Source organism: Aulonocara stuartgranti, assembly GCF_965226115.1.
Source record: "Aulonocara stuartgranti genome assembly, chromosome: 23".
Lineage (NCBI taxonomy): Eukaryota > Metazoa > Chordata > Actinopteri > Cichliformes > Cichlidae > Aulonocara > Aulonocara stuartgranti.
In genome coordinates this window covers 4362653-4472594 of record NC_138958.1, presented here as the reverse complement: position 1 = coordinate 4472594, position 109942 = coordinate 4362653, and the positions used below count along the sequence as shown (strand labels likewise).

At 40.1% G+C, this 109942-nt stretch overlaps 9 protein-coding genes across 17 annotated transcripts; 3 read left to right on the top strand and 6 right to left on the bottom strand.

Moving 5' to 3' along the window:
* Positions 1-3217: 3217 nt before the first annotated feature.
* LOC309699873 (serine/threonine-protein kinase NIM1) lies at positions 3218-11362 on the bottom strand. 3 transcript variants are annotated; one of them, XM_082523062.1, is made up of 6 exons: positions 11275-11362; positions 9873-9902; positions 9642-9744; positions 7757-8059; positions 7149-7417; positions 3220-6133 (listed from the first exon to the last, which is right to left on the bottom strand). In XM_082523062.1, the coding sequence occupies exons 3-6, from the start codon at positions 9661-9663 to the stop codon at positions 5381-5383; spliced, it is 1347 nt and encodes a 448-aa protein (XP_082379188.1). In that variant the 5' UTR covers positions 9664-9744; positions 9873-9902; positions 11275-11362; the 3' UTR covers positions 3220-5380. The 3 variants fall into 3 exon arrangements, with proteins under 3 accessions (XP_082379186.1, XP_082379188.1, XP_082379187.1); XM_082523061.1 differs by lacking the exon at positions 9873-9902 and having other exon boundaries at positions 3221-6133; XM_082523060.1 differs by lacking the exons at positions 9642-9744; positions 9873-9902; positions 11275-11362 and having other exon boundaries at positions 3218-6133; positions 7757-8509.
* Positions 11363-11456: 94 nt separating this feature from the next.
* pole4 (polymerase (DNA-directed), epsilon 4, accessory subunit) lies at positions 11457-13847 on the top strand. The gene is made up of 4 exons (XM_082523063.1): positions 11457-11860; positions 12842-12926; positions 13355-13396; positions 13562-13847. The coding sequence occupies exons 1-4, from the start codon at positions 11612-11614 to the stop codon at positions 13573-13575; spliced, it is 390 nt and encodes a 129-aa protein (XP_082379189.1). The 5' UTR covers positions 11457-11611; the 3' UTR covers positions 13576-13847.
* Positions 13848-21354: 7507 nt separating this feature from the next.
* Positions 21355-24677, top strand: ccl44 (chemokine (C-C motif) ligand 44). Its single transcript, XM_082523172.1, has 5 exons — positions 21355-21525; positions 22394-22523; positions 23208-23352; positions 23471-23551; positions 23668-24677. The coding sequence occupies exons 1-4, from the start codon at positions 21462-21464 to the stop codon at positions 23507-23509; spliced, it is 378 nt and encodes a 125-aa protein (XP_082379298.1). The 5' UTR covers positions 21355-21461; the 3' UTR covers positions 23510-23551; positions 23668-24677.
* A 2252-nt stretch (positions 24678-26929) lies between these two features.
* Positions 26930-40793, bottom strand: slc1a6 (solute carrier family 1 member 6). Of its 4 annotated transcripts, XM_082522962.1 has the most exons (12): positions 40726-40793; positions 40526-40596; positions 32885-33151; positions 32646-32783; positions 32238-32445; positions 31505-31547; positions 31172-31300; positions 30881-31065; positions 30510-30743; positions 30160-30354; positions 28851-28985; positions 26930-28604 (listed from the first exon to the last, which is right to left on the bottom strand). In XM_082522962.1, the coding sequence occupies exons 3-12, from the start codon at positions 33105-33107 to the stop codon at positions 28406-28408; spliced, it is 1689 nt and encodes a 562-aa protein (XP_082379088.1). In that variant the 5' UTR covers positions 33108-33151; positions 40526-40596; positions 40726-40793; the 3' UTR covers positions 26930-28405. The 4 variants fall into 4 exon arrangements, with proteins under 4 accessions (XP_082379088.1, XP_082379086.1, XP_082379087.1 ...); XM_082522960.1 differs by lacking the exons at positions 40526-40596; positions 40726-40793 and adding an exon at positions 36324-36470; XM_082522961.1 differs by lacking the exons at positions 40526-40596; positions 40726-40793 and adding an exon at positions 34751-34812.
* A 4675-nt stretch (positions 40794-45468) lies between these two features.
* Positions 45469-52298, bottom strand: tax1bp3 (Tax1 (human T-cell leukemia virus type I) binding protein 3). Its single transcript, XM_082524599.1, has 4 exons — positions 52064-52298; positions 48185-48304; positions 47217-47294; positions 45469-47074 (listed from the first exon to the last, which is right to left on the bottom strand). The coding sequence occupies exons 1-4, from the start codon at positions 52100-52102 to the stop codon at positions 46925-46927; spliced, it is 387 nt and encodes a 128-aa protein (XP_082380725.1). The 5' UTR covers positions 52103-52298; the 3' UTR covers positions 45469-46924.
* A 1986-nt stretch (positions 52299-54284) lies between these two features.
* hsh2d (hematopoietic SH2 domain containing) lies at positions 54285-58973 on the bottom strand. The gene is made up of 7 exons (XM_082523697.1): positions 58669-58973; positions 58455-58542; positions 57833-58023; positions 55993-56082; positions 55721-55886; positions 55282-55542; positions 54285-54833 (listed from the first exon to the last, which is right to left on the bottom strand). Exons 3-7 carry the CDS (start codon positions 57955-57957, stop codon positions 54369-54371), a joined length of 1107 nt encoding a protein of 368 aa, XP_082379823.1. The 5' UTR covers positions 57958-58023; positions 58455-58542; positions 58669-58973; the 3' UTR covers positions 54285-54368.
* A 3318-nt stretch (positions 58974-62291) lies between these two features.
* On the bottom strand, positions 62292-69676 carry LOC309699921 (ras-related protein Rab-8A). Its single transcript, XM_082523167.1, has 8 exons — positions 69100-69676; positions 68548-68608; positions 67632-67692; positions 67041-67118; positions 66122-66211; positions 65955-66020; positions 63868-63918; positions 62292-63734 (listed from the first exon to the last, which is right to left on the bottom strand). The coding sequence occupies exons 1-8, from the start codon at positions 69221-69223 to the stop codon at positions 63645-63647; spliced, it is 621 nt and encodes a 206-aa protein (XP_082379293.1). The 5' UTR covers positions 69224-69676; the 3' UTR covers positions 62292-63644.
* An 81-nt stretch (positions 69677-69757) lies between these two features.
* Positions 69758-71542, top strand: LOC309699923 (small ribosomal subunit protein eS27-like). Its single transcript, XM_082523171.1, has 4 exons — positions 69758-69886; positions 70581-70689; positions 70778-70888; positions 70981-71542. Exons 1-4 carry the CDS (start codon positions 69881-69883, stop codon positions 71007-71009), a joined length of 255 nt encoding a protein of 84 aa, XP_082379297.1. The 5' UTR covers positions 69758-69880; the 3' UTR covers positions 71010-71542.
* tpm4a (tropomyosin 4a) lies at positions 71289-93327 on the bottom strand. Of its 4 annotated transcripts, none has more exons than XM_082523163.1 (9): positions 92990-93323; positions 90205-90330; positions 76217-76350; positions 75965-76082; positions 75786-75856; positions 75599-75674; positions 74520-74582; positions 74216-74285; positions 71289-72472 (listed from the first exon to the last, which is right to left on the bottom strand). In XM_082523163.1, the coding sequence occupies exons 1-9, from the start codon at positions 93101-93103 to the stop codon at positions 72390-72392; spliced, it is 855 nt and encodes a 284-aa protein (XP_082379289.1). In that variant the 5' UTR covers positions 93104-93323; the 3' UTR covers positions 71289-72389. The 4 variants fall into 4 exon arrangements, with proteins under 4 accessions (XP_082379289.1, XP_082379291.1, XP_082379290.1 ...); XM_082523164.1 differs by lacking the exon at positions 71289-72472 and adding an exon at positions 73100-73305 and having other exon boundaries at positions 92990-93327; XM_082523165.1 differs by lacking the exons at positions 90205-90330; positions 92990-93323 and adding an exon at positions 83766-84357.
* Positions 93328-109942: the final 16615 nt, after the last annotated feature.

The following is a 109942-nucleotide window of genomic DNA, read 5'->3' as shown; positions in this document are numbered from 1 at the left end:
ATAAAATTGAGGCAGGGGCAGCCAGAAGGGGACAGAGGGGGGGGGATGCCTCCCCTGCACCCTGGTGACACACCTTTACCCGAAGGCCCTGCATGTGTGGGTGATTGTGGTGGAGCGGGAAGGGGGAGGCAGCTGGAGATGGAAGGAAGGGAGGGGCAAGTGACCCCTCCCTGAGGCCAGCTCCCACACTGACCCCAGTAGGTACCCCCATACTCTGCAACCCGCCAGGGAAAGGGGTCCCAGGCCCATCCTGACCGGGGCCCAGTTCAGCAGCGCCGCCTGGCCCCGCAGAGCCCAGGACAGCCTACACGACCCCACCTCAGAGAAAACTGCACCCACCCCTTCATCCACTCATCTTCCAGACTACACAAGACAATAGACACCCAGGCTGAGATCTTCCTCCACCTCTCCTATATCTCCTCCTCCTGCAGAGTGAGTTCCTGAAGAGAGGAGAGCTCCTGCAAGATGTAACAGCCTCCCCCACCAGTTGAAGAGCCCCCCAGGTGGCTCAATGCACTGGCAGCACCCCGCGCCAGGGCTGGGCCCCCATACACCCAGCCGCCCACAACCCGGCAACACACCAAACAGGACCCAAGCCCCAAGGCCCAGCCAGGGCCCCAGCCCAGAGATGGAGCACCCCCAGAACCCCACGCCCGTCCCGGACCCACCCAGGGGCAGCCAGGCTACCAGGTCAGTAACACACATCCGTCAGCACAGACCCTCCCCCAGCCCCGCTGCACACAGCCACGAGGAAACAGTCACCTAAGAGCCAACAGAGCCCTTAATAGGCCATGACAGCAACCCCGGGTTGAGCCCTCCAAGGAAGGTGACAGCAACTTAAATAACCCCTTGTTACTGCCAAGGTGTGCAGAAGAGCAGTTCTGTGCACAGCATGTCTAACCTTGAAGCCAATAGACTAATCCTGCTGGTGGTGCTACTGTAATGGTAGGGGGGATGTTTTCTTTCTATCGGCCGTGTAGTACCAGTGCTGTGGTGTTGGTACCATTGGGCTTACCTGAGTTTTGTTGTAGACCATGTCCATCCTTTTATGACCACAGTGTACCCATCTTCTGATCGCAGCTTCGAGTAGGATAAACCTCCATGTCACAAATCTCAAATCGTGTCAAACGGGTTTCTTTAACATGACAATGAGTCTGTTGTACTCAAAGGAACACCACGGACACCACACCTCAGTCCAATAAAGCTTCTTTAGGATGTTTTGAAATGGAAGATTTGCGTCATTGAGGTTAAGCCGATAAATCTGAAGCAACTCTGCGATGCTATCATGTCAATATGGGCTAAAATCTCTGAGGCATGCTTCCACCACTTTGTTGAATCTGTGCAGTATAGAAAGGAGGCCTAACCTGGTACTAACAAGGTGTACTTAATAAAGTGACAAGTGAGTTTAGCATGTTAGGAAAGAATATATTCAAGACCTTAAAAGGAGAAACTATTATATCACCAAAACTGGCCTCATTGTGCATTTTATCACCTCATTTTGTTTTACAGCAGCCTTTTAATTTATTTAGGACAAGCTTTCCTTTTTGGAGGAATGTTGCGTTAAGGTTTATAGATAAAACACCCACACAGAAGTCTACAGATTGAAACTTCTTTACATTTTTACGCACCATGTGTGAACAATAAAGTTTACACAAAATGTATTTGAATAAAATTCTGGCACAGGTCTCTTCAGCATCAAAGGATCACAACATGTGTTAATGGAAGCCCCAGTCGACAGCGAATCTGATTAATTAATCTTGCAGTACAACCAAAAAGCAGAAAGTGGTCTTTTGAGGGTCCAGGAGGTCTGGGGCCAACTGTTTTCCAACAGTTTATGATCCAGCCTTGCAGCTCCTGCAACATCTGGCAGCCGGGGACAACGTTCATCCCTCACACATCGAGACGTCAGTCATTTCGAAGAACGTGATGGATGTATTGGGAAATGTCTCCAGACGTCAGCACCAATTTCAGGGTATCATGGTCTATCTAAACCACATGTCCCTGAGTGAAAACACAGCCAAGTATCTTTTTAATCAGGTCCTTAATCCTCCCACACCCGCACCCCAAATCCTCAACTCACATTTTTTTCCCTTTCCTTTTATTCAACTGTTTACTTTCAAGCTTGTGCGATAGTGTGTGTAGACATGTTCGACATGAGGACATGACATTAGCCTCCATAAAACAGGAAGACTGATCAATAAACTACACGAGCAGGCAGAAACATTTTTCTTCAAAAACGTAATACTCACTCGTTTGTTTGTTCTCTAAGTATTTCTGGGGCTGATTCGCAGAGTCAACAGTTTAGTTAGTTAGTTTAATTTCTTCAAGCTGGAACAAAATCCTTCCTCTTCTTTGTTCACTCAAATGTAGGACACAAAAAATGGAAAACTTTGTCTTTAATTTTCCCAGCATGGAAGGATAGTCGGCTTCATCAGTGAGTTGCTCAACAAATTTTGTCATAATTTAGAGCTTAACTTGACCTCTTAATACCAGTGCTTGGTGAAGAGAAGCAGACGTCTCTATATTTGACACTGTGTTGATAAGACCACTGAGAAATGAAGATATCTGAAGCTGGAAAATTCTCTTTGAATATGAGTATATGCTCTGCTAACACTCACGGGTCAGTGCCCACTGGGGTGACTGGTTTTAACTGCTGATCCCAGTAGATCAGAAATTATTATGTCTTTAACGCTGAAATCCTTTCAATGAGATAATAATTTAGCTCTCACATGAATCACCAAGTTCAGATAAGGATGCATACTTTAGTGTTGGTGTAATCAACAACGGTTGAGTACAGGAAACAGACAAACTTCATTACTCGTCCTCATAAAGCTGCCAGAGTTTCACAATCGATTGTCTTCTCGGTTCAAATCATATTTCTGTGAGAAAAGTAAACTAGTTAATGTTCAAAGAGCCGCAGCTAAACTCTGAAGGTGAATGTTGCTCATCCTCCTCAGTTTTTACGTGACAGACTTTAAACAGCTGTCTGTGCTGCAGGTAACAAAAGTGCTGAACATTTGTTGTAGTTTTAAGAAATTAAACCCTGAGACGTGTTACGTCTTGCTCCTATTTGACAGACACTTAACTTTCTCTTCTTTCCTTGGAAGAGCGCTCACATTCAATGGCTTCAAACAAACAAGCAGCTGCATACTGAAACCAATCAGTGCAGATAAAAGCAGCTGGCTATGCAATAATAAATATAAATTAAGGGTCTTTGTTCATGCTGATATCAAACTAAAACTAAACCATTTATCATGTCTTAAAGTGAGGTGGTTTAAAAGGTAACGACTTTGGGGAACTTTTATTTCTCTGGTGGAGAGATTAGGAAAGAGAATAAGCAGGGAGGTGCACATACATATGTTTAACATGCAGTCCACTATAATTGCAGTTTTCTTTGTTTTCTTTTGCAAAAAACCTCATAGTTAGTACAAATTGCCCATATTAGGAATGTACTGTTTACTATTTCACAACCATCTCTGCTCTGATTTGTCATTCATTCGGAGCTCAGGGGTTCTCTTTTACTGCCAAGTACCATTTCCAACAAATGCAAACTTGCTTACGAAGACAAAAACTTGGCTCTTTGTGATAATTCCAGAGGATGAGTAAAGGTAAAAGCAGAACATTAATAATGTGAAAGTAACAAGTGTAAGAGAAGAGGGAGAAAAGCAAAAAGAAAAAAAGACTAAGACTTTGATTATTATGTGATCATATGAGCAAATTCATAGATTTGTCCTTCTGGTCTCCGGCTTTACATCGCACAGAAAAATCTTCTGCTTTTGTTTGGTGAAGCTGAGTGATATGTCACGCTCATTTATCTTTGAATGTAAACTCTGGTGGAAAACAAGCAGCTTACTTTGCAGCCATGCCCGTGTAACCTTTTGAACTCCTTTTTTCTCAATGTTAAGTTCACAAAGAAAATTAGCGATTAGATCTGTGAGCAGTTTAATGAATGACTCTGCTGAGACTTGATGATAAGAGCTTTCTCAGGTGGAAATGATAACAGACACTTATTGCCCACTGGTACTGAACAAGAGCAGAGTCATAAATAAACAGCGAGTCAGGACTAATTCTTGGCACTTGTTCGGATCTTTGTGATCTCTCTATATGTCTGCGCTTGCCCGCGCAGTGTGTTCACATTCTTGTGCGAACAGGCTGCGGGTTGAGGGCTAAATATTTTATTGCAAAATATAAAGCTTATGATAGTGCCAAATACCCATCAGAAACAGAGCAGGTGTGTGCAGTCATTGACAGGACTGACGTCAAGTTGTAATGTTACTGGTCCCAGAGCTATACCTGGTTTAGAGAGACTGCTGTACCCTCAGGGAGAAGTGCAAGTGATGGGAAAATGAACCATCATTAACTGGAGAGAGAGCCAATTAGTTTTTATATGCACTTGGGGTGAAATGACACGTTATGTTCGCAGTGCACACTTTCATTTTTCATAAACTCCTTTTACCGAAAGGGCTTGAATTGACTCCAAAGTCAGTTCCTGAGAACTGGCTCGAGAGTCGAGGATTTATCGAATTTCAAGGCTTACAAATAAAGAAGATCTCATTTTGCATCCCAGTAGAAATTGCAGTTTTTAACAATATAAATCTGGAGTCTTGCATGCAGCAGAACGAGACGATCACATTGTCCTGTGATAACATGCCTCCTGCTGGAAGGAAAGAATCGGGGGAGGATGTCCAGATGAGGAGATTAGAGGGGAAACAGTTTTAAATTACTGTTTGAAAATAACTTTATTCTGTTTAATGAATCTGGCCTTAATCTTTGCTAGAATTACTGATACAGCGTGGCTTGAAGCTCAGGGCAGCATCCCTGGAGGATTTATGAAAACATTGCTTTAAAATGTGAGCAAACATGAGAATAATTTACAAAGATATGAAAAAGATAGATATAATAACACCAAGGTAAACTCTCAACATTCATTGTGCGCTTGACTCTCCTCCTTAGTGAACAACGTGAACTGCATTTATAATCACTTTTACGTCACATGCATACCCAATGAAGGCATTTGAGGCATTTGCTGTAATGCAAATGCGGTAGGCTAATTTTACAATTTATTTTTTGTTTTCTCTCTTTTTCTTATATTTCCTCCTGATACACATTTTCTTTTTTACTTTCTGTTGGGCCAAGCATGTTCCCTTGTGGCTGTCTCATTAGGCTTACCTGGATTAGGTCAGATTTATGTCCTGACTAAGAAGGATTGGAAGATGCTGATAGCCATTTAGTGATTGATAGGTGTTTTGCGTCAGTAATCTTGCCGTTGGTGATGTAATCACAGGCATGTAACATAATACCTGGACTGCATGAGAGCGCACACATGTGATAAAGTCGCTTTGGTGCCACAAATGAAGGAGTCCGGTGCAGCTCTTTGTCGTTATAGTATTGCACATACAGTGGAAGGATTGTGTTTGTCAACTGATGCTGCAGACCACTTGCTCGGACTCTCGTACTCATCTGGTTGGAGCACAGAGTAACCCACAGCCTCGACCAACCTCCTCTTCTGGACTCGATGGAGGAGGATCCGATAGGCCCCTGTCAGTGGATTCCTGCAGTCCAAGCAGGGGTTATTCTGGAAATGAAGCGCCACGACCCCGAGATCCGACAGCAAACTCTTTACCTCTTCCTCTTCCACGCACAGAGTCTGATTTGTCTGTGCAAAGTGAGCAGGAGACAGTGGCAACGGCGTATAGGGACGAGGGAACTCAATCCCCTTCAGCCAAGCACTGTCTGAAATCTGCGTTAAAGAGGAGCGATCAACAGGCACAATCCGCAGCATGCCTTTGATGACCAGCTGGCACGGATCTGGCACATAAGAGGGGATACGGTAAGCCCCCTGGAGGATGCAGCGCTTCAGCCTGCCCAGATTTTCCCCATAAAAGGGTAAAGTTGCTGTTGTCATGAAGTACAAGAGAATACCTAAAGCCCAAATGTCTGAGTAACGTCCGGAGTATCCCTTTTCCTTAAAAAGTTCAGGAGCAGCGTAGGGCGGAGAGCCACAGAAGGTGGTGAGAAGCTCAGCAGGGCTGCTCTCTGTGCTGAAGCCAAAATCCCCAACTTTGATGCAAAAGCTGGTGGTGTAGAAGATGTTCTCCGGTTTCAGGTCTCGGTGGATGATGTTGCAGTCGTGCTGAAATGTGACACACACATGGACAATTTTAGAAAGAGTTCTCCTTTAATGCTCACAGAGAACGCCAGCGCACTGGTTTATTTCTGCACTGTGGGGCAAAACACTGATATAGCAACATTTCTTTGCTTCATCTTATGATAAGTTATTAATGCATTTGTGTTGGATATCTACATTTTGATTTAAAGAGGATCGATTTTTCACTCTGCTCATTTTGATTTTTGGACCCTATCAGAATAGCTTTGCAGTCAGTGTCAGAAGTCAGTTTGTGTCCGATTGACTGAGGCCACTCTGACATTTAATATGAGCAGCTGCTAGCACTTAGCTGATCCCATTATTTGAAACTTTGCCCACTATAACAGCTTAACTAACCTATTGTGAAGAAAATGAGACGCTCAGAGGGGATAAAGACGGACAGGGAACTAATTAACTATTATTATTATTATTATAACACCCACATGCACTGATGAAGCATTGTTTGGCCTGGCCATTCCAGGATACATTTTCCTTCTGCTACACAGATGTGGCTCATGTATCGAAATCTCCCGAATCAATAATTTTTACAAAGAAAAACGTTATTGGGAGCAGATATTGTGAGTTACTCATGACTCAGACACCTAAATTACATGCTTATCATCTGTCTACACTGCAACTATCTATAATACACTTTAACTAATATTTATTTATAATGCATCTTCTGGTTTTAGTTTATTTTAACTGAATTAGTGACTCTTAAACTGTTCTCTTTGTTTACTCATCGAGTGGTCAGTGGCGCGGTCTCTGTGCTCTACCCTGCATGTCAAAGTATCCTTTAACACGATACTCAGATTTGACCCAGTTTCACATTCTCATCTCTACTTATTGTTAGAGGCCTTAAGGTTTCAATCTGATCACGTAAGTCTGGCACATTTTGAGTCAAGCTGGGATTTTTTAATTCATTCCATGCTTTCTCTCCACATTTCAATCAGCGAACATATCACAGACTCATGCTGTGACCAAGGGTGAAACCGAAGCTCACCATGTGCTTAACAGCAGAGATGATTTGTGCGAAGACCAGCTTGGCTTCCAGGTCGTTAAGCTTCCCCCTCGTGGTGATTCGAGAGAACAAGTCTCCACCGCTGCCGTACTCCATGACCAGATACAGCTTCCGGCTCGTCTCCATCACCTCATAAAGGCGCACTATGTTGGGGTGGCACAGCTTCTCCATGCAGCTGATCTCTGAGGAAGTCAGAGGCTGTTTCTTCTTATCCAGATGCAGCTTGTCCATGATTTTAACAGCTACTCTCTCTGAGACAGGAGAAGGGGAGGGAGAAGGCTTAGCTGTCAGTGACAGATTTAAAGAAGGTCTGATGAGGTTAAGGACTGAAATAAGGACGGATGTACATTTAGGAGATTTAAAACAAGAACAGACGAGACGCATCTGATCAAAAGGAGGGGAATTAGCTTTTAATAGGATGATTGTTGCAGCGTTTTTTAAAGTCTGCACTGATTTATGGTGCTCTTGAACACTTATTCAGAACACTGGAATGTGAGTGAAGCAGGAATGAGTTTGAAACACATAAAAAAGATGACTAACGGTGACTGAATAACTGGGACGAACATCCTAAATAACTGACGGTTCTTTACCTTTCGTCAAGGCATGGATGCCCAGCCTAACTGTAGAGAAGTTGCCTTGCCCGATTTCTCCACGCAGCTCGTAAAAGCCGATCCTTCGACCGAGCACGAGGTCATTGACGATCTTCTCGTTGTGGGTCATGTCATAGACGATCCTCTCAAACGGAGACTGCGCTCTCCTCTCTGCATCAGTCAGCTGCGGGGTGGCACACGTGGCAGCAGAAGCCAGGGGCTTGGCTGGTTTTTGCGTCTTCGGAGAGTCATCTTTGGATTTTTTGCTCGTTTTCTCTTTCGGCCATAGACGCATTTTGACGGCTTGGAAGTAAAAGCAAAAAAAGTGTGAAAACGTTGCAGCAGTGCTGCGTGAAATAGCAGAAATATTAGGATTTCCTTTAGATTTGGACCGAGACGACATCGCTTCTTAGACAAACACCTTTGTGTGTGCAAGTAGAGCTGTATGGGACATGGATAATAAGGTTGACCTCCATGCTAACTTACCTGGTATGTAACTGTACATCCCACATAAGTCAAAACATCAGGTCTGTATTCTGCCTAAATTTAACCCGAGTTTCTATCTGCACTTTTAAGCTGTCAGTGGATATTATTGAAAATGATGCTATGATAGACAAGAATGTGGCAAACTGGGTTTTAATTTATTTTGCTATCACTCATCTGCTTATGTTATATTCTTTTGCTTTAGGAGAACAAAAACAAAGTATAATCTGAAATGAATAAAACTGAATCTCTTCTCCTGGTTAGAGCTTCCACTCACACCGTTTCTGAAAATACTAACATTGCACCTCTGCGGTGTTAGTGTTGTGACCACTATGCAGGAAACAAGATTTCTGGATCACGGTAAATGGATTTCAATATGTGTGTTTTCATTTTTAATGGACAAAAGCAGGATGTTGACCGTTTTTTCTGCTCTGGGAATTGAAGTTTTCATTTTTTTGGACACAGTTCTTAAGAATCAGCACGTTAATTACAATTTTTTTTTTTGATAGTGTACAAATTTCTCTCAAACAGAACAATGCTTTGGCTCGAACGATTGCCTCGTACGGCGTTTCTTTTGTTTTTACAGGAAATTGTGCAGTACAGTCTGAGCATTGCATAGAGTCTCAAATCTGACCCAACAGTCAGGTCAGGTGCCAGACCGGCTACTTGTATCCTGTGTGGGCGTCTTGGAGAGCACGCATAACCTCTCAAAAACGACTGTGAGCAAAATGAACCAGCCAGTCAAGTATTACCAATAATAATAAACAAATATTAAACATTACAGTGTGATTATGTTCTTCCTCCTCTTGGACTTTGTCGATCAAATATAGCCGAGGATTACTTGGGTTTTTTAGATGGAGAATTAGTGCCATTTAGCTTGCAGACAGCTATTTATAGGATGCTAATGAAGACTAGACTGGCAAAACAAGAATGAACAGAGTTGCCAAATTAGGATTACACTTCCACGCTGCGTATGAAACTGAGCAGGCAGATGATTATTATCAGCATTTGGATCCATGTGAAACTGCTTTTCTATTATTCTTGTTAAATCTACCTGTAAATGTAACAGCTTGTATGACTGGAGCGATGTAGTCACTGTGAAAAATAATAGCAATGAATGAGATTTAATGAGTAGCTTTGAATCATCTTTTGTGGAAAATTCACATATAAGAGTGGAGATATATTCAGTTGCCAATCTGGCGCTTCTGAAATAAAATACAATTTTAAATCATCCAAATATGGGTTTTCTAAATCTAATCACCAAGGCTACAGTTGATAAGAGATTTTATACAGATGATTTAAAGTACTTTTTAAAAAAGTACATCTAATTTTAAAAACAACATGAAAAAGAAACGAATCACATTAGCTGATCAATAACAGTAATAAAACTAAAATATTTTACCTGTGAGCTGCGAGTCCTTCATATCTCTTCCTCAGAGTGTAACACCTGACTGTGGCTGAACATGTGAATGGAGCTTCAGTGGACTAAAGCAGTCCTCACAATCCTATTAACAGAGTGTATTAGTGGAGTGCTGACATGACCTGACACAATGGAAATGATGCAAAGATACTTTCAATGAATAAAAATAAGCATGCCTGCTTTCATAATGATGATAATGCTCATGTAACTTACACATGAAAGCAAGTTCGTGGGCGTCAAGCTCTGACAAAAAATATATAAAAATATTATAAATAAATAAAAACTAAAAAGTGTTTTAATAACTTTCTGGAATAAAATAAAGTGCTAATGAAAACAGAGCCAGACTACCTGAAGAAAACCCACGCAAACACGTAGAGAAACATAAAAGAACTAGCAGATTACTAAAAGCCCAGCTTTAAGCTTTAATAGCTCTTTAAGCTCTTTAACACTTTAAAGCCTGAACCATATTAAGTATATTAATATAGTGATTTTCTCAAATAACTGCCAGAAAATTATTTTGTTTTGCAAATATAGCGTTTAGGGAACCTTCTGATGAAATAAGAATAAATTAATTAATATTAATTAATTTAATATTAATATCTTATTTGCTACATCTGGCTTTTTTGCCATTTATTCCTTAAAAATGCATATAAGGGAAGATGTTTTTATTTATATAGGCAGAAGAAGAAGGTTTGTGGGTCTAACACTGTACTCATCGGCGAAAGTGACAAGTTACCAGAGAGTCATAAGCATTGCAGATTTTGGTGATTATGAGGGAAACTATCACAAGGAAAATAAAGCGGCAGTATATTCTGAAATAGAGGTTTTGTAGACTTTTGATTTTTTTTTTTTCAGTTTTACACAGGAGAAAATATGATGTGAAGAGACACAGACATATATGTCTGTCATAATTGGCTAAAAAATGCTAATATTGTCAGATATGGATGAAAAGAAGGTTTGAGAATCTATGAATTCATTCAATTGAAACTCAAACACTGCTGTCAGATAAAACAGCAGCTGAAATAACAGAGAATTAGTTAATAGAGACTATCACATGAGACCATAAGAGCAAACTTCAGCTTCCCATTAATCATGCTGTATTCACATAACAAGAGAGAGCTTAAAAAGATTGCAGGTGTTGTGATATTAGATGGTAAAGTGTTCAGCCATAGCCATACACCACATCCACACTTGGATGACCTCTGTGTCAGCTGATGAAGGAACCCACACAGTGCGTTGAATCTAACAGCAACAATAATCATTAAAAATAGAGCTAATACTGGACACCAGAGACAAACAAAACTTCAAATGAATACAATTTTACTGACTTGTCATTAAAGTCTTTATAAGCCATTTATATTTCACAATAGAGTTCACAATAAGTTCACAATAGCGTATACTGATGCACATTACTATGCAGTTGTTTTTAATAGTTTGTTCCCACTGCCCCCTAGTGGAAATATTGAGGAGTACAGTTGAGTTTTCCCACTTTTTGGTAAATGTCACAAAAAAAATAACATTTAGCGCATACACAAAATAATGTAAAATTACAAAGTTATAAAAACGATATATTTTAACCATACAATAGCAAAGTGTTATTTGTGGCCAACTTCACCTGCGACTTCGTGTCTACACTCGGACCCCTTGGTTAGTAGGGCTCCGGCTACACCCCGCTATCTAGGCGGCAATGTGCGGTGAATGACGTTTAACTTTAGCCAATAGTGAGGCCTGGATTCACAATCTGTCCAATCACCGAAGAGGATTAGTTGGCGGGGCCTGCACTCACTGACGAATCAGCGCAGGCCTTATCACGAAAGCCCGGAACCACATGCTGGCGCGCGCCCGCTGCTGTTGTTGATGTTATTATCTGTGACATGTAGCTATTAAACTATAGTCGTTTCTACGTGTGTGTTTATTTCTTAAGTCATATAATTAGCGCAAAATATCAGAAAATGGCAGCAACAGTGACGACGAGTCTTGTGACCGCAACGGAGCACGACCCTGACCGGTGTGAGAGTGAGGAGGAGACCCGCGGGGCCGAGGCGGAGGACAGCGGCCAGCAGCAGCAGACGGGCCCAGTCACGGTGAGCCACAGCCGGCTGTCCAAACTCCCGCTGTCCCGCATCAAGGCTCTGATGAAGACCGACCCAGACGTGGCCCTCGCCAGCCAGGAGTCTGTGTTCATCATCGCTAAAGCCACGGTGAGACCACTGATATCCTAACCGGTCCTGGTAACACGAGTGCTGACTCTATATGACGCTAACAAACTTAAGTGCAGATAGTAAATAATCTATTTTCTATATGTTTCTAATTCATTTTAGTTTATTTATCAAATTACTGAAATTACTGAAGTATATTTAAACTTTAGTGTAGGTTAACCTTTGGAATAAACGCAGAGTTTACTCATGTTAATGTCTAACTAAAATGTTAGAGTCAAACTGAACAATCATCATGCTAGATAGGGAATGAAAGCTAGTAGAAGCAAGATGGGATACATGTGTGAATGAGAGGGAGACAGGTGTAACAGTAAAGCTGCAAGGAGCAGAGGTAGTGAAGGTAGATGAGTTTAAATACCTGGGACAAACCGTGTTCAAGAGAGGTCAAGAAGAGAGTGCAGGCAGGGTGGAAGTGAGTGTTGGGAGACTGTGTGACAGAAGGATAGCAGGGAAAGGGAAGGTTTACAAGGCCTGGTGTCAGTGAGATGTACGGTTTGGAGATGGTGGCGGCAGGAACAGAGCTGGAGGTGCTCAGGTTTTCGTTGGGAGAGACCAAGAGGGACAGGATTAGAAATAGAGTGTTTTAGAAGGACAGCTCAGGTTGAGTGCTTTGGGGTTAAAGACAGACTTCAGAGACAATGGTTTGGACATGTTCAGAGAAGAGATGGTGGATATACTGGATGCTGACTGTGGAGCTGCCAGGCAAGAAGAAAAGAGGAAAGATCTTAGTGGAGGTTCATTGATGCGGTGAAGGAGGACATGCAGAAGAGCATGCTAGCAATAGGGTGGCATGGAGGCAGATGATCTGCTGTGGTGACTGTTTAGGGAGCAGCCAGTTGTGCAAAAACAGTTGCATTTCAGCACAAATATATTTTATCAGTGGCTTATGTTAATAAAAAAAAATCTATTTCTGATCGTTTCTCTGGTTCATTTTGAATGATTTCTTTTTGGTTTCTTTTTGTACAGGAATTGTTTGTTGAGATGATCGCCAAAGATGCTCTAGTGTATGCACAGCAAGGGAAGAGGAAAACTTTGCAAAGAAAAGACTTGGGTAAGTGGATTAAACATGTGCTTAATTCCATTTAAAGTCTACTTGCATAAATAGAAAATGGGCTGGTGCTTGTATAGCATTTTCCTGTTCTATCAAAGAACATCAAAGCACTTGTGCCTGTGTGCTTCTAACCTAACCGGGGCACAGTCATCCTCCAGCGGTGATCAGTGTCTTACCCAAAGATAATTATACAACCTGCTTCATAAGCCTGAATTTGACAGTTGTACATATTTCTCAGAATAACAACTACATCACGCTGAGATTTGACTTGAAGAAACAGGACGTGCTTTAATTTTAGGCCCCTGTTCCTTTTCTGTGACTGTCATTGCAATACTCAGCATTTTGCAAAATGTTGCAAATTCACAATTATATGACACCATGAGTAAAATATTGTGATAATATGGTATCATTTGTTTTCTTTTCCGCAGACAATGCAATAGAAGCCATAGATGAGTTTGCATTTCTTGAAGGTAAGCCACACAAAGACAAAAGTAGAAAACAACTTTTAAAGTTGTCTGGATTACGATGCTGATTGAATTCGTCACATGCACAAAATTCAGTATTCCACTTAATATTGAATTTATTGGCTCTGTTTTGAACCAGAATATGTTTTACTGACTTTATTTTTTCTGCAGGCACACTGGATTAAAGACTGCTTCAGGAGACTGGTCAAAACTGTTTGCAACCATCCAAGTTTTTATTACAGGGTCATAATTCACTGTTGGAAACTTTCTGCTACTTTTCTAAGTCAAAATCTGAAATTCAACATTTATTAATGCTTTTATACGATGGTTCCTCAAGATTTTTCATGCTTAACTTTGAAGACTTGTGATGGAAATGTGTACATTTTTTGTATATACTTGTGAAATACTATTCACTGTACAAGAAATAAAAGTATGTAAACAACAGAATGAAGTCTGTGCAGGTGTGTGTCACACTCAGCATTACTGGTAAAGCTGTAAGAGTAATAATATCAGGCTTCAGTGGAGTTTTCCAATTTAAAATCTGCAGAGTGACATTAAAAGCAAAAAGATTCGTGCACTGCAAACTTGACCCCAATTTTAACTAGTTTTTCAGATCTCCCAGAGGTAAACAAGAGATTAAGCATCTTCTGAATAAGGTTCAACATAAGAAAAATGAATGACAAGCACTGTGAGCAACACTCACAGCTGAGAAACTGAAGTGCATACTTTAAATTCCTTTTTTACTCCTGCACAGTTCAGGGGGATGTATTTTTGTTTGTTTGTTTGTTTTTAAAGCAGCCTGCTCTAAAGTAAATGTGCTCATCCAGTGATGTCAGAGCTATCCAGGGTCCTGCCCTTGCTAACACATTTGTAGAATTTCCTCCTTGTATTTAAATAATAGAATAACATCTTGAAGTTTTTGGAGACAAATCAGATCACCAATTTTTTTTTGTCTGTATAAATGTCTTGAGCCGTCTCTTGTCTCTTTATGTTTCACTTCTAAGAAATCAGACTTGTAATAATTTTAGTGGTTTTGAGAGCAGTTCTGCAGGCTTTCCTTTCATTTTGACTGCTTTTTCACTCATTTTCAATCCAGTCCTTGGACGTGAGCTTTTTCAGAAGAATGTTTTTTTATTAAGCCAGTTAACACTGAGCTATGAATCATTCAAACATAACAAAGGCGCCCAACTCAAGCAACAAACTGGTGTTGTGTATAAATATAAAAGAACACTTGGCAAAGAACCACTTTTAAATAGTATGTTTTTGCACTTTGTTACACAATCTGTTCCCTTTTCTCATGTTCAATCTATGAAAAATACCACAGTTTCACCAGCATAAAATAGTATTTATAAAACTTATGTCAGGATGGTTTGCTGTGTGTCCTTAAAACATTTCAGGAAATTGGTTCTGTGAAATTCAAAAGAAATTGCAGGCTTAAAAACTATCCGATCAACAGCACTTGAAATTCATGTCCTTAAGTAAATGTGGCCCATCAGCTGCTCCATCTACTGTTCACTGAAGCAGGCAGAAAAGGCTGAGGTATGCCAAATTACATAAGAGCTGGGCTGAAAAGTGATGAATCCCAATTTGACATTTTATCAGTGTGTTTGGAGATTTTAAGGAGAGAGGTACACTACTGTCGTCAGCCATCTGTAAAACAATGGTGTCTCTTTCATGGTTTGGGGCTCCATTTCTGCCAGTGGTGCTGGAAATCTGGTCAAACTGATGGAATTATGAACACAGAAAAGTACTACACCATACAATACCATCTGGAAAGTGTCTGATTGGCTTCATTTTTCAGCACGACCGTGATCCCAAACACACTGCCTATGCAGTAAAAGCATCAGTCATAAATCTGTCTCCCCAGAGCCTGTTAACTGTTTTTAAAGGACTTTAAGGGATTTCTAAATGTCTTTGTTGTTTACCCTTCCCTTGAATCCTTGTCTGTTATCTCCCAGTGGGGACATAACTGCAGTAAACTAATTTGTAGTAAAGAACGTACTGAATTAATTTTGTTTGATATTTTAAATTTGTGGTGGAAAAAAGGCTACTCTCAGCAGAACGGCCTTTACTGATGTTTACTGATGCCCCGGGGTATTTTGGCTCTACAGCAGCCTCAAGGTCAGCCTAGTTTTTAGAGTTTTCGACTGCATCTCCTGAACAATTATTTCTGCAAACTTGTTCTTGTCAAACTTTTCATAACAAATAAAACTGCAGGTGACACATGAAAGATGCTCTGCATTTAAGACGATGGCGTATTATGTGAGATGTTTATTTTTTCAAATATTACTAAGATAATTCTCTTGGAATAAATATTATGTCATTACCATTGCTGGAACATTGAGTTTTGGACTCTTACAGAGCGCACCGCAGCCAGTGGTGAAATGTTGAAGGTCAGATTTCTTGTGCAACACAGCGACCCTCGAGTTTGCATTAGGAATGTGTCTGGATCTCTGTGGACATAAGATGTGTGCTTTTCTTCTTGGCAGCAATTTTTAAACATATCCAGAGTGTCCAGTTTCTCACTCCAGGCTCAATCAAGACCTTTTGAGTTTTGGTACTGCAGATTTTCAAAATAAATGCTCGAGTGTGTTTAAGCAGATTTTCTAGGTTTAGTGTTTCGGGTGTGGGGAGGGGGGGTAATGAAACAGAGCTGTGTGAAGCACAGATATTTGGGTCCCGTCAACTCCCTGCAGAGGAATGCCTGACTGGCACAGGGGAGCATGCGGTGCTCTATTCTAATAAAATATAATCGCATGTTGAAGCATAATTTTATTTCCACAGTCGATTAAGACATTCCATGAAGGAAATCTCATGTGAAGATAAAATGCAGAGCTTTCCCGTGTCCAAAGCAGAACATGAAATATGAATCCAGGGCCGGTTGGCCTAATGATTCGCTTTTATAATAATGGGGGGAAATGGCATGCTGGGATAAGCTTTAACCCCTTGGCTTTTTAAAGCTTAGTTATTTATAACAAACTAGTAAAATTAAAGTGGCATTTAATACAGCCAAGACCTCTTTTCAATTTTAAGAATTTTAATTGCACTTATTTGCATTCTTTTTATTTAGATATGCAATGATTACCATAAAATGGACACAATAGCTCTATCACAAGGTTAAGCATAGGATTTTGCAATGCTCTCCACATGCTGGCATTGACAACATGATTTTTAGCTGCTGCGGGGGAAATAAGTATTTCTCTCCCTTTTTAAGTCATAATTTTAAACACTTATGAAAAAATGAAGGAAAGAAGTATCCCCTTGGAAAATATGATTTATTACTTGGATTAATTCTTGTTGGCAAGCGGAGCTGTCAAATGTTTCTTGTAGTTGGTCACCGGGTTCGTGTGCACTCAGTGGGGATTTTTGGCCACTGCTCTTCATAGATCTTTCACAAATCCTTAAGTTTTCTAGATTATCACTTAGCTACACAAAGCTTCAGCTCTCTCTATAGGTTTCATACCACTCACATTACTGATGTCACCAAAACAGTCCATTTGTCAATATCCTGCCCCAGTCTTCCCTCACTTATGAAGGACACCTTGAGATTCTTGAAGTTCTCCATTGGGGGCAGTAACTTGTCTCTGGATTGGAGTGAACACTCCACCCTTTTCCAACTGAGAACCATGGCCTCAGATTTGGAGGTTAAGCTGCAGGTGCTGCACAATCCTGTACCCTTTGCAGATTTACATCCCCAATGCACAATGCTGCCACTGCCTGTTTGGTAGGGATGATGTTCTTTGGGCCATAGTCAACAGTCATTTCTTTCTAAATGTTCAGAGCCCAATTTTGGTCTCATCTAACAACCTTGAAACGTTTCTCCGAATGGGCCTTCTTGAGCAAGTTTTCAAACCACAACCTGGCAACTTGTCACCATTGGTTTTCTTGGTGAGCGGGGTCCTGCTTTGCATTCCTAGGGTTATCCCTTGTTGTTCCCATGATCACTGATGATGCACATCTTGGGGTACCAGCCTGAGGGCGATTGACAGTTACTCTGTCTTTCCTTCATTTATTAATATGCACTCTGCAATCATGTCTCCTATGTCCTTAGACAGCTCTTTGGTCTCTCCTATGGTGGTGAGGTTTAAAAAGGAATTGCAGGTTATAACTTGTCCTTGAATTTTGTGCACTCATTTCATTGGAACTTTTTGCTCAGTATTTTAAGCACAAAAAACAATGAAAAAAAATGTGCTGTGCTTAATTCAGTTTTCAAAATTGCATTCCACGCCGCTTGTTGTCTGTTTTGTACACCTCCCAGTTTGCTGCCTTGCAAAGATTATATCAAGCATTTGCCCCCCTGCATCTTATCCCTTACAAATCCCTTTTTGGGAGCACAGTCCGATCTGTTAAGACCGTGTGTCCAGTTCAGTGGGTTGAGCCCTCCATCATCTTTTGGAGGTCAAACTATGCCTCTGTACAACTCCAGCTCTTAACATTACTCTGGTCACCCCGATCGCTCACTGCTGTTATTTTTATTTTTGATTTCCCTCGTGTTTCTGGGTCGCCACACCTTGACAGGAGATATTTAATCACTGCAGAGATATCCGTAAAGTGTAGGGCTAACAGGCAGACCTGTAGTCATGTGGAAGGTATGTTTTTACAGCTGAGATTCCAACCTGATTTCTTGGGTCAAATTCTTGAATCCCCCTCTCTTTTACATGCGCACGCACACACACACGTACACAGCTTTACCCCAAACACACCCCTCAGTCAACAGTCTGCATATTTTCATATCCAGGGTTCCATAGGAGACATTTTGTTGCCATGTTGTCTGAATATTTCTTGGTATGTTGCAGTAGCCAAAGGATAATTTGTTCCTTCTTAAGATCTGTTGAGCCACAGGAACTTAGACAGCCCCACATCAATAAAATCCAACAAAATGTGTCCATTATATGTGCTACATTAGTGTCTAAAGCAATATTTCTCTACATGAAATGCAACTCATTGTTCCAGCACTGCCCTGCCAGCATATTGAAAGTTTGTCTAATGCATTCTTTTCTAAAGTACAGTAAATCCAGAGTATTTATAGTAATGAAGTTTGATGGGTTTGAATTTGCAAGCTTAATTTGTGTGACAAGAAGGGAAAATATCACCTTTACCCCCTTAAAATATCCATATAATTATTTAACGGCTCTTTTCTACCAGATTCACCCAAACAGTTTTTTAAGCCTTGTCAGCGCAGAATGAGAACAATGTACATTACATTCCTGTGTCAGCTTTGTTTGATGATACTTCATGTTTCTCCCTGCAGATACATGGCCAAACCTAAATAGCAAGGCACCATGTCAACTGAAGTCCTTTCATCTTCCCAAACCATCAACTATGAATGTCAGGCATTGGTGTCAATCCAACACGAATAACTTGCCACAGCGGATCAGAGTAAAGCACAGTCATGAGACCCCGCTACGTTTCTCTTTGACATACGCGCTCCATGTTAGTTGTCAGCCTGGGTATGACGTGATAGCTTTTGAACAAACAGGTGATATTTCCTTAACGGTGTAACAGAGTAACTCCACACACACCTAGAAATGATCACTACAATTTATTTTCACATAAATTTTCACACAGCGGATGATGCCAACTATGAATTTCAATTTCTAGGCTTGCACGAGTCCAAAAACATTCTTTAAATATGATAGCTGTGATATATTGTCTGTGTATTATCACTTATTGTGTACCACACCTATAAGAGCTATAATTCTTCTTAATAAGTTATTAGTTTTCCAGACACGTTAAGTGCCTTCAGCCCTATGATGTGGGAATATTTGTGCATCTGTCACACTTAATCCAGCCTTTGATTGATCACTTTATACAATGTTGCTGGCAGCCTAATCAGACTTTGACAAAGTGTGTTTGTCATTTTTCTCGATCATAGGGCCAGTTCAAAGGAATACCTTCCTGAGACAGATGCAGGCCTACATCAGTTTCTCTAGTTCCTGTCTGTATAATTAGATCCTGATGTTGTTTTCTGTTGAAGTCTCCCTGTAATGGATGTGAGTGTGCTAACATAGTGCCTCCAGCGTATTCGTGTGGTGTTTGGTTAATGAAACAAAATAAATGAAACAATGTTTTATAATGATTTATGGTTAGAAAAGGAGAGACTACAAAAACATTTAGGACATATTTTCAAACATCTGAGTTACTTTATTAGGTAAATTTATAACATTTACTTGGTGACAAGTTTGCATCAGCATGAGCCAAGGCATGCAAACGAAATTATAGTAAGAAAACCAGACTAGAATTAAAAGGCCTCAGATTGGTTTCACATTGTTGCCAGATTTTCTACGAAGGTCTGGACTTTGACTGAGCCACTGCAACGTTCTTTTGTTTTTCAGTTGTAAATTTGCTGCTGTGCTCGGGATCATTGTCCTGCTTGCGTGACCCGACTTTGGGCCAAGCTTTAGCTGATGAACAGATGGCCTTACATGTAACTCTGGGTTGCTTTGGTATACAGAGGAGTTCGGAGTCAACTCAATGACCGTAAGGTGTTCAGGTCCTGTGGCTGCAAAACAAGCTGAAAGTATGAGGTGTTCATGCTGACAGCCTGTGTTTGGTTTGGGCTAAATATGGCACTATGGCCAAAACCGTGTCCTCATCTGTGGAAAGAACACTGTTTCAGAAGTCTTGTGGTTTGTTTAGATGTAATTTCACAAAAATTAAGCTGTGCTGCTATGTTTGTTTTGAATGGAGGATACTGTTTCCTAGCAACCCTTAGAAACAAGCTATGGTTGTTTAGTGTTTTTCTAATTGTACTACCATAAAGTTTAACATCTAACATGCTTAATGAGGTCTGTAGAGTCTGAGATGTAGCTCTTGGGATTTTTGCACATCTGACTCCAAACAGAACCTCTAAAGCTTCAGCTTTTATAAAGGTGCTCACACTTTCTGATAATCAGTTAGCAAGTGCATTTGACAAGCAGCATGGCTGCCACTTACCATCTGTATTCCACCAACAAAGGTGCTAGCCCTTTGTTTACTTTTTGAATGACTGCTTACAGCGGTGCATCATTAGCATAGAAACGTAACGTTAACATGAAAATTAACAGTGTAAGAGGCCAAGGAGCTCAAAATGAGCAGATAAAGGGATATTAAGCATGTTAAATGAGAAAACTTTTTTCTTTTATGTAGCAGTTTAAGCCTTTAAAGCCTGAACCATGAAATATCATAATGTTTTGTGTTTAATGAACCTTCTGATGGCAAAAAAGTAATAAGATATTTGTATCAGATTTGCTACATCAGACATTTTTTTGTATTTCAGTTTTTGAAGGAAAAAAATCACACTGATGATATCTGAATAACTCACAAAAACTTGGCTTTAAAGAGTTAAAGGAGCATAAAATGTATCTAAAAAAAATAGATTTCATGAATCTGTCTCAGACTTTTTGATCTATTGTAAAATGTTACATGAATAACATTTATTGCCATTTAAAATGACAACTGAAAGAGACATTTTTAAAGCAATCACTCATATTAACATCAGGATAAAGATATACTAAAGGAGGCAGACAGAAAACTCTGTGGTAAGAATGATCCAGATAAAGTTCAGATACTACCGCTTCCCCTACAGCCCGTACAGCTGCAAACCATTTTACATTCATTTTGTTATTTGGAAATGAAAAAAAGCCAAATAACTGGATTTATCATGGGAATTAACATAAATGCTGCATGTTGAATACTTCTTGATAACTCGCCTTTTATCTATTTTGGTTCTCAATGAGAAAAATGCAGGAAAGCAAAGGAAAAAAGAATGAAGGAGTAATTTAACACCCTAAATGAAATAAATCAGGCCTGGCATCTTGAGTGAGGAGACTGAAAGGGAGAAATGAGGGAGAGGTGAGATGAATGTGAAAGAAAAAGAAGGAGGGAGTTAGTTGAGCATAAGAATGAAAATGGATAAACAGACGGTGGGAGGGAAAGACAGTAAGACAAAAAAGAGAGGTGGTAAAAGTGAGTGAGAGATGGGCAGGGAGGTATAAAGAGAGGGAGGGAGTAGTATAAGAGAGGCAGCCATAGAGGGAGAGGTGACAGAGTAGATTATCCTCCTCTCCTCTCCTCCTCTGCCAGCCTCATCATGTTCATGCTGCAGATGTTGACTGTTATCTCTCTGACTGTTATCCTCTTGGCATCTGTAGAAGGTAGGACATAACCATACTTTCTATGTGTGTGTGTGTTGCATGGCTTGCATGCACCCTGCAGGTGGACACTCTAGCATAGACGGTGATGGCGAAGACAGAAAAGGAAAGAAGAGGGAAAGAGGAATAGCAGCAGCAGGAGCAGCAGGGAGGGAGGCATGGATGTAAACAGAGGAGCAGAAATCACATCACACACACACACACACACATGGAGAAAAGACAGCAACTGTGTCAGGGCTCAGTTCGCGTGATCGTGTAGTCTTGTCTGTTTTCTGAAATGTAGTCAAAGCGCTGGAAGTGCACTGATGTGGCTGAGGATGGCTTCAAAATCATTTGTGGCATTACAAAGCAGCACTGTCCTATTTTGCTCCTGCTGCCTCACATCACACTTTCAGTTGTTTACAGATTTGGATGAAGGGACATCATGGCATTCCTTACACACAAACACCTCGCTTTTTCTACCACTTTCTCCCGTTTCACTGGCATGCTCGTATGTTTCTCAGCACAACGGGATGCCATTATAATTCCTCTGGCATTCTAGTGTGTGTCCATATGTGACTCTGCGTATATGTGGGGCATGTGCAAAATACTCTGCTTCGGTCTTTGCTAATATCAGAACAGGGACTTGACAGTGCTGAAAAACTATAAATATGAACGCTCAGATTTAGGGTCTGATAATCTGCAATAATTTCTATTATTTGAAACTTTTCTGCCTGGCGTGATGCTGCATTAGCATCCCGTTTTCACAAAAAAGTAATTGAATGTGAAATCTATTCAATGATGTGAAACACCTGAAAGTTCAGCATCATTCTGGCAGTCTGCTTTCGTTTCAGTGACTCATTTGTCTTCCTTTGTCCGTGTTATTTCCTAGCCATAGGTGTGCAGATGAAGAACGATGTCCAGTGCTGCATGCTATACTCCCACGGCAAGGTGCGTACCAAAGATGTGTTGCGGTTTGAGGTGCAGACCGAGGGGCCCGACTGCAGTATACAAGCCATCATGCAAGTATTTCAACTATCCACTCCTGGAGCTAAAGAGCACACAGCAATCTGCAGGAATGGAAAATATGCCTCTCGTTAGAGGAGGGCAGAGCTTGGGCTGAGAGGCATTGTCATCTTTCCAGGTCATGTTGTTATGGCAGGGCTTAGAGCTGTAATTGCCAGGGAAGTGAAAAAGGAAATATGTGGGAATAACAAGCCATCTGAAAATACCTTCTGAGCCAGCTGAGCCCTGCTGCAGCCAGTCAGTCAGTCAGAACAGCAGGGTTTATTTAAGTAAACTACATTGTGATACCTATTGTTTCCAGCAGGTCAGGGAAATCTGATGAAGCTGGGGAATGAAGAGCTTGCTTATTCATGTGGCCCAGTTAACAAAAGCACTGAATTCTCATCCGTTGGATACGAGGCATTATTTTCGTTACCTGTTTTAGTTTGATCGCAATTTGTTCTTCGTTATACTAGAGGGGGAAATACAAAATTCCCTCTTTATCATCTTATAGTATATAAATATTCATTTTAATTTGGGCTATAGCTGGCAAATACCTTTGTAGATCTCAGCATGATCTTCTCCTTCTTACTGCAGCACATTCAAATCGGTGTGTTTCCATCCTTTGTCTCGAGTCTTCAGCACATCCTTGTACTGTCATCCTGCAACTTCTGCACATAATTTGCATTTGTCTTTCAAAGACTGTACACGAAGAAGGCGGTGAAGTGTGCAGACCCCAGAGACCGAAAGGTAAAGAGGTTGCTAAGAAAGCTCATCCAGAGACAGAGAGACAAGGCCCGCCAAACCAAATGGTTCCTTTCTGACAACCTTCCTGTCATGTCAGAGGTGAGACGCAGTCTGTTACACGGCTACTTTACTGTATTCTACACCTGAGATGTAATAAAGGCAGCTTGATGAAGTGAAACTGAGGAGTGTTGCAAAGTCATAATTTCCATGTCTTCAGGTCAAGAAGGACCACTTGGTGGTTCTCAGTGTGGAGTGATGGAGCGATGGAGGAAATATGGAGGAAAAGTTGTAGTCATAAGTAAGGCTCTTTTCCGTATGTTATTACTCATATAAACTTGGTATGTAGGCTATATGTAAAGTAAATCTCTAAAAGTCTCATCTGGGATTTTGAGCTGTCTTCCTGTGTTTCTGCAGGCCAAGTAAACTTTCAGCAGCTTGTCATCTTTACATGTCAAAGCTCGCTGACTCTCCAATCATCGTGTCTCTCTCTCTATCTACACTAGCCGTCTCCCTGGGACTGGACCTGGGCAGCAATACATATTTAGATATTTAAGAATGAACTCTGCTTGAAATATTCCCAGTATGTGGCTGGAACATTCTCAACAAAGGGGGTGTTATTTGTAAGATATGTTGCAAAGATTTTTTTTAAAATGGCTTATACTGTTATTTGCCAGAGACTGCCTGAAAGTGTCTCCCTCTATAAAAAAGCATAACCACTCCTGGCTGATGTGAAATCAGTGAAACAGATGTAATGAAATGAGCAGTGATATGAATATTGTATATCACCAAGATACTCTTATGGTTATTTGTGACTTGTATACCTTAAATGTGTAATGACACTTCATACAGTAAAGTAGATGGGGTTTGGTTACGGTACACTGAGCGTGCAGAATATTGAGATAACATGTCTCCAGTGGTATGGTTTACAACTCCTTTTTCAGGCTATATTTGACTGTTTATAAAAAAAAAATCACAGTTGACTCAGAGTGAATGTTTCACCTGGATGCAACCTTCACTATAGCTCAAGAGCAAATGTTCCTAATATTTTGTCCATTTTGTATATTGCGTGTTTGTAAAGTCCTGTATGAAATGTGACTCTAACACTAGGCCCTCAGGCATCAGCGACAGATTTAAGTATCTATTTGGAGTTTACATTTCTACGTTTAAACAATAGTTTGTCACTAAACTATGCCAAAGTGTTCATGATTCAGTTCACCACATGGCCAGGCTGTTAAAACTTAGAGGGCTCGACTGTGTGCGAAACACACAAGCATTGCATCGTAGGAGAATGCACTATATGTTAAAACACAGCATCTCGAGTGAACAATTTTATAAATAAATCTGAAATAATAACTAGAAGGGCTGCAGCGTCTTTTTTCAATCTTGAGATGTTTGCGTATCGCTTTCTACAGCGTGCTACTGATGTAGCTCAAAGTCAAACAAAAAAGAGTAAAATCTCTCACAACTGCACAGACATTCACTTTTATTTATATAACATCAAGTGTTTTAAAGGTAAAGACCCTACAGTAATACAGAGAAAACAATCAAATGACTCCCTATGAGCAGTGTTGGGAAGGTTACTTTTAAAATGTATTCCATTACAGATTACAGAATACATGCCCCAAAATGTATTCTGTAACGTATTCCGTTACGTTACTCGATGAGAGTAACGTATTCTTAATACGCTGGATTACTTAATATATTATCATGCTGTTTACAACTACGTGAATGTCCTATTGCTGTGATTTATTACTGTTACTGAAGGCTCCGCGGCTCCGAACCGTAGTAAAGGACCTCTGGCTAATACAGTGGGTTCCGTGTCGGGCTCGTAGCCGAAAAATAGCTTTACTTTGTTGTCTGGGTCAACTTTGCTTGCGAGAGACAGAGAGAGGCGTTGAAAGGCTGCTCCAACGGAACTTATTGTTTCGGAGGAAAACACCAACACAGCGTACAGTCGAGTCTCAAGAGCGTACTTACACCTGGGCTCGTCAGGCACTCTTCTTGGCTGCAGTGGTTATTATTATATTTACATGCTTCCAGCTCCCGTTTTTGCTTGATGACAACTCCTACTTTTCCTTTTTCTCCCTCCCTCGCTCACAGACACATAACGGGTACGGCAGTCCATTCTCCCTGCAGCACGGACTACACTGCCCATGATGCTACATCCTGTAGCATTCTGCCTATTAGCTTAGCACAACAACAACAAAAAGGCGCTCTCTCACCCAGGAAACACAGAGAGAGCGTCGCCCTGTAACCATGGCAACCGTAACGCTGCCGCCTGGAACAACAGAACATAGCTGTCAAACAAAACCCAAACAGTCCTGACCCGCCACAATATGAAACAGGGAAGTACCGCCGTGTAATCCATTTATTTCAACAAAGTTACTGTATTCTGAATACCACCTTTTTAAACGCTACCTGTAACGGAATACAGTTACTCATATTTTGTATTTTAAATACGTAACCGCGGTACATGTATTCCGTTACTCCCCAACACTGCCTATGAGTAACAGAAGTAATTATCATAAACAGCTACAACATTAAAGCTACAGCAAGTCGTTTTTGAGGTTTTATTTAATTGGAAAAAGGAGATTATGATTGAAAAATGATAGAAAGATAAGTATGTGTAATTACATCTCCCAACAAATTGCATTTTCATAAACTTAGAATTAATCCGTTAAATATAGAAGTTGGCAACAGTTTTAATTTGCGCCTGTACAAGTGTTAATTTTGCAGACCAATAACTTTTGTCATAGTTTTTGCCCACAATCTCTTTTTTCAGACAAAAGCAAGATAAAAACTAAGGCATGAGGACAAAACTATGATAAAATGTACTGACATCAATAAAACGAATGACAATGACATGAAAATATTCGGGAGATCCAATCAGAGGTAATCTCCTTATAAGATTAGATCCACACATTTGAGCTGCCATCAAGAAACAGTACCACTACCTCTCATGAAAACGCAACAAAAAGGAAAACAGGAAAAGGAAATATAAGAGCCTTTGTAAAACATGTGAAGCAACTCTCACCAGATTTAGTCTAACAACACTAAAACTAACAGAACAGGCAAGAGTTAAGAATATCCTCAAAATCTCTCCTTGGTATTGTTGCCATTGGTCAGAAGTGAGTTTACCTGACTCACTGACTCATATTGGACTCCTCCAAAGTTTTACAGCCTCCTCAAGAGTGAAATAACATGGACGCATATTGACAGCTGCGGTAAACAATGGACTGAAACCCTACAGTCACTACATATAAACAGCTCCTGTTTATATGTAGTGGTAGGTAGGATTGTACACTTGGGATCGCTAAGAAAACAGAATACATTTGACTGCAATCTGCAATCTACTGACATCTAGTGGTGAGATTTTACACAATGTAACTTTAAAATAAGATAATAATGAATTGCTGTTTCATTATGTTTATGACTCTGAAAAGTCATTATACATAATGAGAATATTTATTTTAGGTACTTTAGATATACTTTAGATATATATATACTTATGTATATACTTTTATACAACTTGTCCTATATTAAACTATGTAAATAGTGCTGTTATTATTTGTACTAAAGAAAAAGCAGTAAATTGTGTCTTGTGTTTTGTAAACAGTTTTATTTCTGTTTAAATATTCTGGTTTCCCTATCACATCCAGCAGTGACATATCTGTAGTGCTTACAGCAGCACAGCCTGGGTTAACTTAACTATTAGCTTTTATATAAAAGGATTTCAAACTTAGATGAAATGTTCGTAATAAAAAAGAAGAATTCACCTCATCCATATGTGAAATTTGTTTTTCATATAACATTTGACCCACTGTTTTCTCTAAGAGAGCAGCTGAGAGTGTCTGGAGGGGAGAATATCTTCCACAAGGGGTAGCCACAATCACAATAATGAGAATCACAGTTCATTTCAGTTCCTGAGACATTTATTTATCATGTTTTTTCACACGCTGTCCATCAACATGTTGAGCTGCTCCTTCATCAGAAATAACAATTCTACTGAAATAACTTAAAGCAACAAAACTCTAACCTGCAAACAAAAACTCGAGACCTCTTAATGGGCATGAACTGGTACAAAATCAGACACGTGTATTCACACCATCACTTTTATAATTATGCACAACACTGAAACAACTGTGTAGGTTCTCAAAAGCATTCACCAAGTTTCTTCACTGCACTTTTTCACAAAACCATCAACTGTAAAGTAACCAGCAACACTTCAATCAAAATATACCAAAAATCCAATTACATGTTGAGTAGATAATAACATATAATGCAGAAAACACAGACCGATTGGTGTAATAGTGTACTAATGTTTAAAAACACTGTTGCTATCAACAGGAGGAAAAAAGAAACCGAGAATATGAACACCTTCAGTATTGCAGCTATTTCTGTTTAATTACTCCTTTAGCATTGCAGTACTGTGCCCATATAGCACCAAATAAATACAAGAAATACACACCAATATCCATAAGAAAGCACTGGGGGTGGGGAACAGTCTATAAAGTCATTTAAAATATATCAACTAAATAAAACAAAGGAGTAAAAGTTTTCTTTTTCACTTGTATCCAGTGTTTAACAGTCACAGTTTTACGATTAAATCGTGTAAGCACACTTAAAAGAGGAAGGAAACAATACTGCTGCTCGTGTATTTACATCCAGCTTTATTTTTGTGTAGTGCTGTGGAAATCCCACATCTAAGTCCTATTAGAGGTAGTCATTATTAGAATGACAAAAATGGGTGTTTGCAGTGGACAATGTTTAGTCATGCAGAAGAACTGGGCAAAGTCTAAAGAATAAATTCACAAGACTGAAAAAATAAGCTGGTTTACATTATGAATGGTGTTGTTTCTCTAATAATGCTGTGTTTTCAAGCTTGAAAGTGAGATTATTTGATGGCTTTGAACTGCATTTCAAAAAAAAATAAAATAAAATAAAAATCACAGGATGCTCCTAAACAACTCGTGAACATTAGTTTCTGTCATCAAGCTGTCCCAGGACAGGCGTCACTGTGTCGTATTTCCCAGATAAGCTTTTGTATTTGAGGGAAAGATGTGAACCTCAAGCATTGGCTATCATGTTCTCCATCACTGCATCATGCTAATGCTTCTGTATGTTCATGCAGTTTCATGTGATTCCCTCGCCTTCACATTGTGGTCTCGCTGTTGAGATGATTGACTATGTCATTGTCCTGGCAAATGAGCTGATAGGGTTTCTCGTTCTCCTCGATTACAGAGTTGCGCACCTCGGCGTCCTGATTCTGCAGCTCTTTGCGGGAAAGGTGCTCCACAATGCCGGCCCCGAGGGAGTCGCCAAGAACATTCGTGGTAGTACGCAAACGGTCCCTGGAGTCACGAGAGAGAGAGAATAAGTGAGAAAGACTAAAAAATGACTGCATATATAAGTGGAAGAAAATGGATGGATGGATGCTATGAAAACAGTTGCAGGCTCTCTTATCCATCACTCTGCATTATGCATCGATAACCTTTGTAGTTGTGGGACCTCTGGGCTCTCTGAAGCTTTACAATGACATTTAAGCTGGCACAATCCCAGACCAATCCCCATCAAGCTGACATTTAGTGGGAACTCACAGGAACCAATCCACAGCGATGATCAGCGTTATGTCCTCCGTGGGCAGTCCCACCGATGTCAATACAATCACCATGGTAACCAGGCCAGCCTGAGGAATGCCTGCTGCTCCGATGCTGGCAGCCGTTGCTGTGATACTGAGTGGGCGGTGGGAGGGATGGAGAGGCGAGTGAATGCATTTAATAAAAGGAAACAAACAAACAGCACATGTGCACTGCTGGTGGGTGTAGTAGAGTGTGATAAAAGCACACGAGGAATACTGTCTCTACCATATGTTCTTTAAAATGTATTTTTGTTTAATAATAGTAATAGCAGAAACACACTTTTAATATATGTTTACATGTTTATTAACCTCTCATTTCCCTATCTAGTAATAAAAAGTGTGATCAGAAAGAGGAGTAAGCTGGAGCAAATCCCTATCTCACGCGTTTACCTTGTTCTGTATTTGTGTATGTGTTGTATATAGGGGACAGCATGGAAGTGCCAGAAACTGCAGTTCCTTAAATGGACACTAGAGGTTTGATGCAAAATATTTCCATAGGCTACTATGTTAAAATGACCAACTTAGCAGCAGAATTAAGCATGTTTACACACATAGTCTATAGATTAGCACCTCCTTCGTAAACACCGTATGGATATTCTTGCATACCAGTTATAATTTTTAAAATTGTATTGAAGCTAAAATCTCAGCAATTTCAAGTGACAACTCGATCTAAAGACTTTATTTTCTCATTTTGCTGAGTGAACTTTGAGTATTTTATTTGTAATAGTGTGGCAGTTTACACACCGGAGCCCTGATTTGATCCCAGGGCAGACACAAAGCCCTTGGTGGGTTGCAGTAGGAAGGCCATCCTCAGTAAATATTTGCTAGTTTAAATATACAGAGCTGCCCGTTATGGCAACCTCTCGTGAAAAATGGAACAGCCAAAAGCAGTAGGAGGTATTTAAACCTACTGGCCACTTTATTAGATACACTTGTTCAATGGCTTTTAAAGCAAGTATCTAATCGGCCAGTCACATGGCAGCAACCCTGTGTGTTTAGGAATGTAGAAATGGTCTACAGCAGCAACACACCACACACACCTATGCCACCTCTGACAGCTAGGAGCAGGAAACTGTGGCTACAAGTTGTAGCACCAATGTTGGACAATAGAAGATTGGAAAAATGTTGCCTGGTCTGATCAGTCTTAGTTTCTGCTGTGACAGTCAGAGAGTAGAGAGAGCGATCATCTCTTTATGACCACAGGTTGCCCATCTTCTGGGAGGAAAGAGAGGGCTCAGCTGAGTACTAGCAAACCAAAGTACTGTTACCTGATGGTGAGAATCTGACCAAAGTTTAGCTCCATGCCATTGACTTGAGCAATAAAGATAGCTGCCACTGCCTCGTAGAGGGCGGTGCCATCCATGTTAATGGTGGCTCCAACGGGAAGGACAAAACGCGTCACTCGTTTATCCACGTGGTTGTTTTCTTCGAGGCAGCGGAAGGTGATGGGCAGGGTAGCAGAGCTTGAAGCAGACAGGATGAGACATGTTAGCATTACCATAAACACGAGCAGAGACTGGCCTTTAATGCTGCTAAACACAAAGGAAGTAATGCAGTGCTTCTTATGATGAGATTCAGAATGAATGAATAACAATGTTTGAATTATGCAGAAGCTAACCTGGAGGAGGTTCCCAGAGCAGTGATCAGTGCCTGCAGCAGGCCGCCAATGAAGCTGTAAGGATTCTTCCTGGTTACCAGGAAATAAAGCATTGGCAGGACAAAGAGGCCGTGGATGAGAAGACCCACGATGACCGACACAGTGTACATCCCAAGCTGACTGCCCACTTCTGCCAGATCCTTCATCTCCACAATCTTCCCAGCAATCAGAAACAGGATACCTACTGGAGCATACCTGCAAGTTTGGAAACATTGTTTTACTATAATGGTAATTTTATTGGGTTAGTTGCTTTTATAGACTAAAGGGAGAGTTTTCTTCAGTTAAGTCTACTCAGAATCTTCATATGGTGTGGATGCTGGGTTTTTACTAACCAGATGATGATGGCCACCAGCCTCATGATGGCTTCATTCAGGCAGTCAAAGAACTCTCTAAGAGCCTGGCCCTGCTGTTTCATGTTGCCAATGACCAGACCGAAGCACATGGAAAACACCACCAGACCCAGAGCGTTTACTCCGCTCGAGGAGCCAGACACAGGGACGACCTCCTCCACAGTCTCCTGTGGTTGAAAACGTTTTACACACAAATCAATACGCACTGTAGTTTTCTTTTTCATAGTGATTAAAGTATTGCACTTATACCTGAAGATGCTTGTAGACACCCACCTGTATGGTGTGCAGCACCGTGCTGAGGTTCATGCTCAAGGCAGAATCGGTCACATTGAGCGAGTCGGTGAGGTTCAGGGTTACGGTCACATTTCTGGTGTAAACAGTCTTCTTGTACACTGTTTTATACTGCAACAGACATGAAATGTTTTTAAGGTAGTTACATAGCAATACATGCAATGTAATAGAGATTAGGAAAATAAAACTATATGTTTAGCAAATTTTTGTTGATCAAGATTTAGAGATAAAGGAGATTTTCTTTCTTTAAATGAAATGAAGTGTTCCATAATGAAGAAGATATGAACCATGGCTGGGATGAAAACAAAGGCTTACCTGCTTGAAACAGGCTTCTACCAGATTAGGAGGAAACATGTTCCTAGAATAGAAAAAAGCAAAGATCAAATGAGCCACATATACATAAATAAATATGCCTAAAACCTAAATTATTTTAATAACCAGCAGGGGGCGACTCCTGGGGTAGTCTATGGGAAAACAGCACTCAGTTGCTTCACTCTGACCTCAGTAAACACGTTCCTGCTAACTTTATGGGCTCAGTCCAAGTTTCAGGTCTCACTGAAAATAAGATTGAGTCATTTTTGTAAATCACTGTCATTCTAAAAGTCAGAAAGATGCTTGTGATGTGCTGTGGTTTCTCAGTTTCAAACAAACTTCACTAACTGATCGGTGACATCATGGTGGCTGTGCCCATCTTTTACACTGTCTGTGGCTAAGTATAGCTCTGCAGCCATTTAGCATCGTTCAGAACAAATAAGGGAAGCAATGGAAAGAGCCTGACTCCATCCAATTGTTATGTCTGCCATCCAAACATGTTAGGTTACAGCTTGTACCTTATAAAGACAGAGGTGTGAACACCATTGGGTGTTTTGGAAGTTATCCTGAGCTAAGTAATTTGATTACTGGCAGTAGCTTCATATAAAAAATAGTGGTATCAATCTATTAATCCATCTCTTAACATTCTTGTTAGACTGCTCTCGTAATATGAACTGCGACTGTCTGTGGAAACACTGTGTAACCTAACACATGAGTCAAGTTTCTGAGTCGTTACCTGATGAGATCCAGAAAAGCATCAGTAGCCTGAACAGGTTCGATATTCCCACCGTTGGCCACGGGGCTGTCCCTGTTCCCTTTCCCCGGCTGGATGATGACGACGATGACAATGCCGATAAACACAGCAATCAGCGTGGTCACCATGTAGTAGACCACTGCGCGCAAACCCATCTTACCAGATGCTTTACTGTCCAAGGAGGAAATGCCTGAGGCAGAGAACATTATTTTCTCAGTGGACTGATGAAAGTTTGAATTTGATGTTAAATTAATCATAGAAACAGCTTGCTGGTAAATACTGAAGACTACGATAGGATATCTGCTCTCTTTCCGGATCTAGACAGTACTGTGCTGAAGCAGTGTGGGAAAATAAAACATATTTGCTTTTAAGTGCTCATTAGAAGCTAACCTGTGATCAGACTGGAGACAATTAGAGGTAGCACCAGCATCTTCAGCATTCTCATTAGGAGCTCCCCAGGAAAGGAAAAGTACTTGATTTCCCTCAGGGACAGATTGTAGGGGCGTAGAGCAAAGCCCAGGATTATACCTGGCAAATAAATAAATTAACTAATAAATAAGCATCGAAATGCACAAATATAAAAGCACAAGCGGAAAAAAAACCTCCATTTGTTGTTCCTTTCCACTCACCCAGAGCCACGGCAGCGATGGTGAACAAAACGAACAAGTTCCTCTTCAGGAAACCCTTCACACTGGCCTTGCTGACGGAGCTCATCCTCTCCTTCATGCTGCTTGCTCTCCTCTCCATGGCGCTGCGTAAGCGCCTCCTCAGGTCTACTCTGTCTGGTAAGGGTGGTTTTTCTGTGTCCTCGTTTAGGAAAAGGCTGGCACTGGTGGGGGGCTTCTCGTTCATAATAAGCTCCAGCACCTGGTCCAGGAGGCAGGTCTCGTGTGAAACTAAGAAAAAAATAATAAAAATTATTTGGTAAGTGTGAAGTTTTTGTCACGTGTAGTTTCTGGAGGGACGGCACGCTTTAAGACATTCACAGAATATCCACACACATCGCATGTTGCTCAATTGCTCGGGGTGAAAAAAAAAAAATAGAAAACAGGATGAAACAGCTGCTGCTGTGTGAAACACTGAAGCACCTGTTTAGGATTACAAATCAAAACCTGACCTAGCTGTGGCACAGTAACTAAAAAGCCTGAACCATGTAACCTACCAGTGCCAACTGAGATGGAGAAGATTACCAAGCTGAAATAGTTTTATGAATACACAGTTTTCTTTTTTAGTGTTCAGAGAATAAACATCCCCTTTTTGTGTATAATTTGGTTCAGTTTAGTGGTAAAACAGTTGGTGGACAAAACATTAATTGGCCACAGTTTGGATTAATCTGTTCTTCAGCATCTCACCTGCCACTTTGTTAGGTACACCTTCAACTTTAACTGTTCATTAATGCAAATAAACCAGTCGTATGGCAGCACCTCAAAGCATTTAGGCATGTGGAAATGGTCAAAGGGGCGTGATGAAATTCAAACTGAGCATCAGAATGGGGAAGAAATGGGAATCATGTGACTTCTGATGTGGCATTGTTGTTGGTGTCAGATAGGCAGAAACTGAGGTCTGCTGGGATTTTCCATCGCTAGAGTTTACAGAGAATGGTTTGAAAAAGAGAAAAAAAAAAGTTCTCTGGGTGAAAATACCATGTAGAGGTCAGAGGTCACAGGAGAATGTCCAGACTCGAGCCGATAGGATAGCAGAAATGACTCAAATAAGGACTCGTTATGCTCACATCGTTTTATTTTACTGTGCTCAACAATCACCAGATCTCAGTCAAACACAGCACCTTTGAAATATCGTGGAGCAGCAGAGTCGCATCACAGGTGTGCAGGGGCAAAATCTGCAGCAGCCGTGTGATGCTATCATGACAATATGAACCAAAATCTGCGAGAAATGTTTACAGCATCTTGTTAAATCTAAGGCACGAACAACTAACTAGCAAGGCATTCCTAACAAAAATATGTATGAGCACTTCAATATGACCTCATAGTGTACAATAGCTTGTTTACCTAATTTGTCAAAAAAACAATAAAGACACGTTCAAGAGCATGAACTCTAAAATACACACTGTCACTATGACAAAAAGCAGACTGCAAGCATAGTTCTGGTTTTGCAGTTACAAGCAAAGCTGGACTATGTGCTGGTTTAGTCTTGAACTGAGTAAGCAAACATGAGCTGTGTCTTTTTCAAGCCTTGCTTTGCAGTTTTTTCTATGCTTAAAGCTATAAAGTAGACTTCTTGATGCGTGTTCAATCATTCAGGTAATAAATCTCCAAAAGTTGATTCTGTTCATCTGGACGTAGCGCTTTGTGGGAGAAACGTTTCGTCACTCATCCAACTGACTGCAGGTTTCCCCAATCTTACAAACAGTACATTTGCATAATGACTGAAACCAGCCCAGTGAAGGAACGCTACGTCTAGATGAACAGAATCAACTTTTAGAGATATAAAATAGACTAAAACCTAACATGAATAACGAACTTTTTCAGTCTTACCGTGTTTCCCTTCTCTCTCTCGGTGTGTGTGTAACACATGGACGCTGCTCGCACTTCCTCCTATCTAAGTAGGCTACATTGTTTCCTCTTAGCCAACCACTGCAAACAAACTTGAAGTCCCACAGAGCGGGTAATAAACAGGCAGTGTCCTCATCTGCTTATTCTTCACATCTACTATAATCACTGACCTCACACAAAAATCATTTTTTCATTCTTCCCCAGAGATAAACACTTTATTTTGAAAACCAAAAACCGAATCTACTCAAATCATTTTATAAGGTTTGCATCAATCTATACATAATCTACATGTAGTAAAAAAGAAAAAGTTAACCACGCAAAGAGATGGACGTCTTCTTAGTTCTCTCACAGCACGATTCAGACCTGCTGTCTATAAATGTCTGAACGAATGTGTAGCGCGGTCACAATGTTCTACTATCTGGAGGACTGGAGTGGACTGATAACCAGAGGTGGGACCAAGTCATTGTTTTGCAAGTCTCAAGTCTTTATCCTCAAGTCTCAAGTCAAGTCTCAAGTAATGTCAGGCAAGTCAGAGTCGAGTCTCAAGTCACTGGTGTAAAAGTCCGAGTAAAGTCACAAGTCTGAAATTTTGAATTTCAAGTCCTTTCGAGTCTTTAAAAAAAAAATGAAAAAATAATGTTGCAGTTATGCTAAATGTAAATATTAGACCATGTAATTTTTAAATCTGTGTTTTTCTCAACACATACAAAATAGTGAACTTAGAAAATATACACAAATTGTGAAATTGCACCTCTTTAAAATGCAGCTCAATTAAACCTAGCTCCAAGAATAATTTTCACCGACAGTTCTGAGATAAGCTGCATGTTATTCTTGGATGCGGTTGTAGGACCGGCTTTAAAATCGCATGACAAAAATATCATACACATTAAAAAAACTGTATCACCAACGTAGCCTGGACAACATTTGCTAGTTAGATGAAGTCAGCTATCTCATCGTAGCATATTTATATGCATATTTATAATTATACGCTTCTTGGAGTGAGTGCACACACTCATGAAGTTTAGTAACTTCAGGTCACTGCAACAAGCCCAGGTACAGTTTACCGCCGGATGGGTGCAGGACCTTGAAATGCACCGTGTAGAAAGTAAAGACCATCGTAAGTATCATAAGTTTACCAGTCTCACAAATCGTCGTCATAAATACACATTCGTTAACCGTTTATTAATAGGACCTTTGAGCTCAATGGTAATTAATTAGCAGTGGAAATAATTTCTGGTACCCATCACAGAAATGTAGCAGTGACAATAATACTGTATGCTGTAATCGCACTGGACAATTAGTGATACAAAACAACTGTTTTATCCTGTGAATAAAAGTATGTGTTTTTGTCAGTGTACCATAATAACAGAAGCGAAACGCAATATTGTGTCAGGACAATTCACTATTTATGCACAATAAATAAAGGAGCATAGCGCGACAATTTCTGTTCAGCGCCAGACTTGCTTGTAACCTATATCACCAATTATGTTATGAAAATGACGTATTAACTACTAAAAAACACTGACCTTCGTGTAAATGCTTGGAGCAGACTAACCTGTGAGCTGGAGTGTTCTGGGACGTTATATTTGATCTTTGAATGGCTGCAATCCAGGCCATCCGTCGCGTCTTTGTTACTTCGGAAACATGGCTCGAACAATTTCTCTTCAACGACGTAATCCGATAACAACCGATCTCTTTACCCGTCGGCTTCACAAGTCACAAGTCTTAGAACATTTTTTCAAGTCAAGTCTAAAGTCATAAAATTAATGACTCGAGTCTGACTCGAGTCCAAGTCATGTGACTCGAGTCCACACCTCTGCTGATAACCCCATTCTAGTGTGTAATGGATAAGAGTGGATGAAGCTGCCAGTTTCTACAGCGTTACACTAGAGTAGGAATGAAAACAAAATGTTCAGTCGTGAAGCTCAGTAAAGGCAAGACTAATGAAAAAGGAAGTCTCAAGGAAGGAAAGGCACTACAGCGAAGGGCTGAACATTAAGGCAGTTCACAGGTTATAATATAACAGCATTACTACATAAATCTTGTGATGAACACAATTAAATGATCAAAATGTTCCTTTCTGCCTCAATACAAGTCAAGCAGTGAGAGAGCGGTTTGATCGTAAGCTGCACCGCATGAGCTCATTTTGTCAGGCTGGAGCTGACCAGAAACTTTCAGCTGTGAGTCAGCTTAATGTTTCTTTTTTTAAAAACTTCTCTGTGCTTCATTAGTATTCACATGCAAAAACCTAATTCCCAAAATATCCAGATGCTGATCAGGCTGCAAATGAACAGAAAGACTGCAGAGTTTCTGTTTTAAATCCCTGTTTCATTCACAGTTTCAGTAAAAAAGCTGCAGTTCCAGCTGCCTTAATTTTTTTTTGACAAATAAACACTGAAACCTTAACTCAACAACCAGGAAATATACCATAATAAAAGGGGCATTGACCCCAGATAATCATCAGGCGTTTATTATAATGAAGAGATAATATTAAACTCTGAAATCCAAGTGAATACTGACTAACAATAAATCTGTCAAAACATGTGAACTCATGGTGGATATATGGCTGGCAAAAGTCAAGCAGCTTGTAATGCAGGACATAATTCATGAATACTAAACAGGAAACCCCCAGCATGTAAAAAATTTTTTTAAAATTAGTCCGTGTTCCAATGCTTTATTATTATTATCACTTATTATACAACACAGTCTCAATCTGTGGTAGTTTTTGAAATGCTCAAAACCTTTAATGCACTGATTGTCACCAAGTACAAAAGACGACGTTTTGGGTTAAAAATGCAGATTTTTCCACCTTTTTTAACGCTTTCTTGGTTGCCATGGTGAGGTCTCCCCACACTTTCTGCTTCTGACATGAAATACAATGCTTCCTAATTAAATATATTACTTACAACGTTACTCTCACTCACACAAAAAAGGTGGAAATTCATGTCCATGAGCGCAAAACACAGTTTGCCTGGTTATATTACAGTTGTCATATTTTGTAAACTACATTGATACTATTCAAAACACTGATTAATTTATGCCGATGAAACACGACAGCTTTCTTTAAAATCAGACCAGGTGCAGGTCTTATTCTGTCGTGGTTACAATCCCAGCAATTTCTCTGTGAAATTGAGAAATAAAGGCAGGTATTTTTCTCGTGATCGCACAAAGTAGCGAGTGGAAAAAGCCTTTAAGCTGTCTGACTACTCACCACTCATGTTTTAGACTTTGAGTCAAGCAGTCCAGTTAAAATCAGGTAACCGTCAGAGCTTCACCGCTGTGGACGAGAGGGTCAGGATGTCGCGTGTGTGAACCTCCGGAGGTGAGTGGAGAGTTTGTCTCAGCTCAGCTTTCATAACAAGACAGACATGAAAGACCTCTCATATGGCCTGACCTTCTCATACACACACACACACACACACACAGCCAATATTTTGTGGCGTGTGACAAATCAAAGTCAGACAAATATGCCTACATTCCTATTTCTAATCGTCAACACTCCACACAATAACCTTTCCATGTCAAACAGCATTCAGTAGAAAATGACACAGTGATGTACATGATAAATGTCCAGATCACAGCGATTCAAAGGGGACTATTGATTTTTCCCATGAAGGTTGAATTATTTCAAACTCTTCACAGCCCGAGACAATAAACTGTCAGTGTAGAACAACGTGTAGACAGGAAAGACAACAATAAAGAAGTTGAATCTTCTCTTTGACAGTAGCTGGATCCCCTTTTGCCTTCCGGACTGCTTTAATCCTTCGTGGCAGAGATTAAAGAAGATGCTGGAAGCATTTCTCTGAGATCTCCATATTGACATGATAGCATCACACAGCCGATGCCACCACATCCCAAAAGTGGTCTGTTGGACTGACTATGGAGGCCATTTGAGTACAGTGAAGTTCCCTTCTTATCTGTCGAGAGTCCCACCCAGTGTGGTCTTCAGCGGCTGTATTCCATCTGCTTCAGGGTTTAACGTGCTGCACATTCAAAGATGCTCATATGCACACCAACAACAAGCACCCCAGTTTTTTTCTCTGTAAACTTCATGGTTGTGAAGGAAAATCCCAGCAGATTATCAGTTTCTGAAATACTCAGACCAGCCTGTCAGGCACCAGCAACCATGACACTTTCAGAGTCACCTTTCTTTCCCATTGTGATGCTCAGTTTGAACATCAGCAGGTCGTCTTGACCATGTCTACATGCCCAAATGCACTGAGTTGCTGCCATGTGATCGGATGATTAGATATTTGCATTAATGAGCAGCTGAACAGGTGAACCTAATAAAGTGAGCAGCTAAGATAACAAACAAACAAACCCATCTGCACTGCATACGTCTTTGTTTACAGTTTTTCTCAGTCGCTTTGGTGCGTTTCTCAGAACACCATTAACATTTGCACAGCAGTTAGTGCATTTCCCAAAACAATTAGTGCAAACTGCAAAACCTAGTGGATAGCCTGCAAAAGCACGTCACATGCACAGAATTGATTATCCATACCTCAAAAGCAAGTATCCATGTCAATGAAACTGTCAGTGCCATCAAAATGAAAAGTCTTGACACCATCTTTATGAACAAGATAGTCAAATGGCATTGTCATGTTTCCACTATGACAGTTTATAATTTCAGTGTTTCCCATTGCAAAAACAATTGGTGACACCTGAAAATGCTGACGACAGCACTATGGCCTACCTGTACAGCCATCTGAAATGTGCAGTAAAGTCACTGTAGATGTTATGGGAGTCTTGGGAGTAACTGAGACACTGAATACGTACGTTTCACATTTCCATTGTGTAGAAGTGTTTGTAATCCTACAGAATTGTGCAAAAGAAAAATATGCTACAGTCACTTGTTCACTGTAGAATACATGTAAACATAAAATCACCAATTTGGTAGAGCCTCCTCATGAGTGACAGCTGTAATTCACCTGAGATCAATTGTTCAATTTCGGAGACATTTCCAGGAAAAATGATACAGAAAGGTATAGGATTTGCTTGACAGATGGCCAATATTTGGCATGTGATAACTAGTTCAACAATTTTGTGTGTGATGACTTAAGCAATGGATGTATGACTATTAGTTTTATTGGGAATGACTATTCAGCATCCATAGGTATGATTACTTTTGACTGACATGACATAAGCAAATGGAAATGTCAGAAAGCAGCAGGGAAATGTATGGAAGCAACTGATTCATGTCCAAAATCATTTGCAGTTTGTTCAGAGAGAGGAGAAATTGCTACTATGATGTGCACAAATGACTGAGTGTTGTGGAGGTTGAACTAATAGTTATGAGAATTTCAATTCTGATCTGAGAAACGCACCAAAGCGACTGAGAAAAACTGTAATACAATCTGCTTTCTCTATTACAGCAAACAAATTATGTTACCAGTCGAGAAAATACAACTTTAGTGCAAAAGTCTTTTGGATGCAAAGAAGCCAAAAGGTGGCAAACATGTACCAACCCTTCAGGAAACAGAAATATAGAGCTTCGTTTCCACTCCACTACATCTTTGTTTCCAAATTATTTGTTAAAAATAGAGAAAGGTGAGAATTAGTATAGCAGTATAGCAACAGGAGAAAATTCAATCCAATCAGACACACACATACATTCAGGCAAGAAATGTGTGAACAGTGGTCTATGTGTCGATAGATAGATAGATAGATAGATAGATAGATAGATAGATAGATAGATAGATAGATAGATAGATAGATAGATAGATAGATAGATAGATAGATAGATAGATAGATATTTACCCTGTTTCTGTTTCTAGATGTGCTGAGCTGTCATAGATCCTTCCTGCTTTCGGTTGTCCTCCTTCAAGTCGCTGCAAGACACAAATTAAAACTTGACACAATCTTGCTACAACTTTGAATCTGACGGTTTTATCTACGATGCCTCCTGTAATTACAGATTAACTTGCTCCAAAAACGATTGGAAATAAACTCTCACACACCTCTTTCTGTCCAAGACGTTCCTCACACAGTCATGTAGATGCTTTCCTCTCCACTAAGCAGTCGATAATGAACAAGTGTCGCCCACCCACTGTACCCCCCCCCCCCCCCCTTCATCTTTACTGTTAACTCCTGTTTTACTGTGTGTCGGTTTCTGTTTGTGCGTGAAGCCTCCAGCCAAGCTGAGCACCTGGGAGGTCTGCGTGGGAGGAGGAGGTTAAGGACTCTTCGGGAGAGAAAAATAACGATGAAGATAAGCCGCCTGCTGCCCATTCACGAGCACCAAAACTGTGCGAAATGCTTCATCGCAAATCAGCTATCTCGGTGGGTTTCATGATCACGTCACATGCCCTGGTGGATAACCGGTTTATGTGTGTAAAACAGCACAACAGATCCACAATAAATCTCACGTGTAACTACACGGCACTTATTGCTATGACAACATGCATGTGCTAGTTAGACTCTGGGGGGCTCGTGTATGCGTAACCCCGATGCCATCCAGCTGACCGGCTTTTTACTCGCACTCCCACGCATCATATCCACGTTCACAAACGATGGATTAATATGCATGAGCACATACAGTGGGGAGAAAAGTAGCTTTAACATGCAGTCATATAATATACACAACTGTGTGGCACGAACAAAGAAACAACAAGCCAACAAACTGCGCAGGATTTGGAGACGAGTTGAAACATTTTCTATTTGTTTCTTTACTCGTTTTATTGTTATAAAATAACAATAAAACGCCTCTTTCTTGGTCAAGTCACTGTCGAAAAGGAGACTTTAATCTCAACGAGATAAATAGAGGATAATTAAAAATACATAAGTAGATAAATAAAAGCCATTGAAAAAAGCCATTAAACATAACAGTGGATGAACTTTTATTTTTCAGAGTGAAACTATTCAACAAACAGAATCAAGATGTTGTAGAGGTATTTTAATTTAATTTTATTGGGCACCACCAAATGTGACTGCTGAGACTGGAGACTTTGGAAGCTGTTCTGGAGCTTTTAATTGACAGTTTGGTTAAGTTTGATGTTCAGAGACAAGAAGACTAGAAATTTAAAACTTATTAAAACTTTTGCTATGTTGAGTTTTTGTCAACTGTTCCAGAAAGATTTAAGAAAGATTAGAGATAAAGAACAGTCTCAATCTTCACACCACGGACAAAAGGCAGCTCTAGAACCAACTTCTTCTCCTTCTTCTTCTTCAATTTTGATTCCTTTATGATTTTTGCTTATTATGTTTTATTGTAAAATGCATGTTATTGTAATCTAGCATTGTCAGAAGCTAAATAGAACAGCTAAATAGACAGGACTGTACATAGGACAGGACATTCCTGTGAAAAAACTAAACATACCCTGACTGCTTACATGGGAATTAAAAGGGTAAATACTTCTAATCAAATGCATGCAGTGAACTTTACCATCCTTCATGAATACTGAAGTTTGGGGGTTTTATTGTGTCTGTGTTAATGCCACAATCTTCCCAGGAGTAGAAATCACAGCAAGTTCACCCCAAAATCAGACCACGCAGTGCTAAAATAAATGGAAAAAAAACAAAAGTTACCATACTAAATGTTAATCTTCATGACAGTACAGTTAAAGAAAGACTGAACAAAATCAGTCTTTAGAAAGCTTGTCAGGTGAAAGCCTCCTCTCTCTAAAAAGAACATGGCAGCATAGCTTAGCTCTGCAAAGTTATATCTGAAAGAACCACAAGGCTCCTGGAACTGTGACCTTTCCACAGATTAAACTGAAGCAGACATGTTTGGCTATAATTCACAGTCTGACAAAAGCAAAACACAACATATCAGCACAAACACCTTTTACCAGCTGTTAAGCACTTTTGGTGGATGGATTTTGTGAAAAACAAAAGATTCAACATGCTGCAACGGCCCAGTCAAAGTCCAGACCTTAACTAAGTGCTGTGAACTGCAACATTATAAAGAAGAATAAAAAAGAATGGGTCAAAACTCCTTACAGTGTTGGTTTCACAAGCTGTTGAATCATGGATGTATTTAGATTGTCACAGGACTGCACAGAGTCCTTTGGAAACTTTCTTTTTTACATGACTGTATATAGAATTCAGCTTTAAATATATATTTAAATATTTTAATTTTAAATTTAGGAGCATCATTCCTAAACTGATGAACTGTCACAGAATGGTAAGCTCTGTAACATTTCATTTTTGAGAGACTCTTTAGGATTCTCCTTTATTGTCAATGTCTCCAACATTCAGCTTTCAATTCAGCCTTATTTATGTTGCGCAACATTTCAGACTGAAAGGTAAATCTTTACAATGTTCTAAAGAGAAACCCAACAATATCCTCGGATCACCAAACCCCCCTCCCTTTTAACAGGAAGACATCTCTGGCAGATCCAGGCTCAGGGAGGTTGACCATCTGCTTTGATCAGTTGGGGTGAGTGGAAAGCGAAGACAAAAGAGAGATGATAAACAATTTAGTTTTTAATGGCGGTAGCAGCAGATCAGTAACGTGCAGCACTTGAGCTAGAAAAAAAATGCAGAAAGAGTGAAAACACAGAAGGTTACAGAAATAGTGCAACATACTAATAAATGCATGGTGGATGAGAGAGGAAAGCAGAGAAGATGCACAATATAGCATCTACCCCAGCATTTTGAGCCTATATCACTGAACAACAGATCCAACCTTAAATATAAGATTTATAAAAAGGACTTTAGGCCTAATTTTTTAAGTAGACGTGGTGTCTGAGTCCAAACCGGGAGCTGATTCTACAGAACAGGGTCCTGAAAGTTGAAGGCTCTACCTCCTACTATACTTTTTAGAACTCCAAGAACCACGGGGATATTATGAGTCCCACAGGCAGCCAGTGATAAGTGGCTAACAATTAGATATAAATATGGTTTTGTCAGGTAGTAGAGCTATTAAACAGCCTCGCAATAAGGAATTACAACAGTCCAGCCTAGGATCGGGATACCTCTGTAGGCTTCCTTCAAGTTCCAATCTGGCGTATGACCACAGTGATAGGAGCAGTCCGCATTACCATGGCAACCCAATTATCCTGCCATAACGTGGGAGGCATGGATCATGTATGATCCATGTTTAGATAGTGTAATTATTCACCCGCTTGCAGGAAGAAACATTTGTCTTAGTGTTATTTTTCAGCAGCAAGAAGCTGCATTCTTACTCATGTCATTATAGGTGGTTCGTTTAACTACTGCTGACTGGTAAATGCTGATTAAATAATCACACTGGAATCAAATTAGGGGCTCGCTGTTACCCACTTAATAGCTGTCCATTAGTTACCTAGCAACACACAAGGTATTAATGTTGCGGTATTAGGGAAAGCCAACCTAGATAGCGAGTCTGAGCTTTAGCTGGTGTTTGCACAATCGCATTCTTGTCTCACAACATGGTGCAATAGTATTATGAAGCCCAGGTAAGTGGAATGGAGCATGCTTCCTCTGTCCTGATAAACATAACAAGCGCACACACACGGCTCGCTCATAAATTATTTCTCAAAGGGGGGATTTTAGCTAAGCGGTGCCCTAAATCGACCCTCTCCCATTATGTGTCCAGATGTTATTTTAAGACTTTAAACATTACACAGCACATTCAGTTCAGGTGTTTGGTCCTCAGAGCACAAATAATTCACTGGCAGTGCATTACACAACACCAAAAACAGCTTTTCCAAAACAATTTAAAATCACAGTAGCCCTGATCTATTCGAAATTAATAAAATACAAATAAAAACAACATTTCCTTTTTTTAAATTTTCCCCTTAAATAGCTTTAATATTTCACCTTAAAATCTAGAAGTACTGGTGCGAATGTTTACTTTTTATTGCCCTGGAACATAAGTGTACCCCAAAAAAGGGTTTACAATTATGTAGCTTGCAGGCAGAGAAATGCACTTCCAGTGTTATTTTGAACACATTTGTCACTGCGCAAAGTGGAAAATGAAATATTAGAGGCATATGCAGTTATAGCAACACAATGGAAAGGTTCCTTTCTATGAATTATCTGAGACCTCTGTTCAAAGGTATGCTTTGAATAGCTGATAGCGGACACATTTAAGAGATAAAAGAAGAGGTCACTATCAAAAAGCCTTGCTAAACACGGAAAGGTCAGGGAATAGATTCTTTGCTTTGAAATGTCAGCTGATTACTCTTTAACTGGCATGACGAAGCTATCTGAAGGTCCTGCAACATAAAAAAGAGGGGTAAAGCAATCAGTTACTGTATGTCTGTTATTCGCAGATTTTAGCACGTTTCACACATGCGGTCCTTTCTATTAACATGACATTATCTGAATCTGTTGGTTTCGTGTTCGAGCACCCTGACAACGTTTGGATCAGACCCAATGACATTAACATATCAAGATAGTACAACTCTAAACAGCGTTCAGTCGGCCATTGTTGAAAAAGCAGAACTCCTTTTATATCTGACAAACATTCCCTTTTCAAATGTTCTACAATGAAACAAACAACAAAAATACCAAAACAAACTTTGTAAACTGCCAGATGAGCACAAAGTCTTTAGCAAAATGTTTGAAACATAAAATTTTGCAGGCTAAACTTTTATAAAAATACCGCTATACTGACATTTTCTGAAGCAGTGGTTTCCAACAGAGCAGTTTGTCAAAAACTCTTAGAGAATCTAAGATGACATGAATTTAAAATACTGGGAGGCCCACATGTGCCTGTAAATCGACTCTACAGTACAGTATGAAACAATAAATGACCAGCAGCATGTTTGTTTGGGTTTTTTTTACAGTTATACAGGTATTTTATTTGAGCAAACCATTTATTTTACAAACTTGATTATTGCTTGTATAATATTGTAAAAAGTTTAATATTTTATAAGCAACTTACATATGGAAAAAAAAAAAAAAGTAAGTTCACCCAAAAGTAAAAGAAATGTAGCAGAATATCGGTTTCAGTACGAAAAGGTTTCATAGCAAACATACTTATTAGAAGTAAACCAGTCATCTCCAGTGTCATTTATTACATGTTGCAGGAAAGATGCACTAATGAGATCATACCACACTGGTAAATTGGAAATGAATTATTAAAACTTAGTGTTAATACATTTAAGGCTCCTGTGCACATTTTCAAGTTAACAAACAACATTCACTCCTTCTTGGCTGATTTACAGTTTCAAACTGGACTTTTGTTCAGTGACAAGAAACAAAACTATTTAAACCTCGAAACAGTCTCAGTGGAGCTAACTGCTGAATATCATCTCCTCCAGGAAAAACAAACAAACAAAAAAGCATCGTTCTCTTTCTGAAGCCGATAAAAGGTAACTGGAAGCAAATATGCCGAAAATGAGAAAGCTGATTTGACAAGTGTGCATCCAGAAACATCCAACATGTGAAGTAATGTTCATATGAAACACCTTTACTGTAATTCTGGCTGTGTAGTTACTTTAACAGATGAGAGGATGTTACACTGAATGCAACTTGAAAAATGTGATGCATCAGTAGAATTATCATTAGGAAAAAAAAAACACATTGGAAATTGGCTCTATTGACATTTTTTGCATAGATTTTATACAATACACTGTACCATTATTTAAAGAAAAAGAAAACTGGAAATACTAAATTACAAAAACTTTGATTTTACTTTGGCATTTGTTGCTGTGTTAGTGGCAGAAAAATATTGGTTCTTTAACTGAGATGAATAAACAACAGTGAATTTTTCTGGGTGTATCCAGTGTGTCCAGTTTAACTTTGGTCAGCTGCTGGAAAACAAATTAAACTCGGATTGTTCCCAAATAACCTTGTGGACAAATTACAAATTACTTAACAAATAAATTCTAAATGTGTGAATGACTTAACACTCCTTGCAGAAGAACCGGTCTATAAAATGTTCTCCAAATGCTAATTTAAATTGCTTTAAGTACAAATGAAGATGATAATCGCTACAAATATCTCAAATGCTGTTATTCAAGCAGCGTCATTTCACATAATTTACTGAGATCAGTTATAATTGGATATGCCACAAATGAGAGAAAAAAACAAAACAGATAACAGTCTCATTTTCTACAGACTGATCTGAATGAACAAACTGATCTGTCTCAGTTTGTTTACTTATCTATTTTTGCATTACTGGAGTATAAAGGCCACGGTGCAACTATTTGGGGTAGTATGTGTTCTCCAAGTGAGTCTTCATTCCTTGGCTATGGCATTAGTCTGTGTAAAAGTAGAGCCACCACACTAGTGTTTGGGATAAGAGCACTTAGAGTGTTTGACAGCCTCCTCAAGCGACTTCCTGGTTACTAGCAGTCGTACCACATCCTCTCTCTTCTTTGTTAGTTTTTTACGAGCCTGATCATGAGTCACCATGGTCATGTCCCAACCGTTCACCTGGAAAGAAGGAAGGAACTTAGTTTGAAATAAAAAGAATCAAATACCAAAAGTAAAAGTCATCACAGCACTGCTCCTGAGGTACACAGTGCCATCTTGTGGATCAACTATTCCAAAAGAAAAACTTCATTTCACTAAATACCTGCATTATTTTGTCTCCCATCTTCAAGCCGGCCAAGTCTGCTGGGCCTTTAGGTGATATCCTGGTCACATAAATGCCCTGTGAAAACAAAGAACTCATCATTTCATTTTTTTGCCACAATTGGAGAGCAGGTCTGGTTTAAAATGGGTAGTCCAAAATAATACAGAATATCCCTGAAGGCCTTTGCCTTCAATACTGCCAGTCTGGCAGTACAGGAGGAGGATCCCAGGGGGAAAGCATCAAGTGCTTAAAGTGTAAAGGATACACTAGCATAAGAAATTATTTTTGTCCCATTAAAGTAAAACTAGGATTAAAATAAAGAGAAAAATGGACAGAGGCCTGATCTGTTGTTAATTTAAGGGCACAGAGGACATCTCTCACAACAAAGTTCCTGTAATGCTCAAAAATATGTTAATAAAGGAAACAGTAAAAGTGTAGAAGCCAGTATCTAAGTCTTATTCCTCTCTAACAAATCAGCTGGTACATTTCTGTGCAGTCAGCATGACTTAATGTAAACCTGAAGTCTTCCTCTCTGTAGCTCTGCTGAGTTTGTTTAGTCACCACCCGAGGCCATGAGTAACGTGTTCAGGCCTTTAGTTAACCAAAACGATAAGTACTTTGTGGATACTTGTACCACTAGGCTTTAGCGCAATTGCAACTTGTGGGTGGATATTCAGCATCTTGCCAAATTAAGAATAAAATCCACATAACCAAAACGAGTGACCCGAAGACAGAGCACCTCATCATCTTAAACTTTGATCACATTTATACTAAAATCCACCGCTGTATATGTATAACCATGACAGAAAACATGGAAAATATATAATTTCACTTTTGATAGGGTCATTTGTGGGTTTATTCCTTTCGGCTACATCACTATTGTCTACAAATATTCTATTAAGAACAAAGGGAGAGAATCAAGATGAAAAAACTGCACGTAAAGAGATGATAGCTGCAGATAAACTCACTTTGTCAGACTTGTCCTCAGAGAAGGGATTCTGCCCAGGGTCCTGGTCTATCCCTCCTCCAATGCTGAAGCCAAGGATGAGATTCTCTCCTTGCCGCAGCTTCTGAATCTCAACTCGTTCCTGTTTAACAAAAGAAAACAAATTTAAAAACATTAAATACTGTTGAGGAAAATATTGGGTAGGCTTATCACCAAGGTTTCTCGCGTGCTGCTCAGTCACGTTTGCTGAAATGTTCTTGTTTCCATCACTGCTAATGTTAATACGATAAACTCCAGTTAAATTAGGTTGACAGGACCACGGAAAGAACGCAATTGCTTCCCTTCACATTTCACTACGATCGGATTAAAAACTCTTCACTATGAAGGTAGAAAAACGAAACACTTCCATACCCATAAATAATCAGTGTTGGGCAAGTTATTTTGAAAAATTAATTAATTATAGTTACTTGTTACTTCTTCAAAAAAATTAACCGAGTTAATAACTGAGTTACAAGATTCTAAAAATAATTAATTACTTGAAAAGTAACTATTGCGTTACTTGTTGTTTAACCCTCTGGGGTCCAGGCTATAATTGGCCATTTTGACTACTTTTGATGTTTCCTGGTTTAGCTTTCGTCCGTCAGATACACAACAAAGCACTATTTTTGGTAGAGCATGCTAGCGGGCCGTCGTTATTACCGTGTTGTTTGGAAAATATGGCACTTAAAATCAATCCTTTGATTTTTCTGAAAATCGACAGTGCCCCTTATAATCCCGTGTGTCTTACTGTATGAACTCTGGTTGTGTTTACTGACCTCGAAATGATTTTATGTGGTACACGGCGCTCGAAAATCTGTCAAATGTTTTAGTACGACTTTGCTAAGCTACGAACCCGCACCGCTTGATGGATTGTCGGAGCATTACGGCTATTGTTGGCAGGCGCCTCGCGGAGTGATACGTACTGTGCTTCAACATAATATTACCGTATTGTGTGTGTATAACCTCTTTTTAAGTTTTGTGGATATTATACATGGTTATGCTGAGGATATGTCGGCCAGTTTCCACTGGAAACGCCTTTTGGTTAAACTGTCAGCAAGGAATTTGCATTGTTACATTTTTATATAACTTTAATGCACATAAAAAAAATAAAAAAATAAAAAACAGCTGCTTCTTTAAGTGAAAATACATTGATGGGTTTTTTTAAACTAATAAAGTTGTGGAGTTGTAAAGTATTTTGTCTAGTGTCAATTATATCGTCAGTTATATCGTTATCGCAAATTTTCAAATGTATATCGTGATAAATATTTTTGGTCATATCGCCCTGCTCTACTCCCAACTGACATACACATCGCAGTAATTACAGAAAGATGGACAACTTATCTTCCCGTCAGGTAGTGAAGCACCGACTTATCACCACAGACTCATTTTCTAGATTTCAGTGCAGGCAAACGATGGATCTCAGAGGCTGTTTTTTCTTAACTCGAGTCCAGACAGACGGGCCCTACCCTTGACACTGACAAGCAGCTGCAGTTTCACTACATCGCAGAGACAGATGACTCAGAGAGACTCTTCAAAACACAAAGACTGGCTCTGTGTGCGCGACAGTGAATAATCAGACAGCCTCTCAGTAGTGTGGCTGATCCAAAGTCTGACAATGACTTGAGCTGCTTTTCTCAATGTGCCGGATTCACACAGTCTGCGTAATCACAAGGACCCTACAGGCAGACTTAAAAGTCAGCATGTGTATGCTACAGTATTTTTGACGTGTTCATGCTGTTGGCAAACCGATATACTCAATCACAGTGAGAAGTCTTTCTTTATATGCTAACAATGGGCAATTTCAGCTTGTTGCTAGGTGGTTGCTAGGGATGTATAATTTTATAGACATGAATTGAAAATCACACAACATTTTTAATAGCTGTTATTTGTGCATTAAAAGGCGTACACCAGTCTATTATGACTCCTCATAACATCTGATATAGATTAGAGCTTTCAGGGGGCTGAGGTGTACCTGCACGCCAACACAGGTGATTTAGTTGTTCGAGACTTGATGAAAAAAAAAACAAACAAACATCTAGTAAGTTTGTGTATTACAGTAAACCTGCTTCAAAGGTATTTTTGTGTAGACCTGTGACATAATACTTATATGTACTGTATAAATTTTATTTCAAATTATGTAACTAACAGCTAAAGCAAGAAAAATACATTCCCACCTTTCGAATCCACTGACTTTTTAATGCATAATAAATGTAATATATTTACTGAATTCATGCGAATGATGTTGTGCTGTAAAAACTTTTCAAGTTACAAATTCTCAAAGTTAAAAAAGTAGGTCAAAATTTTGCAATTTAAAATTTGCCACATTTCTTTCCGGCATTTTTGATTCCTCATAACTTTATAAGCGCAAGAAGGAGCCACAAGAAACTTCCAGGCAGAAACAAATTTGACATTACCTGTAAAAATTTATTCAAGTTAGATATTTTAACATTTTCTTAGCTGAATTATCAGGGGGAAAAGCTCAAACATGGAGTGTCTGTTATGCTGCCGTTATGTTAAATTGGTCATGCAGTTTTACTATTGGTCCCATGATATATCAAAAACAAAAACATTATTCTGAAAATAAAACAAACTTTTGGATTTATGTCTTTAGGTTTTGGCCCCTGGAGAGGGTGTGTGTGTGTGTGTGTGTGTGTGTGTGTGTGTGTGGTACAATGTTATGCAACTACCTCCTGTATGAGAGAATTCATGACTCAAAAAATGTCTGAAAAGTTAACGGGAATTTAAACACACCCACACGTCCTTTGAGGGCATTGAACAAAAAACAATGATAGTAGAGTAGCGCAATTATTGCGTAAGTCAGGACTTCTATCTTATAGTATTTCATTATAGGAGGTGGCTTGATCTGAAGTGTGTGTCAACCAGCAGGGGCACAACTGAGTGATCATTAAAAAAATATTATATTAAAGAATTAAAAATGTATTTTAGAAGACATTACAGAAACTGATTCTTACACACAACTGACTAGACTATGATTGGGATAAACAACCTCCCTGCCCGTGCACACTCTCTGATGCTAGGGGACACAGGCAACAAGGTGGATGTATTGGGTGGGCATGGATCCACCCTCATCCAATCCCCACAAATCACTGACTGCTGTTTTATTTGATCAGGACAAATTAAACGCAATGCCTCTTTTACGTCAATATTTCAGTCTATTTATACAAAAGGGACTCTGGGGGGACAAATGTTGAGCTGCAAAGGTCAAATAAAAGCAAAATAAGATCGAACAACAGTGATTTATGAAAATATATAAAGTTAAACAAAGATTTGACTCTGAAAAACTTGACTTATCAGTTAGCTCAAATCACAGCAATTGCTCAGATTTCCTAGTATTGATAATTTAGTGCTTGTCACACACTCTGCTCTACAACACAGGCCTGCTAAAATCCCAGCTGTCCATCTCCAGCTAGATCTTCAGCTTTGGAGAAGACCAGGAAGCCTGATTTACAAAGGTGGCGACGCCCATTTTCATTAACAGCAGTTTTCTGACGATAAACTCAGTTGTCTTTTAATTAACGGTCAACTTCATGTCACCCTTTGTGTCCCGCGTTAGTGCCCACTTCTTTGCTGCAGTGATTTAATGAGTTATTCGGTTAAATTTAACATTACTGGGTACATAAAGTGCTCATATCTGTTCAGCTGCTCTCACTCAACTGCTTTTAGCTAAACAAAGAAAGTCGCTCTGCTGTTAGCAAAAACTCCAGTTAGCTGGTTAGCGCGTGTAGTTACCCAACATTAGTTAATTCAGAGTTTGCACCGAAACGGTTTGGTGCTAAAGTCGGGTGAGAAGCTGAACAATAGAGTGCGGTTAAATGTGGAGAGCCACAGCCCTCAAACTTACCACAACAGCAGTCACCGGCTGACCTGGGACGAAAGACATACTCTCGCTGAGATTTTTGGCTTATATAGAGAAGAAACTTTCCGCTTCTGCTGTTTTAAAAACTAAAGACACGTCGATTCAGATAGCGGGACTGCTTCCTAGATCCTTACATGAAACAGCGCAGGAAGATCCCGAGCTGGAATCCAAAGGCTTTAGGGATGATGTCACGTCGCCCCCAGGCGTTCGGGTTCGCGTGTTTTGTTTCACCTTTGTAGCCAGGGAGGGCGGTGTTTAAATGCTGGCAGTCGTCCCGTTGTGACTCTAAACAGAAATGAAAACAAATCGAACTCATTAAGGGGTTTTTGCTCCTCCTTTGCTCAGGCGAACACCGACAGCTGTTTTCCTTATATCGAGTTGGCTAACAGCGACATCTCGGTCGATTCTGTTTTCTTGATCGCACTTAGTCGACAGGATATTCGAAAATTAATTATACTTTGATCATGGATTTTGTACGACTTTACTTTACTTTACTTTTCACTTTATTTTTGCGCTCAATCACATAGATGACAATTTCCTCTAGAAAACAATATAACAAAAAATATTTAGAAAAACCCTCCTTATCGAGGCAAAACCCCCCAACGATTTTTATAAATATTTATGAGTGTTATATAGATGTTGATATTTGAGATTTATTGCTTTTGTTAAGCTGATTTTTTTTCTCTTACACAAGCTCATAATAATCATATAATAGCTACAGCACTCATACAGTAGCTGGTGAGTATATACGTGTTTAAAATAGTCTCAGCTATTAGTAACTGTTTCCTTCTGATTTAAAGTAATAAAGTAAAACACGAAAATAGTAACCATTTAAAGCCAGATACCTTGACGCTGTTGTACTACTCATTGTGCAAGCATCCTGTGTCTTTTGCTGCCACTAGATGGTAGTCCGTAATGATACAAGACTTTTCTGTCAGTACAGTGTGGAGGGATGAATAAAGCATGAATCTCCCAAAGTTGATTCTGTTCATCTGGACGTAGCGTTTTGTGGGAGAAACGTTTCGTCACTCATCCAAGTAACTTCTTCAGTCTCAGCTGACTGCAGGTTTCCCCAATCTTATAAACAGTACATTTGCATAATGACTGAAACCAGCCCACTGAAGGAACAATGAGCTGGGAGGTCAGTTTCTTAATCTTAATTATGCAAATTCTCATGACCATTGATCAACAACCACTGACCAAAACCCACTGATTGAGCATGCATCAAGAAATAAAGAATGAACATTAGAAGTGCTTTTTTCTAGCTCTGTATTCTTTTAGCTATCTAGCTATAATTTTATTTGCCATAAAATCAAAATAATGTTTTTAAGAGCGCACTGCTGTATGTTTCCACCTGTAAAAAATGTACCAGTTTGGGTGTTCTCTCTCTCTTTCATCATCTCTATCACACTTCTGATCAGAGATCTGCATGTGATGCAGCAGCATGCCACCTTTACTCAAAGCAGCTGTTATTTCTTATTTGCATATGCTACGCAAAAATTCCCCTGAGCATGTTTAGACTTTAATATCCTACCAAATAAGTGTATGAAAAACTTTAACCTCAATTTGAAAGCATGTATGCAAAGATGGCAGGAGATTGGCTTCAGGTAGACATCTATGTAACAAATTTATTGCATTATTCATTTTAATGTGACACCTTTTGTCTGAATAGAGTTTTGATGTATGGAACATTTTAAAAAAATAATAATATATAATTTGGCACTAAATACATTTGCATGAAGGAGGCAGTTTAATCTATCCTATAATTTTATGCATAATAAATATTCCTTGCGACCTAAATGTTAAAGGAATAGGAATATTATGAGGCTGTGGCAGCTGTTGGCTTAGCTTAGCTTAACTTAGCATAAAGACAGAAAACAGGATGAGGCATCTATCCCGCCTCTGTTATCTTATACAACAGGGAAAAAAAGAAAACACACGGAATGATTTAATTAGTAAACTTTAAAGAAACCGATAGGCACATTTTGTGTCTAGTCTAGCTGTTTCACTGTGTTTCAGTGTCTGCATTAGCCAGTTGTAGACACATCCTAAGAATGAAAGACTGGTGCAATGCTTTGACATTAAGCCTCTCTTTAGGTGAACAAAGGTCATAAAGATAAAGGATCATAAAGGTTGGACGAATGCAGTATTTTCCACTTCCTCTCCTTTGCCCAGATGAGGATACATGTACACATTAACCTCTTCCTTGACTTGACACACTTGTTTATTATAGTTTCAGGTGATCACTGTGACCTGTCCATATTCACTATATTTTATGCACTCTATTTTCTCATGTGGATCCGTAGCCTGGAGCAAAAGGTGGAGGTGGCATATATTCTAAGGGTAACATGTCATCAGTCAGCTTCACAGGAGTGCAGCTGGAGGAAAGTGGTGGTTCACAAAAGGTCAGATCCCTCGTGATCTCCTGGTACTCGTGCTCATCATTTTCACCCCTGTCAGTGTTAATCTCTTCGTATGAATTATCCTGCAACGGGCCCCTCTTCTTTTGGAATTTCTTCTTGAAGTTCTTTAGGTTGGTGACGACTGACGGCTTTACTTCTTGATTCCTCACTTGCTGGTTGTTGGTAGTGGGCGGTTGTTCGGAGCCTGCAAACGTGGGCAGATTCTCAGGAGCAGAGACTGTTCTGACAGCCTGATTCTGCTTCAGAGCCATGCAGTCTCGAGAAGGGACTTCGGGAGGCTGGTTGGATGGAGGATTATCACCTGTATATTTCTTCCTGGGTGTTGGGACAGGCTGCAGATGAACATAAAGACAAACTTAATTTTTTTATTTTATTTTTAGATCTCTTTACTTCTTATTTTGAAAGTTAATGAAAACCTCATCTCAAATGTGCATCACCACAAATCCATCAACACTCAGGGTTACATTTACTTCTAATTTGTCAAAAATCTAGACTTCTCAGTCACTCACAGCAAGTAGCTCATTGATAACATGTTTTCAGGACCTGTCTTCAGTTTTTAGAAAATATTCATGCTACTATTTCAGTTTAAATCAAACCTGATCATCATAAGCAAATATCCTTTTACATGAAGATTTAGAGCCATACTTATTCTTTAGATTCGTATAAAAGGATGCTAACTGCAAAGAAAAGCTTTTTAGATGAAAATCTTTTAACCATAACTTTATCAGACAATGTACGGAGATCTTTAGCTTGAACAATAGTTTTCAAGGCCATTTTTACCAGTGCTGGGGGTGGAGAGGTATTGTGCTGAAACTCATCTTCCAAAGAAGGGTAGAGTCTATTTGTTTGGCTTTTTGGAGGCAAAATTGGTGAGTTTCCCAAATAATTTGGGCGGTGAGGAAGGGCAGGTGGGATATCCTCTCTTGACCCTGGTGGATTTATGCTGGGAACCTGGAAGTTGTTTGGTGGCAAACTGGCCCTAGAGTCTGGACCTCTTGAGCAAAACAGTAGTTCTGCATAGTCAGTCTTGTCATTAGAAGCCTGAAAAGATGTAGAAAAGTTACAGCACAGATGTTTTATTGTAGTTTACACAATTAATCTTACTTAGCTTAGCTTGATTAGCTTATGCTGAGCTTATATAATGTACTAAAAAGTAAACCTGTAATTTACAATAACATAAAAAAGCATGAATGCAGTTGAGACAAGCACATTTTCTCACCTGTCCACAAGGAACAGTCAGCACTTGAGTGAAAGGCATGATGGGAGTTCTACGATGAAAGTCCACCAGGTCATGCAGAAACCGGTGATACCTGTTTTCCCCCACTATGATGTAAGAGCCATGTTCCAGTGCATCAATCATAAAGTGTCTGCAGCGGTCCTCGGCACTGATTGGTCAGTACATTAGAGTGAACAGAGTGGAGTGTCAGGGTCACTAAGTGTGTGAGCACATTACTTTAAAAATAAGGTTTCCGTCATGCTGAAAACACTCACCGATACGAGAGAGTGTAGCCGATCCTGCTCTCACTGACTCTGATGAGGAAGTAACCCGGCGGCTTAGCCATTAGCAGTTCCTCTGCTGTCCTACACAAAGGACCACAAACAAAGGCCTCTTTCATGCATGCACTTCAATCTTTACATTTTATGGTTTGGGGTTATTTATAAACCGTAGCTGTCACTAAAATGTGAATCACATCATAGTGGGAATCAGCCTGGCCTTTGGGCATATTCTACAAATAGTTTTTGTATATCATATGACATAGTGAAAGAGTTCACACCTACAGCCAATTTAGAATCACCAGCTAGTCTAACATGCATGTCTTTGAACTGCTGAAGGAAGCCAGAGTACCCGGACAGAACCAGCACAGTCAAAGGAAGAACATGCAGACCAGCTGGTGGAGTCAAACCTGTGACTGTCTTCCTGTGCAACAGTGCTAACTGCTCTGTCACCATAATTAAAGATACTAAACTATCAAAAGTATACCAGTCCTTTTTCCAGCTATATTTAATAACTGATCTACAGCTTTAAAACATGGTAATTGTGCAATACATCCCATATAATCATCTCTCATAGTGCAATTGTACAGCACAGGTTTGGTCTCATATTAAGTGAAGTAAGCTACTTTCAGCTGTTCCCTTATTCACAAGACGTCAGGACGTCAGGTATCTTTGTTTAACGCTGTATCCCTAAAGGGATTTGAGTCTCCTTCCAGGATGGAACCATCTTTCACATGCTAGCTGAGTGCATCAACCATTACTCTATGGAATTACTGTGTGGTGACCAAAGTAAACCGGCAGAGTGAAAGATTAGTTTCAGTCTCACCGCCTAAAAATAGAGTAAAAAAAAACCTATAGGAAAAGTAAATGCAAATCTCTGCTGACACATATTTGTGCCTAGATGTTCAAAGGCTATTAGATGGGCGGTTGAGAGAAAAAGAGTCTAACCCTGTGCTTTCCCAGAAATATCGGAATACCGTGGCATGTGAATGATTTAACAGTTTAATAAACATTAATAAAGAAATGTAGCATTTACAAAATGTTCAGTCAGTTAGACAATCACATCAGGTCATGAAAACTGATATCTTTCAGTCTTAGCTCCTCATATTTTGGACTGTTTGCCTTCCACTGGAGTAGATGGAAGGTAATGATATAGGTATGATATGATATGAGGTGAAGACGTGCGGCCTTCATCAGGGTCATTACAAAATACCAAACAGTATACTGCAGGAAAAAAAGTCAAATGAACCAATCACACATTCACTCATATATTTTAAAAAAAACATCAGTATTAGAAAATCTAATTAAAAACATAAAAACAAAATAGATTCTTATTCATACCTGCAGGAAATAAACTCTTTAAACAAAATATCCAGAATGCTTCTGTCTTTTCCCTGATAAAGTTCATATTACCGACTCTTTAATGGTTTCAATGCCTATAAAAAAATAAAGGCAAGCTGCAATGTTTTTCATAAAATGTCTTGCAACAGGACTGGTTAAATGATTCCTCTTTGTACAACTTAAATGTTCATTAATTTTCTCTTTCAGGGATGTTTCTCCTATAGATGTTGCATTACATAGGCACTATGTCATATAGACCACATTTTTAGTTTTATAAGTGATGAAGCCTTTAACATTGATGATGTTGCCACTAATGGTTTTACATTTTTATTGTACTAGCAATTTATGCAAGACCCACATTTAGAATGACCTTGTAGTTTATGAGTTATCAGGGTTGTTTCTGGGGTTGAAGGGTCCTGGAAAGCTGGAATAACCTAATGTTCTTCCCTCTTTTATAATGATAATGCGAGCACAATTATATATCTCATAAACTTACTTTCTGGAAATGATCCCATGAAACCACTCCGGGACTACACCGTTCCTGATGACAGACTGGAGCTGAGACTCTGTGAACCAGGTGTAAGGATCACGTTGTCCCTGAAACGTCTGACTTCCCTCCATCCTCCTGCGTAATGGTTCATTTAATCGACAGTTATGGCTAATGGAAAAGTCACTGAGCACAAAGACCTGCAAATGAAGAAGTTAGTATATTTAGTCTGTACATTAACTACGCACCTACAGTAGAGACCACATACAGGTGTGAAAGCTGGGTGTTAATATGCATTTTAAATATTCATTGTTCCTGTTGCAGGTGAAGTGCTCTGTGATGTCTATCAACAGTTCCTCAGGTGAATTATTATTAGTTCCCGTGCATTTTAACAATCTCAAACATAATGCAGTTTTCCTTTAAAATGACAAAGAGCTAAAGGATGGAGTCTACTCACCAATACCTTTGTTTACAGCAGTACTTGTTGTAAGACTTTATCAATTATATTTTTGAATTCATCTTAAATTTGCAATATGAACACATAATTCATTACAGAATACTGATTTTGTGAATAAAACTCAATAATGTTGCTTCTGGCGTCAAATACAAACTCATAGGAAAAGTTACTCACCCTGTCTGGCAGCTCCGAGATAGAATGACACGGCTGAGCTCGCGCACCTGAAAAAAACCTGTCTGGGGGCGGGGGCGGGGCCAAAACCCTACTCGATCCAAGTAGAATACAGTAAATTTTTAAGTACAGTAGAATAGTTTTTTTAAGAGACACATAGAAAACACTGAATAGCATCACTAAATAAGAAATTAAATTATTCAGATACTCCACATACGTTAAGGCTGAAGTTGCATGTCTTGATTGTATCTGTGGCTGTATGCACACAAGCACACATGCGCAAAGCTGTGGAGAAAATGACCTTCAAGTGATTGTTCTGACTTAACAGATTGGAGATAAAACACAAGTGAAAGGAGAGGCTACAGTCTGAGTGATTTTAAGCAACAACAACAAAAAACCTCAAAAGACTTTATCAGTACTTTCCAGCTCTCCCACGTTACTCCAGGGCCAGATTTTTACAGAGTGCCGAAAAACAATTTACATCTGGGAAACTTCCTAGACGTCACTGACGACATGCAGTACGTTCGCATCCCACAGCATTTTATGTAACTTATCATTAGTAAAAACATATTTTTTTTATATGCAGTGCATGATATACAGGTGAGCATCTTTTAAAGAAAAATAGATCCTGCTTTCAGGCATAATAGGTGACTTATTGACTGATTTATGATTCAATAAAAAAAAATTCCTGTAATATCGACATCCGCTTCAGAGAAAATCCACCGCCCACCTGACAATTGTTAAAAAGAAAAAAGTCAGAGCAAAGGTCAAAGTCTTTCTGGTGTGAAGCAGAAGTGTTGCGCTCCAGTGCAAATCTTTCTGCAGGGCTCTTCTCCATTTATACACAAAGTGCCCCCACCTACGCACTCCACCTCCTCCACAATTTTATGAAAAATACGTTTTTGGGGTTTTTTTTTTTTTCAAACCTTGGTGAAGAAAGTTATCAGGGAACCACTAATGCTCATATGTCTTCTCCTCAAGCAAACAGGCCCCTATTGTACACCTTAAAGCTTCCTTAAACTGCCAACTACTGATAGAGAAGAAAATAAACCAGTGCCACATCAGAGAGGAGAACGCGGCAGGGAGAAGTAGCCTCAGTCTAATCATGGTTCCATCAGCTGACTAAAGTGAAAGCTGCAGCTCAGACTGCGGGCATATTCTTTCCCTGTTTGTAAGGCTGAGGAGGAAGTGCACGAGTACAATACGCTTGCTTACAGAGGGTGTGGAATAGATGGCATGCTGACTCCACAAATCTCCTCATTTGTACAGAAATAATCAAGTCTCTCAAGATCCCCGTGATAATATGAGGCGATAGACTGCTCCGCAGTTTTTGCGCCACTTCGATGCCGTAGGCTACACATTTGCATATTACCATGTGGTAGAGTGGCAGATTCATTTGCAACGCAAAACTCTACATCACGGATGGGAAAACATCAATAAATAGATTTCAGAGAAACTGGATTATAGGAACCAAAATTTTCAATTTGTACTGGTGTCATGGTGCAACCAGTTAACCAATTGATGATATATAATGACATATACAGTGTATATATATTAATTCTGTTTATGGGACTGTGCTCTGGATCTGTTCGAGCCACTTACCTAGTTTGGGGTCAATGCTGAGGTATTTACTTCAGTGTACTCATGGATGTTTGCTGTTTCATCCTGGATGGTGGTTCTAATACTCACTAGTCCTCGGCCGTCCTTCTTAGCAGACAGTCTCAGGGTGCTGGAATTCCATCTCATCCTTTAGCCAGCTGATTATCCGAGTCAGGCATCTGACTGCTCAGGACTTGCTTACTTTCTGCAGGTGTTTGGTGGTTGCGGCTTTCCTAGCGGCCTCTTCGTGATTCCCACTTGCCTGTGGGATTCCCAGGTACTTGTAGCTGTCCTCGGTGTCGTCTTCTGGTTGTGCAATCCTCTCAGTTCTAACCATCTTCCCTCTTTGTTACACTTTTCCAGCCTGAATGACATTGCAATATGTCTCATTTACTCCTGGCATACAGCTTGATGTAGAGGATAACAATTGTGCCATCCTGTAGTCGGTATCCGTAGCAAGTCATGTTAATGATCTAGCCTGGGCGGTTCAGGCCTATGCAGAACAGCAGTGGGGACAGCATCTGTCAGTTTGAACAGGTCATCTTGACCTTGACTACATGCCTAAATGCACTGAGGTGCTGCCATGTGATTGGTTAGCTGCATCAACAACCAGCTGAACAGGTGTACCTACACAATTAAAGAAAAACATCAAGAGTACTTGTCCTGCAAATGTTTTGTGTTTTTGCACAGAAAAACATACTGGACACATTTAAGAATCTCATTTTTAATAAATCATCAAAAGTACACATATCTACAAAAAGTGTAGATCAATAAGATTTACGAAACTACAGTACAATCATTGTAGATCTTATTTACAATTGCTGAATTATTTACTTTATTCCACATGAAGCCCATCAGTAATCAGCAAAGAAAGCCAATTGTAGTTCAGGAATGCTTAAGATATGTGAACACAGAACTGTCACATTTGCAAAAGGGAGAGAATTACAGAATAAAGCAACGGCAGACTGTAGCTCACAATGCTGGATTTTCATCAAGCTGTGAACTGATTTTAACTGAGAGTGATTTTAAGAAACAGCCGAAACAAATTTAAACCAGCAAAGCTGACATTTCCTTAAATCCACAGGAAAACCGTTTTGTTACAGGTTTGATTGGATGACTCTTCAGCACCACTTCAAAGGACCAGCTTATCTGGCCTTTGACGTGATTTGCTCAATTTCCTATTTTTTGTCCTCTGATGAGCTCTCGATGTAATTGCATGGAGTGACAGCAGAAAATAATAAAACAAGATCAAGGATCCTCTGCACAATTCTAATCTCAAATAAAGCTCATTAAGTCAACTGTGCAAAGCCTTTTGAGGTTTCCTACGCACCAAGAATGCATAGATTAGATGGTCATAATACTGGACCAAAACAACACAGGAGGAGAGGTGGAAGAAGGTGGTTTCCAAAAGCATCAGAATCTACGCAAATGCATAAAAAAAAAAAAAAAGTTCAATCACTAAGTGGGAATGTTGTGAAAACAAAAAGAAAATCTCTAGATTTCTGGTTTCAGTGCTCAGATGTTTTAAAGAAGCCCAGAGAGGCTCTGTGGAAATCCTGTGCATGCAAATTCTTTGCTTTCAGTTAAAACTTGCAATAAACACAGACAATAAATGTTAAGAAATCTTTTTTTTCCCAAAACAGAAAGAAAAAGGAAGAAAAGTGCATAATCAAGAAGAACATAAAAGGGCACTTTGTCATTTTGGTGCTATGATTTCTTTCACTCCATAAATACTGCTACAGCACAGCACATATCCAAGGCCCAGGAAACAGTTGTGTTTATGTTCCCCCATTGGAACAGACAACCGGAACAAGTACAAATGCATAAAACCACACTTTCACCATTGCTGTGACTCTTTCTGCTGTGTAGCTGAAGTTTCCTCCAGGTGGTCAGTGTAGGTATTGCTAAAACAGTGTGGAAAGCAACATGAAAAAGGAGCATGTGTGTGCCCTTAAATTACCCCCCTTTCTAAAAACCCAACCCTACTGCAGACATGTGAACACAAGAGAAAAATCAGGGCTCTTTCATACATTACATTGCACATTAAAGAGGACTGGAATGTTTTAGCAGAAGACGCGAGAAGAAAGGACACGTAAACCCCACTGTGGATATGATGAGTGACATGTGCTGGCATTACTCTGTAATACGGTGAATCATAATCAATTTTATATATATATATATATATATATATATATATATATATATATATATATATATAAAATTTTTTTTTATTTTTTTTTTTAATATATTTACACGATGCATTTACATAGATGTGGACATTAAGGAAAGAGCTAGACCACCCTGTCAGGACAAATATCTAGTATAATATCTTGTGTGTGTGTGTGTGGGGGGGGGGGGGGGGGGGGGGGGGGATTGTACGCATCACTTTGGAAGCACAGGTGACAATCGAAATATTATAAAAACACATGAGTGTAATACACGTATTCTTTAAGTATAATCTGGTCTTTTGTTGGTCATAAGGATCAAATACAGCGCTGCCTAAAGGTTTGTGGTGACTGGGGACCGTCCTTAAGGAAAAGGATATTTGTTTTTATGTAATAGCGCATTAAATTAATGATAAATGGAATTATTCATCAGGAACCATCACTGAGCTTTAATGGAAGATCAAGCATACATACCCTGTTTTCAGCAACCATCGCCTCTGGCTTCGAATGTTGCATCGTGTCACCTAACGCAAGTTTATCATGTAAGAAGCTGAAGAATGCTGTGCTGACTAAAGAAGCAAACGATGCGGCTAGTTCAGCGTCTGGAGAATCAGCCTTTGTGTGTTGGATTAAAGGCTCAAAACGCACCTGAAAAAGTTATATTCTTGATCAAAGAAATGCAACAGCACTTCCTACTCACTTCAAAACTAGTCTAGACAAATACATTCTTTTAAAAAGCTGCCAGATGAGGAACTGTGAGGCGTTTCTGTGTGTTTCTCAGACTTGTCCTATTGTTGTTCAGCTGGGCACTGGGGTCTCCCACTTCTCTTTCTCCTCTGGTTAGTGCTCTTCTGTGCACAGAGTTTTGGCAATGTTGTACATGCAACGTCCTTAATCTCTAAGAAGAAGAATACTTTTTCTTTTTTTTGTATCCAATCCATATGGTATTTAGCTGTGCACAATCAGCTTTTGAACATGATAAACTCAGGAAATGGCTGCTTAAAAAATTAGCCTCTCTAGTTACGTAGATATTAAAACTCTCTCAAATTTGATGAACGAATCCCTTAATTATTATCCGTCACTGCCGAAAGGTTGGATCTTTCTTAGTATTTAAGGACGTGACCGTTAAGAATCTTTCACTCTTGTGCCTACACTGAAAATATTAATTAATGGGGGGTGGGGGAGAAAAAAAGAAATGAGATTAAATATGTAACAGAGCCCACAGCAGTTAGATCCACAGGTATTAAAGGAAGACTGGTAAACCAAGGCGGGGGGGTAGACTTTTCCTAATTACATAAAGACGGGACAAATCAGAAGGAGGAGGAAGACAAATGAAGAAGGATAAAACAGATCAGCGTGTGCTCTGTCCAGTTATGTCCAGTGGGGGGACACGGTTAAGGCGATGGTGGTTGCCGACGCACTCGTCTTCTCACAGCAGCGTGCAGCGGAAGAAACTGCTCTTCTTGGGTTGTTCTGTAATCTTTACTCCTTGATTGCTGCCCTGTGGGTTGTTTCCCTCCTAAAATGCACAAATGTTAAAGCCCATTAATTAGAAAAACATCCAAGACACCAGAAAACACCATTAACACCATAGCTACTGAAACTACTGTGGGTAAGCTATTAATAGAGTTTTCACTTCTCTACTTTCTTACCAGCTTCTTGTCCATTTTTGCCTTAATGTCTCTGGCAAGCGTTAAGAAGGCCTGCAGACCAAAAAAAACCCAGAACATATAAGATCATTACACCGCACCGAAGCAATAATTCAGTACAATTATCACTAAGAAATAAATAATAAACAACAAGACGATGTAATCCCAAACAAGTGTTCCAGCAATTATCACAGGGAATCTAAAGTGTTTGGACAATAACTCGTTTTTTTATTTTGTTTGGCTTTTAACTCAGAGTGGTTTCTTATTACCCTCTATTTATTATTAGAATAATGAAAACATCAAAAATAATCAATGTTTCATTGGATGTGTTGTTTTGGTGCCTTCTATGGCAAACGTGCTATTAAAAAGTGCTCTATTAATAATTCATTTTCCTCTTAGGGTGGTTTGTTTGTGCGGTTTTGAATACGGTGATTAGATTCAGGCACAGCTCAGAACAACCACACCGAGACTCTTTGGAGGAGGTCGTTTGACCCAACTACAACGTGTAGGCTGCAAGTTTGAGAGTACCACACATGTGCCGAGGGCAAAAACTGTAGTCATTAACCACGAAATGAAGTGAGGGCTAACTAAACTCTCCCTGTAATCCACTGTCAGTGCGTCCCAGGGCGGCTGTGGCTACAATGTAGCTGCCATCACCAGTGTGTGAATGTGTGTGTGAATGGGTGGATGACTGGATGTGTAAAGCGCTTTGGGGTCCTTAGGGACTAGTAAAGCGCTATACAAATACAGGCCATTTACCTTCATACTGTATTTGTTTTCAAGATTGTTTATTGTCCAGATGTGTCTGTGGCGCAAACTGATAATTCTTGTGTCTTTTATAGTTCCACATTTGGTTTGGTTGGAGTTTTCTCCATGTGAAAAGAAACCGAATACAAAAAAAACAAGGAAAAGCTACGAGTTTACAACAAAGTGCATGTGCATGTGAAAACGCCCCAAGACCAGAGGAAACCCAGTGAGGGCAGTTTGATGTGCTGCACTCAGACTTCCTTGCCTCTGGCTTTAGGACTTTGGGGGAGACAGGGATATTAATCTGAGCAGTAAGAAGATATGTGGAGGGATTACACTTATTACGATTGAAAATTGGGGAAATCCCAGTCGTGTCAAAGCTCAGAAACATTCCTGCGGCCTGAATACTGAATTACTAGCTGCTGGAATGCGACCATATTACTCGATGAAGGAATTCATCTTTGCTATATCTCTTTGTATCCACTTTGAAGGAGCAAAAGGTTTGGATTCTGTGGCTGCGCATGATTAATGGATTCTGACCACACTGCAGCTGGAAACTTTCTCTAATGTGTTTAAAGACACAGAAACTCTTAACCATGTCATGCCATAATAGCCACATTCATTTCAGATAAAATTATCTCCTTCTTTTTTACATTATTAATTGTAGTTATATTCATGGTGTATTTTGGTTTTCATGTAATTGAATGTTGTAACTTTGTGTATTATGAATGTAAGCCCAACAAGGGACAATAGTTAGAAATTAGCAATAGCTATAAACTTATGTGCAGTACATCAGTTTCATGCTTTATATTTGGACTATGTTAAACTGCACTGTCCCTTTTAAACAAAGAATAAAAAGAAAGATTTAAGATCATTATTTGATCATATTAAAAGTTTTGATTTATTGGATCTGTAGTACTTTACCTTTCAAAGTTATTTTGAACTGTTATATTCTACCTATATATTTAGTCACGTCGTTTATGCTTCAAAGAAAAACTTAGCTAAGAGTATCAAAGTCATTTCCCAACCTTTGGGATAAATAAATATTATTAATAATAATAATAATAATAATAATAATTCTTTTTCTTATAACGTATAAATATTTGGTTTTAGGTATGCTTGTAATATTCTGATAGAGCTGCTTGAACCTGCTTCCTGCTAATAGGAAGTACAATTGTGTCGTTGTCCGGTGTGGATTTCAAGAGTTAAAAATGATTTAACATCTGAGCTGTCGCACATGTGCTGTCCCCTAGTTTTACAGAGTAAAAACATAAATTAAGCTGGCCATCTTCCACAACACCACTTTCAACAACTAGCAAATAATTACTGAAAACTGAACTCACATTCTCCACGTTGATGTTCGCCTTCGCACTGGTCTCCATAAATTTGATACCGTACTCCAGCGCCAGCTAACAGCAGAAGAAAAGAGTCATTAGTGGGACTATTCAGACACTACTTTTATTTTGCAGGGACCTCAGAGTAACATTATCACCGACAAATCAATTCCCACCTTCTCTCCTCTTTCTTTGGACACTTGACGCTTGTCATTAACGTCACACTTATTCCCAAGGACCATCCTTTCCACGTCTGCTGATGCATGCTGTGAAAAAGAAACTCATGGTGAACAGGTAGGAAAGCTACCTCATATATACTAAGAATATACTGGTATGTTTTCACCTTGTTCAATGCCACCAGCTCACCAGTAAATAAGAACATTGTTACTAAAGGTAACTGATGTTGATGTTTATCTGCTGTGTATTTTACACTCATTAAATACTGTGTTGGTTATTTATAAGGCTGACGAAGAAGGCCTCTGGATTTTTTTTAGTTATTTATTTTTTCACCAAAAAAAATCTTTATCGTGAATGATTAAAACTTTTGCATGAATCTGTATGTTTACATTTAATGTAGTAACCTTAAAATAGTTCTGCTATTACGTTATAATTATAATTTTGCTTCTCTGGTACAACAGGGAGAATGAATAACAAATAACAATGCAAAACATGGGCATAAACATCAGCTATTGTCCAAATTGATATTCTAAGCACAAGAAATTCAGATTTGATACCAATCGTTGAGCCCTAACACAAAAATTATAATTACAACTATTCTGTAAAACCCAAATAGATTAAGCTGCTTAAATAAACCTAGCCCTGCAGGAGGATTTGGACTTTTATTTGTTGACAAAATTACAAGGAAAAGGATGTGCAGAAGGCAAAACAAGAGGGTTCCTGCAAAACAGGGCCTAGCACAATAACTGCTTTATCTTAATTATCTGGGTATAATAATTTTAATCCTAACAGAAACTGAATCAAAACTACAGCGTTACTCTATAGCACTTTGTAGAAGATCAAAATCAATAATTAACCAAAGAGGAAGAAATCTGAACAGAAAGAACTAGAAAAGTACGAGTAATGCAAGGTTTTTACCTCTTCTATATTCCGTATCCAGTTCTTGATGTTTTCAAAGGACTTCTCATTGGTAATGTCAAACACTAACATGATGCCCTGCAGAGGTCATAGAGCAGAAGACATAAGAAAACACAGTAACCTAAGATCAGTGCTGTCATCGCGTACTTCTTGAATCTATCTGATCCACAGAAACAGAGCTGAGAATCAACTCTAATGAAAATATGCAGCTCATGTAACCACTGTGAGATAACCACTTGTTATTAATTAGCACTATGTCAATAAAACGAAACTGAGATGAAACATCGTCGACCGGTGATGAATCATGTTGTGCTGGAGCAAAGTAAAAGGACTTTGATCAAAGGTAAGAAGGTCCAATTAGGTTTACAAATACAAGCATACTAACTGTATGCTTGTAGGAGGGACTAGCAAAAACTGCCAAGGTGCTGTAGTGAGCACACCTGATTTTTCAGGTGTACATGGCATTAACAACAATGTGGGGTGTGGCTCTAGTAGAGGTTTATGCTGCAGTACATACATCATTTCACCTACTCCATTCCCAGAGATTATCTCAGCTAATGTATCATCTGAAAGGCTAACGATGCAACTTACCATGGCTCCTCTGTAGTAGGCTGTTGTGATAGTCCTGAACCTCTCCTGTCCTGCTGTATCCCTACACAGAAGATACATCTGTTAACTGTCCTCACAGAACACATTAAGGGTATAACAGCTTTTTTAGAGATTTTTTTAAAAGCATACAAAATAGGGAGCAGGACCAAGTTTCCGAGTGTTCCATACAAGTGTTGGTGACTTTCCTCGCTTGACACAATCCTATTCTGGTCAGTTACAGTAGTAGATACTGTCCAGCAGTTATACAATAACTTGTTCAGCTAACACCAACAATGTGAGGTCATTACCGTTTGTGACGCTAGGTACCCAAGCCAAGGCTGTGTGGTATTTTGCTTTTGAATTTATCTCAAGTCTTATGAATAGGGGGACAAAGAAAATAATTCTAAGAATATCAAGTACTTTTTGTCTTTCTCTAAAATATACAGGATTAGATTTAGGGTAAGACTTAACATTAACCCCAAGAAGGGTTAGACCAATGGTGGCCAGACCAAATGTGGGGAGTACAAAGAGTCTGTTTGATTGGGAACTTTCCATCTGTAAGTTAATAAATACACACAGAAAATACAGGTATGGCAGTGATCATGTAGATAAGTAAATACAAGTAAATACCTGTTTTTAACGATAACATTGTTATGAAACATTCTTTCTGATTTAAATAATTTAAATAATAAATTTCTGATTTAAATTAGTTTGTGTTGCTGTTAAATTGCATTGCATCATACTGAAATGCTTCTTCATCAGAAATGCTTCTCATTTTAGAACAATTATTCTAAACAGTAAAGAGTGCAGGCATGCTGAATTATGCTGCTGACTTTCAGTTTGAAGGCAGCTTAATATCACTGTCATCCATCACCAAACCCTGTCAGATGAAGACAATTTATGGACTTGTCTATCTTACCATATCTGTAGCTTGATCTTCTTTCCATCTAATTCTATTGTTCTGATTTTGAAGTCAATACCTGAAGAAAATAAAAGTCACATCAATTGTCTTTTAGAAGCACCACAAACTTTGCCTGACCACCCCACAGACAGTAACAATATCTGTTTTTAATGCACGAGATAATTCACACTTTTGTAACGTTGGCAGCATGAGTGCGAAGTACAGGGCAGTCTGTCATAAGGGAAATGACAGTGCCAACTATCACTGTTAGCTTTGAAGCATGCTAGCTCAGTTTACCCCTGTTAAAGTATTTATTACGATAAAAATGTCAGGTGGGGTGCACTCTCATGGAAATCACATATATTTGAGGTTGCCAAATATTCAGGCCGGTTACAACGTCTGTGAGGTTTCTGGAAAGCCCCTCTAACTAGCCGGTTGAAAGCTTCCTGACTAGCCTGTAGTACAATATGAATGCTAGCCAGAAAAGTTAGCAGAATTAGCCTGTCGGGATGGGCTACTCCTATGTCTCTTTTCGTCCAAAACCACACCGATAATTCGGCTTTTACCCACCTATCGTGGAGATAAACGTTGAGTTGAAGGCATCTTCTGAAAATCTGAAAAGCACGCAGGTCTTCCCAACGCCGGAATCGCCGATTAAAAGTAGTTTAAACAAGTAATCGTAAGTCTTCGCCATGTTATTAGTTAGCTTACTACTGCGGATATCCCGCCCGTCGCGTACAGGGAGGCGTCACTTCCTGCGAGTTTCTTTTGGACAAATCAAACGTCACTCCCCACTGTCGTCGTGGCTGCTCTCCCGAGGGGGTTTGCTCGTTTTGATGCCTGTGTCCACCCGGGAGAGTGTTGTTAATTAATCGCTTAACTAACCACTGCTCGTAAGAACACAATACTAAGCCGCTGGTTATGTGTAGTCCGAAGGAAACTGGAAACTGCACACAATTGTTTAACCCTGAGAGTTTCTAAGAGTTTTCTACTGTAGCTTTTAATTTATTGTTGCTTCTTATCTTTTTTTATTTATTTTTTTTTACAACAGGTGTTTTTAAGACCTGTTTAGATTTTGTTTTAAAAAATAAATAACTAAAAGGCTAAATTAAAGCAGACCTTTTCCAGTACACTTTCCATTCTCTTACAGCTGTGCTGTTTGTTAAACACGTAGTGTGCATTCAGCACGGACCTACTTAGGCCCCTCCCTTACACGAAGCCTCCGCCTACTCGATTCTTATAACTCAGACCTACACCAAACTACAGGTGGATTTAGTGACGAGCATAGCGGGCTTAGTTTGCTATATCATTTATTTACATTTGACGAGAAAACCGGACGATCTGAGCAAAAATGTCTGTAAGTGAAAATCTTATTATAATTTTTAGATTTGACTGTTTTTGTTAGAAATATTAGAAAGTAGAACAGTTCTGACTGACAGAAAGATGCTTTAATAGTATTTTGTGAACTAAGAAATACAACATTGTACTGAATTTTAAAAAGAGTAGCAATAAAGTGAGTAATATTTTTTTTAACTCTTGTAATATTGAACTTGTAGCAACATGTTATATACTGTTATCTGCCCATTGTTCTTGTACTGTACGAATGATGCTTGGGCTTGTCTGGACATGTTGCTCCTTTAACTAGCAATTCATTCTTCAGACTGTAGGGGGCATACGGCTATAAAACATATTGCGGTACATCTCTTAAGACAATCCTGTCTTCTTCTTTCACCTCAGCGGATCATCTGTCTTCATCTCACCCTATCCCCATCATCTTCCACTGTCACCTTTATCCAGTATATCCAATATTCAGCCTCTTCTCTAATTTCCAAACCAGTTAACCTGAGCTGTACAAATTCCTGTCAGCTATGCCTCCTGTCGTTTTGTTAGTGCTGTCTCCAAACCATACATCACAGCAGTTTTACCATGATCTTGTAAATAATCATTTTCATATTCTTATCCCTCCATTAACCCCATCCTGTCAGTAGCAGAACAATTGAATAGCTCATGTTTAAAAAAATAAATAAAAAATGCTCTGCCTTTTCTTGCAGCTGGCTAAGGATCTGATGCACCCAAGTTTTGCCGAGGAGAGGAGGCAGCATAAGAAGAAGAGGCTGGTGCAGAATCCAAACTCTTACTTCATGGATGTTAAATGCATGGGTAGGAATTTTGGCTCATGGTGCAAAGTTTTAGGATTTATTTTTAGTTATGTGTGGCAAGCTCTAATTGATCTGCAAATGCTCATCAGGGTGTTACAGGATCACCACCATCTTCAGCCATGCCCAGACAGTGGTGCCCTGTGCAGGCTGCTCTATAATCCTTTGTAGGCCACGAGGGGGGAAATGCAGACTGACAGCAGGTAAGTACAATGCCAAAAACAGTAGCTTTGAATAAGATCCTCCTAATTTGCTTGCAAGACCTTGCTGAAATGTTTGACATTTCTCCCTCTAGGCTGCGCCTTCAGAAAGAAACAGACATGAACAGTAACGAACCTGGAACCATGCAGCAGAAATACCCAAGGATAATCGAGGCTGAGCGATGCCATGTTGCAAATCCTCAGCAAATAGAGAAATTGCCTCTATTTATCTAAATGAGTACGATTTGACCCCCGTGTGGGGCTGAATGAGACAGAATCATCTGAATGCATGTACACTCCAAAGCAGATTGACATAATGAAGCACTTTCCTGTAAAGACATTGTCATTACTTCTGAGTAAAATGCAACAATCAAATTTGCAAAAAACTTCAGACAAGTCATGATTTCTGTAAAACATTTTAATAGGTTGACATGGGTGGGGGTGGGGGTGGGTGAATGAAGTATTTCATAACAGTCTCAACCAAATGTGAGGCACTCTCAGTGGCTCTGACATGAGATGAAACCACGATGACCATCACAAAAAAAATAAAAACATTTCATGAATTGTCTGTGTTGTGTGTGTTCTTTGGTTTTGAGAGTTCCTCTGGCAAAAAGGAGTGGTGTAAATGAAACAAAACCCAAGGAAAAAAAAATATAACTTCTCACATTACCTAACATTATTCTACTATATACAATAAGTATCCATGGTTGATAAAACTTGACTGAGCTTCCAGTGGTTTGGGGTTTAGCTCACTCATATTGTAAATATTGGCTACACAATGGCATATTGTTGGTAATGATGCATTAGGTATCAGTGGTCAGGACGTCCGCATCAGGTTCAACACCTTGGCCAAAGAGGCATTACGTTATAATTAAATGTAAAGAAGTCTTAATCACTGAGCCTTGTTATCAGGTCATCTGTTCACGTGACTGTTGTGCTGTTCTAACACAAAAAGAGACTGAGACGAGCACAGATCTGTCAAATATCTGTTAATTTGCAGCCACTGGAGATAAAATGGAATAATAATAAGAAAAAAAAAATGTTGACTAACTTCAAATCACCAGTAGGTGGCGCTTAAAAGCCACACAAGACTGAGCAAACCCCTATGCCATATGTAGCCTATGTATTAAAAATAATCAGAAGTGTAATGTATGTGCACATAATGTGTAAAATTAAGTCTGTTTAAGTGGTTGAGTGACCAAATCTGAGGTTTCTTTGGACAAATTTAGTGCCAGTTCTTTGTAAGTGGTCAAAAACGAATTTCTACAAGAACATCTGTAGGTTTAAAAAAAATAAAGTAGCAGTGGATTCAAAAAATCTTTATAAAAAAAAAGAAAAAAAAAAGTTGTGCTTGAAAAAGAAAAAAAAAAAAGGGGACAAGCATTAAGTTAATCCCCCTTTAGGTGGGGAATAAAGATTTTACAGCTTGAAAGGCGGAATGGAGTCGAACGTTTAATGGAATGTTAATGACGACCTCATCCTCTCCAGCTTCCTCTGTGTGTGTTTATAAGCTGTTCAGCTCCTGCAGGGTCTGGTCCAGGACTTGGTGCATGCCCAGATTCTCCTCTTTGGCATGTGATAGTTTCTCTGGGGAGAAGAAGAAGAAGAAATATGACACTGTGAACCCTCAATCACCAGTTAGCAGTGCTCGCTCATTTCATGCCACTGTAATCTCTTCGTGAGGTTTGTCACACAGCACCCCTTTTTTTAAAGACTGCACAAAGGTCAGTGTTACTGGGCAGATGTTTTGCATAACTGGTTTGGTTAAGTTGTGCCACATGCAAAAAATAAAAATCAACCACTACAGAGTACCTTTCATGCATAAACTGCTGGAAGACTGTTAGTGGGATCATACAGGATGGACTTTTTAAAGGACTCGTTTGCTGCACAGTGAAGTCATTCGTATATCCCACCTTGTGGAAATGGCATTAAGATCTATGCATACTTTATGGACATAGAAATCAGAAACTACCAAAGCGTGTAGATTAAAACCCAGGTGACTGCAAACTATTAATCCACACTAAAACCAGAAATGCTCACCTTTGTAAAACTGATATTCAGATGAACGCGTAGAGTAACAACTAATCATAAAATACACTGTTAATAAGAAAATCATAGTAACCTATATAGTTAGCTCAGACTTTGCATCAAACAGTTCATAATTTCCTTACACACTGGCAACAAACAAACAAAAAACAGACAAAAGCTGCAAACTAGGAAAGAAAACGAGCTTTAATGAATTATGTTTTGCATAGTAAGATGAGCAGAGGCACATACGATCAGAGGAGATGAACATTTAGAGGCACAGCAGACAGAGAGAAAGAGCGAAACATGTCTCTACAGAGATGTCATGTCATTGAGGGCATGGTCCAGCTCCTCGCTAATGGCCTTGTACTTCAGCTTCTGAGCATACAATTCATCTGGACGCCAGAGGTCGACAAGAAGCAGAGGCAGGTGCCAACGACAGCAGCGACACAAGCAAGCCGAAAGCAGGACGAGAGCGAGAGACAGATGGAGGCAAAGAGCAGAGGGAGAAAGGAAGAGACAAAAAAATAGGTCAGCCTTTTTAAAGATGCAGAAATGCTTGGAAGAAAGAATGATGAATACCTAATTATGCTCAAAGCTCTTCACGTTTGTTTTTTGTTGCTGGGGGAGCTTTGAGCATTTAAGACTTTTGTGAAAGTCTCATAAAACTGATCCAATAAATCCATGAACTCAGCTGCCTGTGGTTCAACAACTGAACGATCCTGACCTAAAAAAAAAATATGAGTACATTCTGTCCTCTTTGCTGCCGCTGCAGCTTCGTGGCTGACATGGAATACTTGTCCTTCAGTAACAAGGGTCTTTTATTAGCCTGTCTTAGTGAAATAGTTTCCATACATTTGGTTCCTGTGGAAAATCCTCTTTTCCACAGGAAAAAAATTCCAGTGATGCTGAAATAGGACACCTCTTCTAGAACTCAGGCCAAAACTCAGGTAAGTGATTTTGCAACTGTGTATGAAGATGTGCTCGTAGTTCATCAGCAAATAAATCACCATTTAATGAAACTGAACGCATCTTTGCAGGTTCACTTAAAGCTAGCAGACAAAATGATTTGGGCTCTGGGTGGCTGTGGCTACAATGTAGCTTGCCATCACCAGTGTGTGAATGTGTGTGTGAATGGGTGGATGACTGGATATGTAAAGCGCTTTGGGGTCCTTAGGGACTAGTAAAGCGCTATATAAATACAGGCCATTTACCATTTACATGTTCTGTTAAAAAAGAAAAAGATTTTGGGCCACAGATGCTGCAAATCCCCCAAAAACCTCAATATGAATGTGACTCTCGTACCTTCCAGGTCATCGATGCTCTTTTCCAGTTTGGCAACTGTCCTCTCGGCAAACTCTGCACGGGTTTCAGCCTGGGAGGAATTCAGACAAAGCATGTCAAAACAAACTGATGAGCGCCAACAAACACATCCATCATGAAAGACTGCAACAGGAGAGCTTTTCAGCCAGCCTTGCTAAGCTTATGGAAATGTCACATTTAACATTTTAGTGATGGGGGGGAAAATGCTACAAATGTCTCTGAATGACTGGATTATTCTCACTATTATAATTTTATTCTTAATTCTGTGAAAACACCATCATCTCACCTCCTTCAGTTTGTCAGTCAGAACTTTGATCTCCTCTTCGTACTTGTCTTCTTTTTCTGAGTACTGGTGACAGACGGAGAGGCAAAGAAACAGCATTAGCTCACACTTAGCTTTCAGCAGCAAACGTGCACACAATGGGAGCACAAAACGGCACCATCCCAGGATTATTATTGCTTTGAGAGCTCATGGCGCCACTCCCTCGCTGGCACGTAACAGGAAAGGTGTTGGCTTGTCCTGGGAACAAGTTCTGCTGTTACGCTAACCACTGCAGGTCGGTTTCAAAGACAAGCCATGCCATATTTGCTAAAGAAAAGTTGTCATGAGGTAAACCTGGCATGAGGTAAACCTGGCATGTCGTTGCACTGCATGCCTGTGCACGGGCGGGAATGAAGCAGACACATTTCTGAGTGCGGCAGGTTTCTACTGGCTGCTTATATACACACACACCTGAAACACCTTACGTAGCCAGTAACACCACTCATACACACATGAAAAAGAAAAAAAAAGCCTCAGTGGCTAATTTGGCATGCGGTAGATAAGTTGGTGTGCAAACATATATTTAAACAGCTGCATATCAAAGGAGTTCAGGTGCCGAGCTCCCTTATATAATAGCTTGAGTGCAAAATAAATGGTTTTAAGGAGGGCCTGATGATACACAGTTATAATGGAGGTAGTATGAAACAGTCCTTTGCCATGTGGTCTCTCTCTCTCTCTCTCTGAGGACAGCTCACCCAAATTACGGTGCACCGAGCCATGAGTAAAGCCCTAATGATAGGATTCGTGTGTGCATGGTGCCAGACTTGGTGTTCAGTATATATATTTAGTTTTTCTGTTTGCGTTTGTGAAAGACAATGAAAGCAACTGCCTAAAGTTTTAGTTTGTTTTGTCATATTATTAGATGTTCACAAATCACATTGATGCATTTTGACAGGAAACCTTTTTTTCCTCCTTTACTGGATAAAATCAGATTTTTTTTTTTCTATATTTGGAAGATTCTTGTTTGGAAAAACATCACCAATCTCCAGAAAGCCAAAGCAGAATTATTACTTCTTAAAGTGTCAATGCATTTCGTCTTGTACCTTCTCAGACTGGGCTTCTAATGACTTCAGGTTGTTGGTCACATTTTTCAGCTCCTCCTCTAGGTCACTGGCTTTACTGTAAGGAGAATCCCACACATACTTTGTTTTAATCTGCGAGCCGCACAAGAGACCATGCATCTGTATGAGAGTCAATGGATTTATACATTTGTGCGCTTATTGCATTTACCATTCTGAGAGCTCGGCCCTCTCCTCAGCTCTCTCCAGCTCGCCCTCCAAGATCACCAGTTTACGAGCCACCTGAGAAAGAAAAAGAGAAATATTTTAAACTCAAAAAACTAAGAGGCTATTAACGATCTGAATAAGGGAATTTCTCTCTTGCACTTAAGCCGTCACTGTCAGAATCACCTCCTCGTATTTGCGGTCGGCCTCCTCTGCGATGTGTTTGGCCTCCTTCAGCTGCATCTCCTGAATCTCCATCTTCTCCTCATCCTTCATCGCTCGGTTCTCAATCACCTTCATTCCTCTGGGATGACAGGACACAGCGTGAGGAGAGGACAGACTTTCTTTTGTGAAAGTCAGGTGAACTAGATAACACATGTTCTCCCGCGCAAGGCAGACTTTTTCTCCACTTGTGTCTAATGCGAATAAGAAACTGACCTCTCGCTCTCATCTGCAGCCTTCTCTGCCTCCTCCAGTTTCTGCAGCGCTGTGGCCAGTCTCTCCTGGGCACGGTCCAGCTCCTCCTCCACCAGCTGGATCCTACGGTTAAGAGCTGCTACCTCACCCTCTGCCTGCAAAGGAAAAAAATAAAAAATAGGAAGAACTTTAGTCATGCATTTATTCAACTTTAAGTCACCCGAAGTTGTCTGTCGTCCTCCACCATAAAACAGGAAGAGAAGGAAATGACACAATGACAGAAGTCGGGGGAAAGAACTTTTCACCCTGTTTTCAGCAATTGTTGCAACAAAAATCAGTGAATGTCCAAACCAACCAGAAGGACGTAATTTTAAAAGTAAAAGGGAATAAAAATTAACATCTTGTAGATTTAAGCAAGGCCTGTGTGGACAGGATATGGTGATGTCCTGTCTACACTTCCCTAACAACTACTGTTATCAGGAGGTTGAATCACTGTCTTTTTTTTAACTTAGTTCCTCATCCAACAAATTGATGCATCACTTTAAAACCAAACCACATCTATTATGAACAAAAGTCCAAAAATGAACTCAAGTGTTGCATATTTCACCACATGAAACACTTTTTTTTTTAAAGCTGTCAATGGAAGAGCAGCTATACAGTCACACAGTACAATGCCTACCCAGAACTCTGATAAAAATATTTAAATACAGCCACCTGAATATAATCATGGTGCTATGACGACAGGGAAATATTCACCCTTATCATTCATATCCTAATCCTCACTAACAAAGTGAATCCAAACAAAGCCGGCAAGTGAGTGAGTGAGTGAGTGAGGGGGAGACAGTGTAATCTACTCTGTGTGCTCTCTGGGGTCACTCGGGTTTCTCAAATCAAAATGTGACGGTTAAAATGTGAAATGGAGGCAGCTGGAGGTCGTTGGGAGATTCGTCCATAAAAGCAGGGCCCAACTCTAACCGTCTTTAATGAGAACATGCTGCATTTGGCTGGAAAGTGTAATTCCTTACAATGTAGCAGGACGTCTGAGCGAAACATTTAGACAAACTCAATTTCCGGTGATGCTCAAGCCACAACTGGGCAAAGGAGGGAGAACGAATGGGCTTCTGCTCGTCTGCCCTCGATAAACAAAAAGCCAGAAAGAGGAAAAAAGAAAGCAAACAGACAACTACACAAGAATTTCCTCTGTTGGTCGGGGAGTTTATCCAACAATCATCTCCTTGGGAGTTGCATTCAAAGTAAAAACTGACCTCAGTCTTAGCATAACACAAAGAACCTGCTGTTAAAATGAAAGTTCACAACCAGACCGATAAGTTGCTGAACCATTCACTGAAACCCGGAGTACTCACACAAGTTTATTATGTTTACAACCTCGCAGGCTGTATTCTCTGCTCTGATGAGGGCAGCAGTTAGTAGGTCAGTGACTCATTAGCCAGTTTTTCAGTCCAGCAATCGCTCTGATCAACCGTCAGTGTCTCCACCATTCAGCTTACAGGCAGAGGAGTCATTCTGCGCAGAAACTGGTGACCGAAAGTCACAAATAGAAAATGAGATGACTGATAAGAAGGACCAATGCAAAGAACAGAGAGCTTAAATATACTGAGACTTCCATTCTGTCATAGACTCGATATGTTCAGGAAATCCAAGCATGATGGCACAGGCTTCATTCTCATTTTTAGTATTTTCTCCATCTTGCATCCATCTAATCTAATCTTGGCCTGGTGACCCGCCACTCCCACCGCCGGTCGTCTGTGTGTTTTTTTTTTTCCACCCTCTTCTTCATCCTCTCCCAGGTCCTCCCCTGCTGCACAGAAAGCTCACAGGGGAGGCCACCCATACGAGACAGGAAATGTCTGCCTAACTATCGCTGATGTGTCTCAAAACCGCTGGCACTTGACAGACGTTGAAAACCGAACCGGACACAGAATGAATGAAAAATCATAAATCGCTCAGAACATCTTGAAATCTCATCAGCAGTGTCGCTCGCACAGGTCTGCATCCATCGACGCCACATCTGGCTGCCCAGAAACGTTACCTAGTATTCAACTGCAACCTGAAATAACAGATATTGGTACTTCCTGAGCAATATCCAGCACGCAAACAAACATGCTATTCATCTGTTTTAGGTCAGCTACGTTAGCGCACCAGCTGCTGTAATGTGCTTCCAGACACGCACACGCTCTGCAAACATGCAAACAGACACTCTTATTGCACCAATCTCTGCCTCTCTCAAACACACACACACACACACACACACACACACACACACACAATTACCAGCTATCCAGTCTCCTACCCAGTAAACTGCGTTCAAGTATCAAAACAGACAAACATAAAAACCTCAGCTAACACCGGTATGGTGGCAGTGACAGAAATGTGTGCAACCTGGTGCCTTATCTGCCATCTGCTCATAGCAAAAAAGGCAGGGAGTGGGGGAGCCCCATACAGACAGAGACACCCTTGTGTCAGGTTTAAAAGGAAAAAAAATGAATGTATTTACAGGTTATCTCATGCTTCTAATTGACTGAGCTGTGAACAAAGAAGAGCCTTTCCTGTAAATCCTGAATGCACAGTTTTAGCCACAGACTCTTCTGCAGCTTTAGAAAATCATTTAACCTTGGCCGGTGCAGCCACAAGCCCAGCAGCAAAAGCGGACTGAAAAGTATTCAGAGCCTTTGTGCGAACACGATGTCAAAACAATGTTACCATAAATGCCAAGAAACAAGAAGTAAGGTTAACGACGAGCTTTCACTACTCATCATATAGCAAATGAGGATCTTGAAAAAAGGTGACAGGAAGTACGCTGCCCAACATCCTTTCATTTCCTCCCTTTGATTGTTCTTTCTTTCACTGCTCCGTCTGTCTCTCTGGCCATGCCCCTTCCTTTAGCACCCACTTTTCATTCTTTGGCTGCCAGGGACGCACCCTGCCTTATATGGTAAAACAAACTATGGAGAATGTTTGTGGTGGAGTATCAGGAAGACTGAGGCAACAACCACGCAGACTTTAAAAGATACTGGGACACAAGTAGCTGCTCTGTTGTCACCGTAAGTTAATATGTCACCAGCTTTCTAAGTCAGGAATGGAGCTTTACTGCTCAGTGCAACCAGCAGGCTGTGTGGCTATTAGAGCCACAAGATTCCTAAAGCTTTAGCTCAACATTTCGGGAACTAAATTCTAGTGTGAGATTTAAAAAAAATAAAAATAAAAACCACTGTTAACAGTCTCAAAACACAAAACTTTGGGCTGACAAAATAGTTCCCAGCTACAGTGGAGACTATGGATAAGCTGCGGATTTAAAGAGCCTAACTGCCATCATTCCCAGCCAATAAATAGTGTTAATTAGTGAGCTTAGATGGGCTGATTTCAGCAGATTACACTGACTGACTGCCATAGTTTCATTTTATTGTGCAGCAAGAAAGCAGTGCAAGATGTTCCATGACATTAAGCTACCTTTTTAACAGACACTGCATTAGTAAGTGGCACAGACTACGGTACTACTGATGGCATGGAGTGATTCATCTGTCTTAGTTGAAGTTAGAGCACTCGAAGTGAGGCTGCAGACTGCTGGGAGTGACTTAAGAAATACCTGAGTGTATTACATATGTTAGAGACAGCATCAAGGACAAGTGAAAGAGGAATCTAATTACTGGCTGATTTCAGGGCAGTGGGCTAATGAGCGGCACAATGCTGTTGGGGTTCAGTGCAAGTTATTCCTGACTGCCTGCTGCTCTTAAAGTTACTCTGTGTTGGTTCGTGACAGAAAGAAAGTGTGTAATCATTTCCCACAAAGATCTGGCATGCAAAGAAAGCTGCATAAAGTATAAGCCAGTCTGTCATGAAGTATGTAAAAGACGGTTGTTAAACATTCAGACAAGCATCACAATGAGCTCCTTCAGCGCTAAACAATTTGTCGCCATTTAAAAGCATGTACTCAGACTTTTAGGAGGATCTCGACTCTGGTCTGAGTCTTCAGCTCAGTGTGTCTAATCCTAATCAGAGGCTGATTGCAACCCATTTGTGAACCGCACCACCAGGAATCCACAAACCATAAGAAAAACCAAATTTTTCCAGCGTTGATGCAATCTAACTTTCCAGATAAATATTAACAGGGTGATTTTTACCTGCAGGTCAAATATGAATCCCGGTAATCCGAGTTTCCTTCAGGTTACCATTTCCACTCTGCATTCACAAGCAAACAGACTCGCTGAAGTGACTCACTTTCATGGACTCTAAAAGCAGTTCAAACAACTTGGTGCTGTATACATGCTATTTAACGACATTACAGCAAATTCGCCTGTGCTAGGACTAACCGAACAAATATAACCCACTCCTCGTTTGAATGAGAACCCTCAGCCTTGGCCTGCATAATCAGCAAAGCCACAAGCCACTTACATGGGAGTGTTCCCCAGGATGCCAGCGACTGCCAAAAAGTATCAACATGTGGCAGTTATATTTGGAAAGTTGAGCTATTCCCAGGGAGAAAGTCCAAAGAAAACAGTGAAATCAGGAAGTAATTCTTTCCACAGAATCTGCTGGAGACTCCTAGAGGCCCAGCAGAAAGCCTTAGCTGACCGCACAAAGCAACAAACGAACACCTTTAGCTCAGCAGATGAGTGTGGGGACGTCGTTTTTCACGATAAGCATTTTTTTGAATGGCTTCCTGCAATTTACTCTCGATATGAGATGCAAGTAAACAAATACAGTTGCCATAAGCGTAGGATGCAACTTCAGTGTGTCTAATTAAATGTTGTAGTGCAAAAAAAGACTGCAGACTTCTGCTCTACATGGAGAGAATAGTGTTAGTAACTATAAGAACATAACAGGACACTAAAGATGAAGTGGCACATCAATGTAGAAATACCAACTTCACCGAGCACAGTAATCTTCCTGTTGATCAGGGCTGGAGCCAGGGGACAGGAAGTGTTGGGAGTAGAAGCGCAGGAAGTACTGGACCAGGGTCGGCAGCCGACATCCTGGGAGGGTCAGTCGGAGGGAGGGCGTGCGTGGGGATTCCTCAGTAAGAATTCCACTTCCCTTTTTATATTTATTTCTGTATTTCAACTTGCGTGTGGTGAAACACTGATGCTCACCATGGCAACTGTAAGTTGTCCTCACAACAGCCTCAATTTCAGAAAAGGAAGCAGATATTTTTTCCCCGTCTCTTTTTCTTATTTTGGTCATGACTGATTGTTTAAACTAATCGTGTCATTATTAAGTGCCTGACAGAAGGAGAAGCACTCAAATTTGCTTCCATGTTCCAAAAACAACTAATCTGCTTCATCTGTGCTCTTTACAGGACTCCGAACACAGTCAAAACGATCACCTCTGACCCGACTCTGCTGCGAAAACTGAACGAATTCATGTAGAGAAATAGTGGCTATAAACAAAAAGCATCACAAGCCTTTGACTACAACCTTAAATCATTACCGAGAGGTTAAGAAACATCCCCAGAAGCGTCAAAACCACAATAACATGAAGCAATTTTCTTTATCAGCGAGAGACGTAGCCAACGTTTTTGTACTCCCTCACACATTTTTAAAGAATGATTCATTACACGCAGCAAGGTTCTTGTTTTGATCTCCCCGCACTCAGAAGGATTTTCTGTGCCAAGGAATAACTCCAGGTTGTCCTAATTATTCACACATGGGACCACACCAGCCTCGCCACACAGTTGCACCCCTGTGTTCGACTTTGAATGGAGGGACATGTGGGACATCAAACTGCTTGTGCACGTTAATCCTGACAGGAATGAAAAAAATTTTTTAAATGCAGCATCCACTCTGAAGATAAGAGTTTAACCACACCCTCCCATTTCAGTGTAAACACACTATACAAGACATACTTATAAGTACTGGTCAACAACTATAAGTCCACCTCTGAAACCTGGTTCATCAGTTTTGAAATGCTGGACCAAACTGACCAGCCAGTCTGTCTCATATGCAATAAAAAATTTTCTAACAATTAATTTCTTAAAAAAAACACAACCCTTTCAGCTCTTCATTGATGTGAGACCACACATGCACCCTGACAGCAGATGTAGTTATACGGGGCATCCCCATATCATTCATTCATTCAGTTACCATTCCTGTGTCAGTGTTTTGAAGTTCATGCTGCAGTTTGCACAAACATTGAACAGAAACACTTGTAAAGTACACAAAGCACCCACTGAACAACCACAAACTGCAACACAAACAAGCCAACTATGAAGCCAAACTTCTTAAACCGATACGGTATGTGAGTCCATACCAAAAATAATTACCCACACGCCCATTGGCCAAATTAAAAAGGTGGCCTGTTACCTAATAGCCATCCTGTAACAAAGGGCTTTGCCTTGCAGCAGGCCCAACTCCTTTCATCAGTTCAGCTGCCATATCTTTACTGCCACACCTTCCCCTCCCACCCTCCTGAAGTCTTTCTCATTGTCCTATCATTAAAATAACTCCTATGCAAAAAGTATGGCACCGTGTGCCATAAAGCAGCACGTGAAACGAGTCAAAAATTGTTGCCTAACTGTGCTGCTACTAAGCGTTTCTCTCTCTCTCCCCTCCAGCCACTACCTTTTCTGCATGTGAAGCCATAAAACTCGGATGTGGGCACAGTCAAGAGACAGGCAGGTGACAGACCCGCCAATTACTCAATATATGAGTCACATCTGACACATTGAAGGCAATGGTTAAAGACGCTCAATTTGTGGAACTTTAGCAATGACTAATTTCAGCCCAAGCTGAGCAAATAACCCAAACTTTACAGTTTAATGTAAAGAGGTGTGGAAAACAGCTTTCAGTTGTTTCATTGTTCAACTTCACCAATTTACAGTTTTATAATAAAAAACTTAAAGGTGATCTCAACTGTTACTGACTGTTGATTGACTGATCAATGAAGCAGCTGATCTTTTGCTTCTAGCTGAAAACAGCAACATTTTTAGAGCTACTCCTTTGTGTCCCTAATAACAGAGGAGACACTCTTTAACTGTGCCCTGTATTTTCCGATCATCTGTGGAGGCCCGAGGGTCAGCCCTTCAACCAGACAGCTGCCGAGGGAAAACAGCCACCCTTGCCGAAGTGCCTTTGAGCAAATCAGTGTTAAAAAGTGAATTCCATTGAAATTCCAAGTCCAAAACATTGTCCCATTAACCCGCAAACCAAATGGAATCTGACTGAAAATATAGTCACAATTATGATACAATTAACACAAGAATTGTTTGACTTTAAAAGAAATAAACTGGTCAGGCTAATAGATTCGCCACAATTTGCACAATCACTTCAACGCTGTCTACGTGGTCTAATCACTGTAGTTTCACAGCGGCCTTCAAGTCACACGGAGCATGCGCGAAGAGCTGTAGGAATCCAAACTTTTTTTTCGTTGCAGACCAACGCCTTGCATTGTGGCACATTCACGCCCGCCACCAGTGAATCAATGACATGAGACTAATAAGACTTTCTAGAGCCCGAGAGGCGAATACGAACAATTCAGTCCGTGTTTAATGATTATAATACATGGGAAATGGCGACAATAGAAAAAGCTAGAACAATAGAGGAGTTGATTGTCTCACTTTTTCCCGGAGCTCCCGTTCACTGTCCAGCTCTCTCTGTAGGACCTGAGCCCGATCTTCTGCGTCGTCGGCCTGCTGCTGCAAACACTGAATCTTTCTCTTCACAGCATCCAGAGAGTTCACACCTGCCATTGTTTACTGTTTCCTTACTTAACTTAAGACTAAACGTAAAAAAATAAAACAGTTATGACTATGTATATGTTGTGCAAAAACGAGGCCACTGATTCCTGCTTATTTGGTCTATTCAGAGTAGTTGAGTAACAGAAAAATAAGACTTTTGTTCGTTGATTTAAAAAAAAAAAAAAAAAAGAAAGGAAAAACGAGAAAAATAGGCGTGAGTCCGGAGATAAAGTATGAGGAATGTAAAGGAGTCACTCAAGTGCAGCAAAAAGTTATATAACTAGGAAGCGTGAGTGTCCAGGTGTTCCCCGAGTGTTTCTTCTGGATTGTAGGAATGAAAAGTTCATGAGCGGCGCAGAAAGTGGTCCTCGGGAATGTAGGTAGCCGTTTTGGTCCGGACTCAGCTTCAGTTAGAGTTTGAGGAGCATACAGAATAAGCTGCGCGGTGAGAAGAGCGCCAGACTGTGGCGGAGGAGGAGAGTGAGTGATTGGGTCGATGACGCCGAAGAGGGCGGGGCTTGAGAGTGAGTGAGTGTGTGTAAAAAGCTGATCCCTGTGACTGATGTGAGCACTGCTGCGAGACTTTGAAAAGAAAAAGGAGAGCCAGGATGAATTACTTTCAGTCATTGTGAAGGCGCAGTGTCCATTGTTTAGTTGTCTCACATAAACTTGATGTGACAGTTAAATTTCCCCTGAGTTTGTACTGCCTCCAGTGAAGTGTGAATAATTTGAGTATTTCCTCTTTTAAAAACCCCCACACAATTATATTTCATTCTGTCATCGTGGACTACTGGTTAAAGTGCCACTCTGCATATACCATTCTAACTTCATGGTGGAAATCCAAACCTAAGCAGCAGCGATTAATGTGTTTTGGATGGCAACAGGTTATTTAACCTTAAACGACCACGTGGTCACAGAGAAGCTGTTGCTCCATTTCAGAGGGGTCATACAACTGGCCTGCATCAAGCACAGAATACAGCTAAGGAGAATGATTAAAACTAGTGAGGAAGAAACACTTATCAGTGAGGCTCAATGGAAAAAAAAAAGGCTTGTGTTTGCTATGGGGCATAAAGATAGGACAAAGGTCACGTGGTCTGATGAGTCCAGATTTGTCTTCTTCCAGAATGATCAGTGGATCAGGCAGATAAAGTGATGCATCCACATGCATCTACTGTACAAGCCTGTGGGGGCAACACTAATGATCCGAGGCAGCTTTACCTGACCGGATCCAGGTTCAGTTAACATGCCCCCCAAAAACTGAGGTCACCTGACTACCTGAATACACTGAATGACCCGGACTTTCTATCAATTGATTTTTTTTCTTCTCTGATGGCACATGCATATTTCAAAATGGCATGCTAGGGTTAGTTGGGCTCAGACTGTGCAAGTATCCTTATTATTCTTGACATGAATATAGAGCAGGGGTAGACAACTCCAGGCCTCGAGTGCTGGTGTCCTGCAGGTTTTAGATATCACCCTGGGTCAGCACACCTGAATCAAATGATTAGTTGTTACCAGGCCTCTGGAGGACTTCATGAGATTTTGAGGAGGTAATTTAGCAATTTGAATCAGCTGTGTTGGATCAAGGACACATCTAAAACCTGCAGGACACCGGCACTCGAGGCCTGGAGTTGCCTACCCTGATGTAGAGCAAGGGGCAACCTCTAGAGGTGAAGCTAGCAGTAAAGTACCAAAAACGGCAATACCTTAAATTGCCACTTGAGGCTTGCTAAAAGCAGGTAAATTTAATTGGCTCAAATGTTCAAATACTAAACTTCACTGCAGAAATAAGCATGTTTAAAGCCAGATACTAACGCGGGTTTTTTTTGTTTGTTTGTTTTTTCCTTTTATGACCCATTTTAATTAACTAAAGTGATGCACAACTAGGCCCATGGTCACACTGAGCAAACATATGCCAGCTAGGTTGCTATACTATCTGCTAAATCCGATCTTACCTAATATGAGGAGGTCTCTGAAATAGACCTCTCGGCCATATTTGAGATGTTGGTGTGTTTTTTCAGCAATTTTAATGCAGTAATCAGACAAATAATATGGCAGTCTACAGATACACGCAGCTAACCCAGGTTGCTACTGTTAGCTGATAACCTATCTCTAGATCTTCTCGTCCATATACGGTCACTTCAAGCTCTAAAAAAAGGGAAAAAATGGTGAGACTTCTCACCAGGTCTGCACAAACCAACGGGTAAGGTCACGATGGCTATATCCATCTTTTATTTACAGCATCTGGTCTCAAGTGACCACTTGTGTAATAGAATGTCATGCCCCTGCTCAATATGACAATAAACACCTAGATTATTTCAGTGGGCAAAGAGCAGAAATTGTGACTGGTGTGCTGGAATTTAAAAGAAGACGTCAGAATAAGTATTCCTTGGTGTGTTGCAGGCCATTTAAACAGCCCAAGATGATTAGTGAACCTCTAATATATTTCTAAATCCTTTTCAAAATTTTCATTATGTCGAATAAGACACCACCGGTGCCCAAAGGAGTACACACACTGTTTTTGCTGAGGACACGTGATTACTTGTATGCTGCTTAAAGAATGTGGCCATATGTGGCCCCGGCACCCTCCAGATGTAGTCAGTTATCTTGGGTTGACACCCACACTAACCAGTAACCTAAGCCACTAAGCCAAAAAGAAAAAAAGGGGGTAGCTAATGTAGGAGTGCAAAAAAGTGCTGCTGGTTCCAAAAACAAGACTCCATGTTCAAATACCGAGCTTTCAGAGCATTAAGAAACATGTCTACAGCCTCATGCAAAAAAATAAGATTTCCCCATCTAATATCAACTCATGGGAGTCTAGTCTTTTTTGTAACATCCTCATGGGTACTGGAGTTAGGGGTGTAACTTCTTTGATAGACAGGCATCCAGACACAGGCATCTCTAGCTGATATCTCTGGTTGGCCTCACATTCACTAACTGCAGTCACTGAGCTCGACCCCTCCACTGTGTTTATGCTGTTGGTGCCATTTGGTGTATTATATTACAGCTTACTTGTGCTTACAGTATTTTATTACTTAGTTACCATTAATTAGCTGATATCAAGGACAGACAACCATTCATACTCACATTCACACCTAGTGACAATTTGGATTTTCCAATTAACCTATCCCCACAAACTGCATGTCTTTGGACGGTGGGAGGAAGCCGGAGTACCCGGAGGGAACCCACGCAGACACGGGGAGAACATGCAAACTCCACACAGAAAGACCCCGGCCTGATGGTGGAATTGAACTCAGGACCTTCTTGCTGTGCGGCAACAGTGCTAACCACCGTGCCACCCTATATATATATATATATATATATAAAATTCCAACTTCTGACCTCTCAGTAAACCCGCAACTCTCTAAATAGAAATGTGTTAGTGTTTGTCTTGAAGCAGAGAGCAAATACAGAATACATGAACCACTTCCCTGCTGACTGATGATGTGCATTGTGTGGGTGTAAATCAAATTTATTCTTCATTTTTCATGTTTCACTGCTTGCCCTGCCTGTGTTTACCCCCCATCGGCTCCTATTCACACGATCAGCCTGGGAGCTTGAATATGTCGGGCGGACGGGCAAGTAGGCCAGCAGATTTCAGCCGAGGCTCATCTCAGATTCAGTCCTGCTGTTCTCAACAAGAAGAACATGTCTCACAGTCAGTCTCATGTGTTGATTGAGCTGCTCTCTCTCTGATTTGGCCCTTGCACCAGAAAAGCTGGAAGCATTGATTTCATTAGACACAGGAGTGTGGGCCTTTCTGTTTGCCTTAGCTACATTCCTCACATACCAGAGCCCCCCCTGCCTGTTCTCTGCTCTCTCCGCCCGGCTGACCAGCTTTGCCCTAAAACTGCGACTGTTGCTGCTGTGATTGGTGTAATCAATGCCTGTACCAAGACCACATGCGCTAACTTTACTTTTCACTGCACTGTGTTTAAGTACTTAGATCTATAAGGATAGACTCTTCGTCTGGTGGCTTGAGCTAGCAATAAACAGTGATGACCTAAATATCAGCACGTCTGCTCTGGTGCCCTTTTTCATGAATCATAAACGGTTTGCTTGCAGGAGCTGCTGGCTCATTCCTCTGTTTTCCCAGTCGTTTTCAGGTTTCCAATTTTGGTCGGTGTGAATTCAGATGCGTAATGACTTGACTGCTTCCTCTAATAAGTGACATGTGGAGGGGAATTCATGGAAGTGGAGCAGAGCAGACTTCATAATTTGATGTCACTCTGTACTCTGTGGTAAATCTAAAAAAAATGCCATAGTGGACATCTATTTTTTAACACAACTCGCACTGCTTGAGTTCTCTTTCCAAACACTACAGGACACCCAAGAGTGATAGCTACAGGTCATGCTCTGGGTTTTCAAGGGGCCCACTTGACCCAGTTTATATGTGAGGCTTCTCAGAACCATCCTGAGTTTATTTAATCACTGCGTGAGGATAAACCAGCATGTCTCAGCCCCTAGGTCTATGTCTATATAGCAGGCACTTCCTTTCTCTTTGTGTTTAGTGCAACATCACATTTCCCTGGGATATCCTCCATGAGACTAAAACAATACCACATCTTAGTGGAAGGTGGGGGAGGTTTGTGCATGACTCTTCTCTCTCTGTGCTCACTTTGCTTCGTGATGCTGTGGTACTGCTTTCCCCTACTTTTTATTAAAATGCCATTTAACTGATAAACAGGTATACTGTAAACAGTATTGTATGTTTGTGATATATGTGATTCCCCCTTCCACCCATACAAACACACAGTAACGGACACAAGCAAGCAAACACACAGCTGTGCTGCATGAATCACCACTGACAGATATACAACCATGTGGTTTGTGGTGATGCCAATCTAAAATATGACCGCCTTTCCCAGATTGCAGCTGATTAGGCTCAGGAGAACTGCCAATTCCAATGTTCTGCTACATTTACTCAATTAACTGTTTCTGTCCACAAACAAGATCCATATAGGATTTCTCAGTGGTGGTTACATTTATTTACATCTTTACATGAGAAAAAGTAAATACTCCAGAGCCAAAAAATGTTGCCATTGCAAGTTTGAGTTTAGTTAAAGGGGAAGTCTGTTTACAGCTTTTGGTCCAGCTGTGTCTCCATCATTTGGCTCTGACTGCAAGACTGCGAGTTTGACAATAAAGTAATTTGGTGGTGTGAAGTTAGAAATAAAAAAAGCTTATCAGACTTCTTTCACCGCCTCCTTAGTCATGCCTGAAGTTTGTGGGTTAAGCTACCTGAAGCTACAGCTAGAGGTTGAAATGCATTGTTGGATAGGCAGTGTGCTTCTTAACGAAGAATTAAAAAAACATAATAGCTTCCAAATGTTCAAATTAGTCAGCTTGGACATGAAATGCTATTAAACCTGCTAAGTCGTTAGAACAAAGTCTGTTTGATGTGGGACTGCACTGATTTCCACTGATGTAAGAACAGCCCAAGTAATAGTGCTGCATTCACAGCGAGTGAGTGGTCGTCTTGTTCCCTGTCTCTTGTAAGTGCAATGCAGTGAGCTTACAAGAGGCAGGTTATTGACTAATTATCTCCCCTTGTGTCCTAGATGTGCCCATAACTTGCACATTCATGTATCAAACTGACTTTTAAATGCTACATAATTTATTTAGTTAAAGTCCAAAAGCATCATAAATACTTAAAATATTTAAAAATCCTTAAAGTACCAAAAGTGAATTTAGGCATATAAACTGTTTTGTGTTGTTTGTTTTAATTTTAGTTATCACCTTTAGTAAATTGTATTAGAACATGTGAAGTGGCACAAAATGAAAAACTCTTATATTTTTTGCATGTTTGTCCCTTTGCTATCATGATTGCAACATCTGCATGCAATTTGTTGTAAATGTCAGAACACATGTCATGATGAGGCTTACAGTGTGTGTGTGTGTGTGTGTGTGTGTGTGTGTGTGTGTGTGTGTGTGTGTGTGTGTGTTTGGGTGAAGGGATTATAGTTTAACCGTGTGCTCATCTTTCAGGAGTGGCTGCACAGGAATGTAACTGTCTCTGAAGTGCTCCAAATCGTTCACCGTGGATCAAAGCAAAGCCACAGCTGGTGCCGGCTTAGAAAGAGTCCAGCTGTGGAAGAATGGTCCCTAGTTTTCAGTAGTGCCACAGTAATGTGTGCATGCCAGAGTCAGATGAAACAAGTATTAACATCCTTTGTTCTTCTTTACGGGATTCAAGGATTCAGTGACTGTAATGGTCATGGTTATTTGGCAGTTTGATTTCTAGTTTAACTTTGAGTAAAGTGTCCTGAAAATGAAGTGACACCGAACCCTCCTGTGTGTGTGCGTGCCGTTCACTCACATCTGCAGCTTTCTTCTCAGACAGTTCCAGTTTCTCCTGAGCATCTTTCAGGCCCTCAGAGAATTTGTCCAGTTCATCTTCCGTCTGCTTCATCTTCTTCTGCAGATCCAGTAACTCCTCCTCCAACTAAAACAAAGGATACTGTTAGTGCTGTTTTTTTCATTTTAACTCAGTTTAGCATGAAAACATTAGATGAACCTCTATTCTATTCTAGTCTATTCTAGTGTAGTGTAGTCTGGCCTGGTGTTGTATTGGATTGGATTCTATTCTGGTCTGGCCTGGTCCATTCTAGTCTCTGTTTTTTTCTGTTCTTAGATTCGATTTGATTCGATTCAATTCTATTCTAGTATAGTGTGGTCTGGTCTGTTATGTTCTCTTGTGTTCTGTTCTATTCCCTTCTGGTCTGGTCTATTCTAGTCTCTGTTCTGTTCGGTGATTTGGTATTCTATTCTATTCTATTCTATTCTGATGGAGTCTGGTGTGGTCGGTTCTTCTATTCTATTCTTTTCTATTCTATTCTGGTGTAGTCTTTTCTATTGTATTCTGATGGAGTCTGGTGTGGTCGGTTCTTCTATTCTATTCTATTGTATTCTGATGGAGTCTGGTATGGTCGGTTCTTCTATTCTATTCTTTTCTATTCTATTCTATTCTGGTGTAGTCTTTTCTATTCTATTCTATGGTGATGGAGTCTGGTGTGGTCGGTTCTTCTATTCTATTCTTTTCTATTCTATTGTATTCTGATGGAGTCTGGTATGGTCGGTTCTTCTATTCTATTCTTTTCTATTCTATTCTATTCTATTCTGGTGTAGTCTTTTCTATTCTATTCTATGGTGATGGAGTCTGGTGTGGTCGGTTCTTCTATTCTATTCTTTTCTATTCTATTCTATGGTGATGGAGTCTGGTGTGGTCGGTTCTTCTATTCTATTCTTTTCTATTCTATTCTATTCTGATGGAGTCTGGTGTGGTCGGTTCTTCTATTCTATTCTTTTCTATTCTATTCTGGTGTAGTCTTTTCTATTGTATTCTGATGGAGTCTGGTGTGGTCGGTTCTTCTATTCTATTCTATTGTATTCTGATGGAGTCTGGTATGGTCGGTTCTTCTATTCTATTCTATTGTATTCTGATGGAGTCTGGTATGGTCGGTTCTTCTATTCTATTCTTTTCTATTCTATTCTATTCTGGTGTAGTCTTTTCTATTCTATTCTATGGAGATGGAGTCTGGTGTGGTCGGTTCTTCTATTCTATTCTTTTCTATTCTATTCTATGGTGATGGAGTCTGGTGTGGTCGGTTCTTCTATTCTATTCTATTCTATTCTATTCTATTCTATGGTGATGGAGTCTGGTGTGGTCGGTTCTTCTATTCTATTCTTTTCTATTCTATTCTATTCTGGTGTAGTCTTTTCTATTCTATTCTGATGGAGTCTGGTATGGTCGGTTCTTCTATTCTATTCTATTCTATTCTATTTGCATTCATCTGAGCACTGAGACCATCATATCTATTCTCACAGATGAATGAACCTTTGCAAAGATATAATGATGAAACTTTTATCGAGTTAACAACTGCTGAGCAAAATGATGGTTGAAAGGAAACCAAGTTAAGCAACTGATAAAGCTGCGGTGGCTAATTTGCAAGCAGAACTGTGTTTATGATGTTTGGAGAACATTTATTTAAATGGCATCACCCTCTCATGACAAGAACTCTGGTATGCGGTCTAATCTCTTTTCTCTTTCTCCCTTTTCTTCTCTCTCTCTCTCTCTCTCAGGGTTAGCTGTTCCCCCTAATCAGTGTTCCCCTCTGAGTCCATGAAGTACATCTGATAACCCTGCTGTGTCCCACACTGCCGATCTCTTCTGGGCTCTAAAAATACAGCTGTTATCAGCGAGAACACACAGACGCCTGGAACCATAAGTTGTGTGTGTGTGTGTGTGCACGCATGCACGTGTGTCTAATCCTCCATTTGTGTGTCTATGCATGTCCATTTGCATGCTTATTAAGGGTCACACAGTCTCCATAATGGCTGTTCTTTTAAATAGGTCCTCTCTATAAAGCGGTTGAGGTGGACTTGTTTTCTTTCCCCAAAGACCAAATCCTGGTCCTGGGTGGTCTCATCACTTGTGTACTGGTGGTGCTGACCAGTTCAAGTGAAGAGAAGTTCAAACTACTGTTTTCCTGCAGATCTCCTTTAGTACAGCTTTGTTTAAAGAATAAAAAAGTAATGAGTGGAAACTGAAAGCAACGATTTGCACCTCATTTGATCCAAAGTCAGCAATTTAATAACTTCCAAACTTTCCTGGACCTGTGGTTGGATCATCTGTACTATGAGGCATTCCTCAGAAAAGAAAAAGAAAAAAAAGTTAAACTACTTCCTAAAATATTTCCCAGCAAAGTAAACCAGTAAATTAACTGTGAAGAATGTAGAATAAATAAATGTAAGAACTGTTTACACACCGTGTCCTTGTAGGTATGTCTGGTATGGTTTGAATGTCGTGATTAGTTTAAGAACTGGATAGAAAGAAAAGTCTTCAGAGAAAAGCACATTTACTGGGTGTGGACATTTCTTTTTTCATGAAAAACTGTTTTGAAATAAATTTCGCTTCAGAAGTTGCAACTAATCAGTAAATCTATAAGTAAACTATAAACTTAATCTATACATTTTTGCTTAATATACAGTTCTAGTTGCGTATTTCCAAAATCAGATCAATATCCCTAAAAAATATCTAAAATGTTTTCTATATGCGCTGGAATCCCTTGTGATCCATCTCTTTCTTGCTCTGTCTTTCCCACCTGCTTGCATTTGTCCTCTGCCGCCTTCTTGTCTGTCTCTGCCTGCTCGGCCCGGTCGATGGCATTCTCCTTATCCAGTTTCAGCATTTGCATCTTCTTCTTGATGGCCTCCATGGTGGCTGCTCGGCTGGATTTTCTCCCTCTGAGATGTTCAAACGCACCGTTAAAAGTTTGGGCTCTCGCTGAGATGTAGGAGATTCAGCCTTGCTTGCAGTGCAGGAGAAAGCTCGAGCTGAACAAAGCTGCAGAGAAAGCGAGAAAGCAAGAGAGGCAGAGACAGAAAAGGAGAGACAGATGGAAGGAGACAGAAAGAGCTGTGAACAGAGATGGAGAGTCAAGCCCTATAAGGATGGTTATTTAAACTTCAACAGAACCTGCCTCCAGTCTCCACTCACCACCCCTATCGCCATCCTCCTCCCATGTTTCCCCCTCCCTCCCTACATCCATCACTTTTCTCCATCCTCTCACTCTCTGTCCATTCCTCTCTTCATTCAGCCACTCACCACTCTGCGTCCACTCCATCCTAACTCCCTGGCTATCACTCTCTTAGACACACACTCCACCCTATCAAACCCATCCAAGCTCGCTCTCAGGAATGGTCTGGCTGCTCCGCTCTTCAGCCGTGGACGATCTCCTTATTTGGGTTGCTATGTTTTCACAAAGAGACGGAGATCAGACGCGCAGGTCCTGTTTCCACATTTAACCCCCTGTCAATGGCTACAAGTCCTGCTGGCACACAGCATCTCGCACTCAAAGCCTTAGAGAGTGTGTATATAAGACAAACAGAGATAGACGGGCAAAGTAGAAGGAGACAGGTAGAAAGGAGACTATAGAAAGGAAGTTTCCATGATGTGATCGCTCTATTGTGACTTTTAAGCCATTTAAAGTGAGGGTGTTGGCTTATCCCAATTCATTACTGTGTCAAGAAGACTAAAACAGAATAGAGGCATTGATGTGGTCTGAAAGGAGACATAAAGGAAACTCGTATGGAAGACAGATGCAAAGATACTTTTTTCGGAGATTAGTTTGTGCCACAGTAGTACAGGGTAGTTTGATGATTCAGCCTTCACATGTTGCCTTTGTCAGAGTATCATAAAGCTGTTTTGGTTTTATAACTCTATGATAATTTCCCTGCTGCACTTCTTCAAGTGTGATCATCTGCGTGACGATGGATTACGGCATGCTTTCTGAAACTTGAGCTCTGCATTCTGTGTACCTGATACTTCAGTTTGATGACTGAGGGACGAAATCAGACTGAGAGATTGTGCAAAGAATGGAGACCAGTGTCCACATTCGCCTACACAGAGAGAGAAATATGCAGAAAGATGGATGGCCCTGAAGAGAAAAGACCTGCATGAGTTTGTATTTGCATGGACACATGCGCATATATTACCCAGGACTGGTTGGCTAATGTTAAACTAGTGGTTCAGTAAGACTCGTTACACCAATAAAAGCTTTATTTTCATGTATTCTGTAGATTTGTTTTTAATTATTTTCTTCATATTTGTCTGAACGATCCTGTGGCTGCTTGTAAGTTCGGGTCCTCTTTTGGGGCCTTTACTGTTTCTGTTACATCTGCTCTCTTTTCAGCACTATATGTTTTGTTTTCTAAGTTATAGATCTTCCATAGGCGCTTGGACTGTATCAAAAATCAGATATTTGACAATTTTCTCCAACTTAATAAAGAGAAGGTAGTGCTTGTGCCCTCAACAGATTTGTGGTAATGGAAACTCTAGGTCCTCCTTGACGCTTTTGCAAAATCTTCTATCTGTCATGGCTTAATATGTGAGTCAGCCTTCCCCTTGGAGGCTCATGTTGACTCACTCTTGCTTTTATCACTTTCAAGTTGCCAATGTGAGTTCTTTCGTACCACGCTGTTAATTGGAAATTGTTATTCATGCCTTTATTTCATCAGAATGGACATGAGGGAATGTACAAAGAACTGGAAAGATTTGAGGGACAGATTTGTTTGATTTTAAAGGTGCTCTTTGTAAAATATCACAGCTAGACATCAGCAGATCGCAGACGTTGCAGTCAACTGAATTCTGTTTTATGCCTCCTCTCAATTAAAGTGCAAAATCCTATCTATGGTGGCCACTGTAAGACAAACAACTCTGGCCACCTTTCATCTATAGTGAGTCATTTCCTTGTTCATCTCAGCAGGTTTCCAAGTCTATTTTCTCTGGAGACTTTGTGAAAGGAGTCTGATATGAGCCGATGAGTCTGTGAAGCTCACTTGTTGTTGTGGATATCCTGAGTTTTTCTGTTGCTAAGCTCTGCTGTTTTTGCCACTGTTAGCTGCTAGCCAGCATTAGTGGGTCTTTCTTTGAAGTGGATCTAAGGTTGATCAATAAATCAGTAAATACCAAGCTGCAACTTTCAAGGCAAAAAACAAATTCAAAGTTAAATTTCCTTTCAGTTTAGTTCCATTTTATCTTATCTATATAGCACCAAATCATCCCAAAAGTTGCTTCAGTGTGGTTTATAATGAAAGGTCAAGACTCTAATAATAGAGAGATAAGAATTGCGCTGGGAGACACTTAAAATAAGTGGAGGATCTATCGGTTTTGTGAGGAAAGAAAAGATGAGAGGTAAGCGTGTAGGCTAACTATTAGCCTACACGCTTACCTAGCATATTTTGGTTCCTGCAACTGGTCCGTCGGGTTATTGTCTCCCCAGAAACACTTTTGCTTTTGTAAATCTGTTATTCCTATTTCTGTTTTCGTTTTCATTTTTCCAATTTCCGTTGTGTTTTGTGTGCTTTTGCAGCGTTTTTCTGGTGTTTTCAGTTTCAGTCTGTTTGGCCTCTCAGGGCCACCATACAAAAAGACCAATCTCCAGGGTTAAAAACAGTCCCCATTAGTCACAGTGGTTATGTCAATATTTTATGGATAATTTGTGGTAAAAAACTTAAAATTTAACTAAACATTAGAGTCTGAACTGAACACCTGAAGCCGGTCCAATTGGCTGGAACTGAACAATGTTGATGTACAGATCCACTCAGAGACAAATTGTACTAGAAGTCTGTGTGACCAACTTGACAAATTCTCATCCAGCAGCTCATCTTTACAGAACAATTTTGTTCATTATAAGTTGTCGCTTAGCATCTGGCAACATTTCAAGGTGACTGCAGCTAAGAAGTGAACACAGCTGGAGCAGTTTAAAGTTGTGTTTTCTCCTGTCTAAAATTAATCTTGTCTAGATTACCTGTCGTGTGCTTCACCTTCATGTCATCTTGTTGTGAAGCGGTCAGTTTGCTTGTATTAGTGAAACAGCAGAGTAGCTTTTCTTGACATTAGTTTAGGTCTCAGGACAAAGACTAAACCAGATTTATGTGAAGCCAGCTGGATTTCAAATCTCTGCTGCGTGTTTGCTGTCTTTAAAAAACTGAATTCTGGAGGACAATCATCTATAGAGATTAAATGACTCTCTACAGACATTCTATGTCAGGGTTTTTCAACATATGAGAATATTTTCTCTTAATAAAGAGCCTTTAAATTCATGTCTTAATTACAACAGTTACCAAGATAATCACATAAAACCTGAAAGCACTGACTCTGGACATCTATGTGTGTAAATACAGCAGCAGCAGAAGTTGCTCTGGTTTGAGAAGCAGCAGCTTTAAGTCTCTTACACATACTGTGTGAATGTAGCCCTGCTCCACCCGACTGCTCAGCCAGTAATTCAAGAGTATAATTTAGTGTCTTCAATATTTTCTCCCGATGTTCCAAGTATGCTTTCTCTTTCTGCAGCTTAGCCGCAGAAATGCTGCGGAGGGGCCCAGACTAAACATGAAGATATTTTGCAAATGCAAGCAGAGCAGCCAATGAAAGTGAATGTTTTTTATCATTATTTTTGATGGAGAACAGAATACCGGAGAGGATAAAGCAGCCAAAAGGCAGGACTTTCTGCACTGGAGTTCCTAATGCAAAGCTAAACAAAACGGCATCAAAGCTATTGCACAACTGAACCTCCAGTCCCTTCAGCAGAACAAGAGGTACTCTTTGTACATGTGCGTAAGTGAACTCCTGTGGCCTTGGGGTGGAAACAAAGCTCATGACTCTGCTAGACAGGACACCACCTGGACTCTGGTGATACGCACACACAGACACACATGCACAGATGGTGAGGCACATTCCCTTTGTAACTCAGAGTCTGTACGGGCGGAGGCATGTTTCCTGTATGACGACGAGGTTAAATGACGTCAGAAGCCTCCCATCCACCTCTCCTAACCCACTCACACAGACACATACGTGCAGTTATTTCAAAAAATATTCTAATGACTTACATTTTCTTGACTTGTGCTTTAACCATAACCATACTTTTAACCAACCTCAAATATAAACCTGCCCTAAACTGATTATTTACTTTGAGGGGACTTAAAAAAAATTAATGCATGTCCCCATGTATAGATCCCCTCAAGGTGATTAGTACTTACACACTCTTTCTCCACAGGCATTTCAGAAATGTTTGACTCACAGCTAGCCAATCAGAATTGACCTGGCATGTCTCAACTTCTCTTTGCTTTGGGGTAAGTAAACACATTGTTACGGGCACCGATTAAGGTGAAATCGCAGACGCAGCTGCATGTTGTGACCTCATTTCACGTTTTAGTGTTTTACAAATTCTACCTTTGTTCGAACATCTTGAATTCAGAAGCTGCCCAACCCAAATGTCCTGATGAACGTGTTGCAATGAATGGAGTAAGTCTCAGTCAAGTCAATCAGCTTTTAAATTAATCCCAATTATTTCCAACGCCTTTGCAATAATACTTAAGCTCAGTAACTCTGTAATCACAGCACAATGAGTCACTGTGTAATGAAGAATTGTTGTCAGGTCACCTAGAGACTAAACCTGCCACTCAGGTTCAGGTGGTGAGCATACGCGTGAAAATGACTGCTCATATGTGAAGTGGTGCGATCTGGGAGTGAGGTGACTTTACTTTCTCCGGTTCAGCTCTTCCACTGTGACCTACTACACCAGAGTGTTTGCTCAGTTTTCAGGAATACACTAATATTAGCACTGAAAAAAACTATCCTGGAGTGTGAATACCTCTGAGCTACTGAAAAAGACACAACAGAGACTGTACTTTCTGAGAGTGCTTAGGAAGAACAACATCACACAGAGACTGCTGGTGTCTTTCTACAGAGCCTCCATCAAAAGCATACTAACGTACTGCATAGGCATATGGTACGCTAGCTGCACAGTGGCTCAGAGGAAAGCACTCCAGGGAGTAATCAACGCTGCCCAAAGGACAATCGGCTGCCCTCTCCTCAAACTGAAAGACCTACACAGTTCCCGCTGCCTCAAAAGAGCCCATAACATCATAAAGGACACCTCACACCCTGGACACTCCATGTTCAAACTGCTGCCTTCAGGTAAACGGTATAGAACAACATACACAAGGACTAACAGACTCAAACACAGTTTCTACCCAATTGCAATATCATGTCTCAATGCTACTAAAAGTAGATGACTTTCATTGCCCCTGTTGTCATTTGTGCCCTTGATGTTGGAATGCTTTCAGACATGTTTTGTTGGATGCGCTAACAAATTGACTGAGTGATTGATTGTTTGAGTGATATATCAACTAGGTCGTATGTTGAGTGTCTGTATGGGGCCTTAGGCCTGGATTGCTTGGGTGTATTTACTGTATGAGAATACTGTATCTTATATGTATTTCTATCTTTTATATCCTATTTATTATAGTTTTTAAGTATTTATCTTTCGTGATGTTGCACTGACCGGAGACATCTTTCAATTTCATTGTACTTGTGACAATGACAATAAAGAATATTCATTCAAAAAATATCCTGATATAAACAAGAAACTTGGGTTGGGCTCAAACGAGCTGCCATTATTATGAAATATCGACGATTATGACTGATGATCATTCAAGCAATTACACCATTACCCACTCACTGTCTGTGACTTTTTCATTATGCAACAACTTCCTGTGTATAAAACAAGACAGAACATTCCCGACTAATGAGCCGTATACCTTTCGAGGAAGAACAGGACATGCAAAGGCAGAAAGAGTCACAGACTACGCAGAAAAATTAGAGGCTTAAAAGGAAGTTATGACAAATATATCTAAAATAAATATTAAAGCAATTAAACGGTGGTGTTTGGTGTTTTATTAGAACATTATCAGTACTTCAATCTGTTCAATATTCCCTGAGTAAAGAGAAAAAATCCAGGGAAACATCGTAGAGTTTCCATTGACCAGCTGCAATTTAATGATGCAACCAATAATCCTTACAGTCACCCTCTATGTTTTACAGCTCACAATAATCCTTATATTTCCTTATTGTAGGCCCTGGTGCATTTTCTGTCTAAAACAAGCTAAATTTTGGGCTCTTCCTCCTTTATCACTCTCCCTTTAAGCCTACTTTCTTCTTCACAAGCTTCCTCCCAAGCAGAAGCTGGTGAGTGGGACTTCTGTGCTGATATGACCATATTACACATATCCACTCTCACTGACATGTCTAGAAAAAAAATACTGTAACTGATTGTTAAAGATGAACCCTGAGCTAGCTGCTCTGGATCAACTTTACTTGTGTTTGTTTAGAACATCCATATAAATGACTTCAGGTGAACAGAAAAATCCAACATCCGAGCTTATGACACATATAGAACAAGGTACTTTTTATTAATTCCCATGGGTGCACAATTGTGGATGGAGCCACATGTTAATTTGGCACAGATAACAGGCCACAGACTCTTCGTGAGCTAACGCTCGCGTTTATCCGGGCGTGCAACCGGAACTAGGAGTACAACAGCACGTGACCCCCCCAGCATGTGGCTCCTCCTGGCCTTGAACCAGGGACCTGTCACATATGACGTGAATGTGTTAACCATGCACCACGGAGCCACTTTATATGGCATACAGAAGCCACAAATATATTAGGTGAAGTCACAAATAAAATGTATTTAAAAGTATGAAGTGATGATAGCTAAAGCCCTAAGTAAAACTGACTGAACTGGGATAAACTGAGATACGCTGCAGAAACTGAAACATAATAAAACCACAATAACTCCTGTAGATCATAATCATAAGCGCTGACAAAAAGACAGGAAGTCAGACAGGGGCACAGTAGTAATGACCTCATAGTGATGACACACCAGCTGCTGTGCCAGGAGCACTGCAGTCAGATCTTCAGCACAGGCCTTATAAGGACAATATATTTGACTCATTCTGTGCTGTGTGAATGACTGACAGACTAACTGAAAAGGGGATGACAAGAGTAGTGTTCATTATCACCACACCACACATCTTCCCTCTTCTTAATCCCTCTCATTTATTTCCTGTCTCCTCCCACACTCCAATCCAATTCTTTCCTGCTTCCTTCTCTCTCCTGCTGTCTTTACTTGGTTCCTCTCTCATTTCCCAGCTTTTAACCGTGTTTTCACCTTCTGTTAAGTAGGAAGGTCAGCATGAGTCCTACACAGACACACATGAACACTGTCACATACACACACATCTGGCTGTAGCTGGATCTCACCACTTTGCTGGGAGTGCAAAAATGGAAGGAGGAGTGCTTTAAACAGGCAGGGCCGAGAGAGGATGAGGATGGGCTGGGCCTCCAGCTCCAGAGTTAGAGAGAGGAAACCCCTCCCACAGGAAACCAGCGCTCCACTCCACATGGCCTTTTAAGGTAAAAAACTTCCCAAAACTCTTCTCGCTTGGGAAAAGGGCTAAGATATAGTCATATTTAAAGCTACAGAGAGAGAGAGAGAGCTGCTAAAGGCAGGGAAGAAGACCCAATGAAAAGCAAGCAGAGGAAAATTCATGTGCTTGGAATTTATTGTGTTATTTTTTAAGTAGCACACCTCATTTGTCAAGAGCCGAGTCAGTTTCCTCAAGTGTTGCTAGTTTAAAGTCATATTTTCATAACATTTCACTATCAGGGCTTTTATGACTGAAAGCCTTCATTAGCTCTGGTTGTGATTGTATCTTTATGACCGAGTCTTTGACCTGCTGCATAGTCAACATTCATGTCAATTATCTCGTGTCTGAGTCATATCACGAGGGGAGGGGTGTGGGAAACAGACCCCATGCATTTCTTACACATGGGAAAACTATCTGCAATTTAAAGGAGATACAAACAAAAGATGCGTCCGCAAAGTGAGCCATTATGAGAAATTGGTATTGTCGAGAGACTTGCAAAGAATTCCTAATGTTTCTGTCGGATGTCCTCTTTGTGAGCAGTTACTGGATAACAGCCAGAGAGAAGTTTACTGTCAGCGTGGATGTTTCAAAGTCTTGCACACAAACAACTATTTGGCATTTTGGCCAAAATGCAGTTGTTTTTTTTTTATTTCTTTAGCAATGTAAAAGAATAAGGGAGAGCTTTAATATATGATATTTGGAATTTTGTGTGTATCAACATTTTACCTGTTTAACAGACTCACTGTAAGGAACCAACTTCCTTTGGGAGGAAAAAGCAAATTCACATAATTTAGAGTAGAATGAACTTTATTGTAGTTAAACAAGCGCAACAAAATTTAGACTGGCATCCCTCCTATAGCCGTGATGGAGGCCGTACCTCAGGGAAAAAGACATTGCCCAGTCTGTTTGTGTGTACCATTTGCCTAATGGCAAAACAAATGCATGTATAATACTTTGCTTAAGCTTAAGGTTAGAAGCTAATGTTATGTGGTGAGTCTCTAACGGTCTCTGAGTACTTCTGTGTCTTACAGACGGTCTCTTGGATGCACTGCCCTTGCATTTAAACCCCATGGTTTCATTTACTACTTTCACCAGCACACCTTATTGTATGTGGGTCATTCTTACTATTCGGTGCCATTTGAGTCCTAATGACATAATATGGTATATTTAGTGTAAAACTTGTCTAATGCTTATTTCTAAACCATTTTCTTGTATGTTTAACCCCCCTCTACCATAGAACACATTGATATATACACAGGATAAATACATTAAAAGTAAATTACTTTTATTTTAGCACAAGTCACTAAAGTACTATGTCCCCAGTCATGCTTGCTCGACTTCAGTTACAAATATAACTTAAAAAAAATAAATAAATCTAGATTTTTCATCATTTCTGGATTGGCTTATTTCTAATGTTCCTCATCAAATGTTCTTTTTTATTATTAATGCATGTTTAATACTTAAAATCTTTAAAAAATGTTGTGTCCCTGAATCAACTGTCACCCCTGTTACTCTGATAAGAATTCCATAGAACACATCACCTGATTATTCTTTTAGTCACATGACACTCCCGGATGTAACATATTTTGGAGGGAAAACTTTCAAGAAGAAGACGAGTAAGTACCACTCTTTAATCAACCCTTTTTTCAATGTTTTAGCAAGATTTTGTAATGTGGCAAAGCATAACACGTCCAACCTGTTACGCTTATAATAGTGGAAACAATTTTTTTTTTGTAATTTTTATAATATGGCTAATAAACATGTTAAAAATGGTTCTTAGTGGTCACCATGTACTAGCTTGTTGTTCATCATACTAGTAGTAATGGCTAAGTTTAGCATAAAATCTCCCCCCTGTTACCGTCACCCCTGTTATTGCTATGCACTGTAACATGAAATTTCCTTGCAGATTTTAAAAAGGGACATTGTAGCTTTTAGAAAATGTAAATATTACTATAACTGTGTATTCAAAACAGTTATTAATAGAAAATTGAATGTCCTGTAACAGGGTGGACATTTGGCACGTCATGGGTAAAGACTTTGATTTTAAAAAATATTATAATATAATATCCTTAGCTGGACCAATACATTTTTCTTATAGGTTGAAAATCCCTCTTTTAGATGAAATGTTAAAATAATTCAAAATTTTGTATTTTTTGATGAAGAGTGATCACACTGAAATGGCACCGAATAGTAGGAATGACTCATGTGTGTGTGCATTTCTATGCACGGCCCTATTTTTGATGGGCGCTGCCTTGTCTTGCCCTATGTTATCTGACTGTTTAACATTGCTCACAGCAAATGTGCAAATAAAGATCGTTGTCTCGAATGCCTGTCTTGCACCAGTTATTCACAGTTTTATCGCCTCATCGCGCTCATTTATCAGAAGACGGGCTGACAGGGAAGTTATATTACCTCCCTGTCAGAGGTGAGATGACACACATTTTGTCATGAATGGCTAACAGTGTGAATGAATGCAGCATGGATCATAAATTCATCTAATTTCACACTTACATTATAATCTCTTATAGTCCTGACTAAATGATCTAATATGATCTCCACCTGCAGGAGCTGCCAGCTTTGCCTGTCTGCAGTTTGGTGCTGGATGGCTGAAAATAGCTCCTGCTGCTGGAAATGAGGTTGATGAGAGCGGTGAGAGTGAACCAAAACAGTAAAAATGTAGGTTGTAAAACCAAGCCCAAAACGATGGCCCATAAACCTCCACAGAGCTGAGGGTATAAAATGAATCTCTGTGGGTTCATTCCAGCAAGAGATCTACACATTAGACATAAGAACCATTGTTCATATAAAAACACTGATTAGAACATCTTTAAGAGTAAATTATTTGCCTCATATACCACAAAATCGCACACATATAACAAACTTCTGAGGCTTTTCCTTCATTATTGTATGTTTAAGCAGCATTTGTACAGACTTTATCCTTCTTAAAGGTATTCTAGGACAAAGTTTTCACCATATAAACAAAGGCGTGTTGCAGAGGTTATCAAGGCTCTCCAGTTAAGAAGCCATACCGGAAAATGCATGACGTTAGCCTGATAGGCTGCAGATAGCTGCCAGCATATCCCAGTTAATTAAAACCTGAAGTGCTGCCACTGCCAGCTCGGTCACAGGAGGTCAAAGGTCACCGTATGAGTGATCGTTAGTCTTCCTGGATTAGAAATGAAACAAGGAGGTGTGGCGAATGCATGAAGACTGTGAGAAAATCACGACTGTAAACACTGCAGCCAAATCTAACAGATGTTACACATTTACTTTTTGAGTCAAGCTCTCTATTTAGACTGTAGCTTTTAGTGTAACTCCTCACTGGATGAACTTCATACTCTGCAGTTCGTCCAGAACGCTGCTGCCAAAGCCTCTTTTCTCACCCGTCTCCTGTGAAGCCTCCACTGGCTCCTCACATAAAGTCGAAATCCCATTGTGGAGGAACTCCTGAAGCTCGTAGACCATTTCCAGCCTTCCTCATCTGCACGGTTTGGGCTCAGTTTGTGACGGTGGGCTCTTCCTGTCCTTCAGCAACCTGGAGTTCACCTCCCCACAGCCTGACCTGAAATGTTCTCCCTCCTGATTTCGCAATGTGGAACTTCTTTGGTAAACTTTTGCTCCTCTCTCTGTCAGCATCTTTGTTTTTCAGTCAAATCATTCCAGTATTGTTCTCAACACTGATTATCTCTCTCTGCCTCATTAAGCTACATTAGCTTTTGTACCTCTGTTTGACAAAGTTGTAAAACAAAGCAATAAGCATCATGATGTAAACCAGAGACTGTGTGTGCGCGTGTCTTTTTGCCTTACCCACATATATTTGAACACATGGCTTCATTTAAAGACTAATGGCTGGGGTCATTTGTCATCAGCAGTACAAACAAAAGAGGTCTCACGCACACTAATGCACACATATTAGTTTATGAGATGTGTATTTTCCCCTGCAGCTTTTCAAAATCAGCTCATTTTATGATGTTTCAGTGTAGCCACACTCCATTTCTTTCAGTGCTGCCACAGAGAAGTACGACAAAATTTATGCTTATATTTTTGCTGAGTCGCACCCATTCTCCCTCTGTCCCTTGTTGGGAATATTGCTGTTTTCCATTTGTGGAGGTGTCCCCTCCTTTTCCCACTGCCTCCTCACCAAGCGTAATCACATTTTTTTGAAGGTTTGTCAACAGCTCCCTCTTCTGGGCTTGAAGAATATGATGTAACGTGTGCTGATTACTCTCATTTCTTTGTCGCAAGTGAGACCAATAGGAAAAACACTCACTGGCCACCTCGTTAAGTACATCTGTTCGACTAATTGTTAACACAAACATCTGATCAGTCAGTCAAACAGCAGCAGCTCTTTTAGGCGTGTAGACATGGTCAAGATGAGTTAATGAACTCAAGCTGAGCATCAGAATGGGGAAGAAAGGTGATTTAAGTGACTTTGAACGTGGCATGGTTGCTGGTGTCAGACAGGGTTTTCCAGAGATTTTCCCACATCAACTAACTATTTACAGAGAATGGTGCGAAAAACAGAGAACATCCAGTTCTCTGGGTTAAAAAAAATGCCTCACATCAAGGATGTAGCGCCAGCAATTCTGCTGCAGACGTGTGATGCTATCGTGTGATTATGAACCGAAATCTCTAAGAAATGTTTCCAATACCTTGTTGACTCAATGCCTCAAAGAATTAAGACAGGCCTGTAGAGAAAAAGGCTACTACTTCAGGGTTGTCAGGAGGCAGGCAACCCCTGACACGTAAATCCCCACCTGCAGCCATTTAAAGTCAACATGCATGTCTTTGAGGCATGTAAGGTTATACGACACGCATCGACTCAGTGAGAACATGGAAATTCCAAAATCCAAAAGCCCGAGAGCCAGGGTACATCTTGGACAGGTCGCCAGTCTGTCACAGAGCTAACACAGAGAGACCGACAACCATTCACCCCTATGGGTAACTTAGAATTAACCCCACTACAGGCAGCACATTGGAGTGGTGTTTAGCACTGGTGCCTCACAGCAAGAAGATTCTGCGATCAAATATGCAGGCTGGCCAGGATCCTTCTGTGTGGGGTTTGCATGTTGTCCCCTTGTTTGCGTGGGTTCTTGCTCAGTACTCTAGCTTCCTCCCACAGTCCAAAGACGTGCATTTAGTAAGGCTGCACAAAACTATCATGTAACGTAAATCTTTTAACTGTAAAATCCTGGCTGGGCTTGCTTTCACTCATTTCAAACTGCAACATTTCAACATGATGCTGACTGTACTTCCCAAATATGTCAAGGTTATTGAATGTGTTTTGGCATCAGAGCTATTAGAGCCATATCAAACAAAGTTTATCAAAATGTTAGTTTAACGGGCAGAGACTGCTCCAATCTCTGCTGTCGGAAGACCTCGTCTGCCCGTTTGTATTTTGGGTAACAGTTCGTGACATGACCTGACATGACAAGGCCTTCAAAATCTATTAACGATTCTTAGTTTTATGAAATATTGAGAGATTTGAATGAACAGCATTTGAAATGTGTTTTGCCACAGTGCACAGCGCCACACCTGTCTCCAAAAAAAAAAAAAAAAACCCTCACAAAACTACAAACATATCCTAATGTTACTTTTTTAGTCATATGAAAAAAGAGATTAAAGGTTTATAAAGATTTCAACAAAAGAAAAAGGGGAATCACACCTACAGCCTTACAAGGAATATGAACAAAAACTGCATATGACGTGTTTACTGTAGGGGGAGGCATTGCATTGCAAGTGGACAGCCATGTGTAGTGTTTTTCTCTTTCTGGATGTACAATGTGAGTCCACACTGAAATACAACTACAGTGCGCTCTTCAAGAACTCCATTATTTTATACTGATTGTGATCAGTGTAAAAGAAGCCACTGCAAACAAACACGATCCTGCAGATAAACTTCTAAATGTTTTGCCAGCGGCGATATCAGATGTTACACAGACAGCGTAGGATGCCAACTCATCTATCTGTTTAGCTCAAATTGTGGACACAATGCTGTCATTATGGAGTCTAACACAGACTGGATATTGTGCGCTGCATGTTATAAAGAAAGGGAAAGCCGTGGCCCTTTGTGAACTGGGTCATGTCGGTAAAGAGGTTCACACTTGTCTCTGTCAGCAGAATGATGTGATTTGATAATTCCCATAACCTATGAACCCCCCTGAGAACCAAAGAAACCGTGATCCTTTGTCTCAAACTAACTATGTAGACATTTGTAGGGTCACACTGGATGTCAGGAATAGTGTTGGTTTGAATTAGCCTTGAAGGCCACCAGAAACTCCCATGAAAAACACTTCAGCGAGTTAGAGACGAAAAACCTCATGAGACCACCTCCTGCAACTCGAAAAAGGAGAAACCGACAGGATCGGTTACAGTAGCGTGGCCTTAAAAAAAGAAGAAGAAACTTTAGGATACTTGTGACATATGCAACAAGTGATGAGATCCATGCGAGCAGGAAACCTTTGGAAAGGATTGATTTGAAACCTGAATTCTTTTGTTTCAAGAATGTGGCATTGTAGCGCTTTAAAATGTTCCAAATAAAGCAAACTTTGGGCTATAAAATGTTAAGTCATGGTTACATTTCATAAGAAAAACGCTGAGATAGTGTGTGAGTTAACCCTCTGTCTAAAGCCAACATCCTTGAGTAACCTCTACACTTCATAAAGGTAATGATAGGAAGCATAAAGGTTATGGGGCCTCTCCGAGAGCTGTAAAAGTTGCTTGTTTTCAACAGACAACTTCTGATTTTGTATTTTTATTCACTATATTTGATGTCATTTAAGCTGTTTCCATTTTAAAATAATAAAAAGCTCACTCTGACAACCCAAAGGACACATGAACACACCACGCATGTGTTTAGTTGCACTTTGTTTTATTGATAATACAACCACAAGCAGACTTCTTGATGATATGTGTGTGTGGCCAAAGTTGTGTGAGCCTGGTGGGTGTGTCTTCGAATCCGGGTGATTCCTTTTCAGCCAATCACTGGAACCCTGGAGACCTTTCGGGAAGCCTGCCGGTGAATGATTAAGGGATGGGGGAGGGGAAGCTCTAAACCAGGCTGTAAAAACAGACCTGTTGGAGTAAACTGATAGTAATATGTTCATCTGTAGTAGCTTATCCGGCCAAGAACCCGTCTGCAGGCCAAGTTTGAAATCTGTGGCTGGATGTGACCCAGCTGAAACATCCATCCAGTATTAGTAAATTTCAATATTAGCTGTATTAAGTGAGGACGTTATCCCACTGTCTCTTAGAAAGGCAGATCTTATGTGTCCACGTGTGCACAGACATACTATAAAACTTCAAAAATAAAGCGGTCTGATGCATAAGACTTAACTGGACAAATTTCTACTACTACACCATGAGAACACAACATAAGGACAACTTTGCATGATCGCAAAACCGGGCCGACTGATTTAGTCCTTCATAAACAATAAATATTAAAACAGGAAGGATGAGTGCAAATTAGGTTTACAGGAACAAAAAGGAATCAAAGTTAAACATGCAATAAAATCTGCTGTGGATTCATAAAAAAAAAAAAAATAACAAACATGGCTGCTAAACTCTAACAATATGGAAACCATTTTAATCCGGTCTGATTCACTTGGCTCCAGTTCCCACTGAGAGCTCCAGGATGTCGATAACTAGAAATCCTTCTCCGGGACAATGTGAGGAAGTCCCGTAAGACGTTTTTATCAATGCAAATATCATCAACACAATGTGATATGTCAATAAAACCTCTCAGATCATTTGTACCTGTTATTTACTTAAGACTGAAACTGTTTAAATATAGAAAATAAATAAAATAAAGTTGCTTCCAACCTGCGTTCATTTTATGTTGTCAAGAAAGCAAATTAGGACATCTGCTGACATACATTTGACAAAAAACAAACAACAAAACAAAACAAAAGCTCTAAATGTAAAAATAGATCAAACTTATATTACATCCTCTTAAAATTCTAAGATTTTACTTATCACGGCAAAATATCAAACATCTGGTGCTCAGCAGGTCTTAAAATCAGGTAAATATGAGCTGAGATGAACAACAAAACGTGTCGGGGAGATGGCCTCACATTTGTCAGGTGTCCAGATCCCAAAGCTGCAAAACAAGCTCAAATGATCACCCTTCCTCCCCCGTGGTTGACAGGTGGTATGAGACGCTTGTGTTGATATGCCGTGTTTTGGTTTTCTCCAACATGGAGTTGTGTGTCTGCGTTAAGGCCAAACCATTTTGGCCCCATCTGCACAAAGGACATTGTTCCAGCAGTCTTGTGGTTTGCACAGTTGCAACTTAAACCTTAACTGTGCTGCGTGAATAATCCTTCTCACCGTATAATGTTGACTTCAAATTCTTTAGAAACTGCAAACCTCTGCTTTTATTGAGATGCTCAGATTTGCTGTTGTTCAGTTAATGAAGTGCTTTTGACCCGACTCCCATTTTCCCTTTTAATTCCTATGGAAGTAGCAAGGGTGCACTTATTGTTTTTCCACACAGCTTCGTCATTTTGGCTTTGTTATGGTTAAATAGATAATGCCACAAGTAAAATGTAAAAACTATTTACCGGTTTTTAGCACCTGCTAAGGACTAGGTGATTGTTATTAGTTTCTGATATGAAACAAAAAAAATTAAGCCATTTAAACAGTTTTTACCATGACTGTATAAATGCACAACTCTAAGCCATAAATATCCACACATTAATTTAGTAGCACTTCCCACATCCAATCTACGCTGATTATGACTGCTTTCTTTACCATTACATAATCCCTGATTCCCGAGATCTCTAATTATGTGGCAAACTGTTGTAAACATGTTGCTTTTCTTGTTGCAGAAGTGACACAGGTGGCTTTTATTTTAAGCAGTAAAACCTTTGTTTTATTTGCATCACTTCCAGGTCGACTGATGTCCTGGTTCTGCTATTGTTCTAAAATCTTAAACTGTCACCTCTTTGCTCAGGATGAGGACACAAAATACCCTTCACACAGTGTTAGTCATGCATATGATTACTTCCTTCTCGTATTTATTATGAGAAGGAACCATTTCAGCACTTTCTTTTCTACACAAGGGTCAATAATTAGACCTGTGGGAGACATCTTCCTTTTTCAGAATCATTTCTGAATCACTGCAACACTAAAAACTGCAACATGATCAAGCAACTTATTTACAGCTTGTATGCTTTCTTTTACCAAACAACTACTGTGTTATTCTGTTGACTTTTAATCAGAAAATGTGCCTCTTTGAATTTGATTCCTTTATTTATATATCTATCCAAACCTAGTCTCTA

Bases quoted from the DNA above. Each gene is read 5' to 3' on its own strand.
- slc1a6 (XM_082522959.1), bottom strand. The intron at 31,301-31,504 runs GTAAGCCTTTGT...TGTCTGTTGCAG, and splicing joins TAGAAGCCTGTTTCAAGCAG to TATAAAACAGTGTACAAGAA. The intron at 31,066-31,171 runs GTGGGTGTCTAC...TTTCAACCACAG, and splicing joins CGGTGCTGCACACCATACAG to GAGACTGTGGAGGAGGTCGT.
- tpm4a (XM_082523164.1), bottom strand. From the start codon at position 93,103: ATGGAGGCCATCAAGAAGAAGATGCAAATGCTGAAACTGGATAAGGAG. The intron at 90,331-92,989 runs GTGGGAAAGACA...CCTTTGTTTTAG, and splicing joins CAGAGGACAAATGCAAGCAG to TTGGAGGAGGAGTTACTGGA. The intron at 74,583-75,598 runs GTACAAGACGAA...GTCTGTCACCAG, and splicing joins TAGAAGCCCAGTCTGAGAAG to TACTCAGAAAAAGAAGACAA.
- LOC309699921 (XM_082523167.1), bottom strand. From the start codon at position 69,223: ATGGCGAAGACTTACGATTACTTGTTTAAACTACTTTTAATCGGCGAT. The intron at 67,119-67,631 runs GTAAGTTGCATC...TGACCTCTGCAG, and splicing joins CCTACTACAGAGGAGCCATG to GGCATCATGTTAGTGTTTGA. The intron at 66,021-66,121 runs GTGGGAATTGAT...TTCTGCTGTTAG, and splicing joins CCAAAGAAAGAGGAGAGAAG to CTGGCGCTGGAGTACGGTAT.
- tax1bp3 (XM_082524599.1), bottom strand. From the start codon at position 52,102: ATGTCTTTCGTCCCAGGTCAGCCGGTGACTGCTGTTGTG. The intron at 48,305-52,063 runs GTAAGTTTGAGG...TTTGTTAAACAG, and splicing joins AGCCGGTGACTGCTGTTGTG to GAACGAGTTGAGATTCAGAA. The intron at 47,075-47,216 runs GTATTTAGTGAA...CCTTCTTTCCAG, and splicing joins TGGGAGACAAAATAATGCAG to GTGAACGGTTGGGACATGAC.
- pole4 (XM_082523063.1), top strand. From the start codon at position 11,612: ATGGCAGCAACAGTGACGACGAGTCTTGTGACCGCAACGGAGCACGAC. The intron at 11,861-12,841 runs GTGAGACCACTG...CTTTTTGTACAG, and splicing joins TCATCATCGCTAAAGCCACG to GAATTGTTTGTTGAGATGAT. The intron at 12,927-13,354 runs GTAAGTGGATTA...TCTTTTCCGCAG, and splicing joins TTTGCAAAGAAAAGACTTGG to ACAATGCAATAGAAGCCATA.
- LOC309699873 (XM_082523060.1), bottom strand. From the start codon at position 8,159: ATGTCGTCTCGGTCCAAATCTAAAGGAAATCCTAATATTTCTGCTATT. The intron at 7,418-7,756 runs GTAAAGAACCGT...CTCCTGTCTCAG, and splicing joins CATCCATGCCTTGACGAAAG to AGAGAGTAGCTGTTAAAATC. The intron at 6,134-7,148 runs GTGAGCTTCGGT...GTCACATTTCAG, and splicing joins TCTCTGCTGTTAAGCACATG to CACGACTGCAACATCATCCA.
- LOC309699923 (XM_082523171.1), top strand. The intron at 70,690-70,777 runs GTAGGAATTTTG...AATGCTCATCAG, and splicing joins CATGGATGTTAAATGCATGG to GGTGTTACAGGATCACCACC. The intron at 70,889-70,980 runs GTAAGTACAATG...TTCTCCCTCTAG, and splicing joins GAAATGCAGACTGACAGCAG to GCTGCGCCTTCAGAAAGAAA.
- ccl44 (XM_082523172.1), top strand. From the start codon at position 21,462: ATGTTCATGCTGCAGATGTTGACTGTTATCTCTCTGACTGTTATCCTC. The intron at 21,526-22,393 runs GTAGGACATAAC...GTTATTTCCTAG, and splicing joins CCTCTTGGCATCTGTAGAAG to CCATAGGTGTGCAGATGAAG. The intron at 23,353-23,470 runs GTGAGACGCAGT...CCATGTCTTCAG, and splicing joins ACCTTCCTGTCATGTCAGAG to GTCAAGAAGGACCACTTGGT.
- hsh2d (XM_082523697.1), bottom strand. From the start codon at position 57,957: ATGGAGGGAAGTCAGACGTTTCAGGGACAACGTGATCCTTACACCTGG. The intron at 55,543-55,720 runs GTGAGAAAATGT...ACATCTTTTCAG, and splicing joins TGACTGTTCCTTGTGGACAG to GCTTCTAATGACAAGACTGA. The intron at 54,834-55,281 runs GTAAAAATGGCC...GTTCATCTGCAG, and splicing joins CCTCTCCACCCCCAGCACTG to CCTGTCCCAACACCCAGGAA.